Here is a 144,179-nt window from a genome sequence, read left to right on the forward strand (position 1 = left end):
AGGAGAACAACCTGAGCTACTGGAACAACGCCATCACCATGGACTACTTCAGCCGCCACGCTGTGGAGCTCCCGCGCGAGATACAGCCGCTGGAAACTGCTGATGTACGACTAATAAACCAGTCTCAGATCTAGAGCCCACACATTCAGCCCTAGAGTCCCGCCTCATTATAGAGGAAGGGTAGAATTTCGAGGTTGGAACTAAGCGAGCCCACCGTCATGACCCCCTACTACAGCAGCTGTTCCGAATTACGCTGCTCATTTGTGTCCAGCTGGACCGAAATGAGTTCTGTAGGTGTTAATTCCACACCGTAGGTGTTCATTTAGGGCGGGCTGTTTCTCTGAGCTCTGCAGATTTTAGTCTTTACCCTAATTTCACATGCTATTAGTTAAAGGCCTTAAAGGGAAATTCCACCTCCTTTTCAAAATTCCTGCATAATTAAATGGTTGAGATGTAAACAAAGTAATTCAGAGGGGTGTGGAATGTTCCGTGTTCACACTGGTGGTGATAGGAACCAGACGTCCACGTCTGAAAGCTCCCTCACAGCAAGTTGTTACACGAAATGGTTCCAAACATGGCCTGAGCCTTGAGACGTTTACATGCGCTCAATAATCCAATCATGATCGGATGTCTGCAGTTACCTGATTATTCAAATGGACGTGTAAACGACGCACTCTGATTTCTTAGATTGGAGTAAGGTCTAGAAATCTGATTAAGAAATCTGATGAAGAGGCTGGATTTTAGCTCAGTAGTCAGATTTCTCAGCGCTGTGAACTCTTACTCTGATTTCTTTCGGATTCCGGTGTGAAAACAGACTGCGGTACCGGAAATAAGCGAGCGCTGTCGCGGCGAGACGCAGCAAAACACTTTTGGAGCGAATCTGAGACCAAATTTTTAGAGACTCCAAACAGAGGAAAGAAAGAAAAGCCGACAAGACGGCTGAACAAGAGACCAAAGAAACCCAAAATTTTCTCCATAGAAAATGATAAGCACTGCTTTATCTTCGTTTAGCGTCGTTTCAGTGTATTACTGTCCTTTTCTTCATAACAAGGACAGAAATTTGATAATAGTATGCTGACATCTCAGTAGCTAGCCAGCTAATTTTCCCGTTCCACCTTAAATAGTCCAGTCGTTCTGACACCTGAAGCGCCAGAATGTAACTGCTGGTCCATTTAAGGTGGAACGGGAAAATTCGTACAAGAATCTGGAGAATATCTGACTTCAGCTTCATATCACTGAAGAATTAGGGAGGGTGATAATAAATAACTGCCCCCCTCTTTGAAGGCGTATGATCCCTAAATGTAACTAAAGCCCAGCAGTGAGGAGCTGAACTTTCCCCTCCTCTGCTGTCCCTGCAGACGGGCAGGGTCGCCTACAGAGCGGCGCTAGTAGCTGTTAATGAAGTGATGCTCTTTTATTAGAGGGTCTCATTTCAGAGGGAAGATCTCAACCACTGCCCCTTATTACTCAGTTCCAAGGGCTGAAGTTGACACTCGAAAACAAGGGGTAGGGGTAAAAATAAGAAATGGGACTGGGCCTTAGTTTCCGCCACGTCATGGGATTTTCCCCATCATCTCATTACTCATTTATATGTAAACACAAATCAGATCACAGACAAAATCTGATTTTCTGCAGTGTATTGGATTATTAAGTGCATGTAAACACATTAATTTGGCCAAAATGTATACATGCAGGGTGGGGAGGTGCATGTAGGGCATTGTAAGGCAAAATACACTATGTTGCCGAAAGTATTTGCTCGTCTGGCTTCACACGCATATGAAATCGTGTGAGATCCCATTCTAAATCCATAGGGTTTAATATGATGTCAGCCCACCCTTTAGAGCTATAACAGTTCAACTCTTCTGGGAAGGCTTTCCACAAGGGTTAGGAGTGTTTATGGGAATTTCTGACCGTTCTTCCAGAAGCACATTTGTGAGGTCAGGCACTGATGTTGGACGAGAAGGCCTGGCTCACAGTCTCCACTCTAATTCATCCCAAAGGTGTTCTATGGGGTTGAGGTCAGGACTCTGCGCAGGCCAGTCAAGTTCTTCCAGACCAAACTGGCTCATCCGTGTCTTTATGGACCTGCTTTGTGCACTGGTGTGCAGTCATGTTGGAGCAGGAAGGGGCCGTCCCCAAACTGTTCCCACAAAGTGAGGAGCATGAAATTGTCCAGAATCTCTTGGTGCTGAAGCTTTAAGAGTTCCTTTCACTGGAACTAAGGGGTCGAGCCCAACTCCTGAAAAACAACCCCACACCATGATCCCCCCTCCACCAAACTTTACGACCCATTCTTTCACTAATGTCTGTAGAAGCAGTCTGCAGGCCTAGGGGCTCGGCTTTATACACCTGTGGCCATGGAAGTGACTGGAACACCATTGATCTTTTCAGCTTCATCATTACTTTAATATTCATCAATGTTATGTTTATTTTAGATGGTAAATAAAATGTCTATCCTTGCATTTCATGGATGCCACACTGCGTAATTGCAACCCCCAGGAAAACACTTTTAATGACTCCGTTTACATCTCAATGATTGAATTATGTGGAAATTCTGAAAAATATTAGTGGAATTCCCCTTTAGTGGGCCGGCTCAGGTGTATTAGCCTGAGGAAAACTGGGTTGAGTTGATTTCTCTGACCTTGACTGTGGATTTGCCTCATCTGTCCAGTTTTAAAGAAGACTTTTAATAGATAACCGAATAATTCAGCACCTGCCTGTTGGCTTCTATTATAAGTATTTTTCAAATCAGATTTTCTGTTTTTTTACAGTACAGAGAGCTTTGTTGAAATAATTGTGGAAATCGACCACAGGCTGCAGGTGAATTCCTTAAAAAAATGTAATCAGTGAAGATCAATGAAGATGAATATTTTAACCTGAGAAAAAAATCAAACATGAATCTGAGCACTAATTAGTAAAGCTTACCTGTAGAAATGTCCTATGTTTAGATTAACCCTCTGTTGCACGATGTTGCCTCAGGGCAACAAACTCATTTTCCTCACTTACCAATAATGTTATACATATTTAAAGATGGTGTTAACGATAAGGGTAAGAGTTTGAGTAAGTCAATGAAAAGCATGTACTTGGTCATAATGTCTCTTTAATATTCTTTCTTTTAAGTTGAGTATCATTTTTTCTAATGAGAATTTGCAGAAATGTGTTTGATGCCTAGAAGCAACACTGTGTGACAGTGGAATAGATTTAGCCAGTCACAAGCCAGACTTCACCACTTCAGGGAACACGGCTCTATATCATTCCTTCTCATTGTCTCACAACGTTGCCTCAAGGCAACATACTCCAAAAGGCCCCCGCATACATTTTTTTAATGTATTTGAATTTAATAATTGGGACAGGTTGTTAATAAACATTATATATAACTTTATAATGATATCATTTAATAATCAAGGAGCATTTTGTGCAAGAAAAGTGACTGCAAGAAAGCGAAGTTTGTAAATTGCTCTCGTAATACGTGCAGTAGAGGGTTAACTTGTTCCAGCAGCAGCAAATTAGCCCACAGTACGCCGCTGTCTCCCAGCCAAGAAGGATTTAAAGAGCCGTAGGGTTTGCTGGAGTTGTCGCTAATGACGTCGTCTGAGTAAGATATTCATTTAAGCAGCAAAAATAGACTTTCACAGACTTCGCCTTGTAGGCCTTTGGTAAATTAATAATCAGCAGTGCTCTGTAATAAGAGCACAGTTAAAAATCCAGGCGTTCAGACTGAAGACTAAAGCTTTAAAACGCCCATATCAGACATTTTTCTTGTAACAGACTGTTTTTTTAAGGTTTTATGATGTTTGTGTGGTTTTATGTACCAAAAATAGTCTTGATATACACACTGACCGCCTCCTTGTCCACTTTATCAGCTCCACTTACTGTATAGCTGCACTCTGTAGTTCTACAGTTACAGACTGTAGTCCATCTGTTTCTCTGATACTCTGTTACCCTGTTCTTCAGTGGTCAGGACCCCCATGGACCCTCACAGAGCAGGTACTGTTTGGGTGGTGGGTCATTTGCAGCACTGCAGTGACACTGACGTGGTGGTGGTGTGATAGTGTGTGTTGTGCTGGTCTGAGTGGATCAGACACAGCAGTGCTGCTGGAGATTTTAAACACCTCAGTGTCGCTGCTGGACTGAGAATAGTCCACCAACCAAAAATATCCAGCCAACAGCGTCCTGTGCAGCAGCAGATGAGCTGTTGTCTCTGACTTTACATCTACAAGGTGGACTGGCAAGGTAGGAGTGTCTAATAGAGTGGACAGTGAGTGGACACTCACTCCAGCAGTGCTGCTGTGTCTGATCAACTAGTACCAGCACAACACTCACTAGCACACCACGACCACGTCAGTGTTACTGCAGTGCTGCAAATGACCCACCACCTACATTGTACCTGCTCTGTGAGGGTCCATGGGGGTCCTGACCACTGAAGAACAGGGTAACAGAGTATCAGAGAAACAGTTGGACTACAGTCTGTAACTGTAGATCTACAGAGTGCAGCTATACAGTAAGTGGAGCTGATAAAGTGGACAATGAGGGTAGAAACAAGGAGGTGGTCAGAACGTTACGCCTGACCGGTCTGTGTACATGGAACAGGAGTTGATTGGCTGCTCTGTATTGAGCCTAATTCAGAAGAAGATCTGAGCAGAAACACTCCTTATAACTTCTGTGTGAATGGGCGGGGCTAAACTGCTGTATGCTGAATAGGCAGAAATCTATGGCAAACCTATTTTGCTTTTCTTCCTATTTTTCTTGATATCGGGAATAAAATTTACACATAATTTATTTCCCACAAAAAAAATGAATTTTTGATATTTTGTTTTTTGATGTCAAGAACTTTTGATGTCAAGAACTAACCACTGGATTTGTCTTATTAAGATGTTTCATTTTTACTAGTGTAAATGTCATTTTTGATTTTTTTTTAATATCTAAATGTTAACACACTTCAATAAGTTCTTCCTGAAAAAAAGTCAAGTAAATTCAGTTTTCCCTGATGTGGGCACGCTCTCACTGATCTTTATCGCCACCTGGTGTTCAAACCCCAGTACTACCGCCTCTAGAGCTCAGCTCGGTGCATGTTGTTCTGCTGTGCTTTAATCTCTGCTGTCCTTTGTGATCATGCTTTCCAATCCAGCTTATCCGCTTTTCGTTTTTATCCCTTTTTTCTGTTCTTTGTTTCCTGCCGTCTGCCGTTTTCTCGCAGGAGTGCGATGATGGGGAGGGATCGTGTTTGACATGCTGGTGACACACAGGTCCTCTGCTTTCACGCTCTCCTTTCTCTTTTCTCTTTTTTAGAAATGCAGAGAATCAACCTCCCACTTCTTCTCCTGCCTTCCCTGCTCTTTCATTAAACATCTCTCCATTCTCCTTCCTTCACTCTTCATTCCTTAGCTAGCTGTGAGTGATAGGCACTTAGATTAGAGGAGTGAGAGTCAACAGAGGAAAGGTTCGGGGAGGCCGTCTCACTCACTGCACGTCACACGTTTACACGCACTCAATAATCCGATCATATCTGATTACTCAAACGGTCATGTAAACGCAATTCTCTGATTTCCTAGATAAGGTCTAGGAATCTGATGAAGAGGCTGGACTATTTCAGCTCAGTCGTCAGATTTCTCAGTGCTGTGACTCTCACTCTGATTTCTTTCGGATTTCTCAGTCTGAGCATGTGCGAAAACAGACTGCGGTACTGGAAATAAGCGAGCGGCGTTCCCGCGAGACGCGGCAGAACATCTTTGGTGTTCATCGTCTAGATTAATTATGTTCACAGTTTTAGGTCAAGTTTGGTGATGTCTTGTTTAGTTTTTTTAAACTTGAGTCAAATGGCAGACAAAGCCGCGTTTAAGCCAGAACAACGTAACGCTTTAACCCCTTAAATGGCCAGGGACCCCTGGCAGGCCCCAAGTTTTATTACATACTTCTATAACCTGAGAATAGCCCAGCAAGTCCCTGTAGTTCCTGACTAATAAGCCTTGTTATGTAATAAGCCGGGGATTTTAATGGGTTAAAGTATTAAGTAGTTCAAACTGAGATATGTGTAACACGTTGCTCCATTTGTTTCACAGGACTGCTGTCAGTTTATTGTTAGCTTACTAGTTACGGTGCTAAGGGCTACACAGTTAGCAGCAACAAATAAAGAAGGTTAATGCCTCTGATTATAAACCTCAGCAGTCACTCACAATGCTTATGGCGTGTAGGGGTGGGCGATATTGCAAAAATATAGCATCACAATACTTGATCATTACACGATACACGATATGTATCAACAATATTTAGTTTTCCTGAAAACAGAAACAAAAACATTTTTAAAAAACTAAGAAAAACTACAAATACAGTTAAACACTAAATACAGTTAAACACTAAATACAGTTAAACAGGACTAATTATGCTCTCCTTGTGATGAAACCTGCAGTCGGTCAGTGTCCTTAAGCACTGATGGTTATACTTGGTAAAGCATATCGCAACGTAATGAATCACAATAACAACAAGATATTCTCAAATTGCCCACCCCTACATGTAGATATGTTAAGGCAGATTGCAGATTAGCTCACTGTCTCTAGCTTAAACTAGGTCCTAGAAAAGGTCCGGTTCGTCCCTCCTCCTCTCATCCTGTAGTTCGAGTTTTGAGGCGAAACCACCGAGGGCCTGTTTATAAAACAGTTCTAAAACCCATTTGGCCAGTTCTCTGACTCAGCGCCGTTAAAACCATGGCCCTGTTTTGTTTTGCAGGAGCAGGAGACGTGTCTGCCCCCTAATGGCGATTACAGCGACAGCGGCGTCGTGCTGGTTAACCCTTTCTGCCAAGAGACTCTCTTCATCAACAGAGACAAGGCCTCCGACATCTGAGCCTCTTTAAACAGAGCCGGAATCTCTCTGGCCTCCCGCCCGTCTCCTCTCTCCTTCTCAAAGGTGTTTTTTATAATGTGGTGGACCTTCAGAGACTGTGCTTTATATATGATATATATATGATATATATGATATATATATATACACACATATAAACTGGTTTTAAAGAGATGAATGAATAAGTCAAAAGCACTCTACCGTGAGGGTGAGCCCTTCACATATTTTTCTGATGTACATTTTCTACAGATGCTTAATTGTGATAAGGGTTTTTATGTCTTTTTGAATCAAAATGGTATGTGTGTGGTTTCCGTGGCGTTCAAGTGGCTTCGGCGGAGAGTGGAACGTAGAGAAACGCGATGTGTGCTGTTAAAAGATGTTTGCATGATCTTGCCCAAAACACTTAAGCTGATTACTTAAAGGAATAGTTAGGCAAACTCAGTTGCCCCCTAGTTCAGATGTAGTCGATAGGACAGGGCATGTTTTGAGGTCTGAATTGACCCTGAAAGCAGGAGGAGGGTGGACCACTGTTGGCCCGCTGACGGCAAAGCTGGTGGTCCCCTGGCGTTTTGCTCAGCGTCTTCTGAGCGGCCCACCGGTGGTTAAGCAGAGTCAAATCCACTTCCACAAAATTCCACTTATCCTAGCTGTTTGTACAATTTGTCTTAGTTTATTTATCTAAAATGAAAAGCGCTGTGAATTTAATGTGAGTCTGCATGCAAGACAATAATCTGGGGGGTCCGAGGGTGGACCAGCAGTGGCGGGGTGCCGAGCTTATCAAGCCAGCAGACCGATATATGCTCGCTGTCTGGGTAGCTTCTTTAGCTTTAGTTACCTGCAGCTACCGGGCTAGTATAGCCAAATAGTAATGGAAGCTTATACCCCTCTAATAAACATCTTGCACATCGTATTCCTAAATGCTTATGTAGGCGTGTAGGGGTGGGCAATATTGCAGAAATATAGCATCACAATACTTGAAGACGATTTCACGATACACGATATATATCACAATATTTAGTGGAAACAAAAACATTTTAAAATGCGATGAAAAAACTACAAATACAGGGATTTCTGTTCACACTCTCGATTGAATTAAATACAATTAAACAGGACTAATTATGCTTTACTTATAGATAACAGAGCGTCACAAACTACATATACATGAAGTTAAAGCCCAAATCCAACCTGCCCCTGAGTGCATGCGCTAACAGAGAGGGATTAAGTTAGGTGATACTATTTTAATCCCCCAAACGGGGAAATTCCACCTCCGCATTTAACCCATCCGTGAAGTGAAACACCACATACACACTAGGGGGCAGTGAGCACACTTGCCCGGAGCGGTGGGCAGCCCTATCCACGGCGCCCGGGGAGCAGTTGGGGGTTAGGTGTCTTGCTCAAGGGCACCTCAATCATGGACTGTCGGCACTGGGGATCGAACCGACAACCTTCCGGTCACAGGGCCAGCTCCCTAACCTCCAGCCTACGTCTGCCCCTTATTATTATCCCAGTGCTTGCTGTTAATATTAAGTGCTTTAGTTAAATTCCATTTTACGTATCGCTGTTGTCAGAAGAAAACCTTGTATCTCCATTTTTGTCATTTTTCAGTTTTTGACTTAATTTGAAAACATCTGTTTCCCTTCGCATTCTGTGTAAATTTCATGATAAATGGACATAAAGAAACGTCCCAAAACGACTTGGAAAGACGTCTGGTTCCATTGACTTACATTAAAAGTAAAGTAGGTTTTTACCTTCTCCTGTAAAGTTACCGTTTTGGAGATACGAGGTTTTGTTCCGACAACAGCAACGTATAAACAAACAGTTTTTATTAGTGTTATTTGTGGAGTTGTTGCTTGTACCTGGCAGAGAACGGTGTCCACCCTCCTGTGTTAGTCCTACTGCACTAAAGTTCCTCCTGCTACTGCTGTTACTGCAGAAATGCTTACAGGGGGATTCCAGCGATTATCCAAAACTTCCGTATAGTTCAGTCGTTGAGATGTGAACATCGAGTGCAAAGCTTTGGAGTCGGCTCTCGATTCCCGAATTCCTGAAATGGACAGATTGACTCTTCATGGGATTGACTCCTAACCCTTCTTTCATTACTTGGTAGCTGCATTAGCCTCATAGCTCCAGTGCAGAACTAAAGAAGCAAACGTGTCTAGACCGATCATCTACATTTGGGCCAAGGGGACATTCGTGTACATTTGATTTTGCGTCAAACTGTTCCTTTAAAAACTTAAGCCTGCCGAACTTGAATTCCGTGTCTGTGGGGATGGGAAGGTAGATGGCACTGTTTCGTGGACGGGTTCTGAGGGGTTACCAAAGTAGCTCCTGTCTTACAGTCGGAAGAGCCTTCCGACGCCAGGCCAGTCGTAGTCGTTCAGTCTGGAGATGTCCTGAAATGGAGAGATTTTGAGACGGCTTTTCCCTTAAGAGTCACCAGCGCAGGGACTAAATGGAAATGTTTCTAGTCCCGTAGTGAAGCTGTTGCACACAGCGCTCTGTGTTTCTGTGTCTGACCGCATGTCTCATCTCTGGTTTCTCATGTGTGTGTTCGTACGTCCGTGTGTGTGTGTGTGTGTGTGTGTGTGTGTGTGTGTGTTAGGTTAACGGTCAGTTTAAATGTTACAAAATCTCTTAATTATGCTTGAAATGCTTAACTCCTGCAAATCGAACACAGCGTCTGGATGCCAATGTGGGAAATGTCCCCTACAAAGCCCTGCGGTTCTTCTGTTCGCGTATTACAGTGTTTGCTTGCTTGGTTAAGCCTGCATTTTAAAGCTGTTTTTAACAGGCCCTCGCTGACCTCACCTCACGGGTCAGAGGTCTACAGATCAAGTGACCACCAGTGGCTGCTGGCTAAACAAGAGAAGCAGACTGTTTGGTTGACTCGGCTGGACACATTTGACTCGGTTGAAATCTCCGTAATGCAGACCATTATGTGTGGAGTCTGAGTGTAATGTACATAAACTAAGGCCCAGTCCCATTTCTTATTTCTACCCCTACCCCATGTTTTCTAGTGGCACCCCTTAGAACTGAGTGATAAGGGGCAGTGGTTGATCTTCCCTCTGAAATGAGACCCTCAGATAAAAGAGCATCACTTCATTAACAGCTACTAGCGCCGCTCTGTAGGCGACCCTGCCCGTCTGCAGGGACAGCAGAGGAGGGGAAAGTTCAGCTCCTCACTGCTGGGCTTTAGTTACATTTAGGGATCAGACGCCTTCAAAGAGGGGGGCACTTATTTATTATCACCCACCCCTAGTTCTCCAGTGATATGAAGCTGAAGTCAGATGTTCTCCAGATTCTTGTTTGAATTCTTCTGTTCCACCTTAAATGGAGCAGCAGTTACATTCTGGAGCTTCAGGTGTCAGAACTGCTGGACTATTTAGTCCAGAAACCCCGGTGAGCAAGTCAGGGGTGACAGTGGCAAGGAGAACCTCCCTCAGAGCTGAGGAAGAAACCTTGGGAGGAACCAGGCTCACCAGGGGGGACCCATCCTCCTCTGGTCAAACTACCTACAGAGTTATTATAATACTAATATTAATAGCAGTAGTATTATTAGTATTAACAGCCAGGAGTCTATGAAAATGTCAGTGTAGGGTGGGCAGCTAGTCTGAGGTAGGTGGCAGTAGCTGGGGGCCACTGTTAGTGTTTTTTGATGCTTGTTGTGAAGAAAAGGACCAGAATACACTGAAATGACATTAAACTAGGATAAAACAGTGGTTATCGTGATTTTTTAACAGAGAAGATTCTCACATTTGTGGGTTTCTTTGGTCGTTTGTGCTCCTTCTTGCCAGTTTTTCTTTTTTACTCATATTATTCTGTTTGGAGTGAGTCTCTAAAAAACCTCCCTTTGGAGGACCATGTAGTCCCAGCACTTCGCCATACCCCTCTATCTCACCAAGAATCGGGACGCCTTACCCCTAGGAGTGAATGCAAAGCCGAGGGCTAAGGGCTAAGTGGTCGGGGTGAGATGGGATTGGGCCTTAGCGTTAAAAAGTGTGCGTGACCCTTTAGGGCCTCCGTATTTAACAGATAGACCAGAAAAACGTCAAAATGGAGATGTGAGATGACCGCGACGATATGTTGACTCAGTCCCTCAGCCCAAGGGGTCAGCTAACTAACTTCACTTCAGCTAACCAGATAGTAGCCTGTCCAGGGCCGATTCTGACTTTATTACTCGAGTGTTGGGTGACCACCGGGCAGATATGAGGCATGTGGGCCAGATGCTGTACAGCCTCATGCTGTTTTGCCTCGTGTCTATATCTGTGGGCCAATACTAGAGTGAATGCTGTGGACCAACAATGTAGTTGGGCCAGATTTAGGCCACATCCATTGGGTCTATTCACTTTACAGTGTACGGGAAACAGAAATTTTGCTAACTGGGTAATAGAGTCGTGGAAGGAACCTTGAAATGAATGTGAATGGAAAATAATGAAGCTTTTTCCTTCCACATTGTGACGTCTTCAAATGAACCACGTTATCAGGGAGGGTCTCTGAGCTAGCTGAGCGTTTGCAGTCGGTTATAGGTGGATATGGTGGGGAGGGTGAAATCTGATTTTATTGGTTCATATTTTTTTTTCCTTGCCCACCGTGGACACGGTGAAGAGGAGGATAAAAAGCACTACTTTTTAGTGGAAAATTTGAGGGAAAAGCAAGAATTTCTTCATTTAGGTGGTAATGTATTGCTTTTGTCAGAAGAAAACCGTGTATCTCCATTTTTGCCGTTTTTCCGTTTCTGTCATCATTTGAAAACACATGTTACCCCTTACACTGTGTGTGAATGTCAGGATGAATGGACCAGAAGAAACGGCCCAAAATGACTTGGAAAAAATTCTGGTTCCATTGACTTACATTGAAAGTAAAGCAGGTTTTTTCCTTCTCCTGTAAAGTCACCGTTTTGGAGATGCGAGGTTTTGTTCCGACAACAGCCATATGGTGTATCTTGGGTAATATATTCATAGATATGAACTAACAAAGTTAAAAAAGGTCCGTTTTGACTTCAGCTTGACGTTGGAGAGTGAAATACGGGGAAAAGGCGAGGGCATGTTAAAAACAGCAGATGACTTCAGCTGCACATGTCGTACCTCCTTTCTGTTGAAACACTAAATCCGGCCTTGCTGTTTTTGAATACGATGGCACGGCCGTCAGTTCAGAAAGTGGCTGTAAATGCACACAGATTTTATGAGTTTTCATGACGCAAACCGCCTGAAAAGGATGAGAAAGCGTGTCTCGGCGATCGTGTCTGTACGGCTTTCTACCATTAAATAGTCCTTTTGTGAGCATTGAGGTCTGTCGAGTGTTGGCCTGCGTTGTTCTGTGGTGAAAGAATAAGACCAAAATCAAATCTTATCGTCACTCTGTACTTCTCTGGTGTTTCTTGCTGTATTGTACAGTTTTTTTTTTTCTGGATGATCGTCAGTATAAATCACTGGATGTAATAGAGTAAAAAAATATTAGACATAAATCAGAGACACTATTTTATACTGCAATATTTACTTTGAGCACAGGTTATAACAGGTGGAGGTGGGTGAAGAGAACTTTATGAACATATAGCATCGTTATCCAATCAGTCTTTCCTGAAGTGTATCACGTTTTGCTCAGTAACAGCGTTTGAGTGGTCACCGCTTTTACTTTCTTGTTTTTCTTCTTCTTTTTATTTTTCTTCCTTTTTTTTGCCGTCCTGTTCTTTTTTGTTTGGTTTTTAGGTAGATGGTGGGGTCGGGCTTCTGGGTTCATTAATTTTTTTTAGAGTTGATAGACAGACGGCATCACATGTTCAACTTCTTTTGTATTGTAGCACCAACACTGTACTTTCTACTGCTGAGCAATAAAAGAGAAAACGGTTGGGGGTCTCATTGTGTCTCAATAAAACGGGAGGGACTGTGTTCAGTTTTGCATTGTGAGGCCTGAAAATGTGCTAAGAGCGACATTTGAACAGCACAGTCCTCCTTGTTTCTCCGCTCACTGTCCACTTTATCAGCTCCACTTACTGTATAGCTGCACTCTGTAGTTCTACAGTTACAGACTGTAGTCCATCTGTTTCTCTGATACTCTGTTACAGAGGTATAAACACAGTCAGGGGAAACAAGGAACACCTGGTACTAATGTGAGGGCGGGGCTACAGACAACGTACAGGTAAAGCAGGTGATGAGGGGGCAGGACCAGGGAGAAGACACAAAACCAAGACAAGAACAAAAGCTCATGGCAGAAGAAAACAAAGGCACATGACACACGTAAACAAAAACACATGGCAGTGGGAAACAAGACAAACAAAACTAAAACACAAAGACAAGAACAGCAAGACAGGACGTTACAACATGTGTCAGGCTCCAGACCTCGTGGGCTAAAACGCAGCAGACTGCCTCATGAAACACACCTGCCTCAGCTCATCAGCTAATTAGGCCTTATGAACTGAACTCAGAGTGTTAGATGAGGGCACTTTGACTTCGGCCCAGAAGGTCAACTGCTGAGGTCAACTGTTTAAAAATTTGCTTAGATGCCAAAAACTTTCACACAGTGCTGAATATCACAAAAACTAAACCCAAAACAAGCTATTTTTGCAGATTAGTATCCATATGTGGATTGTATGACCAGGGGAGCAAATATTGTGTTTTAAAACACAAACAGTGTCAAAATACCACATTAAACTTTTTTTTTTTTTTAAATGGTACTGAAACTTAAATTAAACGACCGCCTGCAAACCTTTCTTATTATTTATGAAAATCAGAAGCCACAGTGGTCAACAGCGGCTTACTTGACGTCATATTAGACAAGAAAATAACATAAAATCTAAAATGATAGGACATATGATGCAGCATGCATGTGACATTAGATATCAGTGAATACAAATAGTCTTTATAATATCATAATATGCTTCCATAATGTTTATAACCTCCCATTCTTCATAAAGAGCGAAATCCAGTGGGCTGAAACAGACACGCATCGGTCTGTGCACACCTGTAGTATTCAGTTCAGCACGGCTGAACCACAGCGAGAGCGGCTCTACCTTTTAAAAGCTCATTTAAAAGCTCCGTGCTTCTGGAATCTTTCCTGTTCACTGTTCACTGCTTGTGCTGAACGAAGCTTTTCTATTCACACTGCCAGCCAGGCTAACATTACATACAGCCCGCAGTCGAGAATCATTCAAAGAGAAAAGAGCAAGAGGGCACGTGAAAAGTTTCACATCAGTGAACATCGGTATGAGCAGAAATATTGGCCAAAGAAAGCTGGAATTAAATAGCAGTAAATGAATCTTATACTAGTCCAACTAAGGGCCATGTGTGCTGTATTTATTTGAGTAATGAAAAACCTAATTGAAGTGAACTGAAATGACTGGGAGGGTGAAATATCTTCACTTACAGGGTTTTTATTGTACATGATATGTAATGTGTGTTGGCCAGTCTACACTATATATTGCTGTTGTCATAGCAAACCCTTAATTTAGTAAATCATGGCCTAAATATTTGAATCTGTGGTCTCTATGTAAATCTGGGCTTCAATACATTCCTTTGCGGCCAAGATTTAGTAGTGAGTGTCCTCAGTTTATTAATTAGTGGCCTCAATATAGTAATTTGAGACCTCATGAATTGCATCTCCAAAATGGTAACTTTACAAAAGAATGAAAAACTTTACTTTCAATGGAAGTGAATGGAACCAGACGTCTTTCCATGTCATTTTTTGCTGTTTCTTTTGGTCCATTCATCAGGAAATTTTGATACAATGTAAAGGGCAATAGGTGTTTTCAAATTATGTAAATAAACGAAAAACGTCAAGGTTTTGTTCCGACAGCAGCGACATACACCGATCAGGCATGACATTCTGACACACCTCCTTGTCCATTTTGTCATTTTACCTGTCCCCCTTTTACCCTGTTCTTTAGTGGTCAGGACTATTTGGGTGGTGGGTCATTCTCAGCCCTGCAGTAACACTGACGTGGTGGTGGTGTGTTAGTGTGTGTTGCGCTGGTCTGAGTGGATCAGACACAGCAGTGCTGCTGGAGTTTTTAAACACCTCAATGTCACTGCTGGACTGAGAATAGTCCACCAACCAAAAATATCTAGCCAGCAGCGTCCTGTGACCACTGATGAAGGACTAGAGGATGAACACCACAAACTGTGCAGCAGCAGATGAGCTGTCGTCTCTGACTTCACATCTACAAGGTGGAACGACAAGGTAGGAGTGTCTAATATAGTGGACAGTGAGTGGACGCAGTGTTTAAAAACTCCAGCAACACTGCTGTGTCTGATCCACTCGTACCAGCACAACACACACTCACACACCACCACCACATCAGTGTTACTGCAGTGCTGAGAATGACCCACCACCCAAACAGTACCTGCTCTGTGAGGGTCCATGGGGGTCCTGACCACTGAAGAACAGGGTAACAGAGTATCAGAGAAACAGATGGACTACAGTCTGTAACTGTAGAACTACAGAGTGCAGCTATACAGTAAGTGGAGCTGATAAAGTGGACAGTGAGCGTAGAAACAAGGAGGTGGTCAGAGTGTTAGGCCTGATCAGTTATTATTAAAATGACACATAAGAACACGTGTAGGTTCACCGGTGGTTTTGGATAGTAAATAAAATGCTACATTAGTGTTGTAAACATCTAAACTCCTCGTTTTTATTATAAAGGAAGTCAGAAATGTAGTTTCATCTAAAATGGCAATTAAAAAATACCATAATATAAAACACATGATCAATAAATAAACTAAAAAATCCTCTGCAATGTTCACTCCTGGGCAACAATAAGTGAGCCAAGCCCAGAATAACGACTGTTACTGGTGGTTTTGGCTGATGTTACTGATGGAATTAAACCCTGTACAGAAGATTTTGTCTCCCATTAAACACAAAACAGGCTGGTAATGTCTGAAGCCGTCAGCGCTGAGGGGATCAACACTGACTTCTTTCTGTAAAAGACCGTCTGCACATTTACACACTAAACTTCCAACATATCACAGGAATCCAAGGGATAAACTCCCCATATTAACTTCATTTATATATTTGTTTAATGATTCGTTATTAAGGCCGTTAAAAGCTTTTCTTTTTCTTTTGAAAAGCACAATGTTTTTTCTATGGAGCTCCTAAACTGACCTGGTGATTATTTTTAAAAAGACATGGCCACAAATTAACACAATGAAGTAACAAATTACTAAATTGAGGGCACAAATTAATATATTGAGGCTGTGATTTACTACATTGAAGCCACACATTAATATGTTGAGGCCACTAATTAATAAACTGAGGACACACACTGCTAAATTGAGGCCACAACTTAATGTACAGAGGCCCTGATTTACTATATTCAGGCCACAAATGAATATATTGAGGCCACAAATTAATACGTCGAGACCATGATTTACTATATTGAGAACACAAATTACTACACTGAAGCCACGATATAACAAATTACTACACTGAAGCATGGAAGGAATATACTGAGGCCACGAGAGAAGAGAAATCGTACTAATTCGTGGCCACGCCTTATCGGAGAATAATCACCGAGTCGCCTTGGCGGCTCCGCGTGTTCCCATTCCGGGGTATCGGGCTGGGAGGAAGTTTCTATCCGGTTTGAGTCCTGAGTGTCAAACCGCGGCAGCAGCAGCTGAAGCTCCTCCGCAGCAGCGCAGCGAGGCACAGCCAGCCGGCGGGCCATGCTGCTCTACTGAGCTCCCTCACACCACCACCGCCGCCGCCGCCGCTCCTCTCCTCTCCAACCACGTTCGTCTTGCTCATGTTTACTCTGTTCTTTCGGTAACTTCGGAAACTCGGCGAAGCTTTTCAGGCTTAAGATTTTCTCGAGAAAAATGGCGGATGTGGCTCCAGCTGGCGCGGAGAAGAGCCTGGACGACTTCTTCGCCAAGCGCGACAAAAAGAAGAAGAAAGAAAAGGGCAAAGCCAAAGAGTCGGGCCCGGCCAGCGCCCCGGCCGTGGTGAAGAAGCCGAAGAAGGAGAAGGAGAAGTCGGCGAAGAGCGAGAGCCAGGACGCGCTGGCGGAGAAGGCATGTGTGTCAGACACCCTCCCGAGTGAGACCGCGCTAGGCTAGCTAAGCTAAGCTAACGGGCTAGCGGTTAGCCTCGCCCCTGTTACACCGACGGACAGATGCTAGCTAGTTAGCGCTGAAGCTAACGCAGCGAGTGAGCGGCGACCGGCGGTCTTCGACAGCCGAATTAACGCGCCTCACCTCCCCGTATAACCCGATTGCCGTTCTGCTAACCAGGTTCCGCCTAAATGGCCGCTAACTTAATTTTCCGCGCGCCCTTTCTGGCTTGTTTCAGCGCTGTGGACTCTCGTTAGCTGTTGGCTAATCGTCTACGAAGCCGGAGTTAGCTGCTTAGTCGAATTTCCCGTTCCACCTTAAATGGTGCGCCAGTCGTACGCTGAGGCCTGTACGCGCGTACCCGGATGTAACGGACGCTGCTGCGCCATTTAAGGTGGAACGGACAGTGACATTGATTCCGGCTGCTGCAGAGTCATCTTGGTTAGTGAAGCCATGTGTTGGCCTGCAGCGTGTCCCGTCGAGCTCGGTTAATTAACGTTGCCAACAGCTTTATGAATTTATTGAAATATATTCGATAAATTAATCGACTTGATGTTCCTCCGAACTTGCGCCAAGCTTAGGTAGTTGGCGAACTGGTTAGCTGTTGCCCGAGTTGACCCAGCCTCAGTAACTTGCTGGGCTGGGTTTCCTCGAAGCGTCGTGTCACAAACCTCGTCAAACGCCGTCGTTTCGAGGCGAGTGTCGCTCTGAGCGCCCGCCGGCCTCTGGCTCCCGGGGAGCGGGCCGGTGTTCGAGCCGTGCGGGGGACGCGGGTGGAGGGGTCGGCCTGTAAACGCGGAGGTTTGGGCTTTAAACTGTATTGAGGTTTAAGCGCCATATTGTGCATTGACCGCTCATCAGGCGTGAAACTCCACTCAAGTTTCTGTTACTGGTCAATAAACCCGCTCGTTTGTCTGGAAGCCGTTTCTGCTGCTGGAGAAAAATGCATGAAGCCGTTTAGAAAGTCATAATAAGGAGACTTGTCAGTAATTATGACTTAATGTCTCATAAGTATGACTTAGCGTTTTATAATCATGAGCGTAATTATTAGGACTTGCTGAATCAAATATGAGAGCATCTGTTATAATTAGGACAAAATGTCTTATTAGGAAGCATCTCACAATAACGGCTCGTCATTTTGACTTAGTATCTCATAATAACGGCTCGTCGTTTTGACTTAGTATCTCGGAATAACGGCTCGTCGTTTTGACTTAGTATCTCGGAATAACGGCTCGTCGTTTTGACTTAGTATCTCGGAATAACGGCTCGTCATTTTGACTTAGTATCTCGGAATAACGGCTCGTCGTTTTGACTTAGTATCTCGGAATAACGGCTCGTCGTTTTGACTTAGTATCTCGGAATAACGGCTCGTCGTTTTGACTTAGTATCTCGCAATAACGGCTCGTCGTTTTGACTTAGTATCTCCATAGTAATAAAAAAAAATTCTCATTATTATTACGTACATATATCATCATATATAATATCATATTGTCATTCTTATTGATTTATTTAGCATATGGACAGTGACCAACATATGAATTCTTGTTTTTGTGATGTTTGTTTTTTTTATGAACGAATTATTATTATTATTATTATTATTATTATTATTATATTAACTATAGTGTGGGAAGAAAAGAATAGTTATGAAAGTAATTATCACAGATGACTATCTGAAAGGAGTACTTTTGCTTTTGTACCGTTTTCCTACAAACTTGCCTGGAAATTTCCGTTCCTGCCTGATTTGGCTGTTGACGCACCTCATCCGGGTTGGTTTGGTGTGAAGTGGCCGTTTGTAGAGAGAATTTCAGACTCGGATTTCTTTGCAGTGGTGATGGGAACCAGTGGTCGACGCGTGCGCAACCGTTTTACCTGCCGTCCAGAACGACCGGCGTGCTCTTAGATTTTATATGTGGTGGTGATGATGGAAAAACACTACTGCCGTGTACAGTGCCGACGCGGGAGGCTTCACTAGTGAGGCGCGTTGCACGCCAGTCCAGTCCAGGTCACTGTTTATATCTGAAGCGTCTCGTTAGGCTTTTTATGCCTTATGAAACTTCTGTGCAACTCCCCTGTAAGTTTGGCTGTTTCAGTTTAACAGGTTTAACCCAAGCAGGCAGCCAGGTTCACATCCCTGACCATATAAATCACTTACATTAATTAGGATATATTGATCTCGGTATTGATCAGTGGCCTCGTCCTTTTGAGCATTGCTGGCCGTTATTGTGTTGATCAAGCCTGTGACAGATTTTTGAGCAGCATGGCCAAAAAAAAGTAATAGCAGCATTGATCTCATCCTCACTGCGGTTAATTGGAAGCATCTTGTAATTCGGCAAATTTGACAGACAGAAAATTTATGTTAAAATGTCCAGAGCAGATTTTCTATGCCAAAGCTTAAACCTTATAACAGGTGAAGGGCTTCGCTGAGTGAATCCTCCGGCCATGCCGAAGGCCGTAGTTCGTGAGACAGCCGGATTTGAACGTGACCGGCTTTGCCCTGGAAAGCAAGGGTGATTAATCAGCTGTTTGAGGTTTTACTGCATCATATTTACCTCAGGCATGACTGAGACCCAGTCCCATTTCGTTTTATACCCCTATCCCATGGTTTTTAGTGTCACCCTAATCCCTTGGAACTGAGTAATAAGGGGCAGTGTTTGATCTTCCCTCTGAAATGAGACCCTCAGATAAAAGAGCATCACTTCATTAACAGCTACTAGCGCCGCTCTGTAGGCGACCCTGCCCGACTGCAGGGACAGCAGAGGAGGGGAAAGTTCAGCTCCTCACTGCTGGGCTTTAGTTACATTTAGGGATCATACGCCTTCAAAGAGGGGGGCAGTTATTTATTATCACCCCCCACTAATTATTCAGTGATATGAAGCTGAAGTCAGATGTTCTCCAGATTCTTGTTAGAATTTTCCCGTTCCACCTTAAATGGAGCAGCAGTTACATTCTGGCACTTGAGGTGTCAGAACGACTGGACTATTTAAGGTGGAACGGGTAAAATGTAGCTAGACATTAGCATGTGACGTTTTATTTTATATATATATATATATATATATATATACACACACACACACACGCACACGCATTAAACTAGGATAAAACTGGTCATTGTAATTTTTTTTAGCAGAAAATTCTCATTTGTGGGTTTCTTTGGTCTCTCTTTCTCCAGCATGCCGATTTTTCTTCTTTCCTCATGTCTCTCTGTCAGGAATCTCTGAGAAACCTCCGTTTGGAGGGTCATGTAGCCCCAACACTTCACCCCACCCCTCTCACTCAACTAAAATCAGGATGCCCACCCCTGGGAGTGAACACATTAAACAGGGGGTGAGGGGTGAAATGGGATTGGGCCTGAGCCGTTCGGCCGGGGTTGGTTTTACATGAAGAGGTGGGGTAATGGAATGTTTTTGCCTCATCCGAATGCACCTTTTACTTTCCGTAAGACAAGCTGTCGGAATAACCTCAGATTATATTAATCCGTGTGAAGTGTTAACTTCTGTCCTTTGTGCCTAGAATTAGGCCAGAGTGTGTCACAGTACTGTCCTATCACACACATGCGTCTCAGAACATGTTCGGAGGCCAGAACGCGTAAACGTTTGATTTTACAGTGATGTTCCCAACCTGATGGCGATGTTAACGACTCGCTGCATTCGCTTTAGTCGGAGAGGAAAATAGTTGGAGGAAACAAAATACCGGTTAAGTGAATATAAGTCAAGTGAACGTATTTTCTGGATAAAGGTGTAAAGGTGGTGCGTAAATCGAGTAGCTGCTCCCATCTCGGTCGTTTACACCGAGATTCCTTATCCTGTGCAAATCAGGCAAAAATCCTGTGGTAAACTGGCATTAACCCACCTCCCTGTGGAAAACTAATCCTGTCTGAATATGGCTTTACTCATATTAGCCCTGTCCAGAACTTTTTCAGCTGATAAACTAATGCCTGCAGTAGAATTCATGGCAATTTTGACATATTTGGCACAGTTTGAAGGATATTTGGGAGAAAAAAGAGGATTGTTCTTCTCCACGCTTGTATTTCACCCCCTGATGCGTTCTAGACACAAAGCAGCAGAACGGCTTTTAAAATTTCAAACGCTAACGCAGGAATTTGATGATAATTAAATGAATACTCCAGTGTTTTTCAGCCTAATCTTTATCTGGCCATCTGTAACGTGTGGTTAAATACCACGAACTGTTATTTCGACACATTTCCCAGTACTTAGAAAAGAACAGGGAATGTACTGACATCAAAACACACTTGGTGAAGTAGAAGCCGGCGGACAGGTGCTGAAGAGAGACCAGCACGGCCTGGCCGACCCTTCACGTACACAGTGGCGCCTAGACTGCGTTCACACTGCAGGTAAAAGAGGCCCAAATCTGGCCTTTGTCTCCATACGTGGCACAGATGTGAGTCGGTGTGAACAGATAAACGCACTGAATCTGACGTTTCCAATTCCGATTTGAGACGCTTTCATATGTGGAACTGAAATCCCATCTGCGGCAAAGCGTCTCCGTCTGAACGGCCAGGTCGGAATTGATGCGGTTTTTACGTCAGTGCAGCTCGGCATTCGTCATAACGTACGCGGCCGCAGGAGAACGGCTGAAAGTCAGAAAGCAAAGTTTAAAGAATCCGAGGACGCGAACCAAAAAAGTGACCACGCCCTTTTTACAGCTCGAACACATTCTGAGTGATCAGCCCAGTGGTCAGTCGTTGAAGCTTCATAATAGCTCCCGTGAGGCTGGTGAAGGTGAAGCTGACCCTCCGGGAGCGACTGGCGTTCGTTGGCGTTCTTTTGGGCATGCGGGTCGGTTTAGGAGCTGGTCTGCTCAGATTGATGTCACACACAGATCACATTTAAAAGACAATGTGAACGGCCAAAAATTTGGGGAGAAGATCAGGTTTGGGCCACTTTTACCTGCTGTGTGAACGTAGCCTTAGTTGTCAGTATGGCATACGCACGCAGAATGCAGAGTTACAGCTCATGGGATAAAAAGCCTGGAAAAGAAGGTGGGTTGGTGAGAGTAGAGAGCAGGTGGAAGAGAATCTGGAGAGGTGGAGGTTTGCACTGGAGAGGAGAGGAATGAAGGTCAGTAGAGACAAGACGGAATACATGTGTGTGAATGAGAGGGAGGCAGGTGGAAAGGTGACGATACAAGGAGTAGAGGTTGTAAAGGTGGATGACTTCAAATATCTTGGGTCAACCATCCAGAGCAATGGACAGTGTAGAAAAGAGGTGAAGAAGAGGGTGCAGGCAGGATGGAGTGGGTGGAGACGGGTGTCGGGGCTGATGTGTGACAGAAGGATAGCAGCAAAAGTGAAAGGGAAGGTCTACAAGACAGTAGTGCGTCCTGCTATGATGTCTGGTTTGGAGACTGTGGCTCTGTCTAAAAGACAGGAGGCTGAGCTGGAGGTGGCGGAGACGAAGATGCTGAGATCTTCGTTGGGAGTGACCAGGCTGGACAAGATTAGAAATGAGCAGATCAGAGGGACGGTGAAGGTGGAGCAGTTTGGAGATAAAGCCAGAGAGGCCAGGTTGAGATGGTTTGGACATGTGTTGAGGAGGAATAGTGGATATATTGGGAAAAGAATGTTGGAGATGGAGCTGCCGGGCAGAAGGAGAAGAGGTAGACCTCAGAGAAGGTTTATGGATGTAGTGAAGGTGGACATGGAGATGGTTGGTGTGAAAGTAGAGGAGGCAGTGGATAGGGCAAGATGGAGGCAGATGATCCGCTGTGGCGACCCCTAAAGGGAGCAGCCGAAAGAAGAAGAGGGACTTTTCATTGCACGTCTTCGGTGTATATTTAGAGCCACTGGTTCTGCTGTGATTTTGTCTAGCAGATGATTTAATTAGGGTCACATCGGTGTAACACCCACAGGCTTAGCAAGGTAGAACTGAAATGAAGGACTGACATCATCTCCCCCCCCCCCCCCCCCCCCTCCTCTTTTTCCATTGGCAGGAGGATGAGGAATGGAAGGAGTTTGAACAGAAGGAGGTGGACTACAGTGGCCTGAGGCTCCAGGCCTTGCAGATAAGGTAAATGCCGAACGCTCCCTTGATTATTAGAAATGAGAAACGCCCCGTTTACTTTTAGGCCAACTGCATACAAAACGGTTCACATGTAGTTCATATTGATCAGGCCTAAATGCCAATATTACGTTCTTATTTATTATTGTGAGCTTTTACTACTAAAGTGAATGTGGCATGAAATGAATACCAAAGCTTGACTGTTGTTGAGCTTTAAATGTGTGAATGTACGTCCAACAGTGATGAAAAAGAAGAGGAAGAGTATGAGAAAGAAGAGGTTGGAGAGGATGGAGAGATCATCCTGGTCAGTGGCGATAAAATCTCTGGCCCATGGAACAAATCTGGAGGTCCTCCACCAGCTGCTCCTGTGGGTGAGTGAGTGGATGTGCGAACAAGGACGAAGTTTTTTTAAACTCGAGTTTTTCCGTTTGAGAAGAGAGGATAGTGTTTGTAGTCCTAGTCGTGTTACGTGCTCTGAAATTATGTATATATTTTTTAAATGATTGATAAATGCATATTTTTCCACTGTTGTGCCCCAAAAGGATGAAATCAATACGAAAATATTTTTATCCGCCGCTTTTACCAAGTTTAGTGAGTTTGCTATACTTTTTAAGTGTGTGTGTGTGTGTGTGTGTATGTGTGTATGTATGTATATATATATATATATATATATATATATATATATATATATATATATATATATATATATATATATATATATATATATATATATATATATATATCTATCACAGTTGTTGGAACAAAACCTCTCATTCACATATAAACTAATAAATATAAATAAATAAATAAAAATGAATAAATATGAAAATCTTGCTGCTGTTGGAAGAAAACATTCATGCCACCTTCAGTATCTTCATTTTTGACGTTTTTCAGTTTTTGACATAATTTTCCATAAAATGCCTGTTGCCCTTTGTGTGTAAACGTCATGATGAATGGACCAAAAGAAACGGCCCAAAATGACTTGGAGAATATTCTGGTTCCATTGACTTACATTAAAATGAAAGTAGGTTTTTTCCTTCTCCTGTAAAGTTGCCGTTTTGGAGGTATGAGGTTTTCTTCAGACAATAGCAAGATGTATATAAAATCTGTGTTTACACACACATACAATATGAGAAACACACACCATCTGCTCACTATTTAGGCTTTGAAATCCTGACAACTGGCCTGATAGTAAGGAAAACTTTCTAATGTGAGAGAGAGACTCTTGGCTCTCAGCAAAATCCTGAACGTCGAGTAGTTTTGTGTTATAGAGGACAGGCTTCCCCCACAGTCAACAATGAATTGCTGATTGTAGTTTAGTAGAAGCTTGGCATCATGTGCATAAAAGTTCTGACAAAATAGGAGAACTTTTATTTATTTATTTAGTTTTTTCCTTTTCACCTTACAGAATGAATGAATTGTAATTATAAACTGGGTATTAACCGTTTTTCCTTTTTCTTTGCAGAGGAGAAAGAGGTCCCAGAGTCAAAGCCTTCTGGAGTATATCGTCCCCCTGGGGCCCGATTAGGCCCCACAAAAAGAGGCCCATCACAGGGACCTCCAGAGATCTTCAACGATACGCAGTTCCCCTCCCTGCTCGCTACTGCCAAACACGTAGAGACTCGCAAGTAAGACTGCCACCTTTAATCTGGATTGATCTCTGTGCTGCGAGACCAGCCTTGTGCTGTGGCACAGTGTCATGTTTCTTAAACTTCTCAGATCCAGAGAGATGACCTAGGGTCCGTTCTTGTTGCTTAAGGTGTGGAGAGCGGTGGTCTTGTAGAGCTACGAAGTGCAGCTATAGAGTAAATGGACAATGAGCGTAGAAACAAGGCGGTGATGTTATGCCTGATGGGTGTATATACACCTGATTCTAGGACGGTGCTCTTACTCTGAGACGACGGACTTGCGCATCATGCTTTAGATTAGTTTCTACTTTTAATTCATCCAGTTTTTTTTTTGCTTGCTTGCTTTAGGGATAGAGAAATTGAGAAGACCTTCGAAGTGGTCAAGCACAAGAGCCGTCCCAGAGAGGGTGAAGGCCCGGCCACCATGCAGCAGCTACAGTTGGACAACCAGTTTGCCGTTCTGGGGGACAAGTAATACGTCACCACCTTCTCACCCCTCCTCAGCCCACCACCAACGGTGCAGTCCGAACTGCGGGGAAAGATGATGACCTGCCGCTGTGCTGATGCAGTCCTGACCATGCTGGAGACGCCTGCAATACACACGAACTCAAACACGGTATCTAAACTGAATAGTCATTTCTCTCGCTCTCTCCCACACACGGTCGAACGCGGAAACAAGCTGTACTAAATGATCGTCTTCTCTCACACACAGACACAAACACACACAGATGCGCCACATAAATCTTGACGGATGCCATGAAATGTCACACACACGCTTGGCTGGCCAAGGTCCTCTCTTAACGAATGCGTTCTAAAGGGCTGTGGCAACGGGGACTGAGCGACTTCTTCAAATTCTGCTTCATATGACGGAGGACACCCAAACGAACGACGCTGTAACAACAGGGGGGAAAAAAGACTAATTTAGTGACGGTGGATTTACTCGGAGCAACGGTTGGTTGGTTGCTTGGCTACACCACAGGCCGTCAGCTAAACCTTGAGAGAGGCCACTCCGAGGATGGACCTTGATTTCGGGTGTGATCGATCTAAAGAACTGCTGTTTGAAACACACACCGTTTCTTTTTCCTTTTCTTTCCGAAATCAACAGATCTCCCGAACATTAGGTTGTTTTTCTTTGTGACGTGAACGAACGAGCGAGCTGAGAGCTTTCGGTTTGGGCACGAGTGAGAGGCGTAGGCCACCCATCTGCGGTTACCACGTCGACCGAGTCGAACACCATCCCGAACCGAAGAGGAGCGCCTAACTTTTTATCCAAAACTTGAAGATTCTTTTTTTTTTGCCCCCCTTTTCATTTCGTTTTCCTCCCCTGCCTGCGGGACTCTAAGATCTGTCGACAAGGGAAAAATGGTCTTTGTATCGACACGCTATTTAAAGTGGCCTTACTGTATTGAAACAAGCTTAGAAAAATGTGATGGAAATATATAAATATATGAGAGTGAGAGAAAAATCTATCATCCTCTGGAGAGACTCGTTGACTGCGTGGTAGGCTGCTGCTTGCCTGAATCTCACCACTTTGAAGAGTAAAAACCACCTCCCTGCATTCTTGTACCAGATTGTAGTGCTGAGCTGTAGTTAAATTTTTATTTTTTATTTTTTTCTGAACACTGAGTAAGCGTAGTATTTTTGATTAGACTTCCATTACAGTGGCAGTGGAAATTCTTATTTGGCACTAGGCTTACTCTATGTTCAGAAGAACTGCCCTACTTTGATTAACTGACCGCCACTGTCCCCCCCCCCCCCCCACACCACCCCCCCCCCCCCCACCCCCTCTTTTTTATTTGTTACATTTTTTTTTTTTTTTTTTTTTTTTATTCAACCCCCCTTTTTCCTTCTTTATCTCTTTCCAGTTTCCTTTTTTTGATTTGATGATTGGCAAACCATTATTAAAGCTTAACCTTCTAATTAAGTGTCTTTGGCAGAATCTTTGATGTGGAATTCATATTGACTTTCATCATTTTCCCCTTTAGAAACTGTTCAGATGAAAAATAAAAGCCGGTCTGAGTGATTTGATGTGGAATGCAGCAGAGGCGATGTTGACGTTGCAGGAAGCGGCACAAATCAGATTTTTTGCCCTAATGTGACTCAGATCTGATGTTTTCAGAGCCGTGTGGACGGTCAACCAACCTGTCTTTAACCTTGGAGAACATTGAGGGTGACCCTCATTTACAGAGTTGCTGAGTTGATGCAGGAAAAAGGGACTGATGATGTGTAAGAACATATAAAAAATGAAACATTCATAAAAATACAGTAGAAAGTGTAAAACAATGTAGCTAAAATGTAATAAAAGGATAAGATCAAGAAGTAAACTAAAAATGACAAAATAATCATAAAAAGAAAAATAAGAATATGATGAACAATAAAATAAGACAGTAATAGTAAAAAAATCGGCTAGAGCAAATCTGATCTTTTCAAATCCGCCCTGAGCCACGTCCGTATGTGGTCCTACGTCGGATGCGTATCCGATTCGTGCCCTTGTGATCTCAATGTGATGCTCGGGTCTGATCTTTCGCCGTTACCGTGGCAACAGCGCCGAAGCCTGTAAACGGTGGAAAAGCAGCTCGTCTCACCTTTTTCTCCTCCGTCTGGCTCTAATAATGAAGCTGAGAGCTGATCAGAGTTAATGATCTTCTCAGCGAAGCTCGTTCTGCTCGTTAGTTTGTGCTGATGATGCGGTGATTGTCACGTGACGTTACTGAGTAGGAGGAGCTCATGAGGGTCACTTCAGTCTGGTTTATCACACTAATGACAGACCTGAGTCACTGACCTAAACGAGGGTGAGCCATCGAGTCAGAGAGGTCGGATTTGAGCAGCGAGGCTTGTGATGTGAACGTAGCCAGAACGTTTACCTGCAGAGATTTCTCCAGATTCTTTGAATCTTCTGATGATATTATGGACTGTAGATGATGAAATCCCTAAATTCCTGCAGTTGCACGTTGAGAAACGTTGATCTTAAACTGTTGGACTATTTTCTCACGCAGTTGTTCACTAAGTGATGAACCTCGACCGTCCCTGCTTGTGAACGCCTGAGCCTGTCAGGGACGCTCCCTTTATACCCAATCATGACACTCACCTGTTTCCAATTAACCTGTTCACCTGTGAAATCTTCCAAACAGGTGTTTATTGAGCATTCCTCAACTTTCCCAGTCTTGTGTTGCCCCTGTCCCAACTTCTTTGGAACGTACTGCACAAAACAAAACAATGAAGTTTATCCGTTTGAACATCAACTTTGTAGTGTGTTCAATTGAATATAGATTGAAAAGGCTGTTTTTATGTTTTACACAACTTCACTGGAATTGGGGTTGTAGAGGCCTGTAGCCACTTCCTGATTTCGGAAAGTGAACACACCTTTGTACACTCGTTCTATTTGCATATACACATTAGTATCTTCACTAATCCTTCCTCTTGTCACTAAGATGCAGTCAACACTGCTGCCATCTCTGCCAGCCGAACTGACGCAGCTTCTGGAAACAGCCTGCGATAACATACAGGTCCTGTGAGGGGTCCTGTGAGGGTTCCTGTGAGGGTTCCTGTGAGGGTTCCTGTGAGGGTTCCTGCGCCAATTCTTGCTCATAAATCAACACACAAGTTCACTGAACGAACCAGTACATGTCCACAAACTGCAGAATTCATAAGCGCTGCAAAAATGATTTATTAAATGAGAGCGCAAACGATGAATAAATACAGTTAACACAGGAACAATACAGTTCATTTAATGTTGAGATTTATTTTAAACAGTGCGGCTTTCAAAGCTAAACTCGATTAGTAATTTGGGAAGCCAAGTGCACAGCAGGTGTAGCTCACGGCAGAATCGGAGGAGTCGCTGGGTCAATGATGTTACTTCTTCATGTCCAGAATGCCACTGCCGGGGCCTCTGCGCTTAGCACTGCAGATGTTGCAGTACTGCCCACCAGGAATCTACCAGAAAAAGGACGAGACAGTTAGCACTTTAAACTGCATGGCTTCGTGTCCCTTATTTCTCGCTTGGGTTCGAGATTTTGGCTGAAACAAGTGTCACGACGCGCGTCATGCGTTTTTCACTTCAGTTCAGGCAGCTACAAAAAGTGACGCACATCTTTTTTCCCCCCAGTTTTCGAGGAAATTTGAATGATTTTGGATTCAAGGCATTTTCCAACTAACGTTAATGCCTTGGAGTGAAAATGAAGGGAATTTACAAACAGTCGAAAACCGCGCACAAAGTTAAGACTACAGCCGTACGTGTTTGCATGTTTCAGTTCAGGCAGCTTCAAATGGTGACGCACATCTTTTTTTATTATTATTATTATTATTTTCCCCCCAATTTAATCATCTCCAGTTCCACCCACTAGTTTGGACTCCCCCAAACAGATGATATCACCCACACTATGAGGGCTAAACCTAGCACAGGTTTCCTCCCAGAGCTGCGAGGCTGTGAACATTTAAGCAAAGTCACTGGACAGGGTGGGAGAGCACCAACCATCCAGATCTGTTAACAGACACCTGCGCTGACTAGCACGGCACTGGGTGACCCGGAGCTCCCACCCAGAGCTCCCACTCACAGCTCCCACCCAGAGCTCCCACTCACAGCTCCCACCCAGAGCTCCCACCCAGAGCTCCCACCCAGAGCTCTCTTGTACTCCCGGGCATCACCAGGGATTGAACTCGTGATCTCCTGATGGGCCAACGCTTGGACAGTTGCACCACTCAGGAGCCCCAGGTGATGCACATCTTGAAGGGAAATTCCACAGATTTTTCAGATTTTCTGTATGATTCAATTCAGTGTCATTTAATGCGGCTTGCAGCATTCCAGAGAATGACTCAGTCAAAGTCTGTCGGAGTGTTCACAGCGGTGGTGACAGGAACCCGACGTCTGAAGCGTTTAATGTCTCTAAAAGCTCCCTCGCATAGTTTTTACACAGAAACGGTTATGGGTGCCAGAGACGAGAGTTTTAAGAAGCTTTTGGCCTAAACCGTATTATGCTCTTAAGATGTAAAGTCATTGAGTGATTTGATGCGAGATGCACCACTCTAGAGAAACACAGTGCTTCTCAAACATCCCTCAAAAAAGTTATTACACAAATTGGTTGGGAATACCCTGCCTGATGCCTGATGCCTGTGTTATGATTGTTCTGGCCTAAAAGTTCTTTTTAAACCCATTCACGGTGGAGGGATGCACGCAGGGTCCCCCAATAAACCTTTTATTTTTCAGAGTTTGCACTATTTTACCATCAGCAGTATTCCATATAAAACTCAGAAGACGCGTGGAGGTTTTGGATAGTAAATAAAAAGGCTATAGTTGTGTTGTAGTCAGGGTGACCCCTGGTTCCCATCACCACCACTGTAAAGAAATCCGAGTCGGTAAGTTTCTCTGCAATAAAAACACATCAAACAACTCCTAATCTTCTGTTGAGTCATTAGATGTCAACATGTACCTCTGCAGCCAAAGAAAGCCTACGACTGTAACTGATATTCAGCCATAAGGAATACTGCAGCATTCAATATGAAAAAACAAACAAAAAGTAAGAGACTGTTAGGGGTGTAAGAAAATATCGATGCATTTAATATTGCGATACTATGTTTTGTGATATTGTATTAATTCTCAAAAAAAGTTGATTTTTAATTAACAGTTACAGTTACATGCAAAGATTTGTGGCAGACGGGTTCATTTTGTGTTGTGTTTAAACCCCGACCACTAGATGGCACTGTTGTAATCCATCTTCAGCCATCAGACACCCCCACTCTAACGCAATATATTTGCAGTATATTGAATTGGAATCCCTGTATCGTGATGTGTATCGCGTCCCGAGGTTCTTGCCAATACACAGCTCTGATGTCCATGATGCTCCCATTAACAGGCAACAGTGAAAGGCGACCAGTTATTTCCTATGGAAGTGTGATTTGTGGTGAGCAGTGCTGTGGAAAAGCAACACGTTGAGTTCAGATGCTTCTGTGCTTAGCTCTGCAATTTGTTCTCTCCCCCTATAGCATTGCAGGAAAAATGAAGACATAAATGATTAATTTATAACCGCAGTTATACGTCTTAAACAAAAGAGTGCTGCCTATATTTTTGTTTACATGTTCTGGTCAGAAGATGGACAGTGTGCACTCACATACAACAAGGAGAGTGGCTTTGAACAAGCCTACAAGAGATGAACTTCCAGAAATTCCAGAGATGAACTTCCAGAAATTCCAGAGATGAATGAATGAAAACGAATACGCCAGGCTCAAGTGGCACAAACGTCTAAGCACTGGCCCTGTCATCAGGAGAGGTTCCATCCCTGGTGATGCTACAGCCAAATGTGACCGAGGGAGGTGGCCTCACTCTCTCTGGGTGGGTACGATGGCCCTCCGTCTGCCCCCAAGGAGCAGTCACAGATTACAGTTGTAACCCAGCATTATTTAGAGTTTGGTCGGCAAAAGTATGTGAACCTCTAAAAACAGTTCCTCTAAACCCGTGTCGGTTTGGTATTGGTGATAATCAGGGTCAGAAGGTTCAATAAACTGGATCAGGTGTTTTGTATTTCTTTATATATTCTTATGACCTAAATGAAGATCTGATCATTGTATGTGTCACATAATGCTAACGGGTTCGCAAACTTTTGAGCAGCACACAATATGTATCAGTCATAATTCCATTTTACATGAACATTTTCCCGTCTTTCTTTGTCCCTTTGCAATTAAACTAGCTATTTTTTTAATTACTGTGCCTTTAAGGCCGACATATGTAAATGAGTTCCGTTCTGATTGGCCGGTGTGCATCATTCAAAGTCAGCAGAGCTGAATATGTGGACCAAAGTAAATGATGTGGTTACAAAAACAAGGAATTCAGATTTCCATTATGCTTCATTTTCATATATGGACGTATGTTTTGAAACTTATATCAAACTCCTCCAGAAAAAGCACGTAAAATATTTCTATGATATGGGACCTTTAGTGCTATTTTTATCTTAAGTGTATCATAAATCATGATAAAACAGTTGGATAATCACTGTGATATTCATTTTTCTATATCAGGACGAGCCCACCTGTGACAAAATTCAGAAATTTTAAATCAAAATCTAGAAAAGTGACCGCTGCTATGACACAACTGAAAAGCCAAAAATAGAAAACGGCACGGGAGGACGCGCGACTCGCCTCAGCTGCACGCACAATTTAGCCAGACATGGTCTTTTACAGCGAGATGCGCAGTGAACTCATAAAAGAAAGAAGGAAGAGGAAGTCTTACAGTTCCTGGGGAGGGGAGGCACTCTTTATGGAACATGTGCCTGCAGTGGAAGACCACCACGCTGAAGGGCTGGGCTGTGTCTAAAACACAGGACACACACACACACACACACACACACACACACACACACACACACACACACACACCATCAGCACAAGCTCTCCTACATTCTGCTGTACATTCAAAGGGACTTAAACTTTAAATACTGACATTTCTTTAATCTGCCACAGCTACACAGTGACCACGGAGGCACACGAGCGATTAAGGCATAATGTCATCATCAAAAGAAAGCGTACCTGATGGTAATATTGTTACATGACATGCTTCACAGATGTTCTCCTCTGCATAAGAAAGAGAGAAAGGACATTATCACGGTGCTTGTTTCAGCTGTAGCTACCTAACTTTGCTGTAGGGCTGAATGACTTTGGAAGAATGTCTGATTCTGTGATTTTTCTGAAAGATATTGCAATTATGATTTTAACTGCGATGGTTTTCTACATATTCAGGCAGGGCCTTTTTAGGCTACACTGTAAAAAATGGCTCGTCAGATCAACTTCAAAAATGACTTCATGAACTGGTTTTATTTATTTATTTACTCACAATTTACATTTATTGACACAATTGTTCATTTAAAGTATTTATTTAGGTTAAATAAAACTAGGTACAATGTAAGAAGACCAGCGTATACTTTTACTGGATTGATGCTTTAAGGCTTAATACAGTATCTGAGTTAGTGTTAACACAGTATCTTATAAAGTAACTAACTGAGCTGTTATTCTACATAACATCACAGGTTTATTCACAAACACTGTATTGTTCCGGTGGGACGGCGTTGCTAAGCAATAACTTTGACAGCTGTAGGAGACGCTCGAGCCATTTGGACGTTTTTACTTTGGCACAAACAGAAAACGGACACTGTTAAGATCACGTCTGACCGACAGCCGATTTGGTCCGACTCTGAAGACGAGACGACACTAAATTCCCAAACTGTCGTCACCACTGAGCAGCTTTTCAGTCGGCAGCTGTGACAGAAGAACAGCTGAACAACCTGGAATCAGCCAAAAATGAACCCAACACCAGTCGCCAAACTAAACGGGCTGTAAGAAGCTTTACAGACCGGCTGGAACAAAACAACAATAATATTGATCTGGACAAACTGACCAAACTGAGCTGAACCTGATATTGGGTCAGTTTTACGGCTCAGTCTGATTTGGTCCGACTCTGAAGATCAGACACGTCTGGCGACTGGTGTTGGGTTCATTTCTGGCTGATTCCAGGTTGTTCAGCTGTTCTTCTGTCACAGCTGCCGACTGAAAAGCTGCTCAGTGGTGACGACAGTTTGGAATTTAGTGTAAGGAGCTGGAGAACGAACTGCCGGCTGAGCAGCGAGTGGGCGGAGCTCGTTACTCTGACGTAGCAACGAGCTGCTCGTTAAGGAGCTCTAATTAGGAGGAAGGAACTGAACATTAAAACATATTAAAGCCGCGTTCACGGCCAGTTTATTCATTTCTTACTGTATTTATTTAACTGCTGTATTAAAGCAGTAGAGCACTCGAGGAGGGAGTTATCACCAATAACATCACGGCTGTGATGATCTACAGACACCAGATCACAGCCGGGATGGTATTTAGTGATAACACACTCCCTCTCAGGTTCTACTGCTTAAACAGCCTGCCAGTTAGTTATGGTTGTGATATCACAGCATACAAATGCTTGGTTGCTTCTGAATAGCCACATTAATGTATAATTTTACTAATATACTTGCAATTTCAAAACACGATTATTCTTTCAGCCCTATTTTGTTGTATATTAAAAATTCTGGGTTTTGTCAGAAGGATTCAAACTGTGCTTTACCGTCTACCCGAACACCTCTCATCTGTGTCCTGTGCATCTTATGCAGCAGGGAGAGCGAATCAGCCACCAGGATCTTCTTACAGCCCTCTCGCAACAAGATCTAGAGTGAAATCCATCGAGAAGGAGATCGTCACTGTTATGCTGTCTGTTTGGATCATGGAGTGGACATGTACACGTTAACAGACTTACTGGTTCCACACGTTTAAAAGGAAACTCTTCAAATTATTCAAAATATCTGTGCAATTCGACGGCTGAGATGTAAAACCTCATTCTGGTTTGAGGAGAAATGTTCGGTTCGAAATAATTCTACAGATTTCTTTACAGTGGTAGTGATGGGAAAGCGGAGGTGATGAAGTCTACATCGCAAATATAACCATTTTATTTACTGGCCAAAATGACTAGTGAACCAACACGTCTTCTGAGTTCTTCCATGTAATGCTGATAATGAATGAATGAATAAAAGTTATAAAAAAAAACTTTTATAGTCCAAAATCATCTGAAAACAATCAATAAGGTGATGCATTCATACTCATTCAGTTTAGTTAAGCCTCAAAATCGGCCCAGTTATCCTACAGTGTGGGCCAGGGATAAGACGTCTGGTTGCCATTACCACCAGTGTTAACAACTCTGAATTAGTTTCTTTATATTAGAACAATTCACACCAAACTACTCTGAATGGCTATGCAGCAATCTTGAAAACGTGATGGAGTTCCCATCTAAGATGTTCAGTTTAGCAGGCAGCTGTACCTGTAGGTTGTAGTCCTGTAGGATTTTGACCAGCGAGTCTCTGAGGTTAGGGATCTCCATGCCTTCCTTAATGCGGTGGATTAGGAGAATGGGGTCCACGTGGGTTCCTATGTTATTTAGCAGCCCTGTGATGAAGGCTGGAGAGGGAGCAGCAAATGTATGAGGACTGTTAAACCCAAGAGCAAGCATTTCTTATTGTCCTGAGTAAAAACTCTTTGCGCTTATCATAGCATTTACTTCTTCAAATAAGACAACAAATCAGTGAGTTTTAAACCTCGGTTTCGGAGTGTAGATGTAAAGCACCGCACTGATTCGGCTGAAATGGAGGCTGAAGTTGTGGAAATGATCACAGACATGGCCTCACACTGTGTGCCCTTGTTTATTCATAGCAATGATATAGAAATATAAATGACCATGAATGAACCAAATAAATATAAATGTACCTTGTTGTTAAAATAGGAGAAAAGTGAATCTAGACGTCGTTAAAATGCTTATGTGGCTGCACTTTGGGTCGTCGAATTACATGTACATTTTCTAAGTGAAAATAAGTGAACACATCCTCTACCGAGAACACACTCCTACACACGTGGAGATTTTATGCCCCCCCCCGCCCCGCCCCGCCCCGCCCCGCCCCGCCCTGCCCAATATGTTGAACTCAGCAAACGAGTTAGCCAAATAGCCAAGAGAGCCCAGAAGCTCCTCTACTTCCTGCGGAGACTGAAGAAGGCTCATCTCCCCCCTCCCATCCTCACCATGTTCTTCAGGGGGACTGTGGAGAGCATCCTGAGCAGCTGCATCATCGCCTGGTTTGGGAATTGCACCGCCTCAGACAGCAAGACCCTACAGTGTATAGTGAGGACAGCTGAGAAGATCATCGGGGTCTCTCTCCCCTCCATCATGGACATCTTTCTGTATCCAGAAAGCCACCAGCATTGTGGACGACCCCGTCCATCCCTCACACGGACTTTACTCACTGCTGCCGTCTGGCAGAAGGTACTGGAGCATCCGTGCCACCACTGCCAGACTCTGCAACAGCTTTATTCCTCAAGCAGTCAGGTTCTTTAACTCACAAGGACTGAGCTAAGCCCCCCCCCCCCCCACACACACACACACACACACCCACACACACACACTCCACACACACACACACACACACACACAAGTCCTGTCTGTTTACTGTGTCTAATGTCGGTTTAATTTATCGTATTTATTGTATTATTTCTAGTTGCACGTTCACACTGTGTACTTTGTGTTCCTTGTTGCTCCGTGATGTTCCTGGAGGAACGTAATTTCACTCCACTGTGAACAGAAGGAAGGACAATAAAAGCCTCTTGACTTGAATAAAAATCGTGCACTAAAATTTGCAGACAAAAGCCACATTTAAACGTGTTCTCTGGGACATGTTCACTTATTTTCACTTAGAAAATCAACAAAATATGTATCTGACACGCACGCCGATTCATTTCGCTTAACTGCATTTGATCACCAGTACCACAGGATCTTTCCAAGGTATCTGGCCGTGTTTCAGGGAACAGCACGGCCGAGCGTGTGCTTTCAAAATGACAAAGAACAGCAGAGATCAGAGATTAGACATACGTGGTTTATCTATAGAGTAAGAGATGAGATCCTCCCACAGTTCAGCATCATCCTGCTCTTTGGCAAACTCTATGGCCTTGTCCACGTCTCCCAGCTCCTCCATTATCATCTGCAGCGCCCGCCTGCAGTTCCCCATCCGGCCTACAGGGCGAGTAAAAGAGTATTATATTTTCTTCTGCTTACGGCAACGACATAAAACAATAAAATAAGGACAATATTCAACAAACAAGGACAAAGGACACATTCACTATGACCAGCAGCCCAAAACGCTAGTTAATACAATAAAAAACATTCACAAAACCCACATTACAACCTATAAACTGCACTGAATGGGATTTAGCCACAGGTTTTAACACGTATCCACACTGCTCACCCTAAACCAAGGGTCGGCAACCCAGATGTCAAGATGAGCAATTGTGTCATCGAACCACTTTGAGAACCACAGCACTTTACATCCATTTTACTGAAGTAACGTTTTACCATCTTGGCTGTAAGTATGTGTCAGTATGCGCTAATGTACTAATATAGGCAAAAAAAATGATATTACGAGCGACAACGCAGACTTGAGTTGATCTACTTTAAGCTTTGGCTCAGCTACAGCCACGTTTCTCGCATCTCCAGCAGGAAACTTTTCCTCAAAAACAGAAGTTTCTCGTAAAATGTCTCGTAACTTCTCAGGTTCTCATTCTCCAGCTTATTGTTTACATTTTCCGGTTTCATCTTAAAAGGTGTCTGACGCACCAGAACGTAACTGCTGCACTGTTTAAGGTGGACGGGACAGTTAGAACTAGAAACTTCAACTTCGTGACTTTTTAGTGTTTGTCAGTTTCTCGTTGCAAATTAGACGTATCAGAAAACCAGCTGGAGTGATTATAAATGCAAACAAGTCAATTAGACTCCAGATTATTGATGTCTGTCTTAAATCTTTCTCTTTGCCGTTTCGTAGCTACTAGCTGGGCGAGACTGTCGTCTGTGTTGCTATGGTGACCAGCCGTCTGCGCTGATCTTCAGGGTTAAAGGGTGAATCAGCAGTTCTACATTAACTCCAGCGTTTAAGACCATTTACTGTTAAACTGTGTTGAAGGATCAGCAGAGCTTTACTTTACTGTAAAGGAGGATTATTTTATTATTACCTACTGATCTGATTCAGCTGTGGAGACACAACAGGGCGGTAAAAGAGCTGCATGTGGCTCGAGAGTTGCTATTACTGACCCCTGCCCTGAACGGATGACCATATTTGAGACATAATGGAAATACAACAACATATTGGAAAAATAATAAAACATAAAAGGTGTCTTGTGCAAAATTTATGGCACACTAATCTTCAAAAATCGCACATTTAAATTGTACGTTTGCTTATCTTCACTTAGAAAATCAATAAAACCTAATTTGACACGTGACTTTTGCACAAGACTGAACTTTCCTACATTTGCTGGGTCAGCTCGTTTAACATTATTTATTCCAGTAAATGTATAAAGGCTCGCACTCACTCAGCAAGAAGACCGTTTCTTCCACAAAGTGTCTCTGCTGGCAGATCTCCAGGGCCTAAAAGAGAAGAAGGAAAACATAGTTCACTTGCGAACAGCACATTCGGGCAAAATATGAGATCGATGGTGATCAATGATCTCGTGGTTAGAAAGAAAGAATAATGCGCTGCGGCTGTACCTTCTCCAGTGGGCAGTGGGTGCTGTCCCTCAGGAAGGGCAGCAGGTTGGGCCGGTCATACTCTGCGTACAAACTGATCTGCCTCTCATGGTACTTCTGGCCCTTGTGGTGGTCTCGCTTGAACAGCTTGTGCAGGTACTGGAGGAAAAAAGTATGATGACTATCAGGGATGGGGGAGTTAAGCCAAGTAGCGCACTACCACAGAACTGGGCTGGTGGAGATTACGCAATCCTGACTGAGCCGTGGACAGTTCGAGCAAGCGGTCAAGCGCGGGTCCCACGCGCTGATCAACCCGTACTAGTAGGCTTAGCTCAGGGGTCGGCAAGCTGAATGTTAACCAAAAGTCCATTCATCTCCAATTTATTGATGCTCGTCTTAAATCTTTCTCTTTGCCATTTCGCCGTCTGCGCGTCATTAACTCCAGAATTTAAGACCATTTATTGAGAAAACGGTGTTAGAACTGTGCGTTATGACGATATTACAGCAAAGGAGGATTATTATGTTATTTTACCTAAAATCTAGTTCTGCTGTGGAGCTGCAGCAGCTCTGATTCTCACCCCAAACAGAACCAGGGTCACTGATGTGGATTTTGAGGCTGAAGTGTTGAAGTTTTAAGGACTCTGAATGTCACGTCTGCACGTCTTGGTAAAATGTTTAAAATGGAGCAGTTTTATTTCAACAGTTGACAAAACTGTTTGGTTTGTATCCAGTTTTTGTTGTTTTTTGTTGGGACAAACCTTCAGTCTAAATTCTCGTTGGATATCACACCTTTGGGTGTGTAAGTTTGATTGAACACTTTCTGGTGATCTTTTTGTTTATTTGCAGCTTTTTAATTGTGTGTCTCTTTCTGGCACAGGATCAAATGCAGTGTCTTGTTCACACGGTCACTTGGGCTTGTCTGGTGCGTCAGGTGGAGATTCAGAAACATTCTGACCGCCGCACTTTGAAAGTAGCTAAAAAGTAGCCAATACTTTTCAAAAAGTAGCTTTTCCAGAAAAAAAAGCAGTTCAATTGTAGCTGCTACAAAATTTGGGAAAGCAGCTAACTACTAATTTTTCAGTAGCGATCCCGACCCTGATGACTATATTGATTATGAATCAAATGAAACGTCACATTTGATGCGAATCCGAATTTGTGATGTTACTGGACGAAGGTAAAAAAAATCACTAGGGAGCAAATTGGCTAAACAAGCTTTGCTTTGGAGACCTGGTGGAAATAATTAGACACATAATTAGATTAATTAGATAATTAGATACAAGATGCGGAAGAACGTTTAGTGGCGTCAGCTGTTCTGGACCCCGTCTCCGAGCGAATGAATGAAACTCAATCATTAAATCTTCTTTACGAAGACCTGCTGATGTCATCCCTTATACAAATAATGCATGGCCTCGACTTAGTAAGGTGTGCGAGTGAGATAATTACGCCTTAGCCAGGGCTTAATAAGGCATGATCTCATTCCCACACCTTACTAAGTTGTGGCCACACGTTAGGATCTGGGGCTGGTTTCATGAAAGTGTGTGTTTTTCATAACTTCATTCTTAGGAAAAAACTTGACTGTTCTTCAAATAACTTCTTAAGTTTTATCCTCATTTCTTTTCTTTATTGTTTTCTTAAGAATAATTTTAAGTACAGGTAGTTTTAAATGTTTGGTTTGCTCCTCTGAGCGGAATAAACGAAATAAAAATAAAATAATGGATAAAACATCAGTTGATACCACATGTATCTCGCATCGTTTATGGTACATGGTAAAATGCAGCGCAGCCTACATAAGAAAATAAAGAAATCTTAAGAAAATACTCATCTTAAGAGAATATCGGAGAGCATCTTAAGAATTGCATTTAGGAACATTCTTATGAGTCTTAAGAACTTTCGTGAGTGTTTTAATAAAGCTTTCGTGAATCCGGCCCTGGTTCTTATGTGTTGATATGCCGTGGCCATGCATTATTTTTGGGATTTCACCAGCAGGGCTCCGTACTTTTACTTTTTACAGACCTTCTTTTGAGCCTATATGTGGGGACGTTAACATGACATGATGATGTGGTCTGAAAAACTCCCAACCCAAAATGCTTAAACGACGATTTCAGGCTTCACAGGGCGACTTATTGTAGTGTGTGTTGTTTCTCCTGAGTCTGTAACACGTCTTATGATTTTAAACATAAAAAAAAACACATAGTGCAGCTTTAATCTGTTAAAATGTCGTTTTAACACAACAAAGGACAAATGAATGCAACCATTACGGAGTGCTTCAGTGTCAGTTTTAGCTCAGTACTAAGTCAAAACTAGGGGGAACATGGTAAGGTAAACTCCTCCTGACACAGCTGGCTGCTTAGTCATTTGACAAATACATATTTGTATCATCGGCTCATGAGAGGTTTCAGAAAAAAGAACCGAGTCATTTTATTTTAAGACCAGAAAAATGAAACAGAAACTCTGTAGAGTGTATTTTGTGCTCCTCTGGGATCTGAACACTGGCAGCATGTTTTACTTATTCTTTTCACTTGCTCACGTGTGCTGCTATCAAATAGCTGTTATAAGACCGTTAGTCCTACGGGGGCTTCCCATCCAGAGCTGTTTTTCTGTACCGCCTTCAAGGACCACCACTGCTCCCCTCCCGTCACGGGAGAGCTCTGTTGCCTCCTCAGAGAGCGCAAAATCAGCGACTTTCACTGACAAACACCGGACAAAGGCCGGTGGGCACTTCATAGGAATCCTTTAAAAAAGACCTGGAAAGGGGCTCTGATGTGATGCTCAGCCTGTGCTGGAGAGCAGGCTGGGACTTTAGGGGTGTGTGGGGGTGAGGGGGTTGTGGTGGTAAGAGACAGAGTACGGAGAAGACAGAAAACGGTTGGTGGGGGGTCCTTGGGGGCGCCCTGGCTCTCCCTTTCTTATGCACAGCAAAGCAATACTGCCTACTTATTATTACTATTATTATTATTACTACCTCTTTTTTGTTTGGCTTGTCTTGTTTTGTTTGTTTGCCTTACATACTGTCTGTTGTCGTTTTTTTTTTTTTTTTTTTTCTTCGTGGCTTGTCTCGTCTTAACTTACTTGTCTGTCTCTTGTACGTTAAATAAAACAATCCCTGATTATTTAACCAGAGGGTTCATTCCAGCTTACCACATGCAACAGCTCAGGCCGGCCTTTCAGCTCTTCCACCACTCTGTCGGTCTGACAAAGAAAAGCACAAGAAAGAGAAGGAAAGACAGAGAAAGAGAGATGAATCAGTAAACAGTGTTAGTGTGCTTTTAATCAGAAGACAGAGGGCAGCGGGGTGAGCTCACCGATATTTTATCTTCATTATCCAGCAGCATGTCAACAGCTTTCTGGAAACGAGAGAGAAACAAGCAGACACATCTTTCATTTCTACGCCACGATTAATCAAAGCTTCCTGCCGCTGCCATCCAAAACACAACAACATCAACAAAAAGAATCTATAACTTTGTTGATGATGAACGTCAGATCCTGGTATCAAACTCCTTAAGCAAGCCCATCAAATAAGCCTAGACTAAAGCATCCGGCTTTAACGTTCGTATTTCTAGACTGTTTGATAAAAAAAGGATTTATTTATAAACACGCCTTAACTGGAACTCGCCGGAAGAATCTCAGTTAAGCGTAGGACTATGTGATCATTAGCGGCATCACTGCATCTTTCAAGCAGGTATAGTTTCCGTTTCTGCATGTTCCGGTTAGCTGACGATAAAAATCAGCTCCTTCTGCATTGCTGTGAAAAAGTCATATTTAATGTTTTTACATGTTTGTCCCACTAAACGGTTTCAGATCCTCACACAGAATGTAATAAGACACGAACGTGAGGAAGCAAAAGGGGCTTTTTAATGGGCGTTTCATTTAATGAAGGAAAAAGTTATGCAACGCCTATGCCACCCAGCGTGAAAAGGGCATTACCCTCCATAAAAGGTCATAACTGGCTGTGCCACCTTTAGGAGCAGAGTCACTCTCTGAAATCGTGTGTTTTTGTGTGCCTGGCATTTACAGCTATGTTACACTTGAAAAACAGGTTCGGGTTACAATTTATCCATTTATTATAGATTTTAAAATAAAACAATAACTCATTTGAACAATTTCACCTTCCTGAGCCTCAATTTAGCAACATTGGTTTTTAAATCGATTATACGGAATTCCAAGCACCACAGAAGAGCTCGTCGCTGAGGCCATATTTTGAGGTAAATAAGTTTTTCTGCAGTTTTAACTGCAATAATCTCTACATGACTATGCAATACATGATTTAAATGACACAAAGAAAACAAAAAACAAATAAATGTTATAAAATATAGAATGAAAGTCCCCAGGAGTCGTGTCACCGGTGTTACTGCGTCTCTTATTCTGAAATAAAAGTCACACTGATGACGTCACTCGACCCCCTTTGACCTGTTTTCTGAGGATCTATGGAGAAAAGCTCATGGTGAGTCCACTGCGTCTCTCAGTTCTCAGAGATCTTCTCACTCAGCTCATGATCTCATATGAAGCTTCTAGCTGACGTCACTGGTGTGACCGACTTTACTCTTGTGTAACTGTAAAAATAGAATATAAATGGATTAAATGACATATTTCAGTGGACGTTCCCTGATTGACAGCGTGTGGTTTGATGCTCTGCAGCAGCCGTTTTTGTAAAATGCATTTTTCATTAAAAACGTCTCTGGTGTTACTTTTCTTATGTGTAACACCAGTGAGGATCAGTAACACCAGTGACTCCTATGGAGAGACAGAACAGTGGACGTTTCTCTAGAATGACCTAGCAACTGTGCCAAATACTTCCTATACTGGCGGTCAGTCAGAAGGAATATTGGTCAGCTCTTTTTTGCAGCCTTTTCAGCCAGTGCAGTTCTTTTAAATCACTCAGGGGTGGACTTGCTCTTATGCTTTGGATAATTATCTCGCTGCTTTACCCAAATGTGCTTGAGTTTCAGATCACGAATGATGACCGGACATTCCAGGCAAGTCTTCTAGATCCTGAACCATTTCTCTACACCATCATACTACCACCACCATGCTGGACTACCTGACTGTTGGTATGAAGTTCTTTTCGTGCAGTGCTGTTTAAGCTTCATGCCCAGTGTAACATGATGCCTCTTCATAAAAAAAGTTCTGCTTTTGACTCATCTGCGCACAGATTTTTCCAAAAAAGCTTAGGGGTCATCAAGAAGCTCTGCCCAGTTTCTTTATAGCGATGAAATCATGAATGCTGACCTTACCTGACCTTACCTGAGGCAAGACACACCTGCATTTTTTTTTAGATGTTCTTCTGGGTTCTGTAAGTGGCTTCCTGGATGAGTCATTGCCTTTAGAGGAACTTTGGTAGGCCAGACACTTCTGGGAAGTTGCACCACACTTCTAAGATTTCTGGATTTGGAAACATCGGCTCTCACTGTGGTTCAGTAGAGCTCCAAAGCCTCAGAAGTGATTTTTAATCCATTCCAGACGGATTCATTTCAAAAACCTTCTCACCTCTGCTGGAATTTCCTTTGAACATGGTATACTGTGCTGCTTGTTGAGACCTTATGGTCCACTTCTCACAGCTGGAAAGGTTCTATTTCACTGATGTTCAGATTCAACAGGGCTGGCAGAAATCAAGCCTGGGTGTGTCTGGTTTAACTGACTGTAGTTACCACCTAATTTGGTTAACTGGTTCATCAAGTAACAAGGGCAATTACCTTTTTCACACAAGGCCATGTGGGGCTGGATAACCTTTTTCTTTCTTTCTGTCTCATATTAAATTTTGTTCGAAGACCTCAAGTGTGATAAATATGCAAAGGTAGAAGAAACCAAACACTTTTTCATGTTACCGTATGAAGTTCTTAAATTAGGTCCTGGAAATGAGATAAAGAACATCTGAAGAACATCTTTGTGATGTTTCACCTCCTTATCGAAGTCCATGAGGAGGACGATCTTATCCTCGATGGAGGAGAACAGGTTGTGTTTGTGGATGAGCTGGTACACGTCTTTGTGTCTGAGCCTCAGGTAGATCTCCAGCGCTCGATCATAGCGCTGGTCATACGTGTATCTAAAACAGGAACATCACAGACATATATGGAGCTGCCAGTTTTACCATACACCACATGATTTAGGTACAACTTACAACTACTGACTGTAGGCTGCACAGTTCATCAGCCCCACTCTACCCGGTCCAACAACGGAAAGGGACCACCACAGGACCACCACTGACATGACATTTTAAGGGTGGACCACTCTTAGCACAGCAGTGATGCCGGAATAGGAGTGATACCCTGAGAACTTTACAAAACTTGGGGCTAAATGAAAAAGACTGTGTAAATTAATGATATGCATTCTGACCAATTATAATACATAAGTATGGACAAAGGCTGATAAACAGACATTTGCTTAACTGCAGGCAAGAAAAACGACTGGCTGAAATTAATGTAGGTTGACTTTTTAAAAAAAAAGGTAATCCAGGTACTAGGAGGCCAAAACTTCAGTAGTGCAAATTAAGCAGCATTTAATTAAATCTATTTTACAACATCTTAGTTATGTGTCTGCCCTCTTTTCCCTCTTTTCTCCCCTCCGCCCGTGTGCTCGCTCTCCCTCTCTCCCTCTCTATACATAGAGTGAGCTGTCAATCGTGCTGTCAGCCGGCCAATCAAGCAGTCTTGCAGCAAAATGGGCGGAGCCTCCCATTCAAAAGCAGCGTGGACAAATTGTGTATCAGCCTACCGGTTCACTCGTTTGCCACCGTTTGTTTTCTGCTCTGTCTAGTGCTCTCACTTTCCCTTTTCCTCCATTTTTCTCATACTATTCCCCTCGGATTGAGAACAGGCGAGATGGTGTGCATCTACATTGCACCACGGAGTCCGGGAGCCGTCCCCTGTATTTTGGGGAAGGTTAGTCTAGAGTAGCTACTTAGTTTTGCTCCCTGTGTTGGCAGTTAGTCCTGACTTCAAAAACAACACAGCTTAAGGTCGTTTTTCTTGGATTCTGTTCATGTCTTTGGCACGGTCCCCGTGCTCTTTCTGAGGTACGATTAGCTCAGCCCCAATATTGCCGTGTTGTACCGCTTGTTTAGGTCGGTGTTTGTAAATCCTACATCACTGTGTTTAGACTTTGTCTTAAATAAAATGTTTTTTTTTCGTCACATCCCTCCTCGACTGCCACTCACCCCACGCTTACCACTACTCCTACCATTCCTCCAAATCTACATTAATCTACACCGGTCAGGCGTAACATTCTGACCACCTCCTTGCTTCTCCGCTCATTGCCCACTTTATCAGCTCCACTTACTGTATAGCTGCACTCTGTAGTTCTACAGTTATAGACTGTAGTCCATCTGTTTCTCTGATACTCTGTTACCCTGTTCTTCAGTGGTCAGGACCCCCATGGACCCCCACAGAGCAGGTACTGTTTGGGTGGTGGATCATTCTCAGCACTGCAGTAACACTGACGTGGTGGTGGTGTGTTAGTGTGTGTTGCGCTGGCCTGAGTGGATCAGACACAGCAGCGCTGCTGGAGTTTTTAAACACCATGGGGTCCTGACCACTGAAGAACAGGGTAAAAGGGGGCGATGTGCCGACATCTTAGCAGGTCAGAGAAATACCTCGAACAAGCTGAGATCAGCTGTATTAGTTACCAAGTCAGAAAACTAATCAGGTCCATCTTTTCTGCTACTCACAGTTCCGCCAGAGTGGTGAGCAGAATGCTGTTGGTGGGGTCCTTCTTTAGGTGGTCCGTCACAGTCTGAACTATAGTCATGTTGTTGTACAGCTCTCCTGGCCACTCACGGATCAGTGTGGCAAAACCCTGAGGGAAGAAGAAATGCTTGTGGATTAGAACTACATTCTGGCCTTTGCGATGATATTCCACACTTCTCTTTTCATCTCTAGATTACTAAAATAATTCAAATGTTCTTTGCCACCTCGTAATCAGTCTTGAGGAATTCGTGCAGGATCATCTCGTAAATGGCAGGTCTGAGACGCAGGTCTCCTCTGGGCAAGTACTGACTGATGGCCTGGAGGAAAAGAGAAAGACTGGGGATTTTAGATGAACAGCACAAAGTGAGGGTGTGCAGCTTTAAGCTCTCCTTATTGGACTAGTGAACTACAGGCAGGTCAGTCTGAGAATCCTCCAGATCCTGGATGCCCTCAGGGGTTATAAAAGGGTCAACCTGTTTTTAGGCATCACAGTGACACAAAAAAGCAGCCAGTTTCTTGGAATGAGCATCAAAAAGCATGATAAACCGATAGATTCTAAAAATCATATAAAAATATTGTAATTTCAAAGCAGGAGTCATTGGCAAACAAACACTGGCCAATATTGACAATCTATGGTTTTATTAGTGTCAGTGAAAACATCGCTAATAATGTGGTGCAAATAAGTGCCAAGATTCAGACCGAAGAACATGAACAAACTAAAAATGCATGTAAACACAGCAGGTGTCTGAACACGATCCACTGACACTCTTTCTAAATCTTTACCAACACGCATAAAATCAGTTCAGTGCTCGTGGACTTACCTTCAACTGTCCGATAGTTTTGAACCGGTACACCTCGTTCTCCCACAGATCCATATTCTTCCCCAGCACTTTCTGACACTTTCTGTAAACGGGACACAGAGACGTCGCAGCTCCCTTCACCCAACATTTAACCTTTAAATGCAATACAAACTGTCCCAGTACCTAGCAGCTGTGTCATAGTCTTTCTTCTCCACCAGGTGATTGATGTAGGCCATCCCGATTTTCTGCTCATACAGAAGACGTTCAATAAGAACGACACATTGCAGATTGATCGGAAGATTATAAAAGTGATGTACTTTAAAGATTAATACTTTAGAACCTTCGATCAGACAGTCTGTACCTGAACATCGTGCCTCTTGATGTTCTTGAAACTGATCTCAGCTGCCATCAGTGCCTCCTGGAACATATTCAGACATCAACAATCTTTTAGCATGGTTTTTTGGCCGACTCACTGGCCGACTCACTGGCCGACTCACTGGCCGACTCACTGGCCGACTCACTGGCCGACTCTCTGGCCGACTCTCTGGCCGACTCTCTGGCCGACTCTCTGGCCGACTCTCTGGCCGACTCTCTGGCCGACTCTCTGGCCGACTCTCTGGCCCAATTAGATTTTCTAATAAGATTTTTAATTGAATGCTTTTCCTTTTACTTTTAAATCTATTGTTTGAAACATGTTTTAATGATGTTTTTCCAGTTAGCTAAAAACAAAACTTAGATTCACACTATATAAACAAATAGAAAAAGGATGTAAAGCAGTGCAGGTCCACCAAAAATCAGACTTTTCCTCTTCCTCCCTACAGTATCACTTAACATGTCACCCAGAGCTGTTGGGGCTGGAAGTGATTATACACAACGTTTACCTGCGTTTACACATTTATGGGTCTGTTATACAGACAATGTATCAGAATCTTGTCATTTTAATTTCTATTCTCATTGATTTTTTTTTAAACAACATTATTTTTTCATATGTAAAGACCTCTGAATGACAGCAATGTATGAAAGGTGCTACATAAATAAACTCGCTTTGCCTACAATCCGCACATCTCTCCGAAAAGTTAAATGAGGTTCTTATATAATAATATAATAATAAAGTTATACAAGGCTAACGATGGTACACACTGACCTCATATTTCTTCTTGTCAAGCAGCCAGTCGATATGGTCATCCTGGTCTCGTTCTTTAGCCACCACAATGTCTTTAGGGCTGATGATGTAGAACAGAGACTCTCCCTCAGAGTGCTCTATAGACAAGAAACATTTAGAGCCCATTTAATTCCTCTAGGCCAGTTCACCAGACCCGATTCATAGAGGAAGCCTACATACCCAATTAAAAGGTAGAATATGGGCTGTTAAATCAAAGTCATGGACTCTTTGCCAATCAAATCACGTCTTTTTGTCTCAACACATTTACACAGGTGCGAAGGTGAGTGAAATCTTGGGTGCATAGCCCCCCTGGAAGAATTTAACTACAAAAGATATATAAACTAGAAAAAAGAAATACATATACACAGACTCTAAAGAAGTCTGTGAAGAAAAGAAAAGAAACTCAGATATAACTTAAAGTGGTCAGTGTGCAGCTTGTATAGCAGTGCAGATTTATTGTCCTCTGAAAAGAACAACACACAGACATTAATGTCTAAATAGCTGGCAACACAAATGAGTCCACCTCACAGTGAACAGGTCCAGATTGTGCCCAATTGTGTCGTCGTCATTAGAGTTACATGGTTCCAGGTGTGAATGGGGAGCAGGGCTGTTAAATTTGGTGTTTTGGGTACAATTCGCTCACACTGACCACTGGATATTCAACATGACACCTCATGGTAAAGAATCTCTGAGGATGTGAGAAATAGAATTGTTGCTCTCCACAAAGACGCCCAGGCTATAAGAAGACTGCCAACACCCTGAAACTGAGCTATAGCACAGTGGCCAAGGTCATACAGTGGTTTTCCAGGACAGGTTCCATTCAGAACAGGCCTCGCCAGGGTCGACCAAAGAAGTTGAGTCCATGTGTTCAGTGTCAAATCCAGAGGTTGGCTTCAGAAAATAGATGCATGAGTGCTGCCAGGATTGCTGCAGAGGTTGAAGAAGTGGGAGGTCAGCCTGACAGTGCTCAGACCATACGCCGCACTATGCATCAACTTGGTCTGCATGGCCGTCGTCCCAGAAGGAAGCCTCTTCTGAAGCTGGTACGAGTGGATCAGACACAGCAGTGCTGCTGGAGGTTTTAAACACCTCAGTGTCGCTGCTGTACTGAGAATAGTCCATCAACCAGGAATATCCAGCCAACAGCGTCCTGTGGGCAGCGCCCTGTGACCACTGATTAAGGACTAGAGGATGACCAATACAAACTGTGCAGCAGCAGATGAGCTGTCGTCTCTGACTTCACATCTACAAGGTGGACTGACAAGGTAGGAGCGTCTAATAGAGTGGACAGTGAATGGACACCCACCCAATTAGTACCTGCTCTGTGAGGGTCCATGGGGTCCTGACCACTGAAGAACAGGGTAAAAGGGGGCTAACAGAGTATCAGAGAAACAGATGGACTACAGTTTGTAACTGTAGAACTACAAAGTGCAGCTATACAGTAAGTGGAGCTGATAAGATGGACAATGAGCGTAGAAACGAGGAGGTGGTCAGAATGTTTAGAGTACTGCACCATTTCCAATATACAGTTTTACAGTAATAAGTTATGAACTAAAACTACGATATATATAGTGTTGCCCACGTTTCCGTATGTGCAGTTAGTGAGTCTGAGCTAGATAAATAAATGAAATGCAGTGGATAGAATACTGATACAGAAATCTCCCAGATTATACAAGATATGGATAGAAGATGTCAATCTATATGCATAAGTATAGATTTCCTAGCTGGAAGGTGCAGTAAGATCAGAGTGAGTCTGTTGAGATGTGGATGAGGTGTAGACATCTTTAAATCACCAAACATTTCATTCATTCTCTCTCCCTCAGTGTCTTGTTACCCAGTCTGTAGTCACGGCACTCGTTCTCCTGAAAGTTGCGAACGGTCAGAGCATCAGACGAGATCTCCTCACAGCTCTCCGGCAGCGGCTGAATGATGTCCAAGCGTGGCCGTGCTCGGAACTCCTCCTCCTGTGACAGACGCACTCAGTTAAACTCTCTGTACAGAAGTCAGAGACAATCCTTAATCCAGGTTCTGATCTCAGTCTGAAATGACTGAGTCATTCATCTCTAAGAGATATTTCTGAGCAGATTAGATGTACAATAGTCCGTGCGCATAAGGAAAGGGAAAGGTTTTCAAAACTAATTCAACAAATTACTGAAAGTAGTGGTGTCAATTAAAACTGACTGAATGAATCACAGTAATAGGTTGTGATTAATCATGATTAACTGTGAGGTTTAAATTGTGTTTACTTGTATTTTTGGGGGAGATAAAAGAAGTAAAAACAATTGATGAATTGTACGGCAGTGAAAGGCCTGGCTAAATTGTGCCAGCGTTGCCTTCAGTGTGCCTTCTTTGGCGTGTTGGACCTGCTTTATCATTTCGAGAGTTGAACTCCAGCGTGTGGACACATCCTGGATGAGTTTCTCCTCTTCTTGACCATGAGAGGCTGAACTTTCAGCTCTGCCGTGTTTGCAGGACTGTGTTTGAATGTCAGACTATTTTACGACACTTGGCTAAACAACAACAAAGGTGGTAGATCCCTGGCTGCAGTGATCATAGTAGTAATCCTAGGTTACTAGAGAAGTAACCTTTAGTCATCCAGCTCCAGGTGGAAGTTTAGTTTTATCTAAACTTCTAAGCTTTTAAAAACTAAACTTGCCGTTCAGCACACCAGCGGATGTCTCCCCGGTCATCGTGTTATTTATGCTTGCACCTTTCAGCAAATCAGCGCAGGGATTACGGGAGAAATTCGGGGTCGAACTGGGCAATATGATTAATTTGCCTTTTAAAAAAATTAGGTTTCCAGATTAACTACGAGTGTCAACGTTGACAGCCCTGATTAAAATGATGAAACTGACAAGCGTGCAAGACCTGACAGACCCCAAAACTGCCCCCATCAGATAAACAGCACTGAAAGCTTTGATCTCTGAGAGAGAGGAGAAGATCAAGCTGCTCCAGATCTGAAAACATCCACAGGTGCTTCTGTCCGTCCTTCCACTGTGAGAAGACCGCTCAGCGCTGTGGGTCTGAAAGGACGTGTAGCTGATCAAGAAGAGCCTCACTGAGAAAAGGAGACGGACACATCAAACAAAGAAGCTGAACGATGGACTGACCGCCCCAGAGTCCAGACCTCAACACAACTGAATGGGTTTGATTACTTCAGAAAATCAACCAGCTTCTCAGACTGAGCTTTGGAGGCGTGTCTGCAGGTTCTTAGAGGAGCTGAAAGTGAGTCTCCTGAAAAGAGTGGAAGCTGGAATAAAGGTAGAGCGATGCACTGAACACTCAAATATCTGATATTATATTTAATCATATATTGTCATTTAAGCTTTTCCCTGATACTGAAAAACAGATAACTAGTATTAAATGGTCGTTCTGACTGGATATTAAATGGATTCACAGTGGTCTCTGAGTTTTGCACAGCACTGTACATTCAAAAATGTATTTTATATCTTCTCCAGCTCATCAGGTACTTATTATTATTAGTCCTCAATCGCCTTGATGAGATAAGATTAGCAAAAACACAAAAGTGTGCAGTACATCTAGGCTTCACTGGACAGTGGACACAGAACGAGGAACCGTACCATGTGCTCAGAATTCTCTTTAACAAAGTAAAGAGTAACGAGCTGATCAGCCAGAGGAGCCAGTCCGCTGATAAAAAACTCGGTCTCGAACGCCGACACTGCAAGAGACCAGATCAAAAAAACTCAGATCAGCACATTTTTACAACGGAGTTTTCTTATTATGGCTCTATGAGGCACTATGGAGATACCAATCTCGACGTAGCGGCTGGGTAAATCTCTGATCTCCGTAGGGTCTCGCTCCTTCACGGCACACATCTGAAACCAAAATAGATTCACTTAAAATCTGACATCACTCATCCCCTCTTTTAGAAATCACTGTTACAACCTCCAATACAGTAACGTTACAGGAGAAAGAAGTACATGTTCTCACTGGTAAGGTAGTGAGATTTTAAAATCAGGTCATTTTGGACGATTTTTCATGAAATCTCATTCCCGCCAGGCAAATGTTGACAATATAGCTCCTCTCTGTCTCTCAAACTACTGATGCACTATGCTGAAATAACAATGTAGTGTTAAAATAATGACTTATCTGACTTTTTTCTCAAAATATTGATTTTATATCTTAAAATAAGTAGTTTATTTATTCCTGACCCTCAGAATTTTATCATAATAAATCTCAAGAAAACAAGTCATTATTTTTAGGTAATATGGCAATATTTTAGAGAACGTGTCATTATTTTGGCACAAAGTCAAAATTTTGACCACTGCTGCAAAAAGTCTCGGACCTTTTCTCCTCTGCCTGGCATGAATGGGCTTCTCTCATTTACAGTCACCATTTTCAAATAATGTAAAAAAAATTAAAAAAAAGAAAAATTAAAAAGAAAAAAAATGTCCCTAATGACGATACACTGATACGTTGACCGTATACTAATGACAGGACCGAGCTTATTTAAATAAGGAAATAATAGTGAAATAAATAAATAAATAAATAAACAAACAAACAAACACTACAACTGCTGGGAATCTCCCCACTGTGATAAAGAATTCCCAACTGTGAGCTCACCACTGACGTAGAAGCTAACGAATACAGACAAGATTTGGCCTCCTAGCAGTAGCGTTGGCTAAGAGGCTTGCTTCTGCATTAGCCAGCCAGTGGAGAAAAGGAAAAATTCTCACCCATGTAGCCTCCCAAGAGCGCTGGTACTTAACAGGTCCTTCCACCATTAAAATATACCACAAAATGAGGGGTTTCCAAGTCTCTAAACCCAAAAACTTCGCTCTAGTGACTAAAGTGGCACCACTGTAGGGGCGAGTAGGCACGTTTACCACAGATGTAGCGATGGTCACACCTTTCATTTTGGTTGGAGCGTGCCTTTAAGTTGAACCCACCTTTATGGAAGATCCCCAGCCAATGATGAGTGTAGTGTTATCTTTCCAGCAGAGGCTGCAGGGGTACATATCAGGCCTTAGACTTGTATTGTCTCGCAACACATTGGTGATGCGCTGCTTACTGCTGATGTCGTAGATCTTGACCCCCTGAGCGAGAGAAGAGAGAAAAACAGCTTTAACCTGAAAGCTTTCGCCCAAAACACAGAAACGTAATAATAGGCAGTGTCAATCTAGGAACCTACAGAGTGGTTTTAGCATGAAAGACCAAGCAAATCTGCTGATATGACGTTGTAAAAAGGTACCGATTCATAAACCGTAATGCAGTGTATGTGTGTGTGGTGCAAACTGGTCAAGAAATGTAGATTTGGTAAGTAAATCCAGCACCAGAAGTTCAACAGGTTGTCCTCAGACGCAGAAGATCACGTCTGGCTCTGAGGAAACTAGCTAAACTAAGGGAATACGTGAGAAGGGTCTGGCTGCAGCATCGCACCACCAGCCTATTGATGTGGACCCTCTCAGAGCAGGTACTATTTGGGTGGTGGGTCATTCTCAGCACTGCAGTAACACTGACATGGTGGTGGTGTGTTAGTGTGTGTTGTGCTGTTGTGAGTGGATCAGACACAGCAGTGCTGCTGAGGTTTTAAACACCTCAGTGTCGCTGCTGGACTGAGAATAGTCCACCAACCAAAAATATCCAGCCAACAGCGTCCAGCGACCACTGATGAAGGACCAGAGGATGACCAACACAAACTGCAGCAGATGAGCTGTCGTCTCTGACTTTACACCTACAAGGTGGACTGACAAGGTAGGAGTGTCTAATAGAGTGGACAGTGAGTGGACACAGTGTTTAAAAACTCCAGCAGCACTGCTGTCTGATCCACTCAGATCAGCACAACACACACTAATGCACCCCCACCACGTCAGTGTTACTGCAGTGCTGAGAATGATCCACCACCCAAATAGTACCTGCTCTGTGAGGGTCCATGGGGGTCCTGACCACTGAAGAACAGGGTAACAGAGTATCAGAGAAACAGATGGACTACAGTCTGTAACTGTAGAACTACAGAGAGCAGCTATACAGTAAGTGGAGCTGATAAAGTGGACAGTGAGCGTAGAAACGAGGAGGTGGTCAGAACGTTAAGCCTGATCTGTGTTTCTATGGTTGGAGCCGAGTGCTGAGTTTTAAATAAGTTACAGGAGTTAAGCCTGTTTGCATGCATTTGTTCTGGACCGATAACAAACCCATTTGGAGGTACGACCAACATGTATGGAGCTGGTGCAGCCAGCAGGATTACATACCTCAACCACTGCGGTGGGTTTACTTACCAGCTGCTCTCACTACACCGTGTGTGATATCCCTCCCTCTTTATGAAGTGTAGACCTACCACACTGTTTGCCCAGGCGATGAGGTTGGCCCTCCATTTGACATTGGTGATGGTGCCCTCTCCCTCGTGCAGAGTGGACGTCTTCCAGCGGTTCAGCCAGTTTCTCTCGTACAGCAGCAACTAGACGCGGCAGAGAAACACACCACTGTTCAAAAACCACTGCTTTCACAAATACGACACAATTAGTGGGAAGTCCGGGACTTTACTCCCGAATGATGAACAGAGCTGAGGATTCCATAATAACTGAGCAAGTTGTACAAAAATGAGGAGGAAGTTATGATAAAATAAACAGAATGCAGAATATCTCACACGAAAAGCCGTTCAAACCACACAGCAGATACACCGACCTCACGCTTTATATATATATATAAATAAAGATTCAAAGCTAGACTTTAGGATATCGTTTATATATTTCACACATAAAGTGACAATAAGAAGTTATTTATGGAGAAATAATATATTGTATTTATCTACTTAGAGGACTTTTGGTCAACTTATCTGCTTCTAGATGTCTCACTGTTGAAATGCAAGACATTATGGATATTGAAACGTCAAGCAGTCATCTAAGAATCATCTGCTGCTCCGTTCACCATTCCAGACACGATTAAATGTCTTAATTATTTGTGTATTAAATCCAGTCATATAGAAAAGTTTGGGCGCCCCTGGTCAAATTACCCATTGTGTTGATTTTGTGAGTGAGAATAAATGAACACACTCTCTACCTAGAACACACGTCTGCACGTTTTAATGCACAATTACTGCTTGTTTACAGATTTTACCATGTTGGAAATAAAAATAAAACGTCCTGTGCAAAAGTTCCCCAAACATGTAGCGAATAAATAGAAACTGCATGAAAACTTAGCAGTTTAAACATATTTTACATTTACATTTATGGCGTTTGGCTGACGCTCTTATCCAGAGCGACTTACAGTTTGATCATTTTACACAGGGAGGTGAAGGTGGTGTTGGGAGTCTTGCCCAAGGACTCTTATTGGTATAGTGTAGGGTGTTTACCCAGGCGGGGCACTGAACCCCAGTCTACAGTGTAGAAGGCAGAGGTGTTACCCACTACACTAACCAACCACATGTAAGTTTTCAAAACATGCGATTTGATCAGGGCGTTAGGGGGTTAACTTTTGCATATTAATCAATGAATCAATCAATCTTTATTTATATTCTGAGCACACTGGGAAGACTCATATACACTGTAGCTGAACCAATGCAAAAATCAGGGCTTGCGGAGTTGGACAGTAAAAACATCAAATGCTAAAAAATTTATACCAACAATCATAATAGTAAATTAACTGATCTGATAAAACTAATAAAAAGGAAATAAATAAACAAGATAAACTATAAATTGAAAAATGAGCGCTGCTCAGCCACGACGCAACAAGAGCTACACTCAAAATGAATAAAAGAAATAACAGAAGAGAAACAATAGCTAAACATATCAAAATCACATTAAAAGTTAGGTAAAATCAAGAAAAACAGCTGCATGTATAATTACATATAAATAAAAGCATTCTGGTAAATGTATCCAATTAAATTGCTCTATAATGGTTTATTTAAGGAACAGGCAGCGCTATAAACAGGTTCCTCAATACCCAGTGTCATAGTTTACCCCAGCAGATGGCAGCAGAATACAGAGCACCGTCAAACAGCTCGCGTGTAGTCGCAGCTGTGATTCGGTGCTGATCCGTAACCAGCTGCTGTGTGTACGCCGGCGGTGTGGGTTGGCTTTGGATAATGAGGATATGTAGCATATACAGACACAATAACCCTTGATGTTATAATCTTTACACCACTGTGAAGGAGTAGTTGATCCATTTAAGCCAAATGCAGCCTATCAGCCAAGATGTACTTGTTGCCACTGAACTCTGAGGCTCATGCAGCTTAAAGCAAGACATTAAGCAGCGTAATACTAACTGCATGCGGAAATAATCCCATGTGGCTTCAAACTGCGTTACGTTGTTAAGTAAGTGCAAATAGAGTTGCTGAGGTGGCTTCTTAGGAAAAACACTAAATACACAGATAAAAATACAGCACAGATGAAAACACCAGACATTTTGTGCGTTTTGTCCAATTCACATCTGGACACATCTGGACACTCCACACCCAAACCCTTCATTTCGGTACCATATCTGCACATTTTTATTCAGTACTGTCGTTATGTGCCGTTACCTGCACAGTCATTGCTGCACTGCCTGTTCATCTCAGGATAGTCAGATACTGCAGGCTGTTGTACATTTCGATTTGTTTATGTGGCTGTGGATTTTTGTGGATGTTCTTCTTTTTATATTATTTCACCCTTATTATTATTATTATTATTATTATTATTATTACTGTCCTGTGTTGTGTGACTGATACTGGCTGCTAACTTTCCTTTGGGATCAGTAAAGTGCCTGTCTATCTGTCTCTCTACCTATCCATCTAACTGTCTGTCTCTATTTCTCTGTCTGCCTATCTGTTCGTCCTGTCTACCCGTCCTGTATCTATCTGTCTGTCTACCCATCCTGTCTATCTGTCAGTCTATCTGTCCTGTCTATCTGTCCTGTCTATCTGTCCTGTCTACCTATCTGTCTGTCTATCCATCCTGTCTATCTATCTGTCTGTCTATCCATCCTGTCTATCTATCGGTCTGCCTATCCGTCCTGTCCATCTATCTGCCCGTCTGTCTGTCTGTCTATCCATTCTGTCTATCCGTCCTGTCTATCTATCTATCCGTCTGTCTATCCGTCCTGTCTACCTATCTATCCGTCTGTCTATCCGTCCTGTCTACCTATCCGTCCTGTCTACCTATCTATTCTTCTGTCTATCCATCCTGTCTACCTATCTGTCTGTCTATCAGTCCTGTGTATCCATCCTGTCTATCTGTCTGTCTCTCCGTCCTGTCTATCTGTCAGTCTATCCATTCTGTCTATCTATCAGTCTGTCTGAATCCCCAACAGCCTCCAGAGCAATGCAAACTCAGCGTGCTACTGAAACTTGAGCAAGAACCACATTGCAAAAAAATGGCATCTTGTCAGGTGAAATGATCGTAATCCAGTCTATGTATCTCACATGTCCTGTTTTATGATGATTTTGCACTTATTATAATTACCCAGCTTATTTCCAGACACTGTTTACATGTTTTAGGTCATTTTATCAAGTAAATTGATCTCACTATAGTGGCAGATGATTTTTCTGATTTCAAACACATTTCTTAAAAAAGCAAGCAGTTACCTGCCAACACAGCTCAGTCAGTTTCCTTAATAAAATGAAAGCAAAAAAAAAGGAAAACAAGTAACTAAAGTTAAACAATCTAATAATAAGTGCACAACCACCTTGAAATGAGAAATATTAGATACACTGACTAATTCAAGCTCATTTCACCAGACAAGATCCCATTTTTCACAGTGCATGGAAAAGGGTCCAGGAGAAACTGAGACGCTGTGCCGCGGCACTTTCCGACAGGACGCGAGCTCAGGACGCTGCAAGGTATCGAACCTCAATTCAGACCAGTGTCAGGACCCTGGACTCGCTATACTGCTTTACGACAAGGAACAAACTTTCTACAAACATTTATAACCTCACTGGGAAGGTTTTACAGTAACTGTCTACATGTGATGCCAATTCACGTGAAAATTACAGTATATAGGAAAAGTGACAGACATGCCGCAGTTTCCTAGCCACTCCAGCTGAAAGCAAAAAGTGGTTTCACTCTCACACACACAAACACCCTGACCTGACCTGACTGAATTCAGAGCTGACAGAAAGAAAAGGCTGTTCAATGTGGCTCCGATTCCGCACTTTTGGCTACGTTAACAGATCACGGCTCAGCAATAGGAGATGACACTCCAGGAGCGGAGCAGACAGAATTGAATTGCCTTTGACAAGATGTGTCTTCAGTGGAAGCCGTATTGATTTTCATGGCAAGGCTGCATTATGGGGATCTTAAGCCGGGGAAACAGGAGGAAATCAGCGGAGGGGGAAGCCAAAGGCAGCGAACTCCAACACACACTCCAACTCCAGTTAGGACTGGACAAAACCATTTCATTACCTCTCGGACGGCGGCACGTGGTGACCGTTTTATAGAGGACACCGCACAAAGTGATCAGGAAATCAATGAATTTTATAACAAAATAGTTTCAAAACGTATCTGAAGTTTAAAATCTCGAGCGCTGCAATCGTCGGAGCGCAGATCATGGCACGGACAGCATGGGTGGGCCGGCCATTTAACCTTTTACTCTCCAGGGCATGTTTTGGTTTGTCCATCTGAAATTTACATGATCAAATCATAAGGCGAATTATTCAGTAACTGCATGAAATAAATGTACGTTTTTATTTTATTTATTTATTTATTTGTTTGTTCGTTTTAAAATCTCCCCTCAGATTAACAGAACGTGTGTTCTATGATCTCCACACATCACTATATGCTTACAATTCACTGCTGAAAGCCAAAAATCTCCGACGCGCTTTGTGTTGTTCTCTAAAAGTGATGTTTCCAGAGCAGATCACTGAAGAGACGCCGTCTGTTTATAGTTTAGAGCCCAGATTTGGGGAAAAACGGGTCGACTTTCAGTAGAAAAACAAACTGAGTTCAGCTTCTTTTATTATAAGGGTTTAAAATGACGTCACCGTCTATTAGACTGGAGAGAAGAGCTACAGCCTCACACGATGCCCAGCTTCTGAATGGAGCTTATGGAGTATGAACGTTATGAAGAACATGACCAAGAGCGGTTTGGACCCACCGGTGGTCTCGACGAGTTAAAGAGGTTGTTGTATGTAAAAGTTTGGTACCCCTGACATAGTACATGTGTTGTGTTTTGTTTTTTGTTTTTCTTCCGCATTTTAAAACACAACTACTGTTTGATGAATTCACCATATTAGAAAAAAGAACACATTTTATTATCATTTGTCTCAATGTTAATCTGCAATTTTATGCTCTTTTGTTATTCTCTCTTTTATGTTCAACTCAATAAATTAAAATAAATAAATAAATAAATAAATAAATGTGCCATATTTAATGCCATATTTAAATGTGTAGAAAATCAACAAAATCTGTGAGGTGATCAGGAGGGTTCAAACCTTTATATATACAGACGACTGTACATCCGTCCATTTAAAGTCTAATTCGTAACAAAGGTGGTGCAGAAACGTGACTTGCTGATAAATTTAAGACGCGATATGTAAACCTTACTTTTGTATTTTTTTAAAGATTTTTATAAAAGTAATTTCATTTATTTTTTAATGTTCTGCTCTGCAAGCTGCTAGAAAGACACGATCCTTGTATTCATCCCTGGCTACTGTGGCGTCCTCTGAAAAATGAGTGTGTATTTGTTTAGTCTATGTGTTCTACATGTTCCAGACACTATGGCACTCTGGGTAATGACTGTTATTTGTTGTGTGTGGGGGAGACAACACCTCTCCTGGTGAACAACACTTTAAGAAAATGGATCTCTCTCTCTCTCTCTCTCTCTCTCTCTCTCTCTCTCTCTCTCTCTCCCTCCCTCTCTCTCTCTCTCTCTGACCCTGATACAAGGCCGAGATGGAAAGTGTGTTTTAGCCCCAACAGCCGGAGCTACAGAAGCTGCAGGGTTCACTGCTAAGAAACGCAAAGAGCCGCCACCCCCTTTCAAACGCTTCAGATGAAGTGCCGCTGCTAAAAACTCAAAGAGTCAGAGATGGTGGTGTCCTGAAAAAAGGCGAAAAGGTGCATTTGGAGCGCTGCAGCTGAAAGAAACTGCGATTCCTGTGAAAGAAATGGTGTTTGAGCAACTGAAGTCATAAAAATGACCTGCTCAAATTCAGTAGGAATTACAGGGAGGTCAGCTCACCCAATGAATAGAGTTCAGTCTGTAGCTTTTTTCCTGAATCTCTCACCTTGTTTCCTCCAGTTACGAACTGCTTGTTGTTTGACTTGCTGAACTGAGGATGTAGCGCCACCACCTGGATCAGAAGGAGAAGTGCACAAAAGATTGCAATCAGTTACATTTTAGTGTAACGCAATAAATAGTTTTTCAAATTATGACCTGCATTATGACGCATAACCTACAAAGACAAAAATCCCCTTTCAGTTTAGTACATCGTATATCACTGAAATAGATTTCATCGTTGTTGGTAAGTGCATAGTTCAACTGAGAGAGCTCTAAAAAGGCATAAATAGCATGGCTACTTTGAACTTTGGTGGTAACTGCACTGTTATCAGAATTTTTCAGTGTGAAAGGGATTTGATTACAGTTGAGTGCTGTAGCTATATCATTATGGTTTGGATGATATATCATTAAAACCAAGAACTGTCCCTTCTTAATGTGCTCAAGATTTACTTTGGAGATTTTAAGGTTAGACAGGGATCCTCACAGCCCCGTTTATTTACCAAAAGACATCACTGCAGGGTTTGGCTCGGGTTTACTGTGAGCCACTGCTTGCTTTTCTATGTGTGCGGCATTGGCCTCCATAGAACCCCTCTCTCTGAGCAATATCGGAGAGTTATCCAAGCTAAGGACCCCCAGGAGAAATCAATTAAAACTCGCAGAGGGCCTGAAATCATTATTTAGTGAAACAATGTTCTGACAGGGAGTCAAATCCAAAGGGCAGTCGCCAACAAGTTGGCAGGGGAACCGTGAGCGAGTTAACGGCGATCACTTACTTTGATGGGACAGTCAAAGTTTTCGTGGAAGCCCTCCCTGGTGTAGAGGCCAAATACCTGCACCTGAAAGGCAAGGGATAAAACGGTGTTAAAAAAAGAAAAAAAAAACCCAAAACAAAATAAGTAAAAAAAAAAATATATATAATCCAAGAAAACCAGCTAAGAGCTAAAATGCTAAAACTGCAAAGCCGAGATCTATTTGGCTTTTTTCAGGTCAACCCGGGCCAGACATCACAAAAACATCACATCTGTCGGCAGACTAGTTAACCATCCGCTAGGCTCCCAATTAGTGGACAGGTCAACTCCCTCTGCCCTGCCAAGCCTTCATAGAGCGGTCTTAATCTCCGGCTCTGCTGCAGTCCCCGACGGCTACGAGCTGGCCTTAACATAGCAATTCACCTACACCTGCCTGTCCGAGCCGGGCAAAAAAAAAACAACACAAAGTATGAGATCTTAAAAGAAAGTTGAGCGGGAATAAAAACTCTTTCATGCCAGTCGGGCCTGCTGACCTCTGTGCTGTGCTGTTTTTGTTGTGTTACTGTGAAATTCTGCCCGTCAAACTCTGTCTTGCCAGCTGTTTTCAAGCTATTATTAATAAGGAGAATAACGGGCGAGTTTCTTTCTAAACCCTGACAAATATGAACAGTCGGTCGCTGATACTGATTAGATGTAACTGATATTTAATATGGTCAAAAATTTGTGACAAATATGGTTAAAAAAAAAAAAAAAAGTTGTGATCCGTCATAACAGGACTCAGTTCTCCTTTTTCAATGCTCAAATTTCTTAAATAATCAGCAGAAAATTCAAGTCCTCAATCATATGAACACCACAGCACTGGGTGTGGAGCTTCACAGCAATCCTAGCTTTATTGGTAAATTTCGTAAACACAAAGATTTTTGTGGTCAAATCTCTGTTTTTTGGCATTTTTCAGTTTTTGACATAATTTGAAAGTTACTCTTTACATTGTTTGTACATTTCACGATGAATAGCCTAAAAGAAATTCCCCAAAATGACATGGGAAAAATTCTGGTTCCATTGACCTCCATTGAAAGTGAAGTGTTTTTTCCTTCTCCTGTAAAGTTCCCATTTTGGAGATACGAGGTTTTCTTCCGACAACAGCGATATGTCAACAACTTCTGTTTTAATTGGCTACCCCAGGGGTCAGCAAGCCAAATGTTAAGAAGAAGCATTCTGTCATTTCAACAAAATTCAAGTATGTGCTGATGCACTAGTATAGGCTAAAAATATAAACGTAAACGCAGACTTTGCTCTGCTTTCAGCTTCAGCTCAGCTATAGCTGCTTTTCTCACATCTCCAGCAGGAAACAAAACTAGCACATGTTCAGTAAAATGTCTCTCAAAGTTTGATTTACGAGGAAGTTGCTTCCCGTTCACCAGTTTCTTGTTTTTCCCGTTCCACCTTAAATGGAGCCTGACGCACCAGAATGTAACTGCTGCACCATTTAAGGTGGAACGGGAAAATCTGCACAAGAAGCTGGTGAGCGAGAAGTTGACTACATCTTGGCAACTTTTAGTGTTTGGTCAGTTTCTCGTTGCAGATTAAACGTATCAGGAAAGCTGGAGTGACTATAAACACTAATAAGTCAATTCGTATCCAAATCATCCATGTCCGTCTTAAATCTCTCTCTTTGCCTTTTTATTAGCTACTCCCTAGGCGAGATTTGTGTTTCAGGGTTAAAGGGTGAATCAGCAGTTCTACATCAACTCCAGCGTTTAAGACCGTTTACTGTTAAACTGAGTTGAAGGATCAGCAGAGCTTCATTTTACTGTAGAGGAGGATTATTTTATCATTACCTACTGATCTGATTCAGCTGTGGAGCCACAAGAGGGCAGTAAAAGAGCCGCATGTGGCTCTGGAGCTGGATGTTGTCAACCCCTGGGCTACCCTGTCTTGAGGGAAACACTCCATATAAATTTAGCTTAAACGGGACGGGTTAAACTGTCATACACTGAATAGGTGAATAAAAACAGGCAGTTTGTGCAGCTTAGTCTTAGATATTTGGACTCTATGGACTTTTAAAACATTTGCAAGCTACATCAAACTATTACTTAAAAAAAAAAAAAGTGAGGAAGATTCACTTTTTCCATGATTTGAGCCCTTTATCGTATTATCATCATGCTACAGACGGCTGTTTGATGCATTTTAGACAGCTTTATGCATTTTTCCAGCAATCAGTAGATAAAACAAAACACTTCCCAACCCTTAAATTTATCACCTGATTTGGTTGGCTAAGCGTTACATCATTTGGACCCTAGTTTCAAAGAAGTTCCTCACCTGTTGAGACACGGTGAGATTTTACCCAGCAGCTCAAGAAGTACAAAGCCAAACAAATTTTAAAACCGGAAGAAATAAATAAACAAACAAATAAGCTCCAAGACGTGGTTCCGGAGCCGTTTCCTCCTAAAAGCGTGTCATGTCTGACATATCTCGGCTATCAGGACGGAGGCTGAGCGAGACCAGTATTAGCACCTGTGGCGAGCGAACAATAGCTGCCGCATCGATTTTAATTGGCAGAGTCACAGCGCACGCGACAAAGATCTCGTTTGGCTGTGAAAGCGCTGGGCGCGAGGGGCTATCTGTTCTCAGATCAGCCCGAGAAAGCCACCCGCCGTGCTGCTGATTAGCCTGAGCAGCCCCGTTTAACGCCCGGGGTCCAGATCGCAGAGCAGATAAGGGAGAACAGCAAGTGAAGGAAACCACGGATGGGTGGACGAGGAGAGGCTTTATTTTAAATGTTGTTAACATGGGTACAAAACATGCTTGCTGTGTTCATGTTTGTTCCTGTGCCAAGGATTAGTAAAGTTGATACTGCGCCTGTCCGTCATGAAGATGCTGAAGTTATTGCCATCGAAAGTCTAGATTTTATTCTTTTATTCATTATCGCATTTGTGGTTTTTTTGAATGTAGAAAAGCTCTAATCTAGTTTTTCTTTAGGGTAACTTGAGCAAAGAAGCCCCCCATCATTGTAAGATGCCCACCTTTCATTTTCTCTGAGCAATATTATCCTGGACACTGAATGACTGTGGTAATAATTCCAAAATTCTGCCATTAAGACAAACTAGGAATATATATATATATTTATATATAGGTCATTCTACAGAAACGTCTACTTTCCTATTTATCCATAGGTGTTACTGATCCTCACTGGTGTTACTCATAATAAAGGAAACACCAGAGACGTTTTTAATGATCAACGCATTTTACAGAGCATCAAACCACACGCTGTCCATCAGGGAACGTCCACTAAAATATGGAATTTAATCCATTTGTGTTTCTATTTTTTCCACAGTGACCTCAGAATAAAGTCGGTCACACCAGTGACGTCAGCTAGAAGCTTCATATGAGATCATGAGCTGAATGAGAAGATCTCTGAGAACTGAGAGACACAGTGGACTCACCATGAGCTTTTCTCCATAGATCCTCAGAAAACAGGTCAAAGGGGGTTGAGTGACGTCATCAGTGTGACTTTTATTTCAAAATAAGAGACTTTTTGTTATGTGGTAACACCAGTGACACGACTTCTGGGGAACTTTCATTACATATTTTATTATATTTATTTGGCTTTTGTTTTCTTTGTGTCATTTAATTTATATATTCCATAGTCATGTTTAGATTATTGTGGTTAAAACTGCAGAAAAACGTGTTTTCTTCTTCAAAATACGGCCTCAGGCTTCACACACGACTGTGGGGACGAGCTCTTCTGTGGTGCTCTGAATTCTATAGGATTGATTTAAAAACCAAGGTTGCTAAATTGAGGCTCAAGAAGGTGAAAATAATGTATAGTTTTATTTTAAAATGTAAAAAATATAAATAAATTGTAACACTAGCGTGTTTTTCAATTGCAATATACCTGTAAACACTGGATACAAAAATGGACATTCCTGTAGAATGACCCATATCATATATATATGCATATATAATTCTGTACAGATTTATTCATCATCATCATCCTGTACATATTAAACCCACACTTATTTACCTTTTAAGTAAATCAAGGGACTTTTCTGCTTTTCTCATTTTTACCTCCTACGTTTGCCACTTTATTTCCACTGCTTCTTTAGATCCACAGAACATCATATGACCCCCACCCCCCAAAACCAACCACAACCTCCTGAGTGGACAAAATGCTCCTTCCTGCCCAAACAGGGCACGTATGGTCCAGTGCAGGGGTTCCCACACAGACCCAGACCACAAAGAGCATGTTAATTAACTAATGAGTTCAAGCAGGTATGCTAGTTCAGACAATGCACAAAAACAGGCATAGTGTGGGATCCCAGGACTGGGATTAGGAACCCCTAGTCTGGTGGAAAGCTTGAATCAGTGAGGCTGGCTCCGGACTCACCTGGACCAATCAGATTGGGGAAGAGGGCCTACCTTTCCATCCTCTGAACAGATTCCCACATGCTCTCCACTCTCATCCAGGCTGATCTGATTTATCTTCACTGAACTCTGTGACAGACAGACAGACAGACAGACAGACAGACAGACAGACAGACAGACAGACAGACAGACCGTTCATGGCATGTTACAGTCTAAAAATGCTGTGCAAATCTTAATAACAAAATACCAAAAACAATAAACCCCAGTGTGATTAAACTGCTACACACTGCAATTTAATATGGCTTACAATAAAATTCAACCATATTAGTGAACTACTACAGTAGTGGGCAGTCGTGGGCTGGAGTTTAGGGATCTGCCCCTGTAGCCAGAAGGTTGCCGGTTTGATCCCCAGGACCAACAGTCCATGACTGAGTTGTCCTTGAGCAAGACACCTGACCCCCAACTGCTCCCCGGGCACTGTGGATTGGGCTGCCCACCGCTCCGGGCAAGTGTGCTCACTGCCCCCTAGTGTGTGTGTTCACTAGTGTGTATGTGGTGTTTCACTTCATGGATGGGTTAAATGCGGAGGTGAAATTTCCCCAGTTGTGGGATCAAAAAAGTATCACTTAATCTGACGTGGTTATAGACTGGCATAGCTATTTCAGCTTGTCTGATCACCTTTTATATCAGCAATGCAAAGGCTCATATTATGGTAACCATTAATAAGCGATATACTGTGCAGCCGCAGCCTTAACTTTCACGCCACTCCTGTATTCTGTTCTTTAAAAGACGAGCGTAACTACCCTGGTTTACTTACAATCTCATACTTCTGGGTGACGTTTCCTTGAATGTCCAATAGGAAAACCTTCCCGAAGTGAGTGCCCAGAGCCAGAAACTGGAAGGCATTAAAAAAAAAAAAAAAACAGATATTAGATACAGAATAAGGCAGAAAACCACTGTACACTTGGCATGAATTTGAACTTTAAACTGCTGTACTGGGGTATTAATGCACGTTAGCAGGCATAGGAGTGTGCGTGTGTGTGTGTGTGTGTGTGTGTGTGTGTGTGTGGGGCTCCGGCTTGTCCCCTCAGGGGCAAAAAAGTGTGAAATTGCTGGAGGACAGAAAAGCCTATTTATCTGAGCGCCCCAGTGTGAAATGGCATTTTTTCGACATATCAAAACACCTCAACATAATATATGCAGCGCGGATCACATGCTCCAACCTCCCCAGCAACCATCAAACCCTCTGCCTAGGAAGACAAATGCATTTCCACTAATACGTATAACACATAAAAATCAGGGAAATACCTGAAACTATTCATTTTGTTACCTCATTCCAATCTCTCATTCTTACCATCAGATATCGAACACCCTGCTATGCTACGATTCTAATTCTATTTATATTTTTAATATTTTCTGAATCACCCATTCAGATTCAGTACTATACAATACCAAAAAATCATCAAATGGCCAATAAACATTAGATATTCATTTTCCAAGAGGGATCAGAAAAAAAACTTCCTTCCACTTGCACACGGAAGGACAAAGCCAAAGAAAATAAGTGATAAAAATGAGTTTCCAAAAGTGGAGACATTAAAACTGCTCCCATCAGATAAACAGCACTGAAAGCTTTGATCTCTGAGAGAGAGGAGAAGATCAAGCTGCTTCAGATCTGAAAACATCCACCGGTGCTTCTGTCCATCCTTCCACTGTGGGTCTGAAAGGACGTGTAGCTCATCAAGAAGAACCTCACTGAGAAAAGGAGACGGACACATCAAACAAAGAAGCTGGACGATGGACTGACCACCCCAGAGTCCAGACCTCAGCACAACTGAATGGGTTTGATTACTTCAGAAAATCATCAACCAGCTTCTCAGACTGAGCTGTGGAGGCGTGGAAAAACATCCCTGTAAATATTTTTTAGAAGCAAATCTCCCGAAAGGAATAGAAGCTGTAAGAAAAGCAAATGAATCTGCTTTTTTTCCTTGATGCAAAAAAATTAATAACTTGTATTTAATAGCTGTTTTGAACACAAATAAAACAAATGAAGGGTGACTTTTTTGCACGGTACTGTACATCTACAGCTTCAACTCTTCTGGGAAGGCTTTCCACAAGGGTTAGGAGTGTTTATGGGAATTTTTGACCGTTCTTCCAGAAGAGCATTTGTGAGGTCAGACACTGATATTGGATGAGAAGGCCTGGCTCACAGTCTCCACTCTAATTCATCCCAAAGGTGGTCTATAGGGTTGAGGTCTGGACTCTGTGCAGGTCAGTCAAGTTCTTCCACACCAAACTGGCTTATCCGTATCTTTATGGACCTGCTTTGAGCACTGGTGTGCAGTCGTGTTGGAGCAGGAAGGGGCCGTCCCCAAACTGTTTCCACAAAGTTGGGAGCAGGAAATTGTCCAAAATCTCTTGGTGCTGAAGCTTTTAGAGCTTCGTTCACTGGAACTAAGGGGCCGAGCCCAACTCCTGAAAAACACCCCCACACCATGATCCCCCCTCCACCAAACTCAGGTGAACTTCTGTTCAGGTGACTGGAGCGGAAATACATTCTGCAGAGGAACATGCTGGACACTACACTGTTAGAAATAAAGTAGGCGAGGCGGGGTGTGTGGACTCAGTCCAGCTTAGAACAGATCATTTCAGTGGATTATGGTTCAGTCATGTTCCCTGACTAAAGGCACTGAGATGGACCCTTGAGGGTGCTACCCCAATGTCAAGAGGGGAACTGCCCCAGGGCAGTTTAGTATCTTTATTTCTGAGAGTTTATCTGCTACAACACAGAATAAACACTTTACTGTCTGTTATCTGTTGAAAACAAAAACAACTTTTACCTGAATGTTTCAGGACTCCTGATTAGGGCAAACATCAAAGTGCTTGCCCTATTATCAGGAATAAAGATGGGCGACGTTGCAAAAATATAATATCCATGCACATATTTTACATATTTTCTCTTTAATATCCAATTGGAAAAGATGAAGAAGTGCCCATTTAAAAATCTGGGCATGTAATTGATTTGTACCAAACAGTTTACACACTGTGCAGCACAAGCTCCAATTACACTGTATTAATTATCTCTCTGTACTTGAACACGCAGTTAAAAAGTGCTTTTAATTACTAACAATATTCACAATATACTCAGAAAAGCATGCGCCGCATCATTTAAGGTGGAACGAGAAAATTCGAACAACAAGCTGGAGAAAATCTGACTTCAGCTTCATATCACTGAAGAATTAGGGGGGGATGATAATAAATACTTGCCCACCTCTTTGAAGGCGTCTGATCCCTAAATGTAACTAAAGCCCAGCAGTGAGGAGCTGAACTTTCCCCTCCTCTGCTGTCCCTGCAGACGGGCAGGGTCGCCTACAGAGCGGCGCTAGTAGCTGTTAATGAAGTGATGCTCTTTTATCTGAGGGTCTCATTTCAGAGGGAAGATCTCAACCAGTATCCCCTGTAACTCAGCTCCAAGGGGTAAAAGGTAAATATATATATAAAAAGAAAGGAGGATTCAGCCCAAACATACCAACACTCTGACCTAAACCATGGACAGTGAGACCAGCGAGGCCACCACGTGGGCCACAGCAGGGCTGAACAGCAGCAGGACGAGCACAGAGAAACATGTTAAAACACAACAGCTCCCCCGCATGCTGCCTACTGACTGTCCACACACACACACACGCGCGCACACACACCACCCCTCGTGCGGCGCGCGGAGTGGTCCCATGCTTCAGTGCAGTCTATAATGAAATGCTTATATTTACAGGCACAGCGGAGCATGTCCGACAGAGCCCCCCGCAATCTCCCCAAATAAAATCAGGCAAAATAAATAAATAAAAGAGGTGGGCCGCGGCAGCCGCAGCGCCTCTTAAAGGGATTTATCGAAATGGAATTGCTCAAATGAAATTCTGATTCAGGGCACTTAAAATATGAGGCTACATTAGGCTCGCTGGGGTGTGGGTGTGTGTGTGTGTGTGTGTGTGTGTGTGTGTGTGTGAGGGAACAGTGCTAGGTGGCAGAAGGTATGCAGGAACACACGTATAAGAGAATAACAAAGAGAAGAGAGAGGGAATGGGGAAGAAACAAGACTCTCATTGCAAATTCAGCCTGGCGATGCTTCTTCCTTTGGTGGTGTTGCCTTGTTTTTTTTTTTGGTAAGACGGAAGAGAAGAAAGGGAGTGGGAGTGGAGGGATCCCCAGGGAAAAAGAGAAAAGGAGCAAGAAAAAAAAAAAAAAAAAAAAGAATAAAAATCAATAGCGGTTAATAAAACATCAGGTGAGGAGACATAACTAGGTATGACTATTCCTCCAGAGCGGACGTGCATGAGTGAACTTGCTGCCATGACGATTTGCCGGGCCGAGCAGACCAGACCGCTCCGCCAATGAAAAAATAACCAGCGCCGGGAAAAAAAAAAGAGGGGGAAAAAAAAAAAGATGTCCAACTCTGAAGGGAGAGGAAGTGTAAAAGGAAATGAAAGAGGGGTGGTGGCCGCTGGCTGGTGCGCGCGTGTGCATGACAGTGTGAACGGAGCGCTGTGTACTGCAATGTTCAGCAGGTGAGCAGTCAGTTAATTCAGTTTTGCAAAAATGGGGAACACAAAACCACCAGTCGGTCCAAAACAGAGGAATTCCTGGCCTTGGACTGCTTTGGTATCATTGAGGGTCAAAGGGAATTTTTGACCGTTCTTCCAGAAGAACATTTGTGAGGTCAGACACTGATGTTGGACGAGAAGGCCTGGCTCACAGTCTCCACTCTATTTCATCCCAAAGGTGTTCTATGGGGTTGAGGTCAGGACTCTGTGCAGGCCAGTCAAGTTCTTCCACACCAAACTGGCTCATCCGTGTCTTTATGGACCTGCTTTGTGCACTGGTGCTCAGTCATGTTGGAACAGGAAGGGGCCGTCCCCAAACTGTTCCCACAAATTTGGGAGCGTGAAATTGTCCAGAATCTCTTGGTGCTGAAGCTTTAAGAGTTCCTTTCACTGGGACTAAGGGGCCGAGCCCAACTCCTGAAAAACAGCCCCACACCATGATCCCCCCTCCACCAAACTTTACCCTCGGCACAATGCAGTCAGACAGGTACCGTCTCCTGGCAACCGCCAAACCCAGACTCGTCTATCAGATTCCCAGACGGAGAAGCGTGATTGGTCACTCCAGAGAACACGTCTCCACTGCTCTAGAGTCCAGTGGCGGCGCTTTACACCACTGCATTCCACGCTTTGCATTGCGCTTGGTGATGTAAGGCTTGGATGCAGCTGCTCTGCCATGGAAACCCATTCCATGAAGCTCTCTACGCTGTTCTTGAGCTGATCTGAAGGCCACATGAAGTTTGGAGGTCTGTAGTGATTGACTCTGCAGAAAGTCGGTGACCTCTGCTCTCTAGGCCCCTCAGCATCCGCTGACCGCTCTGTCATTTTACCTGGCCTACCACTTCGTGGCTGAGCTGCTGTCGTTCCCAATCACTTCCACTTTGTTATAATCCCACTGACAGTTGACTGTGGAATATTTAGTAGTGAGGAAATTTCACGACTGGACTTGCTGCACAGGTGGCGTCCGATCACGGTACCACGCTGGAATTCACTGAGCTCCTGAGAGCGACCCATTCTTTCACTAATGTCTGTAGAAGCAGTCTGCAGGCCTAGGGGCTCGGCTTTATACACCTGTGGCCATGGAAGTGACTGGAACACCTGAATTCAGTGGTATGCATGAGTGAGTGAATACTTTTGGGAATATAGTGTATTTATGGTGACACATTGTGTTTCATTACAACTCAAAAAGTATCAGATTTTTATATTACATTTTGCCACATCACCCACCTGTACTGCTGATAACTGGGCAAAAACTCTAATGGTTTTGGTGTCAACCAGGTCTTGCAGATGGTTGTCAGAAGTCACATTTTCTCCGTAGCTTCTAATCTTGTTTTTTTAAACTCCAGTTTTGGAAACTCCTGTTTCTCCACTTATTTTACTTTAGGTTTCTCCTTCTTTACACACATGAAATATCTTACGTCTAATCTTCTCAGAAATATCTCCCAAAAAAATGAACAACATTGACTTAATGGCCAATTTAGAATAGTTTTTCATTAAAAAATCATTTTCAAACTATTTGTTGGGTATATTTGTTTTATTTAGTCTTATTTAGACCTTTTCAGCATTTTTGACATTTTCTGTCATGGGACATGCTGATTAAGGTAAATAAAATATCTCTTCAGGTTTGCCTCACATTGATTCCCTAAATTCAAATCAAGCTAAATGAGCCGTGAGAACTGGCTCCATCATCAGGAGACGCTACAGCCATCCGTGGCGGGGAGTCCAAGAGAGCACATCTGTCCTCGTCCTCTCTGGGTGGGCGGGATGGCCCCACTGTGGCGTTTCACAGGTCTCGGAGGAAGCCTGTGCTGGCCTTCGCCCTGCTAGACCTAGTGGTATTTGTGATTTGGGTCCTAACTTGAGGGTAGAACTGGAATGTGGGGCAGTCGTGGACTGGAGGTTAGGGAACCAGCCCTGTGACCGAAGGTTGCCGGTTCAAGCCCCTCGGCTGACGGCCCATGACTGAAGTGCCCTTGAGCAAGACACCTAACCCCCAACTGCTCCCTGGGCACAGAGGATAGGGCTGCCCCCCGCTCCAGGCAAGTGTGCTCACTGCCCCCTAGTGTGCATGTATGTTCACTGCACGGATGGCTTAAATGCCGAGGTCTAATTCCACAGGGTGCAAATACAGTTGGCTAATTGGCTAAAATGACTAAGCTGGGGAGAAAATTGGGGCAAAATCCAAAAACTACAGATATACTTTTCTCCTGTATTTTACAACTTTGCAATGGGTCAATTTAACCCACACCCTAACAGGAGGCTTAAAACTAAACATTTCCTACCATTAAACATAACACTCACTCTAACCTTAATGGAATACTCCAGCATCTCAACCCAATCTGTCCCTTCTGTTGTAGTACACAGCTGATTTCCATGGAAACAACTTCCCATGTACTTAGAAAAGAGAAGTAACAGTAAATGTTGACTCAAAACACCCTTAAAACACAAGCCAACGACAAGATGTTTCTGTTATTTTACTAAGCGGATGGAAAACCGGGAATGTTGACGTGAATGTCCATGGTTTTTGACAGCCACCTCATTAAAATTTTACCTTCTGATTGTCATATTAAGAACTTTATTGCCTTTTTGTTCAAAATATGCAAATGTTAAAGTCTTAAGTGGGGAACTTAACGCCATTACTTATCTTGCTTAAATGAAAAACAAGACTTTCTGTCGCTCACGCCACGCAGGAGCAGTATGTGTGGCCGCTTCGCGACTCTTTAAAACGACTTGATTCATTTTAATTGCTGAGACATAAAAACACGGTTGTGAAAGCTATCAGCTGCGCAAGCAGCTCGGATAACTGCAGTCATGTGATTGTCAGAGTATCAGAGAAACAGATGGACTACAGTCTGTAACTGTAGAACTACAGAGTGCAGCTATACAGTAAGTGGAGCTGATAAAGTGGACAGTGAGCGTAGAAACAAGGAGGTGGTCAGGATGTTCTGCCTGATCGGTGAACAAGCAGCATGCGCACAATTGAACGCCTGTGTCAGCAATAAGTGCACCTTAAAGTAGCCATTTAGACGAGGTCTGGATCCTTTTGGACGTGTGCAAACAACCTTTAAGCATCGTGTTAGGTACCTTATCATGCACAGTCATGCAGCTAGCCGCATCCTGCTGCAGAATCTCCGTCACTCCATTGGCCAGCCGCTCGTATTTCAATTTGGGCTCCTCCTCGCTGTCCTCCTCCTGGGGGAAAACACACAAGCACACACGTTTCCACAGACCTGATGAATCAAACAGTGGAATATGAACACATAATTAAAGTAAGTTTGGTATTAAAACCTGACGCATCACCCACACCCTTCATCGGCCCGCTTGCTGAAACTTCTAGCTTCTGTAAGGACTGAGGTAGAGCAGGTGAATCTGTAACTGAATATAATATGATTTGTGGGCAAGATTCTGAGCACCTGCACCAAAGCTGTCCTCAGGCTGCCAATTCTTCGTCTTTAATCAGAACTTTATCCCTTCACGGGGGCTCCGCGCTGTCAGAATGCCCTCATGCCATTCCTACTCAGCAAATCCTCTCAGGAATCTCCACAATGAACAATGAACTGTTCAGCTCCATCCTCACTAGTTCAGCCGCGGCACAACGCTGCTCGTAACGGTGCCATTCAAGTTCGGGTTTAAGGAATAGTTCGTCAAAAAAACCCATCACACAATTTTCCTCTTGCCCCAAACGTCGTTGATCAGCCAAGACATGTTTGGTGTCTGAAGTTTGGACTGAAACTAGGGCTAATGTAGCTAACAAGCAATGGAAGCTAGCCCACCAAGTCAGACGTGTACTGTGTTGTCAACAAGCCTAATCATCATATACTCCTCTAACGCCGAATCCCAATTAACCCCCTACCACTCAGCCCTACCCCTCTGTTTTGCTCCTTCACGTCTAGGTGTAGGGTGTCCTGATTTTAGTTGAGATAGAGGGGTGGGGTGAAGTGTTGGGGCTGCATGACCCTCCAAACGGAGGTTTCTCAGAGACTCCAATCAGAGAAACATGAGAAAAACAGAGAAACCAGCCAGACGGAGGACAAGAGACCAAAGAAACCCACAAATGTGAGAATTTTCTCTGTTAAAATTACAGTAACCACCGTTTCATCTCAGTTTAATGTAATTTCAGTGTATTATGGTCCTTTTCTTCATAATAAGCATTAAAAAATTGCTAATAGTAATAGGGAGACTGATATGAGATACAGTACCTCAAAAAAAACAGGAATTTCAAAAACTAGAATTCATAAAATTGTTAAATGCTGGAAGGCGTGGTAGACCCCAAAACTGCCCCCATCAGATAAACAGCACTGAAAGCTTTGATCTCTGAGAGAGAGGAGAACATCAAGCTGCTTCAGATCTGAAAACATCCACAGGTGTTTCTGTCCATCCTTCCACTGTGAGAAGACCACTCAGCGCTGTGGGTCTGAAAGGATGTGTAGCTGATCGAGAAGAACCTCACTGAGAAAAGGAGACGGACACACCTTTCAAAGAAGCTGGACGGTGGACTGACACCCCAGAGCCCAGACCTTAACACCACTGAATGGGTTTGATTAGTTCAGAAAATCATCAACCAGCTTCTCAGACTGAGCTGTGGAGGCGTGTCTGCAGGTTCTAAGAGGAGCTGAAAGTGAGGCTCCTGAGAAGAACGGAGGCACTGATAAAGGGAAAGAGATTCACTGAACACTCAAACATCTGCTTCTGATCTTTTGACGCTGAAACATCAAAAACTCACTTAATTGCCGTTTTGACAGGAAATGATTAAACTCTGGTGGTCTCTGACTTCTGCACAGCACCGCACCTCCCAAGCTGTTTATCTCTTTGTAGCCAAACAAGCTTGCACGTCCATTTCCTGTTCTCTCCAGATGTGAAATTTCTAATGCTTGGACATTTGTCATGGTCTACAGAGCCATTATAGAAGAGAAAGACAGAGAAGAAGAGGAAAAAAAACCCACAAACTTTCTATGAGAAGAGAGAGTGTGTGTGTGTGTGTGTGTGTGTGTGTGTGTGTGTGTGTGGAGGGGAGTGTGATATCTCTGCCGTTTCATATCCCATAATTTCTGCCTCTTGTTAGTGTTTGCCGTTGCCACGCTGACGTGGTGGATGAGTGTTGTGCTGGCGTTTCCGCGCGGCTCCTAATTGGTGCCCTGGGGAGCAGGGGATGAAGGGAAGTCTGTCTTTAATTGCCCCGTTCCAGGAGTGGTGTGACCATCCACAGACTCCTCTGCCACTCACACACGCTCTCCAGCCCTCATTCTCTCTCTCTCTCTCTCTCTCTCCCTCTCTCTCTCTCTCTCTCTTTCTCTCTCTCTCTCTCTCTCCCTCTCTCTTTCTCTCTCTCCCCCTCCATCTTTCCTCATTCTCTCTCCCACTCTCTATCTATCTATCCATCTTTCCTCATTCTCTCTCTCTCTCTCTCTTCCCTCGTTCCCTCTCTCTCGATTCTCTAGTCAGAAAGCAGATTGCATGGCTATGTTGAAGCGAGGGGCTTCAAATCCACACACAGATTAATGTCAGCCTAAAGCCCGGCGTCCTCCCTCCATTCCTCCGTGACATCACGTCTCCAGGCTTCGGCACGTTTTCTGCACTCGAGTGAGACATAATTCTCCCCCAACAAGAAATTTCAGAGTGGTGGCTTTGTGACTGAAGATACCAGAAGCACTCTGCCCACAACAAGCATTAGACACAGAAAGAGAGAGAGAGAGAGCGAGAGAGAGAGAGAGAGTGTAATGGATGAGGGAGGTGGGGTTACTGCAGATGTTCATAAAAAAGACCTGAAGGAAATGAGAGGCTCGAGAACCGAGAACCTTTTCAAACACCACATCTGGCAGGACAGCCTGAGCAAAGCTGACAGTCTGGTCATAAATTAAGAAACAAAATACAAGATTTTGTGTGAATGTGAAGAGAGAGGGGGAGAGAGGCAGAAAGTAAGTAGAGAATGAAAGAGATGAAAAGAGACAGAGCAAGAAAGAAGAGAGAGAGAGTGGGAAAGAAGGGCGAGAGCGAGAGAGAGTGAGAGAGAGAGAGAGAAAGAGTGAGAGAGAAGAGAAAGAAACAGATAGAAAGAGTAAAAAGAGAAAGAAGGAGACAGAGCGAGAGTAAAAAGAGAAAGAAGGAGACAGAGCGAGAGTAAAAAGAGAAAAAACGAGACAGAGAGAGAATAAAAAGAGAAAGAAGGAGACGGAGCGAGAGTAAAAAGAGAAAGAAGGAGACGGAGCGAGAGTAAAAAGAGAAAGAAGGAGACGGAGCGAGAGTAAATGGAGAAAGAAGGAGACAGAGCGAGAGTAAAAAGAGAAAGAAGGAGACGGAGCGAGAGTAAAAAGAGAAAGAAGGAGACGGAGCGAGAGTAAAAAGAGAAAGAAGGAGACGGAGCGAGAGTAAAAAGAGAAAGAAGGAGACGGAGCGAGAGTAAAAAGAGAAAGAAGGAGACGGAGCGAGAGTAAAAAGAGAAAGAAGGAGACGGAGCGAGAGTAAATGGAGAAAGAAGGAGACAGAGCGAGAGCAAAAAGAGAAAGAAGGAGATGGAGCGAGAGTAAAAAGAGAAAGAAGGAGACAGAGCGAGAGTAAAAAGAGAAAGAAGGAGACGGAGCGAGAGTAAACAGAGAAAGAAGGAGACGGAGCGAGAGTAAACGGAGAAAGAAGGAGGCGGAGCGAGAGTAAAAAGAAAAAGAAGGAGACGGAGCGAGAGTAAAAAGAGAAAGAAGGAGGCGGAGCGAGAGTAAAAAGAAAAAGAAGGAGACGGAGCGAGAGTAAAAAGAGAAAGAAGGAGACGGAGCGAGAGTAAAAAGAGAAAGAAGGAGACGGAGACGGAGCGAGAGTAAACAGAGAAAGAAGGAGACGGAGCGAGAGTAAAAAGAGAAAGAAGGAGACGGAGACGGAGCGAGAGTAAACAGAGAAAGAAGGAGACGGAGCGAGAGTAAAAAGAGAAAGAAGGAGACGGAGCGAGAGTAAAAAGAGAAAGAAGGAGACGGAGCGAGAGTAAAAAGAGAAAGAAGGAGACGGAGCGAGAGTAAAAAGAGAAAGAAGGAGACGGAGCGAGAGTAAACGGAGAAAGAAGGAGACGGAGCGAGAGTAAACGGAGAAAGAAGGAGACAGAGCGAGAGTAAACAGAGAAAGAAGGAGACGGAGCGAGAGTAAAAAGAGAAAGAAGGAGACGGAGCGAGAGTAAAAAGAGAAAGAAGGAGGCGGAGCGAGAGTAAACAGAGAAAGAAGGAGACGGAGCGAGAGTAAACAGAGAAAGAAGGAGACGGAGTGAGAGTAAAAAGAGAAAGAAGGAGACGGAGTGAGAGTAAAAAGAGAAAGAAGGAGACGGAGACGGAGCGAGAGTAAACAGAGAAAGAAGGAGACGGAGCGAGAGTAAAAAGAGAAAGAAGGAGACGGAGCGAGAGTAAAAAGAGAAAGAAGGAGACGGAGCGAGAGTAAACAGAGAAAGAAGGAGACGGAGCGAGAGTAAAAAGAGAAAGAAGGAGACGGAGCGAGAGTAAAAAGAGAAAGAAGGAGACGGAGCGAGAGTAAAAAGAGAAAGAAGGAGACGGAGCGAGAGTAAAAAGAGAAAGAAGGAGACGGAGTGAGAGTAAAAAGAGAAAGAAGGAGACGGAGACGGAAGAGTAAAAAGAGAAAGAAGGAGACGGAGTGAGAGTAAAAAGAGAAAGAAGGAGACGGAGTGAGAGTAAACAGAGAAAGAAGGAGACGGAGCGAGAGTAAAAAGAAAAAGAAGGAGACGGAGCGAGAGTAAAAAGAGAAAGAAGGAGACGGAGCGAGAGTAAAAAGAGAAAGAAGGAGACGGAGCGAGAGTAAAAAGAGAAAGAAGGAGACGGAGTGAGAGTAAAAAGAGAAAGAAGGAGACGGAGCGAGAGTAAAAAGAGAAAGAAGGAGACGGAGCGAGAGTAAAAAGAGAAAGAAGGAGACGGAGCGAGAGTAAACAGAGAAAGAAGGAGACGGAGTGAGAGTAAAAAGAGAAAGAAGGAGACGGAGCGAGAGTAAAAAGAGAAAGAAGGAGACGGAGCGAGAGTAAACAGAGAAAGAAGGAGACGGAGCGAGAGTAAAAAGAGAAAGAAGGAGACGGAGCGAGAGTAAACAGAGAAAGAAGGAGACGGAGCGAGAGTAAAAAGAGAAAGAAGGAGACGGAGTGAGAGTAAACAGAGAAAGAAGGAGACGGAGCGAGAGTAAAAAGTGAAAGAAGGAGACGGAGTGAGAGTAAACGGAGAAAGAAGGAGACGGAGCGAGAGTAAAAAGTGAAAGAAGGAGACGGAGTGAGAGTAAACGGAGAAAGAAGGAGGCGATATGCCTCTCTTCCAGTTATTAAACAGCCGTTTATTCACACACAGGATATTTATCGTCTTCCAGAGACAATAATCCAAACCTTCTCTCACCTCGGACTCATCTGTGGACTCCTCACTGGGTTTCCTTCCCTGGAAAAGAGACTCGGCATTAGCGTCACACCGAATGGCAGCTAAGTAATTAGTACTAAGTTAAAGGGGACTTCCACCCTCTCTGGGAATTTTCTGCCTAACTCAGTGTGTGAGATGTAATCAGAGTCATTCAGACTTCCTTGATTTGAAATGCTTCAGACGTCTTTACAGTGGTGGTGATAGGAACCAGGGGTCGCCATGACAACACCACAACTATAGACATTTTATTCATCCATAACCACCAGAGAACCTACACAAGTCTTCTGAGATTTTATGTGTAATGATGAGGAGGGCAAAATAGTTCAAATCTGAACAAAATACATTTTCTCAGGGGACTATGTTGCCTCACAACGCCCTGCATGTATCCCTCCACCACAAATTGATTTCAAAAGTTAGGCTTTAAGATGAAGGATGAGGTTTTTCTGGCCAAAGTCTTATCAAATCCATCATAAAATGATCAATGGCTCAGACATTAAACAGCGAATTCTTGGCCATGTTTATAAAATAACGTCCTGTGAGGGAGCTTTTAGAGGCGGACGTCTGGTTCCCATCACCACCACTGTGAACAATTCTGACACCAAGTTTCTCTAGAATGAAGCATCTCACAACAAACCACTCTGAAGACTTTGCTTACATCACTTAACCATTTGATCATAGAGAAATTTGGGAATATTGGTGGAATTCCCCTTCAATTCGTGGTAAAAGGTGTGAACACACAGGTCGTTTAATCAAATCATCTCTGTGATCAGTGAGAAACTGACAGATATGGCTGGACGTCCTGAAGCGTAGCTGTAACACACTTATGCTACCAATGGCTTAAAGGGGAAGTCCACCGATTTTTCAAAAGTTCTACATAATTATGTGGTTAAGATGTAAACAAAGGCATTCAGGGTGGTTTGGTGTGAAATGCTCTGTTTTGGAGAAACTTCAGTCAGAACTGTTCACAGTGGTGGTGATAGGAACCAGACGTCCCCCTCTAAAAGCTCCTCACAGAAAGTTCCTACATGAACTGGTTCTGAATTCACTGCCTGATGACTGAGACGCTGTTTTATGAGAGTTTAGAGAACTTCAGCTCCATTCATGGTGGAGGGAGACATGCAGGGCGCTGTGCAGCAAAATAGTCCCCAAAGAAAACTACTTAAGATTTTTCACTATTTTCTACGCAGCCCCGCTGGTGACATCCTGTACAAATAAAAGTAAGGCGTGGGAATGAGATGATTAAGTCGTGGCCATGACATAGTAAGCTGCGTTCTCATTCCCATGCCTTACTAAGTCATGGCCACGACTTAATCATCTCATTCCCACGCATTAGGATCTCGTTCCCATGTGTTAATAAAGCGTGGCCACGCATTACTTTGATTTATACAGGATGTCACCAGCTGGCTCCCTAATTTTCCATCATCAACACTCCATGTAAACTCAGAAGACTCGTGTAGGTTCTCTGGTGGTTCTGGATGGTAAATAAAGTGTCTATATCTGTGTTGTAGTTATGGCGACCCCTGGTTCCCATCACCACCACCGTAAAGACATCTGAGTCTCTACAATCACCCATTTCACACCAAACCCACTCTGAATGACTTTGTTTACATCACAAGGACTGAACTGTTCAGATTTCAGTTCAATTTGGAAATAACGGTGGAGTTCCCCTTTAACGCTGGCGCAGACAGCCTCCTGGAAAAGCCAGTGAGACTGTTCCCATCAGCATTTGCCCTCTGCGTCCTGTTCTAATTTTCCCGTTCCACCTTAAATGGCGCAGCAGTTACTTTCTGGCGCTTGGTGTAACGTTAACTGCTGCATCATTTAAGGTGGAACGGGAAAATTGGAGCAAGAAGCTGGCGAAGAGGAAGCAGACTTCAGCCTCCATTTATGGAGTTACCATAAGAAATATTCACATTTAGCAAATAGATAATATGCAGTAAATGCACTTTAATCTCCTCTGAGGTGAAAGAGACGTTTAGTAATTGAACACAGACCGTTAACTTACCTGCTCCTCCAGTTCAGACATAGCTAACAGCTAACCGCTAGCAGCAATAGCCAGCAATGTGAGGGAAACAGCGCTGCAGAAGTCCCGTCAGTACAACACAGCCACTGTTTAATATCTCTCTGCTGATAAGAAAAGTCTCGGCGAAAAACAGCTTTTCTCTGCAGTTAAAAGGCGCCTAATCTCTTCAAGTGAAACGGAGCTGCTGCTGCATTTTGACACTAACCGTAAGGACGATCACATGACAACAACAAGAGCCGAGCGCAACGGCATCTTGGGAAATGTAGTTCCCATTCGTTGCCTTTCGTTTTAAAGGGGAACGCCACTTTTCACATTTTCTGCACGATTAAACGGTTAAAATAGAAACAAAGTCATTCGTTCACTCGAACTGTCGAGTCAGAGTTGTTCGCAGTGGAAGTGGTAGGAACCAGACGACTACACGGCCCTCCAAACGGAGGTTTTTCAGCCTCCAAACAGAGAAAAACTGGCGAGATGGCTGAACAAGAGACCCAAGAAACCCGCAAATGTGAGAATGTTCTCAGTTAAAAATATGATAACCACTGTTTTATCTTAGTTTAATATCGTTTTTCAGTGTATGGTGGTCCTTTTCTTCACAACTAGTAGTGCTGCTGTCTCTGTAGCTAGCCAGCTAACTTTCCCGTTCCTCCTTAAATAGGGCAGCAGTTGGAACGGGGGAAAAATTGAACAAGAAGCTGGAGAACATCTGAATTCAGCTTCATATCATATTCATTAATTATGCTCTCTGTACTTGAACACGCAGTTAAAAAGTGTTTTTAATTACTAACAATATTCACAATATACTCAGAAAAGCATGCCGCCGCATCATTTAAGGTGGAACGAGAAAATGCGAACAACAAGCTGGAGAACATCTGACTTCAGCTTCATATCACTGAAGAATTAGGGGGGGTGATAATAAATAACTGCCCCCCTCTTTGAAGGCGTATGATCCCTAAATGTGACTAAAGCCCAGCAGTGAGGAGCTGAACTTTCCCCTCCTCTGCTGTCCCTGCAGACGGGCAGGGTCGCCTACAGAGCGGCGCTAGTAGCTGATAATGAAGTGATGCTCTTTTATCTGAGGGTCTCATTTCAGAGGGAAGATCTCAACCACTGCCCCTTATTACTCAGTTCCAAGAGCCAAGGAGACCCTCGAAAACAAGGGGTAGGGGTGAAAATAGGAAATGGGACTGGGCCTTAGTTTCAATATATGGAACATAATTGACTGATCACTTGTGTGATTAATATTTTGACAGTGTTTGTATAATACATTCATATTTTAAGCATTTTTTTTTCATGGTACGTGCCCTTTAAAGGTTCAGACACGTATCCCATCTCGTTCTCCGGGGATGCAGAAAGAGGTCATCATTCAGAGTTAATCACGATTCAACCTCAGGTAAGTGTACATCAGGCTCCATGACACTGTCCAAATATTCAGCCTCCTGTCCGTATAATCCTAATGACCCCGAGGAAAAACAGTCATATTTATACCCTCAGCCCAAGCTTATTCTTATGCGTTTGAGAGGACGGGACATTTGATTAGATTTACTCAGACATTTTTACATTTTGATTCGTAACAGACTGCTGCCATAGACGGCCTTGGGATAGGATCATTTGCGACAGGCTGTCAATACGTCTAACGTGATTATGCTGATGTGGTGTGGCAAGCCAGGGGCAGGGTTGCCATATTCATACAGGTTATATGCTGCGATATGGGCCCTACTGCTTGGGCATTAGTGGACAGAGTGGCACGATGCGGTAAATAAGTGAATATGAATCAAACATTAGGAAAGTGCATTAGGGCCTCATGAAGAATCAGTGCGGTGATTTAACTGCCGTGATTTTGGAATGTCAGCAATGATTACACTTATTTAACTTATTAATATGCTATTTAAGTCAAGTCAAGGCATCTTTATTGTCAGTACTACAGTATGTACAGGACATACAGTGAACTGAAACTGCGTTGCTCTCAGACGCCCGTGGTGTAACAGTAACATTAAATAGACGGTAAACAGGAAAAGTGTAAATTTAAATAGACACTAAACACTAATCGTAAAAATAAACATTCATTGTAGAAAAATAGGATAATAAAATAATATAAATATAAGAAGGTCCCGAAATGAACACTAAAGTGTCAAAAGGCAAATACAGATTAAGGTCTGTGGGTATAAATAGCGCAAATATAACAGCAGTGCAGTTAGAATGAGCTAAATTATTATTATAACCTGTATCTGACTTTTTTATTTTAGTATTTTTTTCATTTTTATCAATTAAAATTATCTCAATATACTGGCAGATAATTTTGCTGGTTTCAAGCACATTTTTAAAAATACACTAAATTCCCAAACTGTCATTGCCACTGAGCAACTCGATGCCATTCGCCAAACTAAATGGGCTGTAAGAAGCTTTACAGACCGGCTGGAACAAAACAACATTAATATTGATCTGGACAAACTGACCAAACTGAGCTGAACCTGATATTGGGTCAGTTTTACGGCTCAGTCTGATTTGGTCCGAATGGTGTTGGGTTAATTTCTGGCTGATTCCAGGTTGTTCAGCTGTTCTTCTGTCACAGCTGCCGACTGAAAAGCTGCTCAGTGGTGACGACAGTTTGGGAATTTAGTGTAAGGAGCTGGAGAACGAACTGCCGGCTGAGCAGCGAGTGGGCGGAGCTCGTTACTCTGACGTAGCAACGAGCTGCTCGTTAAGGAGCTCTAATTAGGAGGAAGGAGCTGAACATTAAAACATATTAAAGCCGCGTTCACGGCCAGTTTATTCATTTCTTACTGTATTTATTTAACTGCTGTATTAAAGCAGTAGAGCACTCGAGGAGGGAGTTATCACCAATAACATCACGGCTGGGATGATCTACGGACACCAAACCACAGCCAGGATGGTATTTAGTGATAACACACTCCCTCTCAGGTTCTACTGCCTAAATATTAAACTAATAAATGAAGTAACTGGTTCATGTAAAAAAAAAAAAAGGTGCATCCCAATTAACCCCTTAGAATCCCAGACATATTACATATTAATTCTAGCCACAGGGACTTCAGTGCAAACTGGTTGAGCTGTTCTTGGGGTATATATACGTGTGTAATAAAACTTGGGGCCCCCTGGTGGCTCTGGCCATTTAAAGGGTTAAATGAGTAATCTGGACTGTCCTGTATGAATACTGCAGTTTCTCTACATCACATTCCATGTTTGCGCATCCGGTCGGGATGTACGGAATCTTTTTCTAAGGAATCGCAATCAAACCGAATCATTCTGAGGTTAGAGATTTATGCCCCTGCCCGTAATATCTGTTAAAGGAAGTAGTGACCAAATCTTGTACAAGTTGTAAACAAGAAGTCAGGATCAGGGGGGAAATGGTAGATGGAACTCACAGGCTTATCTCGTAGAGCAGACCCCGGCCTTGTCCAGAGTACACTATCAGTCTCTTCCGTGTTTTATGAACTACTACAGGAGAGCGCTTTTGCGGCGTCCGACACCGCGTTAATGTCCACTCATCCATTATAGCTGTAGATTTCATCTGTAATGTTTTCTCGGTAAAGAGCATGGTAAATAGTTGAAAAGCCCTCAGGTGCTGAAGTCGGGGTCACTTCATCAATGCATTATCCTTACTATAACCGCTAATAATTGATGAGGAGAAGCAAGGTGATCCCCTGCTTACCACATTATTGGCTTTGGTCAGTCTACCTTTAGGCTGTTACTGAATTATTCACTCATTTTTCACTTCTTTTCGCTACATGGATTTTCTACCTGTGATGTTCTGCTAGGGCTACGCTGACTTTTGATTCTGTTCTGTTTGCCCTTAAAGAGATCGTTGGACGGAACGCCGACATTCAATATTGCTTTTGACTGCATCTGGACAAACTGGAAGACGAAACGTGAAATATCCAGGTTGTGATTTGAAATCGATGGTACGCATTGAGGTTTTTTGGTCTCTGCAGTTGGTGAAATCAAGATGTTTCCGAAATATACCGAACTGGATGGAGTGCCCGGAGAAATGCTGTATTGCTTTACATACTGAACGTGTTTGGTAGATTGATGGAAAAAGAATCAGCCGTGAAATTGGCTGAGGTCAAAGTTATGGTCAGCTTTTATTAGCTTTTAATTTATACCCAAAGCTCACATCATGTGGCCGAAATGAACACTTTTGGCTAGTGTTGCAATATAAATAGATCTAAACTGAATCCAAATTGTTTTCTCTTTAATGGGCTGAAGTTTTATTGTTACCTATTTAACGTTCCTTTGAAAGAAGGAACAACTCTCTGCAGAGGTCGTACGTGAGTCGTATGAAGATGGCAGGAACTGCGACAAAGCAAAGCGGCACCGAGAATAGGTGAATGAAAAAGCTACTTAAGGAGGATGAGGACATATCCGAGCAGGTGGGCAGCAAGAAACGCTGACCTGTATTTGCTTTGCTAGTATTAGTTTGTAGCACATTGAGCCTCATGATTAAATTATCCTGCACAATTAAATCATTAAGGTATTGCCTCTAGAGAAACATACCAAGTCGGAATCCGTCAGAGTGTTCACAGTGGTGGTGATAGGAACCAGACGTCCGAAGTATTTAACTGTGTGTAAAAACTCACTCTCTCTCATATCGTTGTTACATAAAAAGGTTAGGATTAAGTTGCCTGATGCCTTAGACAATGTTTTATGATAGTTGTGAGGGAAGGTTTTGGTCTAAAACATATTTTTCTATATTTTTATAGAAAATTTTTAATATATTTTTCATATTTATGTTTTATCAGTTTTGTTTATCTAACAGTAACTGGGAGAATTTTTTGACGCAACTAAGAAGTTTGAGTTGGGTGAACTCAAAGTCGAGTCAACTCAAGAAAAGCCGTTTCTTATATCATTTTAAGTTGAGCTGACTTCTCATTTTTTACAGTGTATCTAAAACATTTGATGACCAATTATGTCTGCAAGATAATATGATACGGACAGAAATATGACATTTTACATTTTTTGGCATTTGGCTGACGCTCTTATCCAGAGCGACTTACAATGTGGTCATTTTTACACAGGTAGGCCAAGGTGGTGTTAGGAGTCTTGCCCAAGGACTCTTATTGGTATAGTGTAGGGGGTTTGCCCTGGTGGGGGATTGAACCCCAGTCTACAGTGTAGAAGGCAGAGGTGTTACCCACTACACTAACCAACCACACATGAGAGAAATATGAGTAGTTCTTTTCACGTTAGAGGCATTTAAATCTAAATGAGCAAATGGTATATATTGGTTTCTTATGAAACCCGTATACTGGGCCTTGAACCTTCGTTGATTTAGCTATATTTATCAACGATGACCATGAAAGCAATAACCAGAATTAGTCGTTTTTCCTCCATGCTGTACCCTTAAGCGCTCTACACTCCAATCCAGCATCCAATCTCCACATCATTCACACACATAACAAGGGTTTGCCTTGTGCACCGCAGGATGAGTGAATATCGCCAGCCCAAAATGCAGATGGGTGCTACTTGAGGGGCATAACTGGGAGAGTCGGGAGAATTCCTGGTGGGCCGATAGCTTTCTGGGCTGGTCACTGTGAGCGGATGTAGAGACTCACATGTGAATCATGCTAATTAGTAGTTTAGGGGTTAAGTAAGCCCCCCCAACTCAGGTCATTCAGCCCCAGTTTGCTGATTGTCTCACACAGTAGATAGAGTTTAGATGAAGCTGAAGTTAACCTCCCCCTGATTTGATGCTCAATATCCATCCATCCATCCATCCATCCATCCATTTTCTAAGCCGCTTCTCCGTCAGCTGTTAATATTTAATATCGAAGTGAATACGATCAACTTAAGACTGACCGTTTACTCGTGGACGCTGTTTCACTTCATGTGCTGGTAGACAGATTTGAAACACTGTCTGATTACTTACGGACTGCACTGTGCATTATACCAGCCCTATAGCGGCAGCCTGGCCCATCACACCATATATTAAAGGTCTCTTCTCTCCTGAGGAGCACATTTGAGCCACCAGAGAGAAAGAGCGCTTCCTCAGTCGTCTTCCTCAGGAGCTGACCTTTAAGCTCTATTCGGTGCGGATGTCATTGTGATGCTTGATCTGACAGACACACACTCTAAACACACACACACACACACACACACACACACACACACACACACACACACACTGAGACACACCTCTGTCTCAGAGCCCCCTGTGGCCTCTCTCGCTTGCACGAAGCAGCTATCACTTTGGTTTTGATTTATTAATCTGTTTTGTTGCTTGAGAACATTTTTTTTGTTTGTTTTTCGAGGTTTTTGTACCAGTTTGTGAAATTATTATGCTCTATAAAAAATCCTAAATCAAGAAAATGTTCATTCTGCCAGGCGCTGAAATATTTAGCTAAAACACCACATGAAAGGCTGAACTTCTCATTAGGGCTACTAACAAAATCTAGAATGAATTCATCTGTAGATTATTATTGGATCAGTCAACTAATCAAACCATAATAACAATGTGCGTAATGACCGTTTTAATGGCTAAGATTAATAACTGAGTAATGAGCCGGTAGTTCAGGGGGGTAAATAAATAATGCATTCATTTTCCCATCTATAGATTATTATTTGATTAGTCAACTAATCAAACCGTTATTGAACCAGTGAGCATAATTACCGTGGTAAGGATTAATAACTGAGTAATGAGCCAATGCTTTAATTTTCTCCATAATCTACAACCACATTTCCAAAAAAGTTGGGACGCGGTGCCGAATGTAAATAAAAACAGGATGGGCAAGTTGTGGAAACCATGTTTGTCAAGGAAAATACTACAAAGACAACATATCAAATGTTGAAACTGAGAAATTTGATTGTTTTTAGAAAAATATCTGCTCATTTTGAATTTGATACCAACAAACACATTCCAAAAATGTTGGGACGGGGGCCTGTTTACCGCTGTGTTTCATCACCTGTGTTTGGTATCTGAGGAGACACGGCTGTAGCTTTGAAAGTGAAATCTTTTCTATTCTGGTTTGGTGCTGGATTTCAGCTGATCATCAGTTCAGGATCATAATTTTTTATTTCATAATGTTCTCAGTGGTGACCGGTCTGGACTGCATGCTGGTCAGTTTAGCAACCGGACTCTTTTAATACAGAGCAGTGCTGCTGTAATGCATGCAGGATGTGGTTTGACATCGTCTTGCTGAAATAATCAAGGCCTTCCCTGAAAAAGACGTCGTCTAGATGGCAGCAGATGTTGCCAAAACATGTTTATATCATTCAGCTTTAATGGAGCCTTCACAGATGAGCATGTCACCCACGCCATGTGCACTAATGCCCCCTAAACCATCATGAATACTGGCTTTAGAACTGAGCACTGATAACAAGCTGAGTGGTCTTCAGCCCGGAGGACACAGTGTCCATGTGTCCTAAAGGAACTTCTAATGTTGATTCGTCGGACCACAGGGCACTTTTCCACTTCCCCTCAGTCCATTTTAAATGAGCTCGGGCCCAGAGAAGGTGGCAGCGTTTCTGGATCCTGTTTATATTTGATTTCTTCTAACATTTCTGTTTTAACATTTGATATGTTGTCTTTGTACTATTTTAAAAGAAATATAGTTTTAGGTTTAAATGATTTGCATATCATTTTGTTTTTACTTACATTTTGCACAGGGTCCCAACTTTTTTGGAAATGGGGTTGTACATTTAGGGGTTAGGGTTTGGAACAGATACTTAGAAAGTGCCTAGAAATGATGGTTTTATATGTATAGATTGTTGCTGTCTATATTAATGTCTTTAAACACATCATAACATCAGGCAGGAAATACCTGGACAGGTCACCAGTGTCACGATTGGCCCCTCCCGGTCCTGTCCATGTGTTCGGGTCACTAGCCACATTTACACGCAGCCTAATAATCCGTTAATAATCCACCTAATAGCTCAATCGGAAAAGTCTAGTCCGACTGAGGCCATTCAGAATACAATTTCTATCTGATTGAATGAGGTGGGTAAACCTCTAAATCAGGGGTGCACAACTCTGGTCCTGGACTGCCGGTGTCCACAAACACTCACTCCTCTACTCTTAATGAGAGATACTGCACATGGTCAAGTATATATATAAAACATTTCTTTGATCTGGGACGTGATTAAAGCTCATAGTGAATGCTAATCATTAATAATAATAATAATTACTGTGTTTTTGTTGTCTAATTGTTAAGTTTGTAAATATTATTTAGCTTCTGTCTGTTTTTCATCTTGGTCTGAGTGTGATTTGGACTCTAAGGCCTTTCGTCACCCTCACTGTGGGACCTAAAGGCGAGATAGTGAAGAGAAATGGAGAAGCGACAACCCATTTCATCTCTCTCTCTCTCTCTCTCTCTCTCACTCTCTCTCTCTCTGCCTCAGCATGTCTTCTGCCAACTACCTCTCTCTCTCTCTCTCTCTCTCCCTCTCTCCCTTCCTCAACACAATCTCCAACCCCTCCCCTCTTTCTCTGGACGGATCGATGGTGGCATGCTGGGGCAGCCCGGTGCAGGTAGGGGGGCGAGGGGGGACGCTGGCCCTTCCTCTCACCCTCATCACCCTCCCTCCCCTCCCGCTGCGCTCCTAGGACAGGCCCTGCTGGGGAAACAATCAACACACTTACCCAGGAGCCAGGCCATTTCCTCCTGCTCCATACACCGTGCCAAACACACTCGGATCTGCGAGCATCCTGAGGTATGTAGACTGCACTGCCCACTAACGACATCAAGGAACAGTTACTCAGCAGTGGCCTGTAAGGACCAGTATACTGAATTAGTTCACGCTACAGTCCCAGTAAGAGTTAAAAATAATTATGTATTCAAGCCTTAAACATTTACAAGGATAATGTTATGATCTGATGAAACTCTAGACATTAATGGAGATATATATAAAATCATCATTAATAGGTTACTTTCTCAGTGTCTAGCCCTAAACCCCTGAATTTACACTACTGAAAATAACAGTTAATGTGGGTCAGTAAATATAATTATATTATGGGGTAGTTATTAATATTAATGGGGGCAGTTGTGGGCTGGAGGTTAGGGAACTGGCCCTGTGACTGGAAGGTGTCGCCGGTTTGATCTACAGAGCCGACAGTATGTGACTGAGGTGTCCTTGAGCAAGACACCTAACCCCCAACTGCTCCCCGGGTGCTGCGGATTGGGCTGCCCACCGCTCTGGGCAAGCCTGCCCCCTAGTGTGTGTGTTCAGTAGTGTGTATGTGGTGTTTCACTTCATGGATGGGTTAAATGAGGAGGTGAAATTTCCCCGTTGTGGGACTAATAAGGGTCACTTAATTAATTTAATTTAATATGGCATTTTTTCAAATCACTTCATAAATGCTGTCCCACATTTTCATGTCACATCTGAAACATGAAGAGTTTTAGTCTGTGGGCGGAGCTCTAATTTAGCCACACCCCTGCATTTTAGAGCAGGAAGTGAGGCTGCATCCCTGTCCCTCATGGCCACATGTTGAGCAGTTAGATCCCGTTGTTTTGAAGTGAAGGTGTCCCAAAGTCTGAAATTCAGTGTGGAGCATTAAGAAACGTCACTACTGAAACACATATTTTCTGCAATGAAGTAAACGTTATTCGTATTTTAATGAAAAATATGATGAATTCATGTGTGACAGCTGTGTTTGTTGGTCATGCACTGGCTGTGTTTTTGAGTTTTGGTCAAAACCAGCTAAAATTTAAACTTCCAAAAGGTTGGATAGTGGTATGAATGTTTTATTTGTGACAAAATGGAATTTTCAATTATTGTTTTAATAAACATAATTTAGGTATAGGGTCACTCGAGGCAAAAGGATTTTAGTCCAAAGTCCAAGATCAGTTAAACTAAATGAGTTTTTTACTCTGATTTTAAGGCAGTTAAATAGAATGATCCGTATATACCATTTGTTCTTTGCCAATGCGATACTAAAACGTTCATTATCAGCTTAGATCGATGGGGATCTGATATTTTTCATTAAAATCTCGCGCACTCACTCTCTCATGTTTAGCAGGCTGAAGATTTTCCAATAGAGGGCGCAATTGGCACTCAAGAAGTTTTAATGTTCCATGAAAGTAATGCTCATATTTTATATTGCAACCTTTTTTGTAAGAACAAGAAGCCATCTAAGACTGCACGTTACAGATTTCATATAACTTTGCATTGTTCCTAACAACACCCCTTAACCGTGAACAAATCAGGCTAATGCAATAATAGGCAAGGCACGTTTATTTATATAGCACTGATATTTATATAGCAGATTTTATATACATTATTTATATTTATATAGCACCACTGCTGTCACTCAAAGTGCGCTATGAATGAGAAAATACAGAGTTGTTTTAAAAAATGAGAATCGAAATGAAAAGCATGATTAAAACATTATTAAAGCAATAGATTTAAATGGGAAATCATTCAATTAAGAATCAACTTAGAAATCAAATTAGGATAGTTTAAAAAAAAAACATTTTTAGTTAATTTTAGTGGCATCTACTTTTCCATTCATCATTTGGACTTTTTTTTTCTTCAATTAAAACCTTCAGTTTGAGCACTGGAGCTACGAGGCTAATGTAGCTAGAAAGGAAGCGTTGACACCACCAGTTAGCTTCTGAATGTCTCAGATCTGTAGTGGACTTGTACGTCACTTTTGATATTCATATTTTTCTGTACGCTACAAAAGCAGATTTAATACTTTGTTAAAATTAAGAAGGAAAAAATTCATGTTTAACTAGAGCCGTGTAAGTTGGCTTGACAAAGCTGACTAACCGCTTCAAAAGTTAAAGCATATGCAGAACACTGATGGGTGCTTTTGATAAATTAATTGGGTTTATATAATAATTCCCAGTAGTTGCTATGGTGTTGCAGTGAGATTGCTATGGTATTCCAGGTTGTTGTTAGGGCATTCTTTGGTGGGCTGTGTTATGGCAGGTCATTGCTAAGGTGATGCCAGGCAACTGCAACCCAGGTCGTTGCTAAGGTGTTGCTAAGTTTTTGGAATCCCAGGTGGCTGCGAAGGTGTTGCTAGGCCACTGCACCCCAGGTGGTTGGTAAGGTGTTGCTAACTTATTGCTTTGGATCCCATGTGGCTGTGAAGGTGTTGCTTGGTCATTGCTTTGGAATCCCAGGTAGTTGCTAAGGTGTTGCTAGGCCATTGCAACCCAAGTGGTTGCTAAGGTGTTGCTAAGTTATTGCTTTGGAATCCCGGGTGTCTGCTAAGGTGTTACTTGGTCGTTGCTATTGAATAGCAGGTGATTGCTAAGATGTTGCTAGGCCATTACAACCCACTTGGTTGTAAAAGTGTTGCTAAGTTATTGCTTTGGAATCCCAGGTGGCTGCTAAGGTGTTGCTAGGCCATTACAACACAATTGGTTGTAAAAGTGTTGCTAAGTTATTGCTTTGGAATCCCAGGTGGCTGCTAAGGTGTTACTTGGTCGTTGCTATGGAATCCCAGGTGGTTGCTAAGGTGTTGCTAGGCCACTGCAACCCAGGTGGTTGCTAAAGTGTTGCTAAGTTTTTGCTATGGAATCCAGGTGGCTGCTGAGGTGTTGCTTGGTCATTGCTTTGGAATCCCAGGTGGTTGCTAAGGTGTTGCTAAGTTTTTGCAATAGAATCCCGGGTGGCTGCTAAGATGTTACTTGGTCATTGCTATGGAATCCCAGGTGGTTACTAAAGTGTTGCTAGGCCACTACAACCTAAGTGGTTGTGAAGGTGTTGCTAAGTCATGTACTTGCAACGACATGAGTTTTATATGATTGAAAAGACAGTTGGAAGGTGACTCCAATTGTGTGAACGGTATATAAGGGTGATCACCATGTGAGGATGAAAATATCAGCCTATTTATTCTTTAAATAATAAGCTTTGAAATGCTCGACAGATCAGTGATGTAGATATAGACGAACATTAATCGAGCCCACCGTTATTGATATGCTCACTATGGCTTAGACGAATGGGGCTATAGTTATTGCCCTGCACACTCGTGTACTCTACTATCCTCTTTGATTAAGAGAGCTGTTTTATATGCATTAGACCAAAGCATAAATCACAAACACCGCAGGGGCGCGCATGCTAATTTCCCCTGAAAAGAGGACTAATACGCCTCATAATTCTCGTGTAATGTGTGAATCGGGCCTGAACCATGCAATTAACTCCCCACGAGGGAAAGACAACGTCTTGATTCACTTGCTCTGCCATCCTCAGTCATTAGGACGCTCTCACGCGCTGCAGCCGGCCCCTCGTCCTTGCCGGCAATTAGTATATATTACACAGTTAATGAGCAGGGCATGTAAAAGTCAGCGGAGTGGCAAATTCAGGGCAGTTGCTGAATCATAGTTAGTGGGTGACGAGGTGGGAGAGCAGCTGACTGCTTTGTTTACCTGTTTTAAGCATGATTTGGGGCTGAAAGGAGAACCCATGGAGGGTTCCCATTTGAGATTTTGAGATAAAGTTTTGGCCTGTCTGTCTATCAGTCTATCGAGCTGTCTGTCTGTCTTTCTGTCTATCAGTCTATTGAGCTGTCTGTCTGTCTTTCTGTCTATCAGTCTATCGAGCTGTCTGTCTGTCTTTCTGTTTATCAGTCTATCGAGCTGTCTGTCTGTCTTTCTGTCTATCAGTCTATCGAGCTGTCTGTCTGTCTTTCTGTTTATCAGTCTATCGAGCTGTCTGTCTGTCTTTCTGTCTATCAGTCTATCGAGCTGTCTGTCTGTCTTTCTGTTTATCAGTCTATCGAGCTGTCTGTCTGTCTTTCTGTCTATCGATCTATCGAGCTGTCTGTCTTTCTGTCTATCGATCTATCGAGCTGTCTGTCTTTCTGTCTATCGATCTATCGAGCTGTCTGTCTGTCTTTCTGTCTATCGATCTATCGAGCTGTCTGTCTGTCTTTCTGTTTATCAGTCTATCGAGCTGTCTGTCTGTCTTTCTGTCTATCGATCTATCGAGCTGTCTGTCTTTCTGTCTATCGATCTATCGAGCTGTCTGTCTTTCTGTCTATCGATCTATCGAGCTGTCTGTCTGTCTTTCTGTCTATCAATCTATCGAGCTGTCTGTCTGTCTTTCTGTCTATCAGTCTATCGAGCTGTCTGTCTGTCTTTCTGTCTATCAATCTATCGAGCTGCCTGTCTGTCTTTCTGTCTATCAGTCTATCGAGCTGTCTGTCTGTCTTTCTGTCTATCAATCTATCGAGCTGTCTGTCTGTCTTTCTGTCTATCAATCTATCGAGCTGTCTGTCTGTCTTTCTGTCTATCAGTCTATCGAGCTGTCTGTCTGTCTTTCTGTCTATCAGTCTATCGAGCTGTCTGTCTGTCTTTCTGTCTATCAGTCTATCGAGCTGTCTGTCTGTCTTTCTGTCTATCAATCTATCGAGCTGTCTGTCTGTCTTTCTGTCTATCAGTCTATTGAGCTGTCTGTCTGTCTTTCTGTCTAGCAGTCTATCGAGCTGTCTGTCTTTCTGTCTATCAATCTATCGAGCTGTCTGTCTGTCTTTCTGTCTATCAGTCTATCGAGCTGTCTGTCTGTCTTTCTGTCTATCAGTCTATCGAGCTGTCTGTCTGTCTTTCTGTCTATCAATCTATCGAGCTGTCTGTCTGTCTTTCTGTCTATCAATCTATCGAGCTGTCTGTCTGTCTTTCTGTCTATCAATCTATCGAGCTGTCTGTCTGTCTTTCTGTCTATCAGTCTATTGAGCTGTCTGTCTGTCTTTCTGTCTATCAGTCTATCGAGCTGTCTGTCTGTCTTTCTGTCTATCAATCTATCGAGCTGTCTGTCTGTCTTTCTGTCTATCAGTCTATCGAGCTGTCTGTCTGTCTTTCTGTCTATCAGTCTATCGATCTGTCTGTCTGTCTTTCTATCTATCAATCTATCTGTCTGTCTGTCTGTCTTTCTATCTATCAATCTATCTGTCTGTCTGTCTGTCTTTCTATCTATCAATCTATCGAGCTGTCTGTCTGTCTTTCTGTCTATCAATCTATCGAGCTGTCTGTCTTTCTGTCTATCAATCTGTCGAGCTGTCTGTCTGTCTTTCTGTCTATCAATGTATCGAGCTGTCTTTCTATCGAGCTGTCTGTCTTTCTGTCTGCCTGTCTATCAATCTATCGAGCTGTCTGTCTTTCTGTCTATCAATGTATCGAGCTGTCTTTCTATCGAGCTGTCTGTCTTTCTGTCTATCAATCTGTCGAGCTGTCTGTCTGTCTTTCTATCAATGTATCGAGCTGTCTTTCTGTCGAGCTGTCTATCAGTCTATCGAGCTGTCTGTCTGTCTTTCTGTCTATCAGTCTATCGAGCTGTCTGTCTTTCTGTCTATCAATGTATCGAGCTGTCTTTCTATCGAGCTGTCTGTCTTTCTGTCTGCCTGTCTATCAATCTATCGAGCTGTCTGTCTTTCTGTCTATCAATCTGTCGAGCTGTCTGTCTGTCTTTCTATCAATGTATCGAGCTGTCTTTCTGTCTGCCTATCAATCTATCGAGCTCTCTGTCTTTCTGTCTGCCTGTCTATCAATCTATCGAGCTGTCTGTCTTTCTGTCTGCCTGTCTATCTATCTATCAAGCTGTCTGTCTTTCTGTCTGTCAGTCTGTCTGTCTGCCTGCCTATCTATCAATCTTATCTGCCTGCCTGCCTGCCTGCCTGTCTGTCTGTCTGTCTGTCTGTCTGTCTGTCTGGTAGAGAACAGAAGGTGTCTCTGCTGACCGACTCTGTGAGTGAGATCTCTAACAGGTGTCTGAGTGCTCAGAGCTGATGTGGTATTAGCTAAATCAGGTGCCTAAAGGACACGGGTCTTTCATTTATTGAGATTAAGGCGTGGACCCCCCCCCCCCCCCCCGCACCTCCCCACACACCCCCCACACACCCCACACACACCCCCCATATACCCCCACCCCCCACCCCCGTTAGAGATTCTCTAATGCAGTGCCACCGAACTCAGGATATCATTTTTTTCTTTACAATCTACTTAGAAATGATTTATCGATCGTGGCCTCTCCCTTCATAGAGAATTAGCCAGCCTTTTTGGGAAATCACTTTTTCTCACCTATCATGTGTGTGCATGTGTGTGTGTGCGTGTGTGCGTGTGTGTGTGTGTGTACACATGTGCAAATGGACCCATGCAGTTAACAGGGTGGTAGAACTGACTTTGTGGAGGGTGTGTTGGGGGGCTTTGGTCTTTGTCTGTGGTCTGTTTCTTTAATCTGGTGTGTGTGATATTGACAGATTGGAAACAATAAACGTTAGAAAGCCAGTTCTGGGGTCTGCATTTCGAGGGTTGGCAACACCGTATTTGTGTGCATTTGAACTCCAGGTTACCCAGTTCTACCACATCGAACAGATAACCCTGTGACATAACGTGAAGGAGACCAGTACTTTAGGTAGGTAGGAAGAGAGAAAGTTCCGCCTAACTGATATGAAATGATATGATACTCGTCACAGTTCTAAGGAGGTAAATATTAACCAGTAATATCGGCTAATATAATTTCATGTGGTCAAAAATGTGAGTTCTCACTTTACCAACCTCAAATGACCAGCCTGTTCTGGAGGTTACTACGAAGCCCCGCTGGCGGCATCCTGTATAAATTCAAGTAATGCGTGGCCACGACTTAGTAAGGCAAGGGACAAGATAATTAAGTCATCCCCACGACTTAACAAGGCATGGAAACGAGATCCTACTGCATGGTCACAACTTAGTAAGGCGTGGGTAAAGGTTCCGAATGCCTGGCCACTCATTAGTATAGCATGATCTCATTCCCACGCCTTACGAAGTGGCTACGACTTAGTCAGCTCATTCTCATGCTTTACTAAGTTGTGGCCACACATTAGGATCTCATTCCCACACTTTAATAAGCTTGGGTATGCATTAGTTCTATTTATGTGGAATGTCACCAGCAGGGCTCCGTAGGTCCCTCAGCTGTACTACTACGCATCTTTTATACTTTTGATGTAATGTTGTAAAAACAGATGGAAGCAATTTTCATTTTTGTAGGTGAGCAAGCAAAGCCAACGTTTATAAAAGTGCGTTTATTAAGTTTATGTATTATTTCTATTGTGTCAGTTCTACTGCATTGCTTGATATGGAAAAAAGTCGCAGTCATTTTGTTTCGGCCTGGCCATGTTTGTCATCCTTTCACTCCTCATTGCTCACTAGCAGCTCAACACAGTTACAGCACGTCATAAACAGAGAACAGTCCTAGTTCACCAGATAACAGAGTTACAGGGAGATCGATTTTATTTAATCGCAAAAAAACGATAAATTTTCACTCTACTGGTGGGAACGGCCACTAGGAGGCAATGTATAGGAGGATATGTATACATTGTAGCGTCGGGGGAGGGGGGTGGAGCTTTTTGCTTGTTTCTGTCAATTTAGTTTATTCTGCTAATCAGTTAATTGGCATTTTGTATGTGTGTGTTAAACCATGTTGTCCTACCACTAAATGTTAATACTGGCTGCATTTAATGTATTTACTGCTACTGAAACCATGATGATGTTTTATGCTCAGCCCATATTTCAGTGAAAAACATGAGCAATTGCTATCAGTTCAGACACGATAACATCTTGGAAATAAATGCTTTTTCTCAGATCAGAGATAACAAATAACCAAATATAAGGAGCTCCGTACTGACCGATGATGTTGGTGAACTGACTCAGTCAGCATATTGGGGGAAAAAGTGTGCCATAACTTTTTCACAGGCCGCGTTTTATGTTTTATGTTTTATTTTTCCTGATATGCTAAATTCAGTAAATAAACAGTAATCGTGCGTTACAATGTGCAGCAGTGTGTTCTCTGTAGAGAAGGCGTTCACTTATTTGCACTTAGAAAATCAACAACAGCATGTCATTTGACCAGGGGTGCACACACTTTTGCACAAGACTGTGTATGTACACAGACTGGGCCCTCACAGTTATATGGATGTACTGTATTCATCTCCAAGGGTAAACGTCGGGGCAATAGCAGCAAAAAGCATTGAGAATGTGTATAGATTGTACATAAACACATAATTACATACTCCACACATTTTAATGGGCAGCTGAAATGTAGACTCCTAGTGGTGCAGCTTACCTTTAACATACGCAGCATACAGCATAAAGGATTCCACTTCTTGTTTGGGAACTTGGAAGTTGGGATATAAATACATCCAATAAATAATCCTAAGCCGTGTGTGTGTGTGTGTGTGTGTGTGTGTGTGTGTGTGTGTGTGTGTGTGTGTGTGTGTGTGTATATACACCCTGACACTGTAAGGTCCGGATGATGCAGCGTTGCTGCAGGTATTAAAAACTATTCGTCAGTGTCAGCCTGCAGACAGGTCCCGGCTACAGCCCGCCCCAACGGCCAATCAGCACACAGCCCCCGTCGCCAGCGGTGACTGACCAAAGACCCAGGAGGATGTAGTGGCTTAAAGGGGAATTCCACTGATTTTTCAAAATTTCTGCATGATTCTGCGATTGAGATATAAACAGTAATTCAGGGGGGTTTAGTGTTAAATGCTTCAAAATGATAGACACATTTCTTTACAGTGAAGCTGATAAGAACCAGGGGTTCCCATGACTACAACAAAGATATAGACATTTTATTAACTTGTGAGTTTTAGGTGTAACGTTGATGATGGGAAAATTTCCATTCATTTAAAAAAGAATTGATATTACCCTGCGTGTGCCCCTCCAGCATGAACTGAAGAAACTAATATATTTTACCCAAGTATTAAGGTATCAGACATCAGGGAGCGTATTTATAACCATCTCATGTAGGAACTTTCTGTGAGGGAGCTTTTAGAGGTGGACGTCTGGTTCCTATCACCACCACTGTGAACAATTCTGAAATGGAAAGTTTCTCTAGAACGGAGCGTTTCACACCAGACCACTCTGAACGATTGTGCTTGCGTCTTATTTATGCAGAAACTTTGGAAAATCCGTGGAATTCCTCTTTAATTCATATCTTTATTTACTCTAAGTTAAGGACTTAATTTCTGTGTAGACAGGAAAGCACATTTGTATAGTGCTCTGGATTAGACGGTATGCTGGACGCCTAGAATTGAGTCATAAATGCAATAATGATTATTATTTCAGCTCACTCGAATATATAGCCTAGTGGATAACACCACCGCATTACGCTTAGTAGATTTGAATCTTTAACCACCTCCATTCCACTTGCATCTGTTTCATTTCATTGTCATTTATTTTATTATCTTATCATTTTACTATTTATCATTGCTATTATTTTCTAATTTGTTTTTCTTACCCTTATTATTATTATTATTAATGTGCGTAACTGTTTTATGCGATTGTTTTGATTTATAAATCTTATGTGTCAAAGTTTCCTGTTTTTTATTTGTCATATGTTTTAAGAATTTTTTTTTTGTTCTTATCTATTGCCTTTACGTTTACAATCATAAATTCCCATTTACTCTTGTCAGTCCCTTGTTTGTCTGTATAAATGCTTGGCTACATTATAAATGAAGGTCACCATCAACATAGTTTAAATAAAAGTTGATTGATTGATGGAACTCCATTACAAAACATCATCCTTTACATTGTCAACACTCCCGGGTTGCTGGGCCAGTTTTAGTTGTGAGATGTTATTTAGTCCCCCTTTCTAAGCCAATGTACATCACTAATCCATCCCTAGTTTATTCTCATTCACAGTGTACTGTAATAGCAGGGTGCGACCTGGGGGAGGCGCTGCTGCTGCTGCTGCTGCTGCTGCGCTACTGGCAGAGTTTGACTAATGTCCAGCCGGTCATATCAGACCTCATATGGTGTACGCCAATCATGTTAGACCTGGGGGAGGGGCTCTGTTTATGCGCGGCAGTGTAACCATAAGCCAAGCTGTTGACAGGATTTTGGCTAAAATAAACATCGGAACTTATTCAAAATCTGAAATATCCAGACTGAAACAGTGAATTTGAGTGAATATCAATATGGATGTGTGGCGAATTCATGGTGAGTACAGCTGAGTATCTGTTTTTGTGGTTTCTTGTTAACTCTAGCGAGCTGACTTTAGTTAACTTTGGGCTTAAGTGAGGTGAAGAAACGAGGCCAGGCTAAGACTGACCTTAGCTTACTATGTAGCTGGCAAGCTGATCATTTTAACCTCGATTCTTAGAGAGTGTGGACGAACATGGGGATAGAAATAACGTCAGCGACAGCTAGAGCTAGTTTCTGCTGCAGGGGCCTAGGCCACCTAGGGCCTCCCCACAATCTCCCACTGCCAATATGGCACTGCACCGCCCCCCCTATGCTGGACCTTGTGGGTGGTGGGCCCACGTGGCCTCCCCACGTTGCCTCTTCGGGCTGAGCCCGGCCAGATTACGTGGGCTGCCTGGCCACCAGGCGCTCGCCGTGGAACACTACCCCCAGGCCTGGCTCCAGGGGTAGGTCCCGGTGCCCCTTTCCCGGGCAGGGTACACGATTTTTTTGTGCACGATATGCATGGAGATAAACTTTGGATAAACTTTGGATCGTGTTAGTCTGGGTCTTCACTCCAGACCTGTTCGCCCTGGGAGACCCTACCAGGAGCATATTGCTCCCACCGACTTAGCTCTGAAGATCCCTAGACCACACAAGCCCTTCCACCACGACAAGGCCCCGATCCAGGAAGGGACAGCTCTTTATCCATCCATCCATCCATTTTCCAAGCCGCTTCTCCGTCAGGGTCGCGGGGGGGGTGCTGGAGCCTATCCCAGCAGTCTTCGGGCGAAAGGCACGATACACCCTGGACAGGTCGCCAGTCCATCACAGGGCAGACAGACAGACAGACACAGACAGTCACTCACACCTAGGGGTAATTTAGCACGTCCAATCGGCCTGACTGCATGTCTTTGGACTGTGGGAGGAAACCGGAGAACCCGGAGGAAACCCACGCAGACACGGGGAGAACATGCAAACTCCACACAGAGAGGACCCCGGTCACCCGGCCGGGGAATTGAACCCAGGCCCTCCTCGCTGTGAGGCGACAGCGCTACCCACCACGCCACCGTGCCGCCCGGGACAGCTCTTTATATTCTTTGTTATTTAGATTTCTCTTCAGTGAAAGAAATTCGGCGTTTGCCATGTATTGTTGTTTACTAAGTTCACGTCTGTGAAAAGGACGAGGCTGAATTTGCCGGTTCGCCAGATTCTTGTTTGAGTTTTCCGGAATGTAACTAGTGCAGCATTTAAGGTGGAACGGGAAAATTCACACAAGAAGCTGATTGAGCTTTGGGTGAAAAGGGCGTCATAAAGTTTTATATCCTTCAATGTTTATGTGCCTCGTAGTCACAGTACTGTGAATTATGGACCTTTTCCTGTGTGCAATATAATCAACACTCCAAAAAAAAATCTCTATATTGTAAATATTCTTTAGCTTTCTGTTTATGATGGTTTATATTGTAACTCCTCACCATCTCATGTGTGATATAAACCTGTACCTCATGTGCAAAATCTTAGCTTTTTATTTATTTATTATTCTTTATTTTGTTATTCGTTGTGAAGGATAGAGTTTATATTTTTTATCTTATTTTTTTATGTTTAGTTTTAATATATATTGTCTATATATTAACAAGTAACAAACTGTAAAAAAACCTTGTTAAGTACTTGAAAAAGTGAATTACTTGCTTGTTGATTCTCTTCTTGTTACTTCTCCTCTTTTCCTTGAGTGCCTTGCTGTCCCTGCGAATTTCCCCGTTGTGGGACTAATAAAGGATTATCTTATTTGATCTGATCTAGATATGAATTAATAGGCAGCTACTCTGTCAAAGGCCAGTCAGATGAGAAGATTTTTACCAGTTAAAACAAACACGCCAACCTGTTCGATCCCCAGAGCTGACAGTATGTGACTGAGGTGTCCTTGAGCAAGACACCTAACCCCCAACAGCCCCCCGGTGATGTGGATAGGGCTGCCCACCGCTCCGGGCAAGTGTCACGGCCCCTTAGTGTGTGTGTGTGTGTGTGTGTGTGCTCACTAGTGTGTGTGTGGTGTTTCACTGCACAAATGGGTTAAATGCGGAGGTGACATCTCCCCGTTGTGGGACTAATAAGGGCCACTTAAATCAGACTGAACTGATGTCTAATTTGAATATTTATAATCAATATTCGTTTGAATATTTAGGATCTCGCAGCTGATCTAAGAGAGAGGAGATGTTGCTACATTAAAAGTGCATTATAAACATTTTGGGGGCATTAAAAAAAAAGATTCTCTTTGGGGACCATGCCCCAGACCCCCTTAGTACAGGCGTAGCCCCTCTAGTGATGCCCCTGTCAACACTTGATAGATGGAGCAGTGGAAATGCTCCACAATGTCTCATAATAAAATGTTATTACATTAAAACATTTATTATGCATTTATTCCTGCTCCTACATTACTCTTCAAAAATGGTTCTTCAAGGGTTCTTTAGAAAAGACAGTGGTTCTATGTAGAGCCATGAACACTCAAAGAACTGCATGCTTACCCCCCCCAGGGCCCACTTGTGTTTTATTACACACTATAACCTAAGAGTAGCTCAGCGATTGGACAGTTGAAATACCACTGAGGTCGCATCGTAGTTATTGAGTAATAAGCCTTAATGTGTAAACAAGCCTGAGATTTGAAGTGATGTCTTTGAGTGTTCTTGGCTCTATGTAGAACCACTGGCTGTACTAAAGAACCCTTGAAGAACCATCATTTTTAAAAGTATACCATTTCAGGAATGAAGGGCCTCGTTATCCATCACTTATCAGATGTTGGTATCAGCATCGTCCACTGGAAGGTGCTTAAGTATCGGCCCAGAAATCCTGTATCGGTGCATCCCTTATTATTGGTCCATCTCTCCCCCTTTCTTCTGACCTGTGCCTCGTCTTCTCTCCTCTTTCTCTCTCTCTCGCTCTGTCTCCCTGTAAGCTGCAGAAGGCTATGAGGCAGCAGAAGGTCAGCTTGAGGATCGATGTACCAAAAAGAGAGAGAGAGAGAGAGAGAGAGAGAGAGAGAGAGAGAGAAAGCTGCACACAAACTCACTCTCAATCAATGGCTTTTTATATTTATCTGAGGAGGACCAGCGGGGTCTTATAGTGTCTCGGGCATCAAAGAGCTTTTTCTAACACTCAGCTTTGATAGTCAACAGGCAACGACACAATCTCTCTGCCTTTTCTCTCTGATCCCGGGTGTCCGTGGCGACGGACGGGTTAGGACTGCTGCACGGTCTGATAAAAGCGCTGTACAGACTGCAGCACTAAAAAATATATAATGTGTCGCCACCTATTACGACTCACTTCAGTGAATTTGTTAGTCAGACTCTGTAAACAGGGACATAATGTGAAAACGAAACGCTATTAGCTCAGATCTGCTGGTCAGTATGTTGGTGAAATACATTAGAAAGGTGTATCTCTCACTAATATGACAAAGCCTGGGACCCAACTGGGCTGTTTTTTCCCTTATTTTATAGAAATTTAAGCAGCGATGCTCGGAATAAACCTGAATGACTGAGCTGATCCCAACGTTTTTCCATTGAAGTGACGGAATTCTCATTAGTGCAGCACAGTAAGGTTTGATAAGGTAAATCATGCTCTTTCCCTCTAGCTTCTCTTTTCATCACCTGTATGCTGTTGTCAGAATGTGCTATGAAACTAATGATTAATATATACAGTTGCGAGCAAAAGTTTGGGCGCTCCTGGTCAAATGGCACGGTCGGTTGATTTGTGAACACACATTTTACTGTGCAATTACTGTTTAACATTTTGGAAAAGAAAGCGCAAAATGCAGTCTGTGCAAAAGTTTTGGCACATTTTTGTCCTCTGACGTGTTAAACTGAGCAAATAAATCGAAACTGTGCACTAAAATTTGCAGAAAAATGCCATATTTGGGTTTGTTCCATGTGTGTTTTCAGAAGCAAGACATGCAATTTGACCAGGACTGTTAAAACCTTTGCATCCCTGTATATACTTACACATATACCTATAAACAAAATCTAATATTTTATCTTAGTGCTGCAACACATCAACAGCAGTTATTTTGAGTCTCTGTCTAGACGTTTACAAGAAAGGTTTAAAAAAATAATGCAAATCTACCGTATTTATCTATGATAAATAATAGCAATGAGAAAAAGGACGCATTGCAGTAATGAGCTGCTAAATTATATGAATAATTTTATTTATTCGTGTGGCACTCAAATAATTATGACCATGGTTTGAGGTGATTTTGTGAGAATGACCCAAAGGCGTTGAGTAAATACATTTGAATAAATTATTAAAGAAATCGGTCATCATCAATCGAGATAAATAGTCGTCCAGAGTGGTTTTGTCCTGTCCAACGTGCATAATTTATGAATACGTATAAACATGTGTTGTAATTATTAAATTATAATGTTTTATCATCATTTTGGTGAGTAGACCGCGTCGCTCCCACCGGCGGACGCACGCTTTCTCCCTGAATGTGCGCGCGCGAGTGTGTGTGTGTGTGTGTGTGTATGTGAGGAGCCCTGTGGCGGAGACAAACCTTTAGCTCAGCAGGAGAGGAACGGGACTAAACCTTAGAAGATCACCAGGCTTTCTTCAAAAACACCCTGAAGGACAATCTAATAGTCGCCCGCCCACTCAGCGCTGTCTGTGGTCACTTTCTGTCGCCTCGGCTTCCCAATTAAACCTAAAAAAAAAAAAAATTGTAATGATGATAATTTGTGTTGACAAATGAAAAGGCCCCAGTTTTAAAATGGCCCTGTATGAATAATGATCAGAACGATAATCAATACATAAAAATCGACTTTTCAGTCCTTCACCACAAATCACATAATAGCTTCGAATTACTTAAACTGTTATGTGATTACAGCTGTGTGCAGTTAGAGTGCATTGATTTTTGGACTGACTCAGCTTTGTTGAAAATATGTTTTAAATGTAAATAGCCTGAGTTGAATCAAATAAACAGATTTTGGGAATAAAGAAGTAGCACTCTGTCTTTTCTTGGGATTTCCCATGAGTCAGAGGCCTGACCCAGAGTGGACTCTGAGAGGGTCCCATATCGTCTTGGGATACTCAGATTGTGGTATTGAGTTAAAACCAGAGTTATTATTAATTTCGAATGTGGTGCCAGACGGGAAAAACATAAAGCCTGTGAACATTTACTGTGTGGTTTAATTAATTGCTGTAATTGGCAAAATTTGATCCAAACTAAATTGCGCTTAATGCTTACTAAATGCAAATGTATAATAAGTTTATCGTGCATGTAATTACTATGCACATTAAATTATTATGCATTAACTCAATTCATTCCAATTCAAATGCACCCTAAAATAAAATGAATAAAATTTTCACATTTAGAAATATGCCTAAATGTATTATTTTTTATTTCCTAAATAATGAAATTACCGTTGCATATTTCGGTCAGAACGTAACGGGTCAGATCAAATGTTTACCAGATATATTTTTCTCTGATATGAATTGTTGCATTAATGTGTTTCTGATTGTTGAGGATGTGCAGGCTCAAAGCTGAAAGACGAAAGAAGTGAAAGTAAGACGCTTTAAGGAAAAGCAGGGCCTGTGACTACACTGACCAGAGCGGCCAGCTCCCTGACCAAACCACCGTCCCTTTTCTCGGCCTCGGGGGACACCAGAGGCCTCGCAGCTAGAACCATTAGCAATTAGCATGGATATCTTATGAGACAGGGGGGTGGTCAGATGGGATCCTCTGAGGGGGGGAGGCGGGGGTTGGTGTAAGGAGGGGTCAGTGTTCAAGTGCTTTTTCCTGTTTCTTCTCCTACGTGGCCGTTGGAGAGCAAAGCAAACCTCCCCACCACCTCCGCCATATACACACATGTACCATCCCCGAAATCTTCACAGTCCCACCCCTCATGCTTTCTTGGCATCAGGAGGTTCCTTGGGGAAACCCCTGTTTTATTAACTTAATTACCCGAGAGAGAGCGAGAGAGAGAGAGAGAGAGAGAGCGAGAGAGAGGGAGAGAGAGAGAGCGAGAGAGAGGGAGAGAGAGAGAGAGAGAGAGAGACCTGGAGACTGAGCAGGCAAGTTGATCCTAACTCTGAGGTTTTAATCCAGAGACAATGGATGACCATCTGAGACAGTTGGCATTAGAGACATTCTCACTGGTTATAAAGAGACCTACCAAAAAGAAAAGAGGAAAAAAAGGAGGGGGATGCTCCAGGTCGGGTTTGTCCCTATTTGTTTTCCATTGGAATTTGTTGTGAAGAGAAAGATTCTCCCTTTTCTTTTTGACTCCCCCTGATTTCTCCCCTCTTCTGCTCCGCTGTCATTTTTCCTTGTGTTTTATTGTGTGTCCAGCGCTTCCTCTTCCTCGGCCTGCGGTGAAAATTACACTTTCCTCTCTCTCTTTCCATCTCTCCCTCTCACTCTCTCTCGCCCTTGCTTTCCCCTCGGCTCCTCACAGCTCTCAACCAGTCAACAGACTGTAAAGAATAAATAATAAAAAAGTATTGATTATTTTGATGACTGCACTATTCAATTAGGTATTAATTTTGCCCTCCACTGGACCTAAAGGGGAGAGTGTGGGGGGGGGGGGGTGGAATGGGATGGATGGATGGACGGATGGAGAGAGGGAGGGAGGGAGAGACGGTTTAAATGAACGAAGCACCGTCGTTCAGTGGCGGGGGAAAATGCGTTTACCTCTCTGGAGAGAGGGGTGAGGGGGCTGGCATTGGGGCATATTGATGCGTCGTTGAGTTTCTCGTATTTAAGTGCTCCGGAAAAGGGGGGGGGGGGGTCCAAAAAAATGTCCAGCGAAGCGATGACAAGCGACATTGTTGCCGGGTATATGAGTATTGACCAGCCAGCCTCGCTCGGCCAATGACAGCTTAAACTATTCCTTATTGATTAACATTTTCATAGATTATCATGTGTCATATCAAACTCCGCGCCACTCTATCTGATGAGCGCGTTTGCCACGGCCCCTGAGGGGGCCAATCATCGACCATTCTGATTGTGGAGGGGGGTAAAAAGAAGGGGGGTGGGCAGAGGGGCACGTTTCCATGAAGGTCCAGGCACCCCTCCAACTCCCTCCCATCTCCTTTTCTTTTTTTCCACTTCTCCTTTCAGCAGGCTAGATTCAAACTGATCACCTGTCCCCCATCTCCGAACCACTTAGGCAGAAACTTCTCCATAAATAAGGCAGCGGGAAAGAGAAAAGGCGAGGTTTTTTTTATTTATTAATTTATTTATTTTCTTTGCCTTGCCAGTGTTTGTTTATGATGTGCTCCGCCGTCAGGGAAGGAGGGGGGAGGTACGTCTGAGGAAGGAGAGGGAGAGGGAGAAAGGTCGAGAGAGAGAGAGAGAGAGAGAGAGAGAGTAGAGGTGACATCTCCACTGAATCTCCAGAGGCATCCCCAGACTTGGACCAGCAGTGACTCGGCCGATGCTTCCCCGCGTCACACGCTGCTTTGGCTGCTTTTGAAGAGCATGTTCTACCCACTCCCTAGCATGCTCTAACTCTTCTCCTTCAGTCTTTGGATAACTGCGATAGAACTGTTGTTTTTTTTTGGAGCGAATTCTCGTTGTAATCTGGATACACCATTTTGGTAAGTTTTTTTTTTATTATTATTCTTTTTTATTGCAGAAAAAAAGAACCATGAAGTGCTCCTGCCCACGCTGCTGTGGGAGTTGCTGCACTTGTGCTTCGAATTAACGGCGAAATTATTACTACTTTTTTATGTCACCTCGTAAAAGTGCTCTCTCTCCCGATTGAGTTATGTTTGATTGCGTAAGTGGAAATACTATTTGGCCAATTAAGAGTATATGTAAATCACTGTGGCACTTGAATGAAGTATGCCATTAAAATTCCCAGCGATGCCGTCACTGCCAACTCTTGCGCTGAAGTGCTGTGCATTTCTGCCTGCAACTGTGGCAGTACCTGCAGATCTGGTCCTTTGCTGTCATACCTGCAACTGTATTTTTATTAAAGCAAACAATTATTTTCTCTTTAGTGTGTATTTAAACTGTGTGTATCCAAACATCTTATCAGACCATCAGAGTTTGCAGTGCATAAATGACACTGAAGTATGCAAATGAGGCCTTTGAGTACACCGGGGCATGCGGGATACCAAATGGAATCATTCAAAATCTCTACAAGCCCACGAGAGCTCTCCAGCCGACTATAGTCAGCAGTAGTTGAGCCAGCAGGGAGAGAACAGAAGGGAGAGAGAGGGAGAGAGGGAGCGAATGAGTGATCAGTACCAGAGAGTGAGGAAGAGAGAGGGAGAGAGCAAAAGGTTGAGAAGTGGAGGGAAAGAGAGGGTACCAAGCGCTAACCGGCGTTTCTTCTGTCTCGTCCCCCTTTTCCTCCTCCTCTTCCATCCCGACCTGCTCGGTCCGTGGCTGCCTGTACCGCCCCGCTCCCCACCCTCCAGGATCCAATGATCACAGGGCAGCTGAGCAAGCCGCTGCTCCCCCTCAGAGCAGAGATGGAAGGCGCGGAGCTGCAGGAGGACGAGAGGGCTGCCAGCCCGGACAGCGAGACCAACGACGAGCCCCTGCTGCTGCCGCCGGACGCTGACGACAACGACAAGCTGTACGGTGAGTCCCCCTCTTCATCATCCTAGTGTTCATCACTGTCACCTTCAGTACCAAGGCTTGCGAGGTAGGACTGCATTCCTAAAAGGTTCCTAGCTCTTGGCTCTTGTTTCCAGGAAAAAAAAAATCTTTAACTGGTGTAGAACCTTTGCACTACGGGAAGGTTCTGTGAACTTTAAAATGGGTCTGTACATCTGGATCATCATGGAAGGTTCTGTAGGCAACCAACCGTGGTTCTTCTATGCGAAACCTTTTTTTGCTATTTTATTAGTAATAATGTAGAGGAGCACTGCTGATGTGTGTGTGTTTGTGTGTGTGTGTGTGTGTGTGTATATATAAATATATATACATATATATATATATATATATATATATATATATATATATATATATATTTGTGTGGCACTTGCAGGGATGCCATAAGAAGGGGGTCCTGAAATTGTAGACAGCTCTTGAAAACTACACCCGTTTTTCAGTCATTAATTCAAAGTCTTATTTTTATCTACACATTATTCAGTAACTATTGTGACACTTTTGGGAGTGACCAATTGAAGTGAGCACCCACATATGGATCCGTAGGCTTTGAGGAGTTTACTAAGATTATTAGAAGTCATAACTGTAGGTTTTTCAGAAGGGATGCAGGGATTTTTGGCTCAGCTACTCCGTAAACAAGGGTCTCCCTCAGTGTACCCTGAGTTTAAATAAAGGTTGACCGATTGATTGATTGATTTCTAGCGTTCTAGTGTACTAAACAGGGTCCAAAGTGCTGGCCATGATTGGATGAAAGTTATCAGAAAGTTTCTAGTACGATATTTGCGCTGCTAATGCTAAGATGAGGGGGTGAAAGCAGTAGACATCCGATGATGTTTTTGGGAAAGAAAAGTTTGGGAACAAGTATGCGGAAAGTGTCATGTTTGGTTGGCTCAGGAGAAGCGCTGGCATTTTGGAGACTCAAGTCCTCCTTTGCTGTTTGCGGTATTTTGTTGTTACTGAAAGTCTTTAGGGGAATATTGTGACACAAAGTACGCAGCTTTATCAGATCTCTCGCCTTGTGAAGTTGTCAAGCAACTGTTGTCGTAGATAGTAATGCTATTTTCTTAAAGCAGCTCACAGTAAATAAAAGTAAACGTCTCCGTCCGTGATGATGAACTCTTGGTTGGATCCGTCCTGTTTTTAGAAACATCTGAGCCCTTTTTTTTTTCATTTTTAAAGGGGGTGCATCAGGGCACTATGTGAGGACCCCTTTTTTTTTGCTCCAAATGCAGCAGAATTTGACAGAATCTGGGGCAAACTGGCGCACACACACTCATCTGTCATACGGGGTGACATTTCTTCACATGCGAGATCTCCTCGGCTGAGGCTGGAGATAAAAATGAGAGAAAAGCAGGGACGCCTGAGGGGAGAGAAATGTGATTGTTGTGTGGAGAGCTCCTGAGCCTCATCTGCCGCTCTGATCTGAATGGGCTGACTTTCAGAGCTGTGATGGAGAGAGGGAGATACCCTCACTTTCCAGCTTTTTTTTTTCTGCTTCAGATTTAAGTCGTGCGTCTGAGTGAAAAGGGAAAAATTGGATGCTTCTATGATTTTTATATATGTTTTCTGATATGTACTTTATGCCTAATATTCAGCACAATTGTGCAAAAGTATTTTTTTTTGGTGTGTAACATTTTATTTTGTTTTATTTATTTTCCTTTCTTTCAATGTTATTCTGAATATCTTAATAGAATTCATGTTAATGAATATTGCTTCATATGCAATGTTAGTCTAATTTAGTTCAGTATAATTTAAACATAAATGAGTTTTTATATACAATTAAGTAAAATTATTTTCCTAATTTGCGTTTGCACTAAAACCAGTAAGGAAGACGCTTCAGTAGGGTGAATAAATTAGGATACAACCGAGATTTAAATGAGTTAGGACGGATTCTCCGATTTAAATGACAGGAACATGCATGTTGTCGTTTTACAGGTGTCGACAGAAGCACTTGAATTTTGATGATTACACAAATTTATTCAGCTCAGTTGAAATTTCTTTACACCTTTATAAACGACACGAACATCCAGCTCAGTTAACATCGTGATGTCATGAGAATGTTATATATTTCACGTTATAACTCACCTAAATATTTATTTTTTTCGGTCACTTCAATCATAAAAATGCAGTCATTTGATTTGGATTTTCTTCATTTGGAGAAATGTAACACATGTGAATTCTACACACTCACACACACACACACATACACACACACACACGCATACATTTGTCCGAGCTTGTATGTTGTGAGGTCAGTCTTTGACGTCAAAATCTGACCATTACTAATAAGCCACTGATGCCTGATTTCAATTTCAAATTTTGTCTGAAATTTATTCTCCCCATTTAAAAATTCCGAAGTTCTGCTCTGACACACGTTTCTACGGTTGTAGAAATGAATAAACACAAACTGTGTTCACTTCATTTTCACTCCTAATTCCGAACATCAGAGCGAGAAACTCCTCTATCACTCATTCCACAGTTTAGCTGCTGCTGTTCCTTTGATCTTCAGTAAATTCAGTAAATTAGAAATGCTTCAAATCTTCATTTGTTTATGTATTTATATTCATTCATACATTAAATACCGTCTTTCTCAACAAGCGACTCAGAAAGTGAACGACGTGGATCCGTAAGATACTTTACACGTTCTTTACGGTCCGGTTCAGTTCATGAAGCATGAGCCGCGTCGTGGAGGGATTCCTGCTTTTCTTTCTTTCTTTCATTTTTTTCTTTCGTTCTTTCTTTCGTTTTTTCTTTCGTTCTTTCTTTCGTTTCTTTCTTTCTTTCTTTCTTTCTTTCTTTCTTTCGTTCTTTCTTTCTTTCTTTTCTTTTATTTGGCCTGTCGTTTTTCTTTCCTCTTTTCTGTTCATCATCTTTGTTTCTTTTTAAATTTGTGTCAGTCTTGATACTCAGTAGTTGCAACTCTCTCTCTCTCTCTCTCTCTCTCTCTCTCTCTCTCTCTCTCTCTCATAGCTCTCTCCTCCTTTTTTCTTTCTCTCTTCCTTTCTTTCTTTCTTTCTTTCTTTCTGCCTTTTCTTATTCCTTCTGTCTTTTTTCTTTCTTTGTCATTTATCATCTTTATCATCTCTTTTTTTGGCTTGTGTCAGGCTTGATACCCGCTCTGTAGCTGTGAGTCTCTCTCTCTCTCTCTCTCTGTCTCTCTCTCTCTCTGTCTCTGTCTCTCTTTCTCTCCTTGACACTCTCTCTCTCTCTCTCTCTCTCTCTCTGTCTCTCTCTCTCTCTCTGTCTCTCTCTCTGTCTCTCTCTGTCTCTCTCTCTCTCTCTCTGTCTCTCTGTCTCTGTCTCTCTTTCTCTCCTTGACACTCTCTCTCTCTCTCTCTCTCTCTCTCTCTCTCTCTCTCTCTCTCTCTCTCTCTCTCTCTCTCTCTGTCTCTCTCTCTCTCTGTCTCTCTCTCTGTCTCTCTCTCTGTCTCTCTCTGTCTCTCTCTCTCTCTCTCTCTGTCTCTCTCTCTCTCTCTCTCTGTCTCTCTCTCTCTCACACATTCTCTCTCCCCCCCCCCCCCCCCCCCCCCCCCCCACGCAGCTGCTCTGTGGGTGGCTCTCTTTGCTCTATCACGTTGTTACAATGAAGTGCTTTATGTTAATGCCCCTAAATTTGACCCTGTTGCATCGATTCAGGGCAATGAATAGTTATTTCTGTGCTGGACGCCAGACGTTGTGATTTAAATGTGAGAGCGCGCGGTTTTTCAGCTTAAACTCAACTACCTTCAGTTTAGTGCTGTGTGCTTCTTGTAAAACTACCACTGCAACCATTGCTGCCATTCCAACAGTTGCCAGCCTCTGCGTGTTTACGAAGCGCTCGCTTTACAGAAATATGTGCATATCTGTGTCACTGGATTTTACTCGCAAGGCAGTCCGAGTGCACGAATTAGTTTCAAATCCTTTTAATTGACGCCGGTGAGTAAAACACATGGTAGGCCTCAGCGCACGAGGCTTCATCTGCTCTAATTAAACTGAAGCAGGTAACGCGGCTGACGTGCCAGTTCACCGCAGTACATTAGACATGAAAAGAGAAGTATAAAGAGCATTGCTTGGTGTTTTGAGATAAATTATACATCAGACATCAGCTACCCCCTTATGAGTGCCTACCAGCATAACAAGAGTGTGTGTGTGTGTGTGTTAGAGAGAGAGAGAGAGAGAGAGAGAGAGAATGCTTGTGTATCTGCATAGACGGTGGATAGGCGATTTCTTTTTATATAAATTTATTTATTTTTTTTCGGGGGGGGTGAGAGAGGTGCTATGGGGTGGGAGTGCGAGCATGATGTAGCTTGTCACCAAGGAGACGGAGTGTGTTACCACAGTGGGCCTCTCTTTGCTGATTTGACTTCTGGGAGGGTTTTTTTTTTTTTTTTTCGCGGGGGGTGGGGGGGGGGGGGGGTGAGGTTTGAAGGGGGGGGGGTGTCTCTCTGATCCCTGTCCGACCCTCACTGTCAGCCTCGCTGATCGGTCTGGAGGATCCCACTGTCAGTCTGATGAATTTTTAAGGATATCCCAAGGCAAGATTCGCCAAAAAGATGGAGAGAGAGAGCGAGAGACTAAGACAGAGAGTGTGGAAAGAGAAAGAGAGAGAGAGAGAGCAGTAACTGTTTCGTAATGCCGGAGTTACAATTTTCTTTAATAAGCATCAAACCTGCTTTTGTTGCCCGCTTTCTTTATCCTTTCACCTTTGTTTTTTTTCCAGCTCGTCGTCTGTCGGTCTTGTAGTCGATTTAGCTTTTCCGTGTGAAGACAAACACAGCGAGCGCACACATACAGCGACATATTAAACGTTAATGTATTTAAGGAGAATGCGTTTACTTTTAATGAGTGGCAAGTGAATGATATGATATTCTAAACGGCTCACTTTCAACAAAAGCTTGGCGAAATGTAGCTTTTTAAAATGTTTTCATCTCAATAAGCATGTTTTCTTTGTCATATTGCAGTAATAACATATTAAAGACTATTTTGCGGATAGTAGTAATAGCCTAATGCATATTTGTGACAGTATTTGAGACAATACTAATACTTACACATACAATATACAGTACTAATAACCATATATATATATATATATATATATATATATATATATATGATTATTAGTACTGTATAAGTATATTGTATGTATAAGTATTCATGTATTAGGATATTATATGATATATATTAGTATGCGTGTATATATGTATATATATATATATATATATATATATATATATATATATATATCCTCATATCTCCAAAATGGTAACTTTACAGGAGAAGGAAAAAACCTACTGTCGTTTTAATGGAAGTCAATGGAACCAGACGTCTTTCCAAGTCATTTTGGGCCGTTTCTTTTGGTCCACTGATCATGAAATTTATACACAATGAAAAGGACAACTGTCATTTTCAAATGATGTCAAAAACTGAAAAATGACAAAAACTGAGACACAGTGGAGGTTTTGTTCCGACAGCAGTGATATATTAATGTTGTGTTTAGTGATTTCCAAACTTCTCCTTGTGGAAGTCCAGCATATGTTCTGCTCTGGTTAATCAGAGCTTCATTATCCTAAATCAGCACCAGGTACTTTCTGACAAATAAGAAATTCTTGTTACATTTTACTGCATTTCTATTCATTCCCATCTACTTCAATGCTATACGTTGATATTAAAAGTAAGAACGCGCTCACTGCTGAGATGAATACATTGTTTAAAACCATTTATTTAAGATCTTTGCACACGACTGTACAAATTCTCTAGAGATCTACAATCACTGCACGTCAGGTTTTCTGATATTTGAAGTAAAACGTATTCCCCTGTAAGTGGCTGAAGCGGCTGTAGTGGCCATTACCTTCGACCTCCAGTGAAGACTAGTGCAGGCTGGCATCGGTGAGCTTAGGGCAGTGCCTGGGGCTAACTGGGGGGCAGGCTGGGGCTTGGCCACTGTTCAGTCTGTCCTGGGGCAGTGTCCATAGCAGGCCTAAAATGACCAAACTGTCCACTCTGCTTACAAAAGAACCAAGAAAAATGCAGCCAAAGCACGAGGACGATAAAGGAAAGGCCGGGCGTGGAAGTGCTGAGCTAGTTTGTGTGTTTGTGTACATGTTTACCTGAATACCTGTTGTGTTTGTTTATTGTTTAGGTGAAAGCTGAAACTGTGAGGGTCAGATTTACTGTGGCTTCTCAACCAAGACTTTTTTTTAAAGCACTGCTTTTTATCAGAATAGAGTTTTTACATGGAGGTTTTTTTTTTGGACCTAGCCTTTGGTCCCAAATTAGTTTTTTTAATCATAATTTTGTTAAAATGAGAGAATATTAACATACTATGATAAACAGGCATTTGTTTTATGTCTGTACTCGTTATATAAAACAATTCCACAGCTTTTAATGCCTATTAACATCTTATTATTAAGGTTAAATTGAGATTTGCTCAGTGAAACAAAATATAAGGTTCTTGTTTTATCTACACTCAAAAAAACAGATTTATGTCCATCATAAACATTAAGCAAATATTTGACCTAAAACCTATTTTAAAAAACTTAAAATTAAATACACTTTACGTATTGATTTTGATTAGAAGCAGCCCAGTCTGGATAAATCCAAAACTGTTTAATTGAATTGTATAAGAGCTTTTAGATTCTTCCACTAAATCCCATTAGGAGGCCGCGCTGATGTGCAACAGTAACAGGAAACGCATCACCGGCCAGGAAACTGCTTCAGCTGTCATGATGGACACGAAATGACTACTTTTACAATCTCCTGCCATCCTTTGATATTCAGTCCAACTGCAATGAAATCGTGATGCACATTAATTTAATTTGTGTGTTTAATGTTTTTGTCCAAATATTAATGTTTCATTTCTCTTATTTTGAGAGAAACTCTAGACAAACACCAGCGAACTAGCCAGCCAGCATCCTTGCTAGGCCTGCTGTCATGGTAACGGGTACCAAAGGTAGATTAAACAAACAATTTTGGGGTTTTATTGTGAAGCTGTATTTAAAGACGTATTTTATTAATATTCAAATCAGCAGGTCATGGTTTCTGTAACTGTAGGTGACCTCGATGTGTTAGCATGGCATGCAGTGACTGATAAGCATGAGCTGCTGACCGGCATGGTGGTCAGCACGAGAGCTGCACCTCAGTAGAGGAACGTTGGGCTCATAAACATCTGCTTTAATTAGCAGTTCAGCTGGGAGTGAATAGAAATCCTAAAGCAGGGAATTTGATCAAATCTATAAATCTATAAAGTTCTGTTCATTTCTTTCACGTTAGAATTTGAAGTTCACATGTTTCCTGTAATGAGACCCAAATACTGTCTAATACAGCTTGAACGACAGTAAATGTTTGTGAATTTAATGTTTTATCATTCAACACATTCACACAGTCAGAGTAACTGTGCTGTGAATACAGAAGGTGCTATTAACTCTAGAAATTCATAAATTTGCATAAATCCTAGAAGCACTTCTAATTTACCCGTTATCTAATTCATTCAGGTTTATTGAACATGATGGAGAAACAAACTATAGTACCATTTTTACACTAGATTTATGTTTTTAAATTGAATAGATAAAATTGACGTAATTAAAATCCATAAGCTTTAACTTTTTGGGCTTAAATATTATTTTGAGAGTACATGAATTTGCAACGAGCAGATTAAGGCGTCTCCGCGCCGGCCGCAGTTTGTCTCTCTGAGAGGCGTCTCAGCAACACGTACATTGTGATGATAATCCACATGGAAAATCAAGCGAATAAGCCGACTTTGAGTTTACAAGCTTGTTGTGTTGTTGTGCTGCTGTATCTTTTCAAAGCAGGCTATGCAGAAGCTCCAGCCACTGCGACCGCATTTGATTCATGTATACAGAAGCGCTGTATTGATATCCGCTACATACAGTGCCCTTGTGCCCTATTCATGTCTAGGTCTGTACGGTTGTACGTCTGGGTCAAAGCCAGGAGTGACCGATTCATAATGCAACTGGGTTCTTTCGGGTTAGGATGAAACCAATTTGCACTATTAGTTCTAATAATGAATTTGCTGCAAAAGTTTCTGTCCAATAGAGTTGAGTTGGTAGGTAATGGTCAGTTTAAAGCTGTTCCATATAGGGCAATTTGTTCCCTAGGTCATTTAAATAACGTATCACTGCAGCCATAAAGAACCTCATACGGGAAAAAAGATCATTTCTATTGGTTCATTTGTATTGAAACGCTCAGACATTGTAAATGGCAGCTGGTGTAAATACTGAGATAACTATAGGCAGAAGTTCCTAGATAGGAAACGCATTGTGAAACTTTGCCCCCGTAGGCCTAAACAAAGCATTGCTGGTTCAAGTCTGAAAGAGGGCATCAACAGAATCTCTGGTACAGTACTGTCTACTCCGAAACTTCAAATGAAGGCTCTAAACCTCACATTGTAACTGCATCTGTCGGAATTGTGTGGGATTTTTTTCTGAAGCACCTTCCATCTGGGGAAAAACCACTGTAGTGTAAACTGAGCTCCCCTCGATAAAAAAAAAGTTTAAAAAACAATGAAGTATTCGGATCTTAGACATTTACTAGGGCCATGTTTGGCTCTATTTAAACCCAAGACATTTATAGAGATAGTCATTAGCTAAATATATTTAAAAACTAGGCTACTTTCTATTGGAAGGAGTCTGTCCCAAACCCTAACCCCTAAATTTACACCTTACATTTTAAAAAAATGTTTCTTTTAATGTGAATTTGAATTTGAATGATATAGATTGATCAGTTGAATTTTTAAATAAATCATTTTTTAAAAATTTGCTACCCCACATTTTCATGTCAGTTTTAGTCCGTGGGTGGAGCCTTATTTTGACCACGCCCCTGCACTTCCGAACAGGGAGTGAGGCTGCATCCCTGTCCCTCATGGCCACATGGTGAGCAGTTAGATCTCAATGTTTTGAAAGAAATGGGTCCCAAAGTCTGAAAATCAGTGGAGAGCATTAAGAACGAACACTACCAAAACACACACTTTTTGGGGTTTTAATGAAAAATGATTTGATCTGATGACTTTTTGTGTGACCAGCTGTTCAGAGCTGTGTTTGCTGACCTTGCACTGGCAATTTTGAGTTCTGCTTAAAATGAGTTCTAACAATTGGTAGGTTTTTTGGTGGTGTTATGATTGTTTTGATAGTGAAAAAATGAAAAAGTGTAATCATTTGTTGTGACAAAATAAACCTAATTAAGGCTTAGAGCAACTCAAAGCAAAAGGGTTTTAGTCTAGAGTTCAAAGTCAAACTCTGAACCAGTTTGGGAGCGTGATCCATATACAAGTTAATAGAATTTAATATTTAGGCAAATAAAAGTTTTAATATGACAGGAACCGTACACTCTACGCAAGAGCATCTAACCCCATCCTAAACCAGTTGTTCGAGGGGTGGGGAAATTTTGTGAACATTAAAGAAAACAATCTTTACGTTCTTTCATTTTTCTGCCCTGAAATTGTTTCATGTAGCATGTCAGCAAAAACCTATTCTGTCACGAATGTTGCAGAGGCCAGAGGCTGGCTTTAGTATTTCATATAGGAAACTCCTTCAGAGGCATTTACATTATCTGTGCAGTACAATAGTAAATAAAAACAACATGTGTGGTCACTCTTTAGGCATCTCGTTTCACCTGCTTGGATATTATCCGACTTAGTCAGCCGCCCCTGGCTTTGACCCAGACGTACAGCCGTACAGACCTAGACATTAATAGGTCACAAGGACGCTGTGTGTTGCGGGTCTCAATACAGTGCTTCTGCATCGAATGTGGTCACCGTGGCTGGAGCCTTTGCATAGCCTGCTTTGAAAAGATACAGCAGCACAACAAGCTTTTAAACTTGATTTTCTGTGCGGACTGTGATCATAATAGAGATGCTTTTCAGCGTCGCAGAGCTGCTGGGACACACGTGGACAAATATTCAGTCGTAAACCTACTTGCATACATATGAGAACATTCGGCAGCCGACAAAGACTTGACCTCGACGTTGGGCACCGAGGATCAAAAGCTTTTATTTATCTTTCGAGGCTTCGTCTTAGAATGTGGTTTGTGTGGTGTGGATGGAGCAATGCTCTAAAGTTTTTTCATGATATTTGTAACTGTTGGTGAAAGCTGATGCCACACAGGTTCCTCCAGAGAACTGCTAGGTTTAAAACAAAGAAACGTCTGCTTCAGCTGAATGCAAGATGCATTATTAATTGTGTCACTTGGCGGCTGAGGTTCAGACACTTAGACGTTAGACATTTAGAATGCAAGGGAAGGATAGTTCTGTTTGTATATGCTATTACCAGAAGTTTGGACAGTCCAGACTTATAAAATGTATTTGTTGGGAGCGTTGATTCTTTATATTTGTCATACTTATGATATACAGACAACAAAACAATGAGTACACTCGCATCTTCATTTTTTCTCTTTTGGGTATATGGCTCTGGAGTTCCGCAAGGTTCCGTTTTAGGGCCACTGCTTTTCTCACTTTACATGCAACCTTTAAGGAATGTGAACATGATGGCACATTTTTGATATGTAGTTAAGTTTCCCCTCCCCGAGAGAGTCAAGATTCTGTTGCCAAGCTAACAAATTGTTTGTTAGTCGTCTTTAGATGGATGTCAAAACTGACACTGTATGTCCAAAACTATCCAGACACGGTGAATTCAGCGACCTTTAGGTGCAACCATTGCTGACACAAGTTGTGAGCACAAAGGATTGACCAGTAGAATGGGGGTAAACTCCAGCAGCCGGCTAAGATCACCATGCCCAGTGATAGAGGGGTATAAAGCCCCCCCAGCACTGGGCTGTGGAGCAGTGGAACTGGGTTCTCTGGCGTGATGGAGCTCCATCCAGTACCTTTGGGATGAGCTGGAGTGATCAAGAACTGACCGTCCAACATCAGTACCTGACCTCACTAATGCTCAATCAAATCCTCACAGCAATGTTCAACATCTAGTATAAAGCCTTCCCAGAAGAGTAGAGGCTGTTACTGCAGCACAGACTCGCTATACTCTTCGTTTCAGAACAAACATAGATGAACAGGTGTCTACAAACTTTTGGACACGGTAGAAAATCTGCTAAGCCGAAAGTTTATATTATTTTAATCTAATGTTTCCTTTCTATACTAGTATGGGCAGTAAGTAAGGATAATTCGGAACACTCATAGCTCACAAGGCTGTAATATGTAAATGAGTCCTTTTAACAAATATCAATGCTTTTTTACAGTTTGCTATAAGCATGTTGTCTAAAGAAATCTATAAAAAAAAAAAACTATGGTAAAAGTCCCGCAGGGGGTGCGTTCTCAATCTCGAGCACTGCCGTCATTCAACATCTTAGAAATACATTTCCTAGCCTTTTTCTGTAATTCTGCACTTTCACTAATTCAGATGGTCATTCTGATATACAGTATTTTACCATAATAACAGTAACAACTGCTGAATGAATAGTAAACATTTTGAAATAAAAGCGATCAATTAAATTTGTGAATTTACATTTTATTTAATGCTAAAATATAGTGCATTTGTTTTATTTACATGCATTTAGCCCCTTTTCTAATTGAGACTATTACATTTTACAGCACTTATACAGTAAAAGTCCTGTTTTTTTTTTTTTGACCAAATTTAGATGTTCCACTGAACTTCTGATGATCCAACCAGCATAAAAAGGTGAAAATATTGTACTGCACGGCGATAGAACTGTAGCGTTTAGTAAGATAGTGTTTAGCGTCATGCAGCTATCCTAGGCCGTAGCTGCGGGGACTGCGAGTTCATGAGGTTAAACGCAGCGATGTGTTTGTGAGAGATTCGCTTGTCTATAGACTCCCGTGCGAAGTCTTTGTGCGAGCTGGATGCTGGTGGATTATCAGTGATACAGCGGCCGCAGCAAAGCTAACTCCACAACAACATCTCTCTCCTTCATCTCCCCTGCATCCCCTCCTCACCCTCGCCCCGCGACCTCCTCCGCCTTTTAAAAAGCTCATTTCTGCAGCTTTCCACTCCAGCTGCCACACGTAAACATCCCCAACAGCCCCGTGCTGTTTATTGTGGGGAAAAAAGTGGACATTAGCTGCGAAAGCGGTGGTTAGAAGGCCAAAGTAGTGTGTCTGCATGTGTCTGGGGGTGTGTGTGTGCGGAGGGGGGGGTACAGTGTAGTGTCTACTCTCTCTTTTTTTTTTTTCCGTGAGACCCTCCTCCTCTCCAGCATCCCGAGACAAGATAATAAGGCACTCGGAGGCACAATCCAGCATTATATTCAGCCACCAAAGCCTCATCTCTTGTCAGTTTGCATTTTATTGTGGGGCCCAGGATGTGATGCTTCTATCATCAGCCTGTCAGGACGAGAGGGGCCGGAGAGACAGGACCACTCATTTTGTACACTTAACGTCTAAGCCAAATGGCCAGCACTTATACCGATTCTTGCGAAATGGAGGACACGTTCCAGCCCAGGGGTCACCTTCAGCCCCCAGAGAAAGAGAGGGAGAGAGGGAGAAAAGGGATGAAAAGATAAAAGAAATGTGTATTGATTTGTGTAATTGAGGGGGACTTTGAGAGGAAAATGTATCTGTTGTGGACAGCGGCGATATGTTTTATGCTTCACTGTTCTCGGAGAAGTAGATAGAACGTGCAGAAATGGCCCGAAACTCTGGAGTCACTTCAGGCTTAACACACAGACAATAGACGGTCGACCAAATTTATTATAGGCCAAAAGTATAAAGAATTTTCCTCAACATTGCACGGAAAAAAGTTTTCACCCTTTTTAATAAACCTGCTAAACCTAAAGGCCAAGCTGTCATTAACACCAACTGAAGATATTTGAATATATCTAGAACTTCATTTAGTAACGCTGTTGAAGCTGTTCGCAAAAATGAAGACTTAATGTTAAGATTTAATTGTGCACCGTCGCTATAAACGTTGAATTAAATGCTTCAATTATAGTCACATTATTTTCAAAGTCAAAATAAGTGCACACCCACTAAACATGAATATGGCCTTATTACCTCAGAGTAAAGTCGGTCACACCGGTGACGTCAGCTAGAAGCTTCGTATCAGATCATGAGCTGAATGAGAAGATCTCCGAGAACTGAGAGACTCAGTGGACTCACCACGAGCTTTTCTCCATAGATCCTCAGAAAACAGGTGAAAGGAGGTCGAGTGACGTCATCGGCGTGACTTTTATTTCAAAATAAGAGTTTTTTGTTACGCGGTGACACCAGTGACACGACTCCTGGGGGACTGTCATGATATATTTTATAATATTTATTTGGCTTTTGTTTTCTTTATGCCGTTTAAATAATATATTTCATAGTCAAGAATAGATCATTGCAGTTAAAATTGTAGAAAACACATTTTTACCTACAAAGCGTTACACGCGGCTGGGGCGAGCTCTTCTGTGGTGCTTGGAATTCAATACGATTGATTTAAAAACCAGTATTGGTAAATTGAGGCTCAAGAAATATATTTTTAAAATAGAAATAATTTGTAACCTGAACGTTTTTCAAGTTTAATGTCTGTAAACGCTAGGGACGCAAAAATGGAAGCTAATTTTAGTGCACAGTTTCTGTTTATTTTAACACATTAAAAAAAAAAAAAGTAAATATACAGTGTGCCATAACTTTTGCACAGGCCACATTTTTCCAATGCATTACATTTACAAAATAAACAGTAACTGTGCGTTAAAAAGTACACCCTCTATAGAGGACGTGGCATGTTACCAATGCAAAAGTCAACGAAACAACAGTGGGGGTGCCGAAACTTTTGCACACTACCGTACCTCTTATCTCTTAGCAGTGCTTCCAAACTTTTAGCCTGCAGTGAACATCAAACTGTGGTCAAAAAAAAAAAGATATTTCGCTATAGTGCATTCTCAGAGTCATACAACGGTACCATCACTCCTGCCTTGGAGAGCCACGTGCCTAAAAGTTGACCTGAAGACAGAAATTAGTTTGTTTTAATGGTCAGCCACAAGCAAAATGCATTACTATCTCCTTATCCCAGACTTCCTTTTTCGCTTTATACACATATAAGTACACAGGCACAGCCACACACTCACATTAGGCTCTTACAACCCCCTTCGCAGAACCCCCCCTCCCCACACACACAACACACACATTATGTTTGTGTAATCAGCTTAGCTGCAAATAGGGAGGTGGGGTGGTTGTGGTGGTGGGGGTGTGTGGTCTTAATGCAAAGAGAGCCTTGATGTGCTTCGCCGGGGCTAAGTAATAAAGTGACACAGACACAGTCTTTTAAATGAGGCCGGCCTCTGTAAATAGAGCCCACTGGCCCCGAGTGCCTCTCCTGAGGAGTTAGATCTCATTATAGACCCGGGCCTAGGCCTTTAGTCGTCTGCTTAGAGCCGGGACCTGTCCCCATCTCCCTAATGCATGCCTACCAAGCATGTGTAATCTACTCGCTAATGCGTCTGTAGTGCCAGCGGCTACAGATAAGATGCTATTCAAGCATGGGTGGGGGGTGTGCATCTGGGACCTGCGCTAGGGCCACTTTTGTTTTCTAAACAAGCTTCTTTTGGGGTCAGCAAGGACAGAAAGGCCCATGGAAATTAATTGGCACTCGTGTTTCGAGTTTTATAATGGGCATAGAAAACGTACTAATGATGACAGACTGGTATGCAAGATATTTCTTGTTTTGGTCAAAAATATGTATTGATTGTAGTCGTGATTATCGTGGGAGTGCTTTCCTCAGGGCCTTGATGTCATAGTTTTGCGACATACTTTTTGGCCCGTCGTTTTTTTAAATGATCATGATTAAATACCTGCAAAGGTTTTGTTTACGTTAAAGAGTTTCTCAAGTAAGCGCTTTGTTCAGTTGTTTCCTCGGCTTTGCGGTTTTTTTGAGGCTTCTGTTTAACATGCCGAGCTATTTTTCCTGCAAAGTGGCAGAGAAAACGTGCTTATTTAAAAAGACTTTGAAAAGACACATGACCACAAACTTTTGACGGACAGCGAAGGTTAAAAACAGAATTAGAGCCGGACACGCAAAATAGTGTCTGAAAGGCTCCCAGCAATGTCTGGTCATCCGTCCATGTTCATGACTGGACTCGTAGTCCTGCTCATTGCACAGCTTTGCCAGAGGCCACATTTCCAAGTTGAAATACAGTATGAAAAGCAGGATGGTGTTTCATGTAAGTTTCTAGGCTCTCCATTCTCGCCGTGCATAAATCCATTTCCACTCTCTCTACTGTCACACCATGTCAAGGGAAATGCAGCATCGCTGGCTGGCCAAAACCTCGGATCTCCAGGAAAGCAACTTTGCAAGGAATGTTCTTAACTTTGAGTGGAAATTAATGCAATAAGATTTTATTCTAGGTAATTTGGTACCATTTCTAATGGTCTGTTCATCATGAAATATTGATGCAATGTAAAAGGCAGCTGGCATTTTCAAATTATGTAAAAAAAAAAGACAAAAATTGAGATTTTGGAAAGTTTGAATGAAGGTTTCGTTACGAAAGTGACAACGGGTGGCTTGTAGTGCTTAACCGTTTTCCTAGAGCTCAATATTTCACAAAGTAAACAGCAGTTAACTGATAATTATTGTTGTTGTGTTGAAATCCATTTTGATTACATACATAATGTCTGTGTAACTACCTAATTAATTACGTAGTTACATAATTATTTACATTCTACTTCTGTTCCTTCCTATTGAAAGTTGCACATCTGCTCCACTTGTTTCACTGAATTATGAGTGATAAACAAAATGCGCGGGCGGCATGGTGGCGTGGTGGGTAGCGCTGTCGCCTCACAGTGAGGAGGGTCTGGGTTCAATTCCCTGGCCGGGTGAACGGGGTCCTCTCTGTGTGGAGTTTGCATGTTCTCCCCGTGTCTGCATGGGGTTCCTCTGGGTTCTCCGGTTTCCTCCCACAGTCCAAAGACATGCAGTCAGGCCAATTGGACGTGCTAAATTGCCCCTAGGTGTGAGTGTGTGAGTGACTGTCTGTGTCTGTGTGTCTGCCCTGCGATGGGCTGGCGACCTGTCCAGGGTGTATCGTGCCTTTCGCCCGAAGACTGCTGGGATAGGCTCCAGCACCCCCCCGCGACCCTGACGGAGAAGCGGCTTGGAAAATGGATGGATGGATGGATGGAAACAAAATGCGCTACTCTATGGAATCATTTCACGGTTTTGATTGGGTGTGAGCTGTTCTCTAATTCTTTTTGGTCCTCTGAAGGTATAAATACAGCAGACGATGCATGTGGCAATAGTGGTTTGCTGTCATTTCAGGAGCTTCTAATGCTTTTTAGTCTTCCAGCTTCTTCATACTTTGTTTATTTAAAACTTCATTCCGCATTTTGAGCCTGTGGAGTTCCCTGGGGCAGCAACCTCAACTCTCACCCCTTGCTAGACTGGACAAGGCCTTTGGTCAATCTACGGGGCAAGGTATTGTTTATTTACAATAATTTGGTCGACCATCATATAAAGCAGTTGTGAGTTGAACAACTCTGGGAGCAAGAACTTTCCTGTACTGGTCCTTCCTTGGACTGGAACACTATATCCACTAATTTTTGACCCATCAGTTTATCCATTATGGAATAAGTCACAGAGCATATGTCTCTGCACCTGGTACATTTTGCAGATATGTTCTGGGAATCGAGCAAATATGACACTGTTGTCGGAACAAAACCTCGTATCTCCAAAATAGTAACTTTACAAGAGAAGCAAAAAACTTACTTTACTTTTAATGTAAGTCAATGGAACCAGAATTTTCCCCAGGTCATTTGGGGTCATTTCTTTTAGTCTGTTCATCATGAAATTTACATACAATGTAAAGAGCAATGTGTATTTTCAAATTATGTCAAAAAGTGTAAACCCTTAAAAATGTAGATATGGGGTTTTCTCACAGCGACAGCGATATGGACATTCTACATAGGTTATACTATCTAGCATACTCGATCTCGGTGATCCACTGTCTCCATATTTATGGCCTTTAATGACGACTCTGATTCAGTGAAGGATGGTGGTGGCAGCTTTTACAGCCACCAAGAAAACTTGGTGTCTTGCAACAAAATTCTGGATATCTAGTTCTCAAAATATAGTTCGGATGGAATCTTACAGCTGTGCTTACGAAGGAAAACCAGTCAACAGTAAGGAACTGAGAGTTTACATGACTCATGACTCTGTTCAAGAATTTTAGTTTCCAGCTAAATTAAGTACAATTGTCGAGTCGTCTAGATGTTTATGTATCGCCTTTGCTCTATTTCGGATTTGTGTGTATTCCCAAGAATGTTCGTCACCGTCCTGCCTCCCCCACCCCCTCCCTTTCCCCACCCTTGTTCTTAAACGTAGTGAAAAATGCAACAAAAAGTTGGACCCTCAAAAAATGTGGGACGCAGGAGGGTTAATTAAGACCACAGTATTCTTCTCAGTTCCTATCGCTCTGCTCAGAAAACCCACATGGGGAACTATTTGCATTCCAGTTCATACAAAATGTAAAGGCAGTCATCACTGCGGAGCATCACCCCACGTCTTTTGGGACGTATGGAAAACTCCGCAAACAAACTCTGGCTCGTCTCTCCGTGTTGTTCATGCTCTTTCCATGGCAGCTTATAATTGAAACCGTCACCTAATCATGTGGATCGAGCGGGTGGTCGAAATGACAATCTCGCCGCTGCCGTCTGATGTGCTGCGGCGCAAGACGCGTTAACTAGAGCCTGGATGTCCTTCCCCGAGCCTTTATTATTTATGACGGAGTCTCTTTGAGCACTGACCAGTACTAATGCATAACCTTCTGTCCTTCTGCCTTATTCGCTTCCTTTGAAACCAAGAGACCGAGGAGATGAGAGGCGGGAGAGTGTGCCTATATAGGAAGGGTTGTGTATGTGTGTGCGAGAGAGAGAGAGAGAGAGAGAGAGAGAGAGAGAGAGAGAGATACTAGCTATCTGAAGAAGTTATTAGTTTTTTTTTTTTTTCCCCCCACCCCTCACTCCTCCCACACACTCGTACTTGAGGATGTGGAATAAAAACTGGGGGCGCCTCTGTTCTGGCAGAATGGAGTTTCAGGGGCTTCAAAGCGCCGGTCCTTTTGCACGACCTTCAATAGGTTGGCAAGACGGGGGCACGGGATGACCCCGCACGGGAGAGTTTGAGAGAGAGAGGGCTCGCAGCGGGTCAGCGGCAATCCTGTCCGATCGCTCGTGTTTATGATGATGCGTATTGATCCTGGTGAAAGACACAGAGGAGAGGAGGGGTGGACGTGTGGGTGAGGGAATGAATGTGGGATGGAGAAATGAGAGGAGGAATGACAAGAAGATGCTGTAGAGGAAGATTCAGATGTTGGCTGCATTGCTTCTCCTCTTTTGGGGGGTGGGCAGTTTGGGGTCGTTGAGTTCTTGATTTAAAGTTAACCTGAATTCAAAATTGACCTTTTGTACCTTGTTAGTTTGTTTCGCTGCTCATATTAAGCCAGTGTTGTCATTTTTCACCTCCACATCATAAAACACAAGGTGTTATGATTTCCAGTTTTTATGTCAACATTAAATTTATTTGACACAATTTTTATCCATCCATCCATCCATCCATCTATCTATCCATCCATCCGTCCATCCAATCCAATTTTTATGTTGAGCTGTAACTGAAAGGCTGAATGCTCATAATGTTTAATAGTAATATTTGACCTTAAATAGTAATAATATGGTTCTAATGTATGCAAGAAAACATTTTTAGTTTGTGGCTTGTTACAAAAAAAAAAAAAAACAGGTCAAAGGCCAAACCAGAAAATTGGTGACAATTATTTTTAAACCTCCACTTTGTTGAAGTTGCTTCTGTTGCCAGCAATGCTGCAGTGCCACTGAGGAAACTGTCCAAGTTGGTTTCTATGAGAACCAGTCTAAATTGACTCCTGACTAGTGAATTGACTCCTGACTAGTGAATTGACTCCTGACTAGTGAATGGACTCCTAACTAATGAATTGACTCCTGACTAGTGAATTGACTCCTGACTAGTGAATGGACTCCTGACTAGTGAATTGATTCCTGACTAGTGAATTGACTCCTGATTAGTGAATTGACTCCTGACTAGTGAATTGACCCCTGACTAGTGAATTGATTCCTGACTAGTGAATTGACTCCTGATTAGTGAATTGACTCCTGACTAGTGAATTGACCCCTGACTAGTGAATTGATTCCTGACTAGTGAATTGACCCCTGACTAGTGAATTGATTCCTGACTAGTGAATTGACTCCTGACTAGTGAATTGACCCCTGACTAGTGAATTGACTCCTGACTAGTGAATTGACTCCTGACTAGTGAATTGACCCCTGACTAGTGAACTGACTCCTGACTAGTGAACTGACTCCTGACTAGTGAATTGACTCCTGACTAGTGAATGGACTCCTAACTAATGAATTGACTCCTGACTAGTGAACTGACTCCTGACTAGTGAATTGATTCCTGACTAGTGAATTGACCCCTGACTAGTGAATTGACTTCTGACTAGTGAATTGACTCCTGACTAGTGAATTGATTCCTGACTAGTGTATTGACTCCTGACTAGTGAATTGATTCCTGACTAGTGAATTGACTCCTGACTAGTGAACACTGCTACATCATTTATTTTGTATTAATTTGTAGTTGGGTCTTAATGAATCATAAAAAAGGCCCAACGGGGAGCGAGGAGGCGGATGCATATGCTGAGATAAGCGACTTTTATTGTGGGCAAATCCAAAATCAGGGTCATAACGGTCCAAAGTCAGATGGCCTACGCGGATAGAGTTAAAGTCAGGCATGATAAACACGGAAACACCGAATCAACATATAAACAGTACATCAAACAGTTCAAACAAAGACCAGTAACCAGACAGGGGAAAACACAGGGCTTACAGACAGGAGGGTAAACGAGGGACAGGTGGAAACACAGGAGGAGACAATCAGGGGCGGAGTAACCAACTGATGCCTGGTGAAGATGAGGCTGCATCACATATGACAATTAGTTTCCACACCTACACACGCCAGCAGTTAACCTGCAGTAAAGACACAATAAAACAACAAAAATGAAAGCCTTACATCTTCCTTCTCGGTTGCAGTCAATTTAGAGACATTCGCTGCAGAGGTTGTGGATAAAGTAGGCCACTCAGGAGAGGGGGGGTCCGAGGGGAGGGGAGGGATGGAGAGGGTGTGTGAGTGTGGGTGGCCTAAGGGGCAGCGGCTGACATGTTAGGCATGGTATGTTGGGCATCTGCCGTGTTGATTTCTTCACACCACCCTGGGAACCCTCACTGTTTGCTCCATTGGACTAACATGTACTGCGCATCCAAAACACACTGGTGGGTGTGTGGCTATCAGACACAGTGAGAAGCCACGTGAGGTGTTGTGAAAAGAATTCATTACGTTTGACGCACATTCATGAAATTTCTAGTTTTAGGTCAATAGATGAACAACACGCCAAAGCTGACTTAGAAGTAGAAATGACTGGGACATTTTTTACTCTGTGTTGGGATGAATGGGTATAGTGGGTCTAAATGCACAAGTGCTGTGCCAATTCAGCCAATTCATGTAGCAACACAATAACACATGATTAATTACAATGGTTGTTACATAATACATGAGGAGTGATGTACCAGGTCACTTTTCTGGCTCAGCCAGTGCTGGAGTGGAACATCGATATGAAGATTTGTTGCTGAAATAGAAACCAAAGACAAAACTAAGCTGACAGTTAACATAAAATTAATGTACTAATGTTATTACAGTATGTAAGCTACACTATATTCCCACTCTTAATCCATAGGGTTTAATATGATGTCGGCCCACCCTTTGCAGCTATAACAGCTTCAACTCTTCTGGGAAGGCTTTCCACAAGGGTTAGGAGTGTTTTTGGGAATTTTTGACCAGAAGAACATTTGTGAGGTCAGACACTGATGTTGGACGAGAGGCCTGGCTCACAGTCTCCGCTCTAATTCATCCCAAAGGTGTTCTATGGGGTTGAGGTCAGGACTCTGTGCAGGCCAGTCAAGTTCTTCCACACCGAACTGGCTCATCCGTGTCTTTATGGACCTGCTTTGTGCACTCAGAATCTCTTGGTGCTGAAGCTTTAAGAGTTCCTTTCACTGGAACTAAGGGGCCGAGCCCAACTCCTGAAAAACAACCCCACACCATGATCCCCCCTCCACCAAACTTTACACTCGGCACAATGCAGTCAGACAAGTACCGTCTCCTGGCAACCACCAAACCCAGACTTGTCTATCGGATTCCCAGATGGAGAAGCGTGATTGGTCACTCCAGAGAACACGTCTCTGCTCTAGAGTCCAGTGGCGGCGCTTTACACCACTGCATTCCACGCTTTGCACTGCGCTTGGTGATGTAAGGCTTGGATGCAGCTGCTCGGCCATGGAAACCCATTCCATGAAGCTCTCTACGCTGTTCTTGAGCTGGTCTGAAGGCCACATGAAGTTTGGAGGTCTGTAGTGATTGACTCTGCAGAAAGTCGGTGACCTCTGTACACTATGCCCCTCAGCATCCCCTCGCTGTCATTTTACGTGGCCGACCACTTCGTGGCTGAGTTGCTGTCGTTCCCAATCGCTTCCACTTTGTTATAATCCCACTGACAGTGGACTGTGGAATATTTAGTAGTGAGGAAATTTCACGACTGGACTTGCTGCACAGGTGGCGTCCGATCACGGTACCACGCTGGAATTCACTGAGCTCCTGAGAGCGACCCATTCTTTCACTAATGTCTGTAGAAGCAGTCTGCAGGCCTAGGGGCTCGCCTTTATACACCTGTGGCCATGGAAGTGACTGGAACACCTGAATTCAATGATTTAGATGGATGAACTTTTGGAAATATAATGTATAGTGTGTGTCACAAACTCCAGTGTTCTGTACAGCAGAGGACAGTTACACTTCTGCACTTTGGTTATTATTTGTGAAAGTTTTTCATCATTTCATATCCTGTGGCTACAGATTGCGTCAGTGCCTCAGTGGAGATTCTCTTTTCTGCTCCTGTTGTTTTGCAGTATTCCACATATCAAGACGGAGGTTCCCGCTTCATACCTTCTCTCGATATTCAGCCTAAGGTTTAGGCCTTTCTTTCTCTTTTGGTCAAAAAAAATGTGCCACTATTGATGATTTTCCAGCAGCCAAAAATTCAGAAATGCATTGACATGTGACTTGATGGGCTTGAGTCAACTTTTCATCCAGTTCACATTATAATAATTTGCAAATATAAATATTGGTGTTGAAAGTTTTGAAACAACAGACCCCTGCACTCATCGCAAAGAGCTTTGAGTTAGGAATGAATGTAAAATTACAGCAGGTGTTTAAAAACGTAAATAAAAGGTTAATTGTGTACAAACAAAAGAGCTGTAAATATTTACAATTGATTGTAGCCATTGGATGCTGCCTTCTGGGTCTGCTTTTGGGGTAAAAGCCACAAACCAAGATAAAACTCTACACAAGGGTTCTTTACTAAAGGCAGTGGTTCTTTTTAGGGTTCTGCGTAGAACCATTTCATGTATAAATGGCTCTTTACATGGTGAAATTGTTCTTCAAATTGATGGAGAATGTGCTGGATGGTTCTCTATAGCACCTGTTTGAAAATGGTTTCGAGATTTGCGATGAAACTGTCCAGAAATAACAACCAAAGAAATGAGGCAGTTTAAAGGTGGAAGTCTCATGATCCTCCTTTCACAGAAGATTTCAAGAAGATATACAGAAGCTGCACTGAAAGCAAACCTCTTAAAGGCACCAAGAACAGAAAGGGCACACTAAACCGAACAAAGGTGAGCCCAAAGAGTTCTGGGTTAAAGTTATGGATGGGTAAACAAAGTGATGGGTCATCAAAGTGGAGGAATATCTAAACTGAGGGGGAAGAAAAGGATTGACTGACAAAATCTTCTGATGTATAAATAATCTAAATTTTTACTGTTTTTGACATGATTTGAAAATTCCTGTTGTCCTTTACATTGTGTGTGAATTTCATGGTGAATGGACCAAAAGAAACGGCCTAAAATGACTTGGGGAAAAGTCTCTATAGACTTACATTAAAAGTAGAGTAGGTTTTTTCCTTCTCCTGTAAAGTTACCATTTTGGAGTTATGAGGTTTTCTTCCCACAACAGTAATATGTATAAATAATATATGTGTTATTACATACATATATAATGCCTCCAAATTAATCAGACAGAAATTCCCACAACAGAGTAGTGGTGCCCAATTAATCAAGTTCACAAAAAAGAAAAACTGTTTTCAGGTCGGTCTCCTGGGTTAAATCCATTTACATTTCATTCACTTGTTATAGAAGAACTGAAGTCAGAAAACCCTGAAAACAGTGGCTGCTATAACAGTTTAGCACATAATCTCAGAAAGACATTCCGAGTCTATGGGTCTTAGACTTGTATAGATGTGGCCAGATGCTAATTTTACTCTAACTGTTAATGTACACCACTGTTAATGTTCTCCACCGTTAGCCTGGCACTGATTTAACACTGCATATCCAATAGAACGGCAGCAGAAACCAGCATTACTGTACTGTACTGTACTGTAGTGTTACAGAGTGAAGGGTTCTAGTGCTTGACGTTAGAGAACCAGTGAGGGAACAGATTACAATGACAGCACTCGACTATCTCGCCTGTCCCTCTCCAGGCCTTCACTCCACAGCGACTTCACGCTCAAATGAAACTCTGGAAATCTCAGGGAGTAAATAAACTTCATATTTACTTCACGCTCTCCAAGCTGGGACTGACGTCTTTGGCACTGACAGTATAACCTGTTATTAACACTATTTATAATGCATTATATTAACAATTCATAACATATAATAAACATGGCAATAAAGTGTAATTCAGTTTAATTCATTAATATTCGTAACCATGTTTATAATGCCTTATGAATACATTATAACATGTGTCTAGATGCTTACGTGACATTGACAGAAAGTGCTACCCATGTGTTTAATCTCCTGCCTCAGTAATGCTCCTTCTTTCAGCTTCTTGCACGGCGCAGCTCTATTTAGCCGTATCAACATGATGAACGAGACACTTTACAAAAGCATGATGCCGTTTTCTGCAGCAGCTGAAAAGAGGGAGTCGAGAGTATAGCTAAACAGCTAAAAAGATCCAAAAAGAGACAGAAAAAAAGGAGGGGGACGCATTCAAAGAGGGAGCGAGCTAAAAGAGAAAATAAGGAGGGACCTTCTTCAGGACAGGGACAATGTGGAGGTCAGGAGGCAGAATCCTATTTGTTGGAAATATGGTTAAGATAATTTAAGAAGGGGTTAGCATGAGTGAAAAGCACGGTGACCCTGGCATTCCTGCGGCTTTCTCTAAAAGGGTTAGCGATTCCTCGGGCAGGGCTGGAGCCTCGGAGCCCGGGCTTCTGCAGATGGGCCTAAAAGGATGAGGAGTCATCTGGATGGGTATTTGTCTCTTTCAACCCCGAGGTAATCGAGTTGACATTGCTGGAGGATGAGGAGCAGGGTGGAAGTTTCTCGAGCAGATGTGGCCATCTGAGCGCTAGTGCTAAAATCAAGGCCCCGTCCCATTCGCCTCTTCAGCCTCCTTCCTCCTCCTCCTCCTCCTCCTCCTCCTTTCTGCTTCTGTTTAGACGGGATTTCTTTATTATAACAACTGAGTTTGACCATGACTGGACTGTGGTTTTCCTGCTCCATTTAAATGTGTATTACATTACTACATAATTACTCCCTACTTACTTACATAATCCACTACATTCACACTGCAGGAAAAGGTCTCGTCACGTGAAATGATCTTAAATCTAGTCGATGCGTTTAGTTGTCCACTTATAAGACTATCTGGCTTATTTCTAGACATTATTTACTTCTTTATTAAACTATTTGACTATGCTGGCAGATATTTGTGCTGGTTTTAAGCACGTTTTACTCATTGAAATCGCTTAGAACGAGTACAGTTGTCTAGAAACGAGTTAAATAGTCTTAAATTAAGTTTACAACCGTCTCAGCAGGAGAAATCTCAGGTTTCTTTCTATATTTAAGACCATTTTACTCGACAAGACACCTGTATGAAAAGTTCAAGTGTAATGGAACCAGCTGGCTAAGCTAATGTTAAGTGACAGTGGCTCGTTAGCCTGACTGACTCTCTGATAAACATTAAACATGTTTTCTGAAAGGAGTGGAGTCAGTCACACAGGGACAGACGCTGGAATGTGTAGAACACAGCACTGTGTGAAAGTCTGAGGCCCCCAAGACTCGTTTTCAGAATCGGTTTATTTGTGTAGTTTGTGTTTATTTGCTGAGAAAATGTTAATATTTGAATAAATAAAAATTTGTAGAATATTAATTAATAATGATATATATAATATAGCGTTGCTGTCGGAACAAAACCTCGTATCTCCATTTTTGTCGTTTTTCAGTTTTTGGCGTAATTTGAAAACGCCTGTTGTTCTTTACATTGTGTGTAAATTTCATGATGAATCCACCAAAAGAAACGACCCAACCTGACTTGGGAAAAACTCTGGTTCCATTGACCTCCATTAAAAACGAAGCAGGTTTTTTCCTTCTCCTATAAAAAGTTACCATTTTGGAGATACGAGGTTTTCCTCCGACAGCAGCGATATATATATAATAAACAGTGATGTTCTGGATGTTGGTGTGTGTGTTGACCCATTTCCAAGCCTCTCCTCCTCGAGGAAGTCCAGTATTATATGTAGTTAAAAAGCAGCTCCTGGTTTGTCCAATCAGTGCTCAGTAAATTGAGCTCATGATGTCATTGATGATATTAACGAGTCTCTGTGGCGGCTGTGAAGGTGTCCAGGAAAAATATGGACCCAAGAAATTCTTGTTACTTTTTATTGTTTTTCTTTTCATTTGAATTATGAATATGAATTTATTCTAATGTATATTGTGATAAACTCACTGCTGAGGGAAACTGTTTAGTGCTGCACGTAGGAAAATACAGACAGACATTAAATTGCATGGAATCCGTTTGTCTTTTGTTTGTGATGCTGGAGTTTTCCGTGTAACTTGTTCTTATTGTACGACTTGGGGCGGGGTTACCCAGAATTCTTTGAGCTTTTAGTGTCTCTTAATTATCTCTTATTCTTATTATTCTTTATCTTATTATTTTTCATCAGTTTCTTTAAAGAAAATATATTTTTTTGTGCATAACATTGTGAAGCCTTGCTGGTGACATCCTGTATAAATAAAAGTACTGCGTGGCCACGACTTAGTAAGGCATGGGAATGAGATAATTAAGTTGTAGCCACAACTTAAATAGGTGTAGGGACGGGATCGTAATGCAAGGCCACGATTTAGTAAAGCATGGGAATGAGATAATTAAGTTGTAGCCACATAATTAAGTTGTAGCCACAACTTAGTTAGGCATAGGGACGAGATCCTAATGCATGGCCACAAATTAGTAAAGCATGGGAATGAGATAATTAAGTTGTAGCCACATAATTAAGTTGTAGCCACAACTTAGTTAGGCATAGGGATGAGATCCTAATGCATGGCTATGATTTAGTAAAGCATGGGAATGAGATAATTAAGTTGTAGCCACAAATTAGGTGTAGTGACGAGATCCTAATGCATGGCCACAATTTAGTAAAGCATGGGAATGAGATAATTAAGTTGTAGCCACAAATTAGTTAGGCGTAGTGACGAGATCCTAATACATGGCCACAATTTAGTAAAGCATGGGAATGAGATAATTAAGTTGTAGCCACGACTTAGTTAGGCATAGGGACGAGATCCTAATGCATGGCCATGATTTAGTAAAGCATGGGAATGAGATAATTAAGTTGTAGCCACAAATTAGGTGTAGTGACGAGATCCTAATGCATGGCCACAATTTAGTAAAGCATGGGAATGAGATAATTAAGTTGTAGCCACAAATTAGTTAGGCGTAGTGACGAGATCCTAATGCATGGCCAGAATTTAGTAAAGCATGGGAATGAGATAATTAAGTTGTAGCCACGACTTAGTTAGGCATAGGGACGAGAACCTAATGCATGGCCATGATTTAGTAAAGCATGGGAATGAGATAATTAAGCCTTGACGAGAGCTTAATAAGGCATGATCTCATTCCTTTACCTTACTAACTTAATTATATTGTTCCCATGTGTTAATACATCGTGGCCACACATTATTTCTGATACAGGATGTCGGCAGCGCAGCTCCGTAGTGATCCCCATGCTAATATCTAACTTTTCCCGTGTTTCTGTTCGGATCACGAGGCAGTTTGTTTCTTTAGGTTTACCAGTTCAGGTCGTCTGGCTGTGGTGAGAGTAAGTAGGTGGGGATTTGAAGCTGAGCAGTTTCTAACTGGGCGGTCAGGAAGGTTTTACTGTATTGTCCGAATATCAGGCCAGACTGAAAGCGAATATCGGTCCGCTGGCTCGATAAGGTGGCACCCTGCTGCTGGTCCACCCTCTGACCACCCAGATTACCGTCCAGCATACAAGGTCTAGCTGGTTTAAATCTCTTCCTTCAGACGTTAAATCTTCATCGCTTTTAATAATAAAAAAAAGACAAATATTACAAACAGTGAGTGACTAGGCCTGATATGAATGATATTGTGGAAATGCTGCTGACACTGTTTCTGTGCTAGACGGGTTTCAGCCCTACGGTCGGCATTATTTATGATATTACTGCTGTTGTTATTAAAGTCATTTAGAAAGGAGGCTGAAAGAAGAAAGGGAAGGAAAGAGAAGTCAGCTGGACCGTGATGTGCAACATGAGCAATGAAAAGTGGCATTTTGTCAAAAACTCTGGGCTCAGAAAACACCGAGCCGAAAGCCAGTGCGCCGTCAGCTTTGCTGTCGGTGGGCCAACAGTGGGCCGCCATTCTCTCGCTGTCTAGAACAGATTATTAAAAACACTCAATCTGATGTCTCCAAACTTTTGAATGTCTGCCTGGTGCACTAAACCACTCTAAACTTCTCAGCCCTTTACGCCCAAGGGCCCAGCTGCTTATACACACAGAGCATAGCAGCCCAACTCTTTTCTGAAGTGCTGATACTGAAAACCTGAGCATCAGATCGGTTCAGTCACCATGTTAAAAACCCGCGGCTGCGTCGTCTCAACCCGCGGACGTGTGGTCAGCCTGCTACTGCCGCGTTCTTAATAGCATGTGTGTAATATTCATTATGATTTGAAAACCTTTAGATTTTTAATTATTATTTAAAGACTTTACTGCCCTGTATGAGCCACTGCCTCCTCCTGAGTTCAGGCCTTGAGGGTGCTTCACAGGCCACTGGTGGTCCGCGGCCCACAGGTGGAGAAACCCTGCTCTAAGAATCCTAAAATTTCGGGGAATATTTTTTTTTTTTTGCTATTTTTTTAGGTCAGTTACAATTACAGTTGCAATTATAAAGTATTAATATGTGACAGTCACACTTGCCATGTGTTGTTATTTTCAGGAGACCCTGGGCTCCTCAGATTTGCCGTTGTTTGACATGTAAATTCTAAGAGAAATTTGATATCTTGATGAATTTGGGTCATTTCTGATCAAAAATGTACCCAGCGCCTGTAAATGTAGTATTTTTTTTAGTATAGAGATCTTGAAAACAAGTGCAGTTATCTTTTAGTAGTTATCTTTTCAGAACTTGTTAGTCCGGAGTGTCTGTGATGGTAACTTTGATGGTGATTAATTCTGTTGGTTATTAAATAAACAACAAAAATAAACAATCAGCACAAGGCGGGCTCTTTTAATTGATTTTCTGATGGACGGTCACAGATGGATGACATCACTCTGGATGGTGAGGCGGAGTCTGATGAGTGGATCATGTCACCGTTTTAACCCTTTGTTGGAATGTGGAGGCCAAACAGCAGAGCAACGATATCTGGATTTTAGGTGATTTTCCGAGCTGAATTGCTCCCTGATGATGACGTCATGCTCGCTAGTTAGGGGCGGGTCTGCTGAATGTCCCGATATGTGGATCCTGTTTGTATCTTAAACCGCTCTGAAGTTACGAAGGCTAGAATTGACCTACCGTTTTGCCCTCAAATTGCGGTCTTCGGCCCTAAGGGGTAAACACTTAAGACCGCCGTGTTCACTGTATCTTCGCAAAACCCAATGGAGAAGCTGAAGTATCTGAAGCTTTGTCCCTATTGAGCCGTTAGTGAAACGCTAGCTCCCGTGTCACTGATAGCAAAGTGTGACAACCCTATCAGCTCATAAGGAGCTGCGGGGTTTTACAAGCTTTTCTGTTTGCTGTTTACAAGCTTTTCTGTTTGTCTGTCCCCCCCCCCCCCTTCCCCGCCCACCCCATTCCCCTCTTTCGCTCTCTCCATCCCTCCCTCCTCTTTTTTTCCTCCCCTCGCTAAAGTAATATCTCTCTGGGCCCATCAGCTGCATTAACTAGCCTAAATCAATGGCCATACAATTTAAACACGCTTCTGATTATTGACTGGATTTAAGCTTGTGTTAAATGCAACCTGCCAGTCATCAGGCGCAGACATTAAACCCCACTGAGTGGAACCGGCACTCCCTGCTCTCTTTTAGCTCTTTCATTTATTTATTTATTTATTTATTTATTCAATCTGATCGACCCGCCGATCATCAGCGCATCAGCGGTCGTTAGAACAGCACCGCATGCACTGTATGCCTACAGCAAAGTTATGAATCAAATCGCATTGTGGCCAGATGTGCTCCGGAGAGGTCGTGGATCAGCGCCTGATGATTAGCGCTCACATTCCTGAGAAGCCCGAGGGCAGTTTTTCACAGAGTACAGTAAAAAAAATAAATCAACAAGGCATCCGTTCTTTCAGCCTGTTGTGGTCAAATCCATAGCGAAGTGATAATAATATAATATCAAGTGTCACTCGGCTCTAAATCGCTGTCTTCTTTGAATCAGCATATTCTCCGGTTGCCGGATTCTGCGGCTGAAAGGCTGAAGCGGTCGGCTTTTGTAACGCGGCGTATTTGCACAATGGGAGTGGAATGAGTTGATAAATAGGTAACGTGGTACAAAGCGAGCCGCTGCGAGAAGAGCTATTTAAGACGCGGCAAGAGCTCGCTATACCTTGGCCTGTTGATTTTGAATAGCCTGATTGAGCCGGAGACCACCCGCCTCCCATACTAGCCAACTTATGATATAATGCATTTCCACTGAAATAGCTAAAGTGTTAAAGCTCCTCTTTTTATGGAGGCAGAAATTGATTCATAAATGCACTCGGGGGGCGAGAGTCGACCCGGCGCTTTACAAAGCTTTCAATAACAGCCATTTGATTCAGAAACGTCGGAGGAGGTGGCACGCAGAATCGCAATGACGACGGCGTCGGCTCGGACGATTGTTTCGCCGCCGTCCTTGTGTGTGGGGGGGGGGTTGCAGCGAAACAGTGCATGGTGGAGGTCAATTAAAGCTAGCTCTTTGCACTCTGTAGGACAAAAAAAAAACCTTTCTGCCTCGCAGGCTCACTCTGCCAGGCCTATTCATTCCCACTCCACAGTCGCCACTTAGATGATCAATGCGAGGGAGGGTTTTATGTAATGGCAGGCTTTTTCTTTTGTGCGCCAGGCCTTGACCGTTGTCTTTGTTTTAAATTTGCCGTGGCACGTGATGCCTCCAGTGACATGGCGGCTTCGTGGGGCTGTCATATATTTTATATAATGTCATTGAGTAAAAAAAATAAAATAATAATAAATAAATAAATAAATAAAACACTTTTGAAGCTTTTTTTTTTTTTTTTTTTGCTTTAGACGTCAGACTCGTTTCTTTCACGGCTGCAGCTCTGCGGGGATTATCGCTTTCCCTCTTCACTCTGGACACTCTGGATTCAGCTCATGAAGGTCATGACCTGTTGTCTGAGGCTTCGCTGTTGTCTTTGGCAGAGTGGAGCCAAATTTTAGGCAGTTAAGGACGGTCCTGATGCGGTGTGGTTTTGGTTTTGGAGGGCCAATGCTAGATGGTTAACTAGTTTGTTTTCTTGGAATTTTAGCTTTGCTCAGAATAAAGACACCATAGCTTATCTTCCTGTGTTCTATTGGTTCATGCTTCCAGGCAAAGAGTCCAGGAATGACCAAAACACATAGAAGGTAGCTCGATTGTGACACGGAGAGGGGCAGTGCCTCGCAAGGAGGCAGAGTGAGAGTCTGGGCTATAAAGGGTGCTGATGAGTGGATTATAGGCAGGTGTGTGTGTTGGGAGGAGTCAGCCTCTCAATACTCCGGAGAAGCTGATCTCTGGATGGAGGAACGCCCAGTAGGCGTGAAAGTCCAACCAGAAGACCTGGGGGTAAAGCTCAATTGACCACTACCAGAAGTAAACTCCCATTCAAGTGATTTGGCTTTTCCGCCAATCATATTTGGTGTGACCACAGCTTTACATCACTTGAAAAATGCCAGCTGCCCTCTACATTGTATGCACGTTTTATGGTGAGTGGGTTGGTGGGAAACAGAGTTTTCTAGTCCTCAGAAAAGGTCTAATGGTTTATGTGACATGCATGTCTGTAATTTGTAATTCATTTTTATTTAAAAAGCATCATCATATTTGTTGTATTTAAATTCTACCAGTATTGTAATACTCCTTTTATTGTGCTTTGGCTGAAAGAAAAGGGTTACATTCTTGACAGCCAACAGAAACTTGTCTCTAGTTAGACACAGTCAAGCGACGTCTCTCTTTAGCCACGTTTACATGCAGCCTAATAGTCTGTTAATAGTCTGACTTATAGCTCAGTAGGAATAGAATACGTCCATGTAAACACCTAAATCGCAATAGTCTAGTTCGATTGAGGCCATTCGGAATCCAGTTTCTATCCGATTGAACGAGGTGGATAATCCTGTAAATAAACTGTTAAATAGAAGAATAATATCCGTGTAAACGTCTGTATCCGATTACATTCCCTATCGGAAAGTTTAAGTCAGTTCTGCATGTGCGTCGCGTCACAGTGAGAGTTTATACCGTTCAACACGGCGGAGCAGAAACTGGTCTGCAGAGGAGACGAAGTTCATGCTCTGATCTTTAAAAGACGGCGGTGGGACGGACGTCCAGCTTACGCGTCTCAGAGCACGACGTCTTCCTCTCGGCCTTCTTTAATAAGGACATGTGAAGGACGTTTTCCTGAGTCTGACGTCATTTTAAAGCAGTTAAAAACACAATCACTGCTCACTGCTGCTCATCTCACTCTGACTGGACCTCACGTGATGCTCGCTGTCATGGTAATGTTTACTTCAAGTGATTGACTCTGCAGAAGGTTGGTGACCTCTGCGCTCTATGCCCCTCAGCATCCGCTGACCCCACTCTGTCATTTTACGTGGCCGACCACTTCGTGGCTGAGTTGCTGTCGTTCCCAATCGCTTCCACTTTGTTATAATCCCACTGACAGTGGACTGTGGAATATTTAGTAGTGAGGAAATTTCACGACTGGACTTGCTGCACAGGTGGCGTCCGATCACGGCACCACGCTGGAATTCTCTGAGCTCCTGAGAGCGACCCATTCTTTCACTAATGTCTGTAGAAGCAGTCTGCAGGCCGAGGGGCTCGGCTTTACACACCTGTGGCCATGGAAATATAATGTATGTTGTAATGTGTCTGTTACAAGCTATAGAATATCGGTTGTTTTTTATCAGGAAAGGCCAAAAGGTCTAAGCTTGGTATAAGCGTAGTACTAATAGAGTACTTGGAATTAACATGACAGCACAGATGGTTTATTTCTTCATTTATACAACAGCTTTGCGTTTTATGGCCTGGCTCTAACACTCACCACTGCATTTCATATTTCACTACTCTGTTGACTGATACTGTAGCAGAACACGTGGGAAGCAGAGATGAAGAGTGGCTAAAACCGAAGCTTTGTTTATAAACATGAATAAGATCCATTAGTTCCTACGCTCGATTCCCACATGCTTCACTGCTAGATGCAAGGTTGGCCATGGCACAGCCTTTGTTACCGTGTTGATAAGGCACATTTCCAGCTCTGTGACTGTTATGAACCTTAACTTTTTGCCTCTTTGTAAATTCTTTATTAAGTAAATTCCATTTCTTTTGGAGGACGGCTCTGCTTGGTATTTCCGAGATCTGCTTAAGTCTTTCACATCTTTGCTTTCAATGGCACAATTTTGTCCTTCCTTCTCCAAGCAGAGGTGGGGGCTGTAAGGAAAGTTCACAGTGACTTTTGGAAGTATTTTATGCCTCGGAATCAGGATTTGGATTCACAAAAGCTTTCGGAAGAAAAAACTTGCCAAGGTTTTTAAGACAAACACTCAGAAGCTAAAAAATGTTAAAAATATTCTGTATAAAATGAGTTAAACATGCTCTCTTAGTGTTCTCGCATGTCTCTAAAAACCTTAAGGAGTTCTCAGATATTCTTTTAAGATATTCAGTTATTTTCTTAAGATTTTCTTAATTCAATTTAATTAAATTACCATTGACCATAAATGACGTGAGCTACATTTGGGATTTCTATGACCTGTTTAATCTGCGTGGTTGGTTTAGTGTAGTGGGTAACACCTCTGCCTTCTAGGCTGTAGACTGGGGTTCAGTGCCCCACCTGGGTAACCACCCTACACTATACCAATAAGAGTCCTTGGGCAAGACTCCTAACACCACCTTGGCCTCCCTGTGTAAACTGATCAAACTGTAAGTCGCTCTGGATAAGAGCGTCAGCCAAATGCTGTAAATGCAAAGCAAACAACAAACAACTAGAGACGATGACGGAAGAAACAGCCAACATGAAAAAAAACATATTGCTGTTGTCATACGAACCTTTTATCTCCATTTTTGTCATTTTTCAGTTTTTGAAATAAATTGAAAATGCCTGTTGTTCTTTACATTGTGCGTAAATTTCATTAATATTGGATCAAAAGAAACGGCCCAAAATGACTTGGGAAAAATTCTGGTTCCATTGATTTACATTAAAAGTAAAGTGAGTTTTTTCCTTCTCCTGTAAAGTCACTATTTTGGAGATACGAGGTTTTCCTCTGACAGCAGGGGTGGTGTGAAAATATGATAACTGTGGGGTGACCGATGAGGATGAGGAGCAGCAGAGGCAGCGTCAGTGTTTGATGATTGATTTAGATGCTGACCTCATCATCTCTTACAGCCTAAGACAAACCGGCTGCCGTAAGATTAAGAAAACATCTAAGAACGTAATATTTTTAAGAATATCACTCATTCCTGAAGACGTCGTTAAGAAAACAATTAAGAAAAGAAAACAAGATCGTTCTTAGGAACTTTTTAGTGCTATATAGAACTCTTTTCAAAAAGGTTCTGCATAGAACCCATCTATAGCACATTCTCCATCAATCTAAAGAACCCTATATAGAACCATGGACACTCAAAGATCCTTTGCATAATTAAAGAGTTCTTTGTATCTTGAAAAGGTTCTTCAGGTTGATGGGGAATGTGTTGTATATGGTTCTATATAGACATATTTTGGAAAGGGTTCTATATAGCACCAAAAAGGATTCTTCTATAGTTACAAACTTGACATTGCAATAATAGAATAGCAGAACCTTTTTTTGTGCTTTACAGAACCCTTTTCAAAAAGGTTCTGTATAGAACCATCTACAGCACATTCTCCATCTATCTGAAGAACGCTTTCACCACGCCAATCAAAGAACTCTTTAATAATGCAAAGGGTTCCTTGACAGTCCATGGTTCTATATAGGGTTCCTTTTTTGGCGCTATATAGAACGCTTTTTAAAAATGGTTCTATATAGCATGAAAAAAAGGGTTCTTCTATGGTTACAAGCTTGGCATCGCAGCAATGGCACAACCTTTTTTGGTGCTATCTAGAGTGCTTTTCAAAAAGTATCTATATAGAACCATCTCCAGCACATTCTCCATCAATCTGAAGAACCCTATACAAAACCATGGACACTTAAAGAATGCATTGCATGATTAAAGGGTTCTTTGCATGGTAAGAGATTGATGGAGAATACGTTGTACATGGTTCTACATGGATATCTTTAGAAAATGGTTCGATATGGCACCAAAAAAGGGTTCTTCTATGGTTACAAGCCTGATGTTGCAGCGATAGAAGAACTGGTTTAGGTGCTATATAAAAACCATCTCCAGCACATGCTCCATCAATCTGAAGAACCATCATGATGCAAAGAACCTTTTTAATCATGCAAACGATTCTTGGAGTGTCCGTGGTTCTACATTGAGCCACTTGTCTTGGCTAAGGAACCCTTGATGAACCATCTGAACTGTCTGAAATTGAGGAGAACAATTGGATAAATATCCAAAAAAATGGAATTAAAACATTTCAGATGTTGATGTTTCAAATAGATTAAGTAGATCTTTAACCACCAACTGCTGCTGGAAAAGCATTTATGAAGAAAACACGCTAAACTGTTCTTTGCGAAGCATAAAACGCTGTAAATTCCCCTTCTTAAGGTTCAAGCGCTTTCCTCTGAAATCTCTCTGTAAGAACTCTGTAAGAACTCTAAGAGTCCCCCATCAGTGCCCTAGACTTAAGTATGGTCTGTGCATTCAGAAGGTAATCCACTTAGAGGACAGCTCCCTTTAATAAATAGGTTAAAAGAACAGTGGGATCTGATAATGGGACGGAACGGCTGCCGAAGTCCCCAGACGTTCCCTCCGCCGGCTTTTTAATTCTGTTGCAGGGAGGAAAAATCATACGGAACCCCCTGTGGAGAAGCACATGTGCATGTATTCATTATTGATTTTTTTTCTCCATACAACTAAAACGCGGTAACTTCACGCTGATGTGCCCAGCGATCAAATGCTCCACTTTCATCCAATCAGACGCAGCGCTGTACGCTAAGCCTGGCTTCGTGGATGTGGGGTACATATTACTCACAGCTGGCGCCGCAGCAATAAGTGGATCTTGGTAATAATTCGGATTATTCGTATGTTCTCGTATGTTCTGTCAGTGGGACGCCTCGATAAATTATACAGCGGTGGGATTCTCTTTGATCACAGAGACTTCACCTTCCTGATTTCATTTGTGATAGCAAACATAACGAGGTGGTTTGATAATGAGGGGGGTTGACATGTGGGGTCTGTCTTTGGTGCCGCAACGTGTTCAGTTGTCATTTTACATCCAAGCAATTTGTCGTTGTCAAAGTCAACAATAAGCCCAAATAAACCTAAATAAACACAGACTGGTCAGACGTAACATCACGACCACCTCCTCGTTTCTACGCTCACTGTCCACTTTATCAGCTCCACTTACTGTATAGCTGCTCTCTGTAGTTCTACAGTTACAGACTGTAGTCCATCTGTTTCTCTGATACTCTGTTACCCTGTTCTTCAGTGGTCAGGACCCCCATGGACCCTCACAGAGCAGGTACTGTTTGGGATGGTGGATCATTCTCAGCACTGCAGTAACACTGACGTCGTGGGGGTGTGTTAGTGTGTGTTGCACTGGTTTGAGTGGATCAGACACAGCAGTGCTATATATTTACATACTCTTTACAAAAGGAAATCTCCAAAATAGTAACTTTACAGGAGAAGGCAAAAACTCTCTTACCTTTCAATATAAGTCAATGTAAAGAGAGTTTATTCCAAGTGATTTTAGAACATTCCTATTGGTCCGTGCATCATGAAATATTCACACAACGTAAAGGATGGCGGGTGTGTTGAAATAATGTCGAAAAATAAAAATCGACAAAAATGGTTAGGTGTCTTGCTCAAGGACACCTCAGTCATGTGCTGTCGGCTCTGGGGATCGAACCGGCGACCTTCCGGTCACAGGGCCAGTTCCCTAACCTCCAGCCCACGACTGCCCCGTTAATATTAATAACTACCCCATAATATAATTATATTTACTGACCCACATTAACTTCCAGTGTACAGTTGTACAGTAATAAGTTGTGAATGTGCTGCTGTTCACGTTCCGTCTGTGCAGTTAGTCTGAGGGAGATAGATGAGATGCAGGTTCTCAGGGACAGGACACTGATATAGAATCTTCCAGACTGTACAGGATACGGATAGAAGACGTACAAGATGCCAGTCTCTATGTTTAAGTACAGATGTGCTGGATTGAAGGTGCAGAGGATCAGAGTGAGTCTGATGAGATGTGGATGAGGTGGATATTGTCCATGAATTGTCCGTGGTGATTGTCTTTAACTACATAATGACCATGTTGACTTTGACCTAACATTACTTTGTCCCCCACGCTCCTCTATAGAAAAAGACAATCCATATATGTTTGCATAAGATACATAAGATTTCCGTCAATGTTTACTACAGCTCTGTTTTCCAAATCCAGTTTTCCAAACGACACTTGAATGACCAAAAAAGTGGCCACTGTTTTTAAACTACAGACACACAAAAAGCAGGATTGCGTAAATGGAAAGAAAGCAACTGATTTTACCCTCAACCTGTGCAGGAATCACCTTGGTTACTTGGCTCGTATTTACTGGAGGGCAGACGCGCGTCTTCCCACCTTAAACTCCCACACACACCGATCAGC

The 144,179-nt window shown here is 42.6% G+C and overlaps 4 protein-coding genes and 1 long non-coding RNA gene across 5 annotated transcripts in view; 4 read left to right on the plus strand and 1 right to left on the minus strand.

Moving 5' to 3' along the window:
- Window positions 1-7,816, plus strand: part of tmem108 (transmembrane protein 108) — a 112,614-nt gene extending 104,798 nt beyond the window's left edge. Inside the window, exons 5-6 of the mRNA XM_017709242.2 lie at window positions 1-104; window positions 6,724-7,816. The exon at window positions 1-104 is cut by the window's left edge and continues 51 nt beyond it. Of these exons, the coding sequence (XP_017564731.1) occupies window positions 1-104; window positions 6,724-6,840 (221 nt within the window). The 3' untranslated portion in view covers window positions 6,841-7,816. The remainder of the gene's footprint in view (window positions 105-6,723) is intronic.
- An 8,544-nt stretch (window positions 7,817-16,360) lies between these two features.
- On the plus strand, window positions 16,361-25,989 carry cdv3 (carnitine deficiency-associated gene expressed in ventricle 3). Its single transcript, XM_017709239.2, has 5 exons — window positions 16,361-16,838; window positions 22,827-22,903; window positions 23,135-23,265; window positions 24,360-24,522; window positions 24,871-25,989. Exons 1-5 carry the CDS (start codon window positions 16,644-16,646, stop codon window positions 24,995-24,997), a joined length of 693 nt encoding a protein of 230 aa, XP_017564728.1. The 5' UTR covers window positions 16,361-16,643; the 3' UTR covers window positions 24,998-25,989.
- A 2,255-nt stretch (window positions 25,990-28,244) lies between these two features.
- vps41 (VPS41 subunit of HOPS complex) lies at window positions 28,245-79,709 on the minus strand. Its single transcript, XM_037534187.1, has 29 exons — window positions 79,460-79,709; window positions 77,437-77,475; window positions 72,161-72,268; window positions 65,305-65,382; window positions 64,542-64,616; window positions 60,147-60,209; window positions 59,381-59,446; window positions 53,519-53,638; window positions 52,134-52,280; window positions 50,993-51,059; window positions 50,805-50,902; window positions 49,058-49,187; window positions 47,206-47,321; window positions 46,423-46,479; window positions 46,245-46,306; window positions 46,083-46,164; window positions 45,486-45,578; window positions 45,243-45,370; window positions 43,478-43,622; window positions 40,885-40,926; window positions 40,721-40,771; window positions 37,604-37,741; window positions 37,429-37,483; window positions 35,939-36,079; window positions 34,343-34,479; window positions 33,596-33,695; window positions 32,038-32,082; window positions 31,742-31,821; window positions 28,245-28,455 (listed from the first exon to the last, which is right to left on the minus strand). The coding sequence occupies exons 1-29, from the start codon at window positions 79,478-79,480 to the stop codon at window positions 28,375-28,377; spliced, it is 2,565 nt and encodes an 854-aa protein (XP_037390084.1). The 5' UTR covers window positions 79,481-79,709; the 3' UTR covers window positions 28,245-28,374.
- A 112-nt stretch (window positions 79,710-79,821) lies between these two features.
- LOC108434227 lies at window positions 79,822-83,500 on the plus strand. Its single transcript, XR_001858350.1, has 3 exons — window positions 79,822-79,982; window positions 80,788-80,867; window positions 83,292-83,500. It is a non-coding gene; the product is annotated as an uncharacterized LOC108434227 (long non-coding RNA).
- Window positions 83,501-105,715: 22,215 nt separating this feature from the next.
- The window catches only part of pou6f2 (POU class 6 homeobox 2), a 197,291-nt gene continuing 158,827 nt past the window's right edge, over window positions 105,716-144,179 (plus strand). Inside the window, exons 1-2 of the mRNA XM_017709204.2 lie at window positions 105,716-105,897; window positions 106,726-106,891. Coding sequence (XP_017564693.1) covers window positions 106,732-106,891 — 160 coding nt within the window. The 5' untranslated portion in view covers window positions 105,716-105,897; window positions 106,726-106,731. The remainder of the gene's footprint in view (window positions 105,898-106,725; window positions 106,892-144,179) is intronic.

Source organism: Pygocentrus nattereri, chromosome 24 (genome assembly GCF_015220715.1).
Source record: "Pygocentrus nattereri isolate fPygNat1 chromosome 24, fPygNat1.pri, whole genome shotgun sequence".
Lineage (NCBI taxonomy): Eukaryota > Metazoa > Chordata > Actinopteri > Characiformes > Serrasalmidae > Pygocentrus > Pygocentrus nattereri.

Bases quoted from the DNA above. Each gene is read 5' to 3' on its own strand.
- cdv3 (XM_017709239.2), top strand. From the start codon at position 16,644: ATGGCGGATGTGGCTCCAGCTGGCGCGGAGAAGAGCCTGGACGACTTC. The intron at 22,904-23,134 runs GTAAATGCCGAA...TACGTCCAACAG, and splicing joins CTCCAGGCCTTGCAGATAAG to TGATGAAAAAGAAGAGGAAG. The intron at 23,266-24,359 runs GTGAGTGAGTGG...TTTTCTTTGCAG, and splicing joins TCCACCAGCTGCTCCTGTGG to AGGAGAAAGAGGTCCCAGAG.
- vps41 (XM_037534187.1), bottom strand. From the start codon at position 79,480: ATGTCTGAACTGGAGGAGCAG. The intron at 64,617-65,304 runs GTAAGTAAACCA...TGTCTGTCACAG, and splicing joins TCACCCAGAAGTATGAGATT to AGTTCAGTGAAGATAAATCA. The intron at 53,639-59,380 runs GTGAGAGATTCA...TGCCGCGTCTAG, and splicing joins TCGTAACTGGAGGAAACAAG to TTGCTGCTGTACGAGAGAAA.